At 40.6% G+C, this 144,179-nt stretch overlaps 1 protein-coding gene across 2 annotated transcripts; it reads right to left on the bottom strand.

The window, feature by feature from the left end:
- Positions 1-64,479: 64,479 nt before the first annotated feature.
- Positions 64,480-141,307, bottom strand: LOC140486432 (calcipressin-1-like). Of its 2 annotated transcripts, none has more exons than XM_072585553.1 (4): positions 140,801-141,307; positions 69,404-69,577; positions 67,116-67,287; positions 64,480-66,268 (listed from the first exon to the last, which is right to left on the bottom strand). In XM_072585553.1, the coding sequence occupies exons 1-4, from the start codon at positions 141,077-141,079 to the stop codon at positions 66,087-66,089; spliced, it is 807 nt and encodes a 268-aa protein (XP_072441654.1). In that variant the 5' UTR covers positions 141,080-141,307; the 3' UTR covers positions 64,480-66,086. The 2 variants fall into 2 exon arrangements, with proteins under 2 accessions (XP_072441654.1, XP_072441655.1); XM_072585554.1 differs by lacking the exon at positions 140,801-141,307 and adding an exon at positions 77,528-77,814.
- Positions 141,308-144,179: the final 2,872 nt, after the last annotated feature.

The following is a 144,179-nucleotide window of genomic DNA, read 5'->3' as shown; positions in this document are numbered from 1 at the left end:
AAATTGTAAACTCTGCTTGACCTTGAATCCATACTCCTAAGGTTGTATTGGAAGGATTATCATAATATTGTGTTTCTCTTGAAAACTTAAACTTTCCTGTTTGTGGGATGACAACTTGACACAGAAAGTGATACCAGCATTATTGTCATAAATACCACTTTTAATCATTTCACCAACCTCCCACATTCGTCCAAGTCAGTGCAGGTTTCACGATGTACTGCAGTGAGACCGTCTCGATAGAACTGTTCAATATCTCATTTAACAGTGATCTACAAACACCTGCACATACAGATAATCAGATCAGTTGGTGCTTCTAATGTTTGTCAGGCAAATCTTTGTGAGGTACAGAATAAAGTAATCAATTGTCTGCAGATGTTTTATTGGCTCGAATTTGCAAATTGGCATTCTTTTCTTACATTAAAAAAAACCTGTGAAACATGAAACACCTGAAATCCCAGTTTGGGATTATTATTGCAAGCCTTGTAGCTTGAGTCTTTTACTTTAAATCTCAAAGAAAGGTGTCAGATGTTCTGCTCTTAAATGCTACTCCTCCAGCTTATAACTAGTTTATAAAGTTCTTTGAATATGTTTGGGATTTTCTTCTATAGCTTACCATTTTCTTGCTTGTGGTATTGAACAGAATATACTGAATGTAGGACATTAATCACATACAGTGAGTATATAGGGTGTTAAATAGATATACCCAGTGTGGGATGTGGAAGAAATATACTGAGTAAAGGGTATTAAACAGGTATACCAAGTATTGAGTATTAAACAGAATAAGACCTTAAACATTAAAGCTTCTATTAACAAACTGCAGCCAAATTGTCATCTAAGGAAAGAAACAATGCTCTTTCCACTTTAATCTCTGTCCAAAGCCTGTCTTTTCTTGATCGCTCCCTCTGCTTTTCAATGATAAATTTTTTTTTAGATTAGATTACTTACAGTGTGGAAACAGGCCCTTCGGCCCAACAAGTCCACACCGCCCCGCCGAAGCGCAACCCACCCATACCCCTACATCTACCCCTTACCTAACACTACGGGCAATTTAGCATGGCCAATTCACCTGACCTGCACATCTTTGGACTGTGGGAGGAAACCGGAGCACCCGGAGGAAACCCATGCAGACACGGGGAGAACGTGCAAACTCCACACAGTCAGTCGCCTGAGGCGGGAATTGAACCCAGGTCTCTGGCGCTGTGAGGCAGCAGTGCTAACCACTGTGCCACCGTGCCGCCCTTATTGGTAAATATGACCAATATTTCCACTTCATTCAGACACTCAAATTTCATTCCCAAATCCATCCTGTAGGAGCAATGACCTTTTAAGTCCATTATTCTTCGAGACTAGCAGGTGTCCATGTGCAGTCAGTGACTTTGGCAAGCAGGAAATGTCAAGAGGGTGTTTCATTATTTACAAACATCATTCTCTCCACATCGCATTTTCCTCAGCACCTAGATAATAACACAGCAGCAGCTTGCATTGATGCAGCACTTCTTTTCAATTCTTTTGCTCTTTTTAGGAATAAAACTCACTGAAGCGCTTGACAGAATATTATCAGACAAAATTTCACATCGAACCAATCAAGTAATTTGAGACTGGGCATGGGATACAGGTGACCAAACACTTGGTCCATGATGAAGGTTTCAAGGAGTGTCTTAAAAGAAAGACAGAGAAGGAACATGAGAGGTAAGACGGTGAATGAAGTCTGTATTGTTCATTAAGAATGTGTGTGGAGAACAGTGATTCTTCTTGAGTAGAGTTTGAAGGTAGTTGCATTTCTCCCTGCATTGTGTGACAACATGTTGAAATGGCGGAGGTCACAATGACTGCTGCTGACCCTGTTGGAGCCTGACCCAAGTTCTGTGAAGTATCTTGGAGTATTTTACCATGTATAATGTGCTATTTCAGTACAACTCGTTGTTGCTACGTTGATCAAGGATCAGTAACTTATCTTTCAATTAGGCACGTTGTGTCTGTCCAAATTCAACATTGAGTTTAATTAGTTCACCCCATTATCTCTGTTTCTTTTTTTCTTGACAAGTTCTCATACATTTTCACCCCTTCTAGGACCACCATTTATTAATCTGCTTGACTATTAGTATTCATAGTTACTCTGAACATAATTCCTTCAGTCAAATAATCATTCCTGCCTCTCTCTTGTCAGAAAAAATTGTTTTTAACCTTTTCACCCCAACCCTTATTTTTCCTATCTCTGTAGTTACTTAGAAATTGTTACATCTCAAGCACTTGCTGATTCTGATGAAAGATCGACATCCTGAAATATAAGGATGAATTTTTTAAAAACTCATTCCATGGGATGAGGGCATCGCTGGTTATGCCAGCATTTATTGCACATCCCTAGTTACCCAGAGGGCAGTTAAGAGTCAATCACATTGCTGTGGGTCTGGAGTGACATGTGGGCCAAACCAGGTAAGGATGGCAGTTTCTTCCTTAAAGGATATTAGTGAACCAGATAAGTTTTTCCAACAATTGACAATGGATTCATGGTCATCAGCCGACTCTTAATTCTAGATTTCTATTCAATTCACATTCCAGCATCTACCGTTATTTGAATCCAAGTCCCCAATACATTAAGTGGGCCTCTGGATTAACAGTCCAGAGATAATACCACTAGCCATCATCTCCCCTTGACCTTGACTCCTGAGAAAGGGTGGGTTGAGGTTGGATCTGAAGTTGAAATTCAAAAACCAATCTGAATTGTAAATCCAAGTTGTACTGAAACTGCACATGCTCCATTTTAACAGAGGCTTGGCAAGCAAACTCCTTAGAGGTGCTTTGGTCAATCAAATATGTTGTTGCTTAATGGCCTTCACAAACCATAGGAAATCCAGTAGCTAAAAAGCGACAGGAAGGAATAAGTGTCTTACAGCGCTGCCTGTGGGCCAGCGTCCTCCAGGCCTAACAGGCTATTCAGTAAAGCACTGCTCCAATCAGAGTGATACCACATCCTGTGATTGAGACCCTTCAATCACTCCCCACTTTCAGTCCCTTGGCTGGGGGCTTTGTACTGTAGGTTTTCTCACCGAGCAGATTACGAGCTTGTTAATCAAGCTGCTTGAGGGCAGAAAATCAATAAAAAAATTTAAGAGTGCCACAGCCAAGAACAGCCAAGTTACTCAGTTTCATGGACTTCCTGTCCTCGGATCTCCCTGCACGTAATGTGCCTCCAGGCTGAATTCCAGGTCAGTTTTCTTCTCACAGATGCTCTCTAATCTGGTGTGTGCTTCTGGCATGACTCTTTGATTTTTTAGTTCCGTTTTGCAGCAACTACATAGTTTTTTGGGATAACAATCATATATTTATTATGTGGAACCTTCACTAATGCAAGTAGGTTTCTTTCGAAATGAGCAAGCAAATAGAATGTAAACAAAACTGGTTACATTCCATTTCAGTGTTCAGTAGGAGAATGACATAAAATCATTAGCTTTTCTCAGGGTTGCAGTGATTCCTCGCTGCTATTTTTTCAAAAGGTTGGGAAGTTCTCTTTTGAACCCCAGCCAATTGTTATCCCTCAAACAGCATCAGAGAAAACAAACTAACTGGTCATTTGCATGTTCTTGTTTGTGGGATGTTACTGTGGCCTAATTGGCTGCCATTTATCCTAAATTACACAGTTATTAAATCTAATAAGTCCCTCATTGGCCGTAAAGAACTTTGGGATATCATGAGGCTGTGAGTCATAGAATCCCTACAGTGTGGAAGCAGGACATTCAGCCCATCAAGTGTAAACCGACCTCTGAAAAGCATCCCATCCAGACTGACCCCATACCTGTAACCTTGTGTTTTTCCATGACTAATCCACCAAACCTGCACATCTGTGGACTGTGGGAGGATACCTACGCAGACACGGAGAATGTGCAAACTCCATATAGACAGTCACCCAAGAATGGAATCCAACCTTGTTCCCTGGCATGTTTAGGAAGCAGTGCTAACCACTGAGTGAATGTACTACCCATTAGTTTTACCATGTGGATGCAAGTTTATCTTTCAATTCCAGGAACAATAAGTATTGCCAGGGATTGAGGTCAGGCAAATAGATTTGGCATCTTGGGGGCTTTTTTTATTCTTTCACAGAAGGTGAGCATTGCTGGCTAAGCCTGCATTTATTATCCATCCTTACTTAGCCCAGAGAATGTAACAGTGAACTGCTGTGGTTTAGCCAGACCCACAGTGCTATTGGGAATGGATATCCAGGTTTTTGACCCAGCAACAATGAAGGTGCAATCTGTAGTTCTAGATCAGGGTGATGTATGTGGAAAAGTTGCAGATGGTGGTGCTCCCACATTTCTGCTAACATTGTCCTTGGTGGTAGACATAGTGGACTGGGCACACGGGAAAATTGAGTGAAAGTTCAGGGTCAGAGAGGAAGTGAAAACAGAGATCATAGTAGGGTATATTGGGGAGGTAGACAATCATAACTTAGAACCAATAGTCTTTGGAGGAAGAGACTTTGGCATCTTGCATTGGGGGTTCAAAAAAGGTGACCTTAGGAGACGATGGGTGGAATTGGTGGTGGGTAGTAGTGATGATCAGGACGGTGATGGAATGTGGTTACCACCTTCCTCTGGCTTCCACTTGTGGCTAAATTTTAGTTAGCTATGACTGGATTTGCTTTCCCTGGGGTGGCAACTGTTGCTGCAGGGCTAACCAGTTTTGGAGAGGAGATCTCTAGCAGGCATCTGGCCTATTTCTTGGCCTATACAGAAGGAGAAACACCTGCTTCAGTGGTCAGTAAAGGATACCTGTTACTGGTGGCTCAGTGGTTACCACTGTTCCTCACAGCACCGGGAATCCAGGTTTTCAATTTCAGCCTTGGGTGACTCTGTGTGGATCATGCATATTCTCCCCGTGTCTGTGTGGGTTTCCTCCAGGTGCTCCAGTTTCCTCCCACAATCCAAGATGTGCAGGCTGGGTGGTTTAGCCATGGTAAAAATGTGAGGTTACGAGGATATTGGGGGACCAGATCTGGGTAAGATGCTCTTTGGAGAGTCAATGCAGACCCAATGGGCCGAATGGCCTCTTTCCGCACTGTAGGGGTTCTATGATTCTGATAAAGCAACCAGCATACTGTCTGTGGTTCTTGCCTGCTAATTGGTGGCCATGTTTTGGACAGCTGATTCTCGATCTGATTGAGAGCATGGAAGTACATGGTTAACTTTGACTCTATTGGTGGCAGCAGAAATTAAAAATGGTATGATATATGCTTGAAAATGCATTTTACCCTGCCAAAAGGTCACATTCCACAATGCAGCAAGACATTGAATAGAGTGCAAAACCTGCCTGTAATTGTATCAATAGTTGCATCTCTGATTATAATCTGACAAATGCTTGTTCTCGTTCTGCTAGGTGAGATAGAATACAATCAGTTTGAATGGAAAAAAAACTAATCTTTCACCCTCTTGGCATCTGCACCAACGTATTTTTGCAATATTGTCTTAGAAAAATTTGATGCTATTTTGAGGTTGTCAGGCAGGAACATTGTGGCCTAGAATTTGCTGACAAAATGACAACAAGCTAAAGGTTACATCAGTGTGAGTGTGGAATCATGCCAGCAATTTGTGGGAAGGAAGAAAAACGCATTGAATTGTTGGACAATTTACACTGCTCTGCTGTTAATCTGCCAAAGACACCACCTTATCGCCAATGTCCCTGTGTGTGTTCAACAACTACTGCAATTATGCAGTAAACACAAATTAAACTCTGTACAGAAAGTTAGAGCTGCTACTTCACAGCATAAGGACCCTGTTGATAGGGTACATTATGCTTCCAATCACTTTCTGCTTTGAAACTAGTTACAAAATGATAACTGCTCTGCACACAACCAAGACACAAGCTTTGTTTAACTGATTTTTGTTTGTCATAGAATTCTTATGATGCAGACGCAGGCCATTCCGCCCTCTGAAGAACTTCCCACTCAGACCCACCCCATCCCTGTATTTTCCCAGGGCTAATCCACATACCGTATGCATCCCTGGACATTATGGGCAAGTTAGTATGGGCAATCCATCTAACCTGCACATCCTTGCACTGTGGGAGAAACCGGAACACCTGGAGGAAACTCACACATACACAGAGAATGTGCAAACTCTACACAGTCACCCTAGGATGGAATCCAACCCAGGTCCCTGACACTGTGAGGCATCAGTGTTAACCACTGAGCCACCGCGTCATCCCTAATTGTGGTCAGTTTGAGCTGGGAAATTTTTAATGTTGAATTCAATTCAGCTTTGGTCCGCTAAGTCTTTAAGTAATTGAGATGCTAAAGCCACATAAGGCAAAAGTTTTAATTCAGAAAAGAAAAACAAGGGGTTCGCAATATACATTCTTGCAATATACGTTGTTTTACATTCATATTGCTGATGTTTTGAGCAACCTCCCCCATTAGAATAATGTCAATATGGGTGATGGTATGTAAAATTGATAAAATCACCAATGTGACTTACATCAGGGTGATTCCTTACATAAGAAACAATGGAATAATATATCATCCAATTGCTACCTCAGAACTTTGATGGTCTTTTAAACTGTTGCCTCATTTTGGTTCAGTTTAGTTTAGTACAGAAATTCACATCTGCACTGCCAAGTTAGCATCTAGTCCCAGCATCCTACCTGATGCTCTGAGTCACATTGTGTCTCTCACGTTGTTCATAACGAGTGTTTGGCATAATCAGTGTGAATCTCATCAAAAATCATCATAATTCTTCAACAATGAGTCACAAATGTAGTGCCTGCGAAAGTGCAAGTAGTGAACTTTTGAAAAAAACGCAGCGGTATGATGCTTAGATTTGAAGCACAGCAGAAAAGGAGAACATGCAGTTGATATTGGGTGTTGTTTGAATTTTCTTCCAATGAGAAGAAGGATTGTAAAGAATGCTGATGAAATAGAACATAAAGGCTAAGTGTACTTTGAAGCATTCAGAGGTCAAAATAAAAAGGCAAGGAAATGTTATGGAAACCTATTCCTGTATCTATGTTATTCCATTGTTTCTTATGCAAGAAATCACCCTGATGAAAGTCACATTGGTGATTTTATCAATTTTACATCCCCATCCCCCATACTTACGTTATTCTAATGAGGGAAATGCCTCAATATGTCATTTCTAGTGCATAACCCTGACTTATATCAAGGACACCAATAGCAATTGCAGGCAGGAATCAGTTACATTTCCTCCCTGATCTGCATGAATTAAAATCCATCAATGGGCAGAAAGTTGGACTTATTCATATGGTTTAGGTGTCATGTTCCATCAGCAAAATTAAAACAAAATATTTTCTGTGTCTAATTTTATAATAAACATTATTATATCATCCAATTGTTACCTCAGAACTTTGCTGGTCTTTTAAATCTCAAGAAAATGTCAAATCACATCAATTACCAAGTTTCAAGGTATGCCAAAGCTGCTCCTCCAACAAGGTTATGCAGTCCTTGGCTTTTTTCAGAGAGGTCATAAATGATACAGACTCAGAAAAGTCTGGAGGTTGAAGGGCTTTAGGGCCAATTTGATAATGGCTAATAGATACTGCCTCAGACAGAGGCTTTCAAGTTTAAAAAAAAAACTCTTGTACAGTGAAAGGGGTGAGGCCAGTTCTCCCAGCTCAGCTTCTCTCTAGTTTGTTTTCTTTTAGCAGTAACGTGGAAAACTGCTGGACCCAGAAGCAGGTCCAAGCTGGTATTCTCTCTCTGACTTCTCTTCTGTAACACCCTGTTTGATTTTTCCTTTTGTGCCAAGGGAAGATTATGGGCATTGTTACAAGTATTTGGAACAACATTATTAAGTTGGGATAATCTGTTGGGTTTTCAGATAGGATAAGTTATTTGGTATCCTCTTTTCGGTTGTTTGCATTTCATTCAGAAATCTTGTAAGTAAATTCTGTTTTGTTTAAAACTAAGTGGTTTGACCAGCCTATTCTTGCCTGGAATATCCACTTTATACCTGCTTAAAACAACTAGCAAAGTTAGGGTCTGAGCTTTTTTTTGCAATGTTTTGAAGGTGTCTGGCCTGGTCTGTAAAAAAGGGGCCCTGTTAATCTCACACTTCCAGAAATTGGTAATGGAAAATTGCTTGGAAATGCAATGTGAGGAAAAAAAGATTAATTATCAGCGTTCACCATGAGATGAGCCCCACTTTCACAAATTGCCTCATTAACACAACATATTTCTCTGAGAATTGTACTTAAACTTTGCAATGCTGTCAATTAGTTATAGATGAGCAGTGATAACAACAGGGCAGTTTCAGACAACGGGAGGCATTTGGCCCATCTTGCCTACCTATCCATAGTACAGTCAGATCTGCTATAACTTGTGTTTCTTCAACACTTAAACAATTGCTTTAACGCGATTGAAGAATTTGAACCGCTATTTGTAGAACATGAACTTTCCTTGCCTGTACTGGCTATAATGTGATTCTGGCCCCATTAGTTTAGATGACATGGCTGTTGCACGATTTTCTTATAAATCGAGATCGTACAAGAACAGAGCTATTGCATGATATCAGAACCGACCATATTCATTTGAATAACACTGAAAGCATTAGTTAACAATCACCCCCTTTAATTCTTGCTTGAAATTCATTGATGTTTCTTGTTCCACCATCCACGCTAATAATCATGTACTTACTACCCGTTTAAAAAGTTAATGTCATAATAGAGTAATCAGACTAACAATCTTGATTACATCATGGTAAGGCTTGTGAGAACATTTCCACACGGTAACCTGACACTGTTTGGATTTTGTAGCAGCTTTAAGGTGACTGCACTCCACTGAACAGTCACATCCAGAACTCTTTAAATTTGTTGACTTTACTGACAGCAGGGGTTCTTCAATTCTGTCAACTGTGTTTGAATATTAACTATTTAACAAACAACTCTGGACAAAATGTGATACAATGAACTGACCAAAGAATATGCCATCAAACCAGGGGACTTCCTGAGTAGACAAAATGGGGCTCCACAGAACTCTGCCCATAGGGTATCCAATTCCTTATTGTGGTTTAATACTGAGGAAGAAATAAAGAGATCATGAACATTCTTTTTTGAACATTCTTCTAACAGTTAAGCAATTAAAAATGGAGTTTTCATTGTACAGGCCACAGCTATATTGAAGTATTGAAACCAAGGTGTACAAAACTATATTCTCCAGATAATCATGCAATCAGAATCATAAAATTTAACAGCACACTCAGAGCATTTGGTCCACTGTGCCTGTGCAAACCTTTTGAAAGTTATTCCATTACATTGCTAATATTTTTACAGGTATTTATCCAATTTGCTTTTGATATTTACTATCAAATCGAATTGCCCCATCGTCCTTTCTGACTCTGTATTCCAGATGATGTTAAATCATTGTGTAAAAATAAATATCATCACATGCTCCGGTTTCCTCCCACAGTCCAAAGTTGTGCAGGTTAGGTGAATTGGCCGTGCTAAATTGCTCGTAGTGGTAGGTGGATTAGTCAGGGGTAAAATGTCAGGGAATGGGTCTGGGTGGGTTGCTCCTCGGAGGGTTGGTGTGGACTTGTTGGGCCGAAGGGCCTGTTTTCACACTTTAGGGAATCTAATTTAATCGAATCTAAACTGCCCTCTGGTTCTTTTGCCAATTACTACAAATTTGCATCCAATTCTGTTATCAAGGCAACAACTACTCCCCACATCAAAACTATTCATGATTATGAATAACTCCAGATAGAAATTGTTTCCCCTTGATGGGGGAATTAATTACCAAGAGGCATAAATTTAAGGTAAGGGGCAGAAGGTTTTGAGAAGATGTAAGGAAAAGCTTTTTCACCTGGAGAGTGTTAGGAATCTAGAACCTACTGCCTGGAAGTGTGATAAAGATAGAAACTTTTGTAACATTTAGGAAGCATTTTGATGTGCATTTGTGATGCCAAGGCAAACAATGCTAGCATCAAGTGCTGGAAAATATTGTTAGAATAGTTAGGTGGTTGTTTTCCACTGGCATGGATGTAATGGTCCAAAGGACCTTTGTCTGTGCTGTAGATTTATATGACTCTATTAAATGTTCTCTTAACAGTTGCCTAATTTAAATTCACGAGAGTTTACAGTTGAATTGTTTGACCATTTGCACTGATGTAACTGGAAACCAATTCAGATTATTGCAAATTGTGATACATGGCTGGCTTGTAAAATGACACTGCCATTCCTGTGCCCACTAATTAGAACAACAAAGGGGATATGAAGCTAGAGGTGGTATAACATTGGTAGAGGAAAAACACAGAAGGTCAGGCAGCATCCGAGGAGCAGGATGCTGCCTGACCTGCTGTGCTTTTCCAGCACCACTCTAATCCACACTCTAATTTCCAGCATCCGCAGTCCTCACTTTTGCCTAACATTGGTAGAGACCACTTGTGATGTTGTGACCACTTCTGAATATCCTATCACACGGTAACACAGAAAAAGAAAACAGAGGCTGGTGAAAGGTGAAAGTCAATTTGTGTTTGTTAAAGTCTTGCTGTTCAATCTATCTCTCAGATAGCATCCCATAGTTTATCAATCTTTTTATATATAAGTTCTAATTGGCCTTTGGTGGCACATTAGTAAACATCAAAGTCGACAGTCATGACAAACAGCGAATATTGCATATATGCATAAATAGTCTCCCATATGCACAAGTTCTCATTGGATGGCAGAATAGGCTCAAAGAGCTCAATTCTCCTGTTCCTAGGTTGCTAGTGTGCTAGCTATGGCTTAGTCAGGGGAGTACTCTGGCCTCAGTAAAAAGATTCTGGGTTCAAGCCTCAGTTGAGGACTTGAACTCAAAACTCTGGGTGGAAATTCCAATCAAGTACTGCAAGAGTGCTCCACTGTCAGAGTTATAAATAAGGACTCACATTACAGCTCTTCTGCCCTCTCAGGTGAAAGATCCAATGACACTATTTTGTAAAAGAAGAGAGTAGTCATTCCTGGTGTAAAAACAGAAAGTTTTGGAAATACTCATTTGGTTCAGAAAAACTGTGGAGTGAGAAATCGACTTTACATTTCAAGTCAAACGTAAGTTTACTTCAGAACTTCAGAATGCCCACTCTGAAAAGAGTTTTATTTATATTTGTTTACAGGATGAAGCTATCACTGGCTTGGCCATCCCTAATTTCCCAGAGTGCAGTTAAGAGTCATTGCTGTGGTTTGGAATCACATGCAGGTAAGACCAGGTAAAAATGGAATTTCCTTCCATCAAAGACATAAGTGAACCAGATGGGTTTTTCCATCATTTGGCAATAGTTTGATGGTCATCATCCGACTCATAATTCCACATATTTATCAAATGCAATCATCTGGCATGGCATGATTTGAACCCAGTTTCCTAGAATATTAGCTGAGCTTCTTGATTAATGGTCCAGTGATAATACTCTTAGGACATTGCCTCCCCTAAATTGGTCACATCCAACTCGAAATGTTAATACTTTCTTTCTCTCTCTCTCCCTCTATCCACAAATATTACCAAACCTACTGAAGCATTTCCAGCAGATATTCAACATCTGCAGTGTTTTATTTCAGAGTTATTCCCAATGTCTTTGCTGATTTTTATTACTCACTCAAGGTCACAAGATCAGATGATGTGGTCATTATCACATTATTATTTGTGGGAGTTTGTTGTGCACAAATTAGTTGCCGCATTTCCTACATTATACCAGTGACTGCAAGTCAAGAGTACTTCCTTTTTATTAAACACTTTGGAATATTTTGAGTTTTTGCGCTATATGAAGGAAAATCTCTTTTTCTATCCATACGGCAGTAAATAACAAAGTGATCCAATGGAACATCTCATAACTGAGGCACTATTTGGAAAGAGAAATCAGATCAAAACCTTATCAGAGTTTTCTTTCTACTGATAGAAATCAGGTGTGATGTCCAGGAATGATACTGTTGATTGAGGTGGGTATATAGAAATCTTTCAGATTCACCTTAGTTTCATTCAGGGTAGTTTCATTGTTTGAAATTCCACTTTTGTGAAGAAGCAAAAACGATGCGTTTAAAATTTAAAAGTTTAACATATCAAACCTTGGCATGGTTATTATACTTGCATTTCACATTATATTTGTTTGCAATAATTTATTATTGTTCTGTTTGGGAGTCTAACACAGATAAAGGTATGAACAGATAGCAAACACTTTGAGTTATCTGAATTTGGAAAATATCTGATGTTTTAATTTTTGCATAACTTTTTCAACTATATTTTTGGTGAGGTTGAGGGAAGTTAATAATGGGGAAAGGAGCACTAGTTTACATTGGGAAGAGCCAACTTCGAGAACACTTTAACTAAACAAAATGCGGGGTTCTGAGCAGTTGACATAATTCTGGAAACTTTGGAAACACTGAAAGGTCAGGCAGGGTCTGAGCTATTTGAGCTATGATGCAATCTGTAGCAGAATCAGCCTTCAAGTTCAGTGAGGTCACTTGTGTCAGAAGCAATGGACCTACCTTTTAAGCTCTTCATAAGTGGCAAGGCAAGATTCTTGCTAGGCAGTGGCAAGTTGCCAATTGATGGTGATTATTGCCTGTTGAATGCCTTGTTAACAGCCCAACCCACCTCAATAATATTTGGTCTCCCATCCTACTGAACTTGCCAAACAAGCTCAATGTTGACGGAATTCAATAAGGAAACTGGAGCATGTAGCTGGCTGATTCAGCTCGCTGCATGGTCAAAATGACCTCCCATTGAACACCTGGAACCAATATCTCAGGGTACACTTCATCGGCACATGCAACCCACATCCACAGCTATTGGCATCCAATGTGTTCCACCTCTAAGAAGCCTCATGGCACATCTCCACTCCACTTACAGGATACTTCTGCACTACAATGCAGTACCAGCAACTGTCACTAAGGTATTGAGGATTTTATCACATCCCACATCCTTGGCCATCATACCCACCATTCCATCTTCAACTTTCTCTTGTCAGGTTTCTGACTCTGCCAGAGTATGGTCGGAATGCTAATTGATGTCACATGCTCTATGACCGTGATCTGACTGCAGAATCCCTTCTTACCCTCTTCCATCTCTGCAGCTTCTAAGATGGTCCATCACATCATAGTCATCCAATGTCCATTCTCCATTGTTCAAGATCAGGAAAGCAAAGATGGGGTATGAGATAGCCTTGGCAGATAAGGTAAAGGATAATCCAAAGGGATTCTACAAGTACATTAAGTGCAAGACAGCAACTAGACAGAGAGTTGGGCCCTCAAGATCAAAGAGGGCTTCTTTATGTTGAACTCAGAACAGTAGAGGCCCTTTGGCCCATGATGTCATGTTGAGAGTGTAGTGCTGGAAAAGCACAGCAGGTCAGGCAGCATCCGATGAGCAGGAGAATCAACGTTTTGGGCATAAGTCCTTCATTCTACTCTAAACTAACCTACATTCTCTACACTTCACCATCATCCATGTGCCTATCCAAGAGTCGCTTAAATGCCCCTAATGTATCTGACTCTACTACCACTACTGGCAGAGCATTCTACACACCCACTACTCTGTGTAAAGAACCTATCTCTGACATCTCCCCTAAACCCTCCTCTAATCACTTTAAAATTATGCCCACTCATGATAGCTATTTCTGTCCTGGGAAAAAATCTCTGGCTATCCACTCTATCTACGCCTCTCATCGTCTTGTACATCTCTATCAAGTCATCTCTCATCCTTCATTCCAATGAGAAAAAACCCTGGCTCCCTCAACCTTTCTTTATAAAGTATGCCCTCCAGTTCAGGCAGCATCCTGGTAAACCTCCTCTGCACCCACATCCTTCCCATAATGAAGCAACCAGAATTGAACACAATATTCCAAGTGTGGTAACCAGGGCTTTAGAGAGCTGCCCCATAACTTTGCAGCTCATAAACTCAGTCCCACGACAATGAAAGCCAACACACCAAACGCCTTCTTAACAACTCTATCAACTTGGGTGGCAACTTTGAGGGATCTATGGATGTGGACCCCAAGATCCTTCTGTTCCTCCACACTGCCGAGAATCCTGCCTTTAACCCTGTTATCTGTATTCAAATTTGACCTTCCAAAATGAATCACTTCACACTATTCCAGGTTGAACTCCATCTGCCACTTATCAGCCCAGTTCTGCATCCTGTCAATGTCCTTTTCCAACCAACTACAGCCCTCCACACTATCCACAACTCCACCATCCTTTGTGTCATCGGCAAACTTATTAACCCATCCTTCTACTTCCTCATCCAAGTCATTTATAAAAATCACAAAGAGCGGAGGTCCCAGAACAGATCCCTGCAGAACACCACTGGCCACTGATTTCCAGGCTGAATACTTTCCATCTAGTACCACCCTCTGTCTTCTATGAGCCAGCCAATTCCGTATTCAGACAGTCATGTCTGTTTATACTGTGGAGACAGAAATGGAAGCTAGATAACTCAGGGAAATAAATATTGATGTTTGAGAAAAAATAACATTGCAGAAGAGGAAATGCTGGAGATCTTAGAAAATATAAAGGTGGATAAATCTCTGGGACCTGATCTAGTGTATCCCAGGATGTTGTGGGAGGTTATGGAGGAAATTGCAGGGTACCTTGCAGAAATATTTGGATGATTTATAATTACAGGTGAGGTGCCGGATGACTGGAGAGTGACTAATGAGGTGTCTTTAAGAAGGGATGTAAGAAGAAGCCTGGGAAGTGTAGACTTGTAAGTCTAACTTCAGTGGTGGTCAAGTTGTTGGAGATATTTTTGAAAAATAGAATTAATATGTATTTGGAGAGGCAAGGAATGATTGGGGTAGTCAGCATGGTTTTGTGCGAGGGAAATCATCACTCACAAACTTTACTGAATTTTTGAGAATGTAACAAAGATGATGGATGAATGCAGAGCCGTAGACTTTGTTTACTTGGACTTTAGTAAAGCCTTTGACATGGTTCCCCATGGTAGACTAATTAGTAAAGTTCGGAGAAAGTGAGGACTGCAGATGCTGGAGATCAAAATCAAAAATGTGGTGCTGGAAAAGCACAGCCAGTCAGGCAGCATCCGAGGAGCAGGAAAGTTGATGAATCGACCATATGCTCTTCGTGAAGAGTGTGTGTGTGTGGGTGGGGGAGCAAAGGGGCTGAGAGATAAATGGTAGGGCTTTGGGGTTGTGGGAAGGTAGCTAGAAATGTGATAGGTAGATGAAAGTGGGGGTTGATTGTGATAGGTCGGAGCAGAGGGTGGAGTGGATAGGTGGGAAGGATGATGGACAGGTGGGATAGTTCAAGAAGGCAGTACCAAGTTGGAGGGTTGGACCTGGGCTAAGGTGGGGAGAGGGGAAATGAGGAAACTCGTGAAATTCTGTGGTTGGAGGGTCTGAAGGCAGTAGATAAGGCTCTCCACTCTCCACCATCTGCTTCTGGCAACTTATCCTGCCACTGCAAGAAGTGCAAAACCTGCACCCACATCTCCCCCTCATCTCCATTCAAAGCCCCAAAGGATCCTTCCACATCCAACAGAGATTGATCTGTACTTCCACATGTCATTTACTGTGTCCATTGCTCCTGATATGATCTCCTCTACATCGAGGAGACAGGACACCAACTTGCACGTTTCAGAGATCATCTCTGGGACACCCACACTAACCAACTCTAACACCCTGTGGCTGAACACTTCCTTCCCACTCCACCAAGGACATGCAGGTCCTGGGCCTTCTCCACTACTAAACCCTAACCATTCGACGTCTGGAGGAAGTATGCCTCATCTTCTGCCTTGGAGCCCTCCAGCCACACAGGACCAATATGGATTTCACCAGTTTCCCCATTTCCCCTCCCCCACCTTATTGTAGTCCCAACCTTCCAACTTGGCACTGCCCTCTTGAACGGTCCTACCTGTCCATCTTCCTTTCCACCTATTTGCTCCACCCTCCTCTCCAACCTATCATCTTCACCCCCACCTTCAACTACCTATGGCATTCCCAGCTACCCTCTCCCCAGCCCCATCCCCCCCTCCCATTTATCTCTCAGCCCCTTTGGACCACAAGCTTCATTCCTGAAGAAGGGTCTATTTCTGAAGCTTCGATTCTCCTGCTCTTTGGATGCTGCCTGACTGGCTGTGCTTTTCCAGCGCCACACTCTTCGAGTCCTTGCTTAGTTCACATACATCTATCCAAACATGTCCAGAGGATTGCAAACTCTGCCTTCTCTTTCCATCCACAGGCATTACCCCTGGAATTCTCCGGAGCGTAGCTTTCATCCTCTCCCTCATCCACATTTTACCCTTTAGTAGCACCATCTGAACATATCAAACAGTCAGCTTCCATATAAATGCTGACATCCTCCAGGACTTCCTCTTTACCGGTGTTCCCGAACACTCACTGCCTTTGCATTGTCAAACTAACATCCTGCCTTGATTATCTTCCTAAAATATTGAGAAGACTGAAGGTTTTGTTTTCAGATCCCCACAGCAACTCTGTATCCTAGCCAATGACTACACTCTTCCATTTGGCTACTTTGATAAAGACTGCCTCAATCTCACCCTTCTATTCTATCCTGAGTTGGATTTCAGATACGATTTACTCTTCAACACAAACTATGCCACCTGCTGCTACAATCTCAAAGGTATTTTTATCACATGTCGATGCAATTTATTTAGTTCACTAATAGCCAGCTTCTTATTCTTGCACATGCATAGACTTCAGATCATCCAAAACTCTGCAAGTAATCTAGTCTGCATCAAGTCTGGCTTATCTCGAAGGATGAACCTTAACATTTTTATATCATTCACTGGTAGGCTCATCTATGTGGTATCAGTGGCATACTGTGATGTAGCGTTAATATCACTGGACCAGTAATCGAGAGACCCATGCTAATGTTCTGAGGTCGTGATGGTGTGTAAAATCATCAGCAAGAAACTGCAGTATTGCCATGAGTTATCCACAGTGACACAATTGTTGGTACTTATCCTGACATCAGAGATTGTAAATAGCCCCAATTTCACCAAATTCTATTGAGCTCCCCCCATTCTAACCTTAAAAATACACATATGTGATCATGATTAGGTAGTCTGTATTAATCATAGTTAAAAATCACACAACACCAAGTTATAATCCAACAGGTTTATTTGGAAGTATTAGCTTTTTGCAGTGCTGCTCCTTCATTAGGTAACTAGTGGGGCAGGATCACAAGAATGTATAGCACAAGATCACATAGCACATAATCTTCTGTGTGTTATGATCCAGCCCCACTAGTTACCTGACGAAGGAGCAGTGCTCTGAAAGCCAGTACTTCCAAATAAACCTCTTACACTAAAACCTGGTGGTGTGTGATTTTTAACCTTATCTACCCCAGTCCAACACAGGGACCTCCTCACCATGTATTAATCATGTATAACATTAATTCCCAATTGACAGTAGAATTAATGTTCAGAATTACTGGCAGTTTGATGGTAATAATCGAACATGCAAGTTTCATTAGAGGTTGTCTTTATTTTCCAAGTTGAATCACCAATCACAAACAAAAATATATAACACTATAAAGCTGACATGAACCCAATACATTCATTAATATTACCAAATGCATTGTAATAGAAAAATCTTAAACTTTGCAAATTGTCGTCTGCTCTTCCTGAAGTGCATTCTAAAGGAAGGCAAAATGAGAGTTCTGTCCTACTCTGGTTGGGACCTGTCATCCGAGCCTAGCCCCCCCTCATCCGACTGGCGTTCTATTAAGAAGGAATATCCTTCTCTGCACAGACAATCTCCATGTCTCTGGAGTTACTTCCCAAGCTCTCAACAGGGAGCATCTATCAAAATTCAAGCGGGAACAGCACACACACACGTTTTCAAACATGAGTTGCAAAATAAAGTGCAAAAATCTTGTTTGCCTCTCTCAAAGCTCACCTTCCCTCCTTATACGCCATTCTGGCTGGGTCTATACAAGGTTTCGGAGTTTTATTCTGATGGTAAGAGCTTTCCGGGGTCTTGGCTTGGCCCCTGAACTGTGCCTGTGTGTGAGAGAGTGTGTGTGTGTGTGTGTGTGTGTTAATTCGAGATGAATCACAATCTGGAATCACGAGTCACTGGGCAGTAAGAGTTCCTCGCTGCTCCCGGGGCAGCTAAGAGCTTGGATCCTCACACATTGTCTACGGGCTTCGAGGAGCTCTGGGCGGCCACGTTTTCATCGCTGGAGACCGAGTCCAGTCTGGTGACCGCGCGGTTCTCCACGATCAGACCCGGGGTGTCCTTCGCGAAGTTGAAGAACTTCTTCTTCTTCGCCTTCTCCCGCTCGAAGAAGTCGAACGGAAGCTTGTTGACTGACTTCTGCGTGCTGTAGTTGTCCAGCATCTTGAAGACCACCACCGCCCCAGCGAAGCCGAACACCAGGAGGATGTAGTAAATGGCGTCGCCCTCGTTGATTCGCGGCGCCGTGGTGTTGGTGACCGTCGAGAAACCTCCCGTCGCTTGGTCGCCGCCAAAACCAGGAAGAACGGAGGTTAACGGAGACTCACTGGTTGCCATTGATTCAAGCTGGTGACTGGAGGGAAAAGGAATGAATTAAAAATCTGTTCGGAAATGGACATTCCTTCACATCAGTGCCTAACACTCCTGACTCTCTTAAGATTAAAATATTGACCAGTTATCAATGTCATCACCACAAACTAATTATTTGAAAGCATCTTATACTTCCCCCATCCATAATGCAAATAATTCATGTAATTCATAATTCATACTACAGAATTGTAATTATTTTTTAAAGCACAATTATGATTCTAAATTTCTAAAACTGGAGAAATACAAACAATTAATGCAAGTCAAAATTCATGCAACAGTGATAATTTTTTTAAAGCAACACGCACAATTATGATTCTAATTTTCTAGAACTGGAGAAATGCAGACAATTGATGCAATTCAAAATTCATACAGTAGTGATAATTTTTGATCTTTTTAAAAGCAACACGCACAATTACATTTCTAAATTTCTAGAACAGGAAAAATACAGACAATTAACAGAATTCAACATTCATACAACTGCGATAATTATAATTGAAATTGTTTAAAATCTGCACACACACACATTATAGTTCTTAATTTCTACACCTGGAGAAAAATGCGGTTACATAATTAATATACCAGATTTCTCCTGCCTGGACAGCAAATGATCAACTCCTCCCCGTCAGTTACTGAGCTAAACTAGTTATAACTCTTTTAATTGGACTTTTTTTTAAACGTGCAGACTAAAATAAGGAGGGGTTTGTTGAGAGAAAAAAAACAAGGAACAGGTCACGCGTCCCAGAAGACAGAAATCAGGAGCTTTTCTACACCTTTGCTGTAGCTATCACGTTCCCTTGCTACTCTGTAATATGATACGAAGGGGAGAGGTCGGGAACATAGCTTCACTTCATACTGTGTTGTCCGATGCTGCGCAGTGGAACACATTTGGGTCTCTGCTTACCTTGAGGACAGTGGAATCCAATATAAGCCTTTTGTGTCCGTCCGTATTAATTTTTAGTGATCAAAATTGTCAACGACCTGTGCTGGCAGGCAAACAAACAAGGGAAACCAGTTGCTCCTGATTTTTCAGATCGAGCAGCTTGTCACTCTGTCGCTTTATTCATTCAGGCTCTGCCTGGGATTCCTGAGGCCAGACCTGCGCCTGGTCGCCTGTCGCCAGTTCCCTACCTGGACCAATGAAACGGTATTCCAGTTGCGTGAATACTCTGCTCCATTCACTGCATTCTACACATAGTCAGGCTTCTCGCATTTACATTACGTCTTTGGAATGTGTTTCTGGCTGATGTCAGTGATTCTCTATCGTGGCATTTACTGGCTGCAAGATGTATTTCAAATTCCGGGAAAAGTAATTTCCATTGTCCAAAGTTAAATATCATTAAGGGAAGAATGTCAGAATCCGCCCATGCCTCAGGATTCCAGTGTATCCACAGGTTGTTTGAATTGATCACAATAGAGTGTTAGTCAGGCCTGTATTCCTGGCAATTTTGATAGTGATGAGACAGGGAGAAAGTGAAGAAGGGCTTATGCCCGAAACGTCAATTCTCCTGCTCCTCGGATGCTGCCTGGCCTGATGTGTTTTTCCAACACCACATTTTTCATCAGTAGTGATGAGACAGTCAAGTTAACTAGGACTCCTGACGCAAAAGATGGCCACTGATTACAAAAACTCTTCAGGTTAATCAAGAACTGAAAGAACTACAGATGCTGTAAATTGGAAACAAAAACAGAAGTTGCTGCAAAAGCTCAGTAGGTCTGGCAGCATCTGTGCAGAGAAATCAGAGTTAATGTTTCGGGTCCAGGGACTCTTCCTCAGAACCTTCTGAGGCACCATCACTGGATCAGAAACGTTAACTTGGATTTTCCTTCACAGATGCTGCCAGACCTGCTGAGCTTATCCAGCAACCTCTGTTTTTGTTTCTTAAGATTATGTCTTTGACTTTTACTTCAAAGAAGGTCTTTGATTTATAAACTGGCACTGCCTCAGTCCTCTGATACTAGATCACAGAATCCTTAACAGTGTGGAAACAGGCCCTTTGGCCCAACGAGTCCACACTGGCCCTCCGAAGAGTAACCCACCCCGACCCATTCCACTACCCTATATATACCCCTGACTAATGCACTTAACTTACACATCCCTAGACACGATGGGCAATTCACCTAGCCTGCACATCTTTGGATTGTGGGAGGAAACCAGAGCACCTGGAGGAAACCCACACAGACATGGGGAGAATGTGCAAATTCCACACAGACTGGAGTGGCTGGAATCGAACCCGGGTCCCTGGCGCTGTGAGGCAGCTGTGCTAACCACTGAGCCATCGTGCTGACCATAGACTGAATGTAAAGCCCAAACGAACAGCTGGTCAGTTGGCAAATAGAATTTAATCCTGAAAAGTGTGAAATGATGCATTTAGAGAGGTCAAGCAAGATAAGGGAGTACACGCTGAATAATAGGATCCTAGAAAGTCCAGAGGAACAGAGGGACCTTGGTGTCTCTAGATACTCGAAGGCAGCAGGACATGTACATAAGTGGTTAAGAAGGCATATGGGATACATGCCTTGACTAGAAAACTAGAGCGAGTGTATGATGGAGCTGGAGGCTACATCTAAAGTACTGTGTGCAGTTCTGGTCACCAAAATATAGGAAGGATGTGACTGCATTAGAGATGGTGTAGAAGAGATTGACCAGAATGCTACCTGGGCTGGATTGTTTCAGCTCTGAAGAGATTTTAGATAGGCTGCGCTTGTTTTCCTTAGAGCAGAGAAAGCTGAGTAGAGATCTGCTTGAGTTGAACAAAGTTCTGAGGGACAGAGACATGGTAAATAGTGTCAAACATTTTCCCTTAGTTGACGGGTCCACAATGAGAGGCTAGTTTTAAGGTCAGCAGCAGATGGTTTGGAGGGGATTTGAGAAAAACAAAATTCACCCAGAGGGTTGTGGGTATCTAGAGCTAAAAGAATGGTAGAGACAGGAACCCTCAAGACATTTAAGAAATATTTATAAAAACATAATTAAAATGCCATAGTATACAAGGCTACAGGGGCAGGAAATGAAGGGGATATGCTGGAGGGCATCATGGTCAACACATTTCCTCCACTTCCCACACCTCCATCGTTAAACCCCGCACCTCCAATCACAACAGGGACAGACCCCCCTGGTCCTCACCTTCCACTCCACCAATCTCCGGATACAAGGCATCATCCTCTGCCATTTCTGCTATCACAAACAAACCGTACCACCAGGGCTGTATTTCCCTCCCCACCCCTATCTGTGTTGCGCAGAGACCATTCCCTCTGTGTCTCCCTTGTTAGGTCTACGCGCCCCACCAACCCACCCTCCACTCCCAACATCTTCCATTGCTACCGCAAGAGAACCAAACGCTGCACCCACAACTGTCCCTCAACTCCATCCAGGCCCCAAAGGATGCTTCCACATCCAACAGAGGTTAACCTGTACCTTCACACACACCATCTACTGTGTCCATTGCTCTCAACGTGGTCTCCTCAACATTGGGAAGACAGGGAGACAGAATGCCAACTTGTGAAACATTTCAGAGAACGTCTCTGGGATACATGTACTTAATGACCCCACCACCCTGTGGCTGAACACTTCAATTCCCCGTCCAACTCTGCCAAGGACATGCAAGTCCTGGGCCTCCTCCACCACCAAAGTCTAACCACCCGTTGCCTGGAGGAAGAACGCCTCATCTTCTGCCTTGAGACCACCCAACCACAGGGAATCAATGCCAATTCCATCAGTTTCCTCATTTCCCCTGTCTCCACCTTGTCCTAGATCCAACCCTCTAACCGCCCTCTTGAACTTCCCACCTGTCCATCTTCCTACCCACCTGCCACTCCGACCTATCACCATCACCCCACCAGCTACATCTTCCTATCACATTCCCAGCTACCTTGGTCCTAGTCCCATCCCCCCTCCCGTTATCTCTCAGTCCCTTGCCCAACTCCACCCCCCCCCCCCCCCCCCCAACCCCATATCCTTGATGAAGAGCTCATGCATAAAATATCGACTCTCCTGCTCCTTGGATTCTGCCTGACCAGTTGTGCCTTTCCAGCAGCACACTTTTCAACACCGGTATGAATGGCCTCACTTGCACTATGATTTTCTCTGAATCCATACATCACAGGCAGTATCCCTGTCACCATTTCCCACATTGGTACGCTCTGACGAGAAGTAAATGTGCATGCAACAGCACTGCTGATTAATCCATCCCTTAGAATAAGACAGTTTTTATAGTCCTCTGCCTTTCTGAAAAAAACTCCCTTTTGAGGGTCCAATGCATAAACCAAAACACTAATCCAGCTCTTCTCTTGAAAAGCCTCTCAAGAGTTTCCTGTATTAATTGCATCTTCAAAGATTCTAGTCAACTGTCAGTTCTCAGTGACATCCACCAATGTACGCCTGGATGTCAACTATAGACCACCTTCAATGTTTCATATATCCTTTTTATTGAGAACTAACAATTAATGGCCAAAGTGTTTTCTTTCAAAATTAATCTTTACAGAGAAAATCTTTATAATTTGATTGATCTGTGTGTGTGTATGTGTGTGTAGATGTAAATGTGACTTTGGGTGCTATTTTAAAAAAAGAAATCTCTGTTTTTACTTCCATGTTTCAAACCATGTTAATTAGCCTTGCATCTTTGTTAAATAAGCATTTTTAAAAATACATCAATAATTCTGTTGTTTATTAAAGAAAACTTATGGCTGCATCTTTTTATTCTAAATCTAGTGTGGATAAAACATATGATTGATCATTTTGGAACTTGGAAAAAACATTTAAATTTATGTTGTGAAGAGTGAAGTGTTGGAGTAGAGAGAGATAATCCATTCTCCAACTCATCACTGGCTAAGTAAACGTCCAAATTAAAATTAAAATCTTTTATTTTGGAGAAGCTGCTGTAATTGGAATCCATTGCAGAGTGGTAGAGAGGTCTTATCTGACTGTGTGCCTACTATCTGATATGAGTCTGTGCTGCTTCTGTTCATTTCTATCAGAGGCACACCTACCAGAGCATTTATTTGACACTTCCATATCTATTCACAAATATTTTCATGAATTATTTCTGACGCAATTTATTTGCAACTCTTTTTCAGATATAAAAACAAAATCATATTACCACTGTCAGGTGGGAAATAAAGAATAAAAAATACAAATGTCAGAGCTAAAAAACGAAAAACAAGAGAAACAAAACCATCCATTCTTTAATCAGCCCCAAGCACACAGATATACAAAAAAAGTTCACAACACTAAAGCTGACAAGAACAGCCTAAATGGAGCTCGTCAAATAGTCATATTAACGGGAATACAAGGCATCAAAGTGAACCCTTAATATTAAGGATTAGATTCCCTACAGCATGGACACAGGTCCTTCAGCCCAACAATCCACACCTACCCAGAACCATTCCCCATATTTACCCCAACTAATGCACCTAACACAATGGGCAATTTAGCATGGCCAGTTCACCTGACCTGCACATCTTTGGACTGTGGGAGGAAACTGGAGCACCTGGAGGAAACCCACACAGACACAGGGAGAATGTGCAAACTCCACACAGTTACCCAAGGTGGGGAATCAAACCAGAGCCCCTGGTGCTGTGAGGCAGCAGTGCTAACCACTGAGTCACTGTGGCACCCCTAGGATTGATTCCTCTTGCCCCAGCAAAGATGATTAGGGTGGGGAAGATTGATCATGCTTCTGGAGGAAAAATTCCAGAGACCCAGACTAATGTTCTCATGGGATCCAGTGCAACCAGACCACTGGTGGAATTTAATTTCAATTAATAAACCTGGAATTATGAAGTTAGGTTCATAACTGTTGATCATGAAGCTATCATTGGTTGGTATAAAAAAAAACTCTCTTGTTCACCAATGTTCTTTAGGGAAAGTATTCTGCCAAGTGACTCTAAACCCACAACAATGTGGGAAACTTTTAATTGCCTGCTGAAATGGCCTGACAACCTACACAGTTCAAGGGCATTTTGGGATGGACAACAAATGCTGGTTTTGTCAGACGTCCAAGGAAGAAGAAACCAAAAAGACAATTACAGTAAACTGCTTCCACAGTATAAGGTACGATTGACAGCAGCCATTGGTCAAACTGCTGAGCATGTGCCTGCTACACCTTTTGAGCAAACACAGTTTCCACCCCACCTCCATGATCCATTTCACCTACCTCAACCTTTTCAAGTTCATTGACTGCAGTCTCCAGGATATTTGTGAGCTGGAAGGAGACTGCAACAGCAACTGGTATTTAATGTAATAAAATATCCCAAGGTGCTTCATAGTTGCATGACAAAGCAAAATTGGATATCAAGGGACAGAAGGAAATGTTCAGGCAGATGATTAAGAGCTTGGCACAGATTGATTTCAGGGAGTATCTTAATGGAGAGATGATCCTGTGATGACATGATTTTCATTTTCATAATCCTTTGGCTCACTGTGGAAAGATTGTGTTCATTGTGCAGGAATTACACTTCAAGCAACAGGTATTTGAAGGAACCACATGTCATTATTCATTTAAGACAAGTTTTGAACCTGATACTGTCCAACGTATCTGAAATGCTGAATCATACAAAACGTACACATTGTCAAAGGATATATATTCAATGCACAAAGCATCAACATTTTACCAAAATTTGCATCAGGTAAAGAATAACCAGTTAAAAAACAGTTTAAAGGTAACTTTATGAATTTGCGTCATTGGTAAGTGAAGAGGTGTCAGGGAATTGAGCAATTATTCTTTCGCATGATTCCTACTTCCTGTCATTTTGCAAGAAGATGAACTTTTCCTGAATAGACATCTCTCACCTAATTCCTATAATGTTCTCATTGAAGCCATAGATTTTATATGAAAATATGAAAGGTGGATTCTGACATAGTTTGCAAGATATTTGTGCTCCTTCAATTCTGGTCTCTTGAGCATGCCCAGGTATGGAGAAAGTGAGGACTGCAGATGCTGGAGATCAGAGTCGAGGGTGTGTTGCTGGGAAAGCACAGCACGTCAGGCAGCATCTGAGGAGCAGGAGAATCGATGTTTTGGGCATAATCCCTTCATCAGGAATGAGGCTTGTGGGCCGGGGGCTGAGAGATGAATGGGAGGCGTTTGGAGTTGGGGGGGAAGATGGCTGAGAAAGCGATAGGTGGATGAAGATGAGGGAGAAGGTGACAGGTCAGAGGGCAGAGCGATGAACAGGTCAGGAGGGCTGTGCCGAGTTGGAGGCTTGGGATTGGAATAATATAGGGGGAGGGGAAATGAGGAAGCTGTTGAAATCCACATTTATCCAGTGTGGTTGCAGGGTCCCAAGGTGGAATATGAGGTGCTTTTCCTCCAGGCGTCAGGTGGTAATGACTTGGTGGTAAAGGAGGCCCAGGACCAGCAAGTCCTTAATGGAGTGGGAGCAGGAGTTGAAGTGTTCAGCCACGGGGAGGTGGGGTTGGCGGGTGCAGGTGTCCCAAAGATATTCTCTGGTTTTTGTCACTCCATGATTAGTTACCATAACTTAAGTTGCCAAGGACAGAAACAGCTTTAATCTATGAAATCCCCTTTTTTATAAATTTCTACCTCACTTTTCATAAAACAATAAGATGTAAGGCCTGAGTTGGTCAGTCATCCTGCTGAGTTCACTCCATCATTCAGTGAGATCATGGCTGATCTGATAATCCTCAACTCCATTTTCCTGCCTTTTCCTTATAGCCATTGATTCCCTCCCTGAATAAAAATCTGTCTATTTCAGCCTTGACCCAACCTCTACAGTCTGCTATGGTAAAGAGTTCCACAAATTCACTACTCTCTGAGGGAGGAAATTCCTCCTCATCTCTGTCTTAAATGTGTGGTCCCTTATTCTGAGCTTAGACTTTTCCATAAGGGGAAACAACCTTTCCACATCTACCCTGCCAAGACCCTGAAAAATATTCTATGTTTCAATAATGTTCCATCACATTCTTCTAAATACCAAGGAGTACAGCCCCAACCGACTCATAGAGTCATGGAATCATAGAGATGTACAGCATGGAAATAGACCCTTTGGTCCAACTCGTCCATGCTGACCAGATATCCCAACCCTATCTAGTCCCACCTGCCAGCACCCGGCCCAAATTCCTCCAAACCCTTCCTATTCATATATCCATCCAGATAGCTTTTAAATGTTCCATTTTGTACTAGTCTCCACCACATCCTCTGGCACCTCATTCCATACAGGTACCACCCTCTGCGTGAAAAGGATGCCCCTTTGGTCTCTTTTATATCTTTCTCCTCTCACCCTAAAACAGCCCCAGTGTATTCAACTGCTCCCTTCATAGCTCAAATCCTCCAACTCTGGCAACATCCTTGTAAATCTTTTCTGAACCCTTTCAAGTTTCACAACATCTTTTCAATAGGAAGGAGACCAGAATTGCACACACAAGCTGTCTTCTTAAAACAGTCCCAACATACCTGAGTTTAGATCAGAATGGTGCTGGAAAAGCATACCCGAAATCAGCCTTAGTAAACCGTCTCAGGATTTCTTCCAAGGCCAAGGCATCTTTCCTTCGATAAGGGGCCCAAAACTGTTCACAATATTCCAGCTGACTAGGTCAATGTATAGTTTTAGCAAGACTTCCCTATCTTTTACACTCCATTTCTTTTGAAACAATTTTCAGTTTCTCTATTCTTTATGCTAAAGTACTGAGACTTCCTTAATATTAGATTTCGGACCTCATTATCAATGATGACGAGTAATCACCAGCAGCATCCCCAGGCAGTTGGCTACAGAAGAGGCCTCAAAAGCAGGGCACCAAGCTGACACCCAGGGTTAAGTAAAAAATGGAAACAAGAAGAATAGAGTGACCTGAGAAGAGTACTATTGTTGGTTAAGGTGAGGGGTATGGGGGTGGATCGGGAAGTTGGTATGAGGGTAGGTAGAGGGTAATATTGGCAGAATCCCAGGGCTTGGAGTAACAATAGGTAGAATCAAAGATGGCAGCAATAGGGAGGGAGAGGGATTATCCTCCTGATTCTGCATTCAGGAAAGTTTCTTGTTATGGGTCACCTGTTAGGACATAAGTGAACCTGTTTTTCCTGAATGCAAGTGCTGTTGTGTCACCGGCCTCAGGGCTAACCAATATTGCAGGTGGGGCCTGAAATAAGTGCTAAGTGTTGTATAATGAGGATACATATTTTAATGATTGATAATGCACGGGATGATGTGACACTGCTAACGTTTAAATGCAATCGAGACTAGAGGATGGAATAACCTGTACAGGAGAGCTGCACTACACAGATCAATGTATTGTCTAAGGTAAAGGCCTACCAGATCAGAGAGCTCCTCTCTCATTAGAGAGAGAGAGATGCCTGGTGATGGTTTAGCGTAAGGGTCATCACACCTCAGGCAGGGGGAGAAGATGAGAAAGAGGGTCATTCAAAGTGACCAAATAAAAGAGTTTAGCAGAGCTTCTGAGCAGCAAACAAGTTCACTACAAATAGAGCAGACACTGCAGGACACTAAGCATAGAGCTATACTATAGCAGATACAACACACGAAGAGAAGATCTATGCTATATCAGATAGAACAGAACAGAATAGAATCTCTACATGTGGAAGCAGGCCATTCAGCCCATTGAGTCCACAATGACCCTCTGAATGTCATCCCATCCAGACAGACACCCCTATCGTAAATTTGTAACCTCGCATTTCCCATGGCTAATCCACCAAGCCTGCACACCCCCGAGACTATGGGCAATTTAGGATGGCCAATCTGCCTAACCTGTACATTTTGCACTCAAAGCACACAATGAGTAGAGTTATATTATAGTGGATACAACACACAAAGAATACAGCAGTATACGATAAAATGCAGAGACACATGGCCACCAAAACTTAGGAGAACTAATCAACTAATGGTTGCATTAGTAGAGACAATGAAACCACTAAAACCTGTTGTTACACAAAACCAAAGGACCTAATGCCTGTGTCAGGTGTGTTCCTGAAAACCTACTTTTGAGAACGAGGTGAAATGTGCTTAAATAACTGAATCTTATGTTTTCCTGCCTGGCCTGGGCTTTGTGGCACAATGTTTGGAGGGATTTCAGTTGTCAAGTTTTCCCACTATGCCTATGAAAGTCACCCCATTAATTAACTGATCCCACCCCCATAGAAATCATGTTTTCATCCTAGGCACACATTACAACACACCATCTCTAAAGCAACTCGCCACCCAGCGCTGGAATCAAAGTCATAGTCGTGGGTATGTTCGCTGAGCTAGGAAGTTAATTTGCTGATGTTTTGTCCCCTTTCTCGGTGACATCCTCAGTGCTGGGGAGCCTCCTGTGTAGCACTGCTGTACTGGAATTTATTTGGTTTATGCAAATCTTGAATCAAAGTTTCCTCTGCGCTGTGCGACTTGGACCTTGGAGGGCCATGCAGCAAGAAAGAAAATGAGAAGGAATGCTACCGGGAATTCATTGGCATCTTTAAAGTCCCATTCCCTTGGATGAGCACTGTCAGTCCAGAGCTGCCTTGCACAGTGACTAATATGTGTCGTGGACATGATAGACAAGGGGATATCAGTGCTCCCCTTTGCAGGCAGGGACCTGGAGGTCCTGCTGGACAGCGTGATGCTGAAATGAGGCTTCAGCCTCCTCCAGGAATAGCAGTGGAGACCAGAACACTAGACCATGCTAGCCCCATCTGAGGTTGCCACCTGGCTTAAAAGTCTCAGTGTAACCTCACATTCGCTCAATTTCTGCTACTGCATCCCCTTCCCACCAAGGCTTATGCTCTCACTACTGCCTGCAACATCTTTCTCACTTACTGCCACTCACCCCAACCCCCTACACTAACCCTGCACATCCTCTGTGCTGCTTACTCACCCACCTTGGGAGCCCTCCTCACCTGCGCCAAAAGTAACAGCTTGCCACCAACTTTCATCTCCCTTAGCACCTGCATGTCTCTAATTCTGGAAGAGGATCAACAGAAAGACTCCAAATGCATGGTGGGCAGACCGACATTCAGCTCCTCACCGCTTATTGGGAAAGCCTCCTAACTCTGACCGCTTCCAGTGGCTGACTGACTGTTTCCAATCCACTGGACTGATATCAGAGGCTGCCCTTAACTGACTGTGCTAGGGTGCCCCACTGAGTGAAAGTGATTGCCCTTGCCTTGATGGAGGCTTGTTGACAACCATCTCAAGCCATCCTCCTTTGAATCGGTGTTAAATGGCAAGGCAAGACAGAAGTAATATCACCTTAGTATTTCTGGCTGAGGATGCAAAGTGTAAAAAGGCAAGACAAAGCAATGCAAGACAGGGATACAGTTAGCATCAAGGTAGGCTCAGAGTGAGTGTGCATGGCTGTAAGTGAAGAGCAGGAATGCAGCCTGGTCCAGTCGATCAGCTGGGTGCATGTCCCTGAGCACACAATATCCTTGCTGTACCACTACAAGGATAGCGTATTGAGCATGGATTGGAGATATGCCATGAGGTTTTCTTGAGACTGACACGTATCAGATGCAATGTCTGTGGATGTGGAATTCATGTAGCTGTTGCAAATAGAGCATGCCTTGAAAAGCTGGTGCCTAGTGTCCAACAGGGAGCAAGTGGTGAGCTGAATTCACCAGGTACCTGCCCTGATTTCCATCTCAGGATGCCTCAACGTTTTGCTTGTTTGACACTTCTGGCAAGATAGGAAGCTGATTAAAAAAGCAAGTTGGGCCATTAGCAAGGTGCTTAACAAGCAATAATTCCCCTTAATTGGTAACTGGCCCTGCCTCTCAAGAAACTCACCACTTGTCAAAAGCATAAACGATAAAGCGAGACTGGCCTTGCTGGACGTTTTCATCTGATTCTGCCACAAATCCTGCCATTACCCATGTTGCTCACACCTCTCTAAGACTATTCCACTTGAAGAGTCCGAGCGGGAAAGGGTTACTTTCTAAAGCTATCAGCAAATCTCTAAAATACTTTAATTTGTCTTCAAACATAAAATGAATGGTCATCAGTACTAACTGAACCTATTCTGCAATTGGCTGAGGAAATAAAACCCGCCTTTCAAGAATTAATATGGTATTAAGCACAAAGAGTACAATATATATAATTAAGCTAAGGGTGGGGCACAGCTCATGTGTTCTTCAGTGGCTTAAAATTTGGCTTTGCCTCAAGTCTTTATTCAGGTGCTGAAACAGGGAAAGGTCTTGTACTTTGAGAAGAGACACATGATATTTATACATCTTTAGAAAATACTAACCCATTTAATTCCTTTCCCTTTATCACAAGCTAAACAAAATATTAAATGTGGTTTACTAATATCCTTATGGATTTGTTCCATTTATTATTGCCCTCCATGGTTTATCATGTGAAGCTAATACAGAGGCAGTTAGGGCTATGTGTAAAAGTTGAAAACAATAAAATGGTGAGGGTCTCTGGGATGGAAAGAAGTGAATTTATATTCCAAGTTAATCAAGTGCAGAGAAATAGGCAGCATCGCCTAACACTACTTCAAATGTACATCAGTTTTACCCCTTTGATTCACACCAATTTATGGAGGAAGAAGGGTAGGTTTCCCAGAATATAGTGTTATTGAGGGCCAGAAAGAGCAACTTATGCTGTAAACAGGACGTCAACTTTATTCAAGCATCTTACAGAATCCCAAATGTAAAATATCTAATAATATGTATTATGTATTAATATCTGTCTTGGTCAATTCTAAAAACTAATTAGGCCATCAGCACAGTCACCAGTGCAAAACAGAATGAGTGCTAGCCAACAATGTAAACAGATGCATGCAGTAATGCATTGCAGCTAATAATGTTGAAGGAGATTTGCAGGTTTCATTCTCTGGATAAGATGAAGCATTCTTTACATCAGAAAAACACTCGAGCCTTCACAGCTGTCGGAATAAAGACACGAGACACACATTAACTCTAACTCTGGTAAACTGGAGGAAGGTATTCATTTTTCAAATAGAATCAAAGAATGTTTACAACACAGGCGCCATTCAACCTATCAAATCCACGCTAGCTCTCTGCAAGACCAATTTAGTTAGTTCCACTCCCCTTTGATTCTATGTGGGCCATTTTGTTCTGTTCATGTGTTTAACCAATTCATTTTTTAGTAGACATGGTTGAATTTGTTTCCATCAGGTTTTCAAGCAGTGTCTTCCAGATCTTACCCATATACTGTTTTCCTCGTGTTGCCTATGCTTGTTTTACCAACCACCTTAAATCTGTGTCCTATGGTTTTGACCTTTCTACACAACTATTCTCCCCAGACCTCTCATGACTCAAACCACCTCTCATGCAAAAACATTTCTCATGCATATAACCTTTCAAATATACTCCCAACATTCCCTTTCCTAAAAACAAACCTGGTTATTCCAATATAACTGGATGTGGAGGTGCCAATGTTGGACTGGGTGGACAAGGTTAAAAATCACACAACACCAAGTTGTAGTCCAACAGGTTTATTTGGCAATACTACCTTTCAGAGGGCTGCTCCTTCATCAGGTAGCTGTTGAGCAGAACCATAAGACATAGAATTTATAGCAAAAGATTACAGTGTCGTGCAGCTGAAATGATATATTGAACAAACTTAGATTGCTGTTAAGTCTTTCATCTTTTAGAATGGGTTGCAGGTTTTAATATGTAAATCCCAGATCTTCTTTCAAGTCACATTCTTGAGATAACGTAAGATTTTATAAATAAAAAGGTAACATCTCAGCTCAGACAATGCATTAAAGGTGTGAGGTTAGAGTCTGTCTGTATCCCAATCTTGAGTCAGACTGGTTCTATTTCCAAAGTGGAATTTACAAAATATTACATGGATTGACTGCCTGCATTGACTGCCTGCAAACTTTGGGCTTTTTAAGCAAAATAGAATGTATCTGCAAATATAATTCTGCAAATACAAATTCACTCCATAGACTTATATGTGTGTGCACATACATGAGAGAGAGAGAGACAGAGTGAGTGCGTGCATGTGAGTGTGTGTGTGTGAGTGTAAGTGCATGTGAGAGAGTGTGTGTTTGCATGTGTGCATGCTTGGTAAAGTGTGAGTGTGATGGAGTATAAGCCCGTGAGAGGGTGTGTGCGTGGGTGTGAGAATGGAAGAGTGTATGTGTGTCTGTATGAGAGACAGGGTGTGTATGAGAGAGAGTCTGCGTGAGTGTATAGTATGTAAAAGTGTGTGTGTATGTGTGTTTGCGCGCGTGTGTGAGAGAGTGAGTGTATAGTGTAGTGGGGTCACCTGTAGTGTGACATGAGCCCAAGGTCCTGTTGAGGCATCCTCATGGGTACCGAACTTGGCTATCAGCCTCTGATTGGCCACTTTGCATTGATGCCTGTCCCAAAGTCAGCCTTGGAGGATGGTCACGTGAAGATTCGAGGCCAAATGCCCTGACCGCTGAAGTGTTCCCCGATTGGGAATATAACTGGAATCATTCTTCCTTGAAATTAGACTCATAACCTTATTCAGTATCCTTAAAGCCTTCATATCCTGAGTGTGGTGCTCAGATTGGACTCAATACTCTAGTCAAGGTCAAAACAGTGTCTTATAATGGGTCATCCTAATTCCATGACTTTTAAATTTGATGTTGTCTACTTCTCAATGCTTTATAATGACTATTCACCATTTTGTCAATCTGCACTGCCATATTCAATGATTTGCAATACATTCCTCCATTACTCTTAGTTCCTCCATGCACTTTAGAGTTGTACAGTTTACAATTCTCCTTGTTTTACCTATCACAATGTACCACTTCACACTTTCCTGTATTCAATTTGATCTGGCGTGCTTGAAGGCTATCACTATCATCTCCACAGTTTGTTAACTTTGCAAGTTAGAGTATTCTGGAATTTGTATCCAACCGAGCATGAACCAATGAACAAAGAACATTTACAGCCCAGGTACAGGCCCTTCGGCCCTCCAAGCTTGAGCTGATCCAAATCCATTGTCTAAACCTATTGCTCAATTCCTAAGCATCCGTATCCCTCTGCTCCCCACCTACTCATGCATCCATCCAGAGGCACCTTAAATGAATCGACTGTGCCTGCCCCTACTACCTCTGCTGGCAATTGTTCCAAGAACCTACCACCCTCTGTGTAAAGCACTTTCTGTATGTATCCACCTTAAAGTTTTCACCTCTCACCTTGAACGTCTGGGAAAAAACTTATCTCTATCTACCCTGTCTATACCCATCATGATTTTGTACACCTCAATGAAGCTCCCCCCTCAATCTCCTTTTTCCTAAAGAAAACAGTCCTGACCTACTCAACCTCTTCACAGCTAGCACATTCCATACCAGGCAACATCCTTGTAAACCTTCTCTGCACTCTCTCCAAAGTGTCCACATCCTTTTGGTAATGTGGTGACCAGAACTGTACACAGTATTCTAAGTGCCGCCAAACCAAAGTCTTGTACAATTTTAAAATGACCTGCCAACTCTTATACTCAATACCCCATCTGACGAAGGCAAGCTTACTATATGCCTTCTTGACCACTTTATCCACCTGTGCAGCAACCTTCACGGTACAATGAACCTGAACTCCCAAATCTCCCTGCTCACCAACTTTTCCTAAGGCTCTTCCGTTTACAGTATTGTTCGCTCTTGAAATAGACTTCCCAAAATGCATCACCTCACATTTGCCTGGATTGAACTCCATCTGCCACTTCTCCGCCCAACCCTCTAGTCTATCTATATTCTCCTGTATCCTTTGACAGTCCCCTATGCTTTCTGCTACTCCACCAATCTTGGTATTATCTGCAAGCTTACTTCCCAGGTCATTTATGTATATCACAAAGAACAGTGGCTCCAGCACTGATCCCTGTGGTCACCCCGCTCCATTTCGAGAAACTCCCTTCAACTACTACTCTCTGTCTCCTATTGACAGTCTCCTATAACCAGTTCTTTATCCACGTAGCTAGAACACCCTGCACAGCATGTGACTTCACTTTCTCCATTAGTTTACCATGGGGAACCTTACTAAAGTCCATGTATATGACATCTACAGCCCTTCCTTCATCTATCAACTTGGTCACTTACTCAAAGAACTCTATTAAGTTGATAAGGCATGATCTCCCCCACACAAAACCATGTTGTCTATCATTGATAAGCCAATTCTTTTCCAAATATAAATAGATTTTAAACCTCAGTACCTTCCCCAGCAACTTTCCCACCACTGATGTCAGGCTCACTGGTCTATAGTTACCTGGAATATCCCTACCACCCTTTTTGTACAGGGGGAGCGACATGAGCAACCCTCTAGTTCTCCAGCACCTCACCTGTGTTTAAGGAATCATTTACATATATAGGGTAAATCTGTGATCCCTGAACTGATATCCAAGGAAGCCCACTATGTATCACCAGCCTGACCAACGACCATTCACTGTTGCTCACTGTTTCTGTCACTCAGTCAACTTGATATCCTTTTATTCTATGGGCTTCAACTTTATTTCCAAGCTTATTGAAATTTATTAAACAACTTTTCAAATTCATACAGATTACATTAATCACATGCCCCCTACAATAAATATGTCATCCTTAAATAAGATCAAACCTCTGCACAGCACTCTAGGTATTGTCTTACTTATAATCTGTATAGCTGTCGCTCGATCTCTCTATTCTTATACTCTGCGTCCCTTAGAATAAAGGGAAGCATTCCATTTCCTTCTCCAGTTGCTTGCTGTACCTACATTTTAACATTTTTATGATTTAGCTACAAGTCCACCCAGATCTCTCTCTATACTGTGATCTCTCTCCATTATTAATAACATGGGGAGAGGCAATAGTGTGCTGAGGGAGGACATTCCCGGAAATACATCCAGGGAAGTTATTTGGGTGGAACTGAGAAAGAAGATGATCACCTTATTGGGATCGTATTATAGACCCCCTAATAGTCAGAGGGAAATTGAGAAACAAATTTGTAAGGAGATCTCAGCTATCTGTAAGAATAATAGGGTGGTTATGGTAGGGGATTTTAACTTTCCAAACATAGACTGGGACTACCACAGTGTTAAAGATTTGGATGGAGGGCAATTTGTTAAGTGCGTACAAGACAATTTTCTGATTCAGTATATGGATGTATCTACTAGAGAAGGTGCAAGACTTGACCTGCTCTTGGGAAATAAGGCAGGTCAGGTGACTGAGGTGTCAGTGGGGGAGCACTTTGGGGCCAGCGACCATAATTCTATTAGTTTCAAAATAGTGATAGAAAAGGATAGACCAGATCTAGAAGTTGAAGTTCTAAATTAAAGAAAGGCCAATTTTGACAGTATTAGGCAAGAACTTTTGAAAGCTGGTTGGAGGCAGATGTTTGCAGGTAAAGGGACGGCTGGAAAATGAGAAGTCTTCAGAAATGAGATAACGAGAATCCAGAAAAAGTATATTCCTGTCAGGGTGAAAGGAAAGGCTGGTAGGAAAAGGGAATGCTGGATGACTAAAGAAATTGAGGGTTTGGTTAAGAAAAAGAAGGAAGCATATGTAAGGTATAGACAGGATAGATCGAGTGAATCCTTAGAAGAGTATAATGGGTGGCATGGTGGCACAGTGGTTAGCATTGCTGCCTCACAGTGCCAGAGACCTGGGTTCAATTCCCGTCTCAGGCTACTGTCTGTGTGGAGTTTGCACATTCTCCCTGTGTCTGCGTGGGTTTCCTCCCACAGTCCAAAAATATGCAGGTTAGGTGAATTGGCCATGCTAAATTGCCCATAGTGTTAGGTGTAGGGGAATGGGTCTGGATGGGTCGTTCTTCGGAGGGTCGGTGTGGACTTGTTGGGCCAAAGGGCCTGTTTCCACATTGTAAGTAATCTAATCTATAAAGGCAGTAGGAGTATACTTAAGAGGGAAATCAGGAGGGCAAAGAGGGGACATGAGACAGCTTTGGCAAATAGAATTGAGGAGAATCCAAAGGGCTTTTACAAATACATTAAGGACAAAAGGGTAACTAGGGAGAGAATAGGGCCCCTCAAAGATCAGCAAGGTGGTCTTTGTGTGGAGCTGCAGAAAATGGGGGAGATACTAAATGAGTATTTTGCATCAGTATTGACTGTGGAAAAGGATATGGAAGATATAGACTGTAGGGAAATAGATGGTGACACCTCGCAAAATGTTCAGATTACAGAGGAGGAAGTGCTGGATGTCTTGAAACGGGTAAATGTGAATAAATCTCCAGGACCTGATCAGGTGTACCCGAGAACTCTGTAGAAAGCTAGAGAAGTGATTGCTGGGCCTCTTGCTGAGATATTTATATCATCGATAGTCACAGGTGAGGTGCCGGAAGACTGGAGGTTGCTAACGTGGTGCCACTGTTTAAGAAGGGTGGTAAGGACAAGCCAGGGAACTATAGACCGGTGAGTAAGTTTAGATTAGATTACTTACAGTGTGGAAACAGGCCCTTCAGCGACCCACCGAAGCGCAACCCACTCAGACCCATTCCCCTATATTTACCCCTTTACCTTCCACTACGGGCAATTTAGCATGGCCAATTCACCTGACCTGCACATCTTTGGACTGTGGGAGGAAACCGGAGCACCCGGAGAAAACCCACGCCGACACGGGGAGAATGTGCAAACTCCACACAGTCAGACGCCTGAGTCGGGAATTGAACCCAGGTCTCTGGCGCTGTGAGGCAGCAGTGCTAACCACTGTGCCACCGTGCCGCCCACGTTGTTGGAGGGAATCCTGAGGGACAGGATGTACATGTATTTAGAAAGGCAAGGACTGATGAGGGATAGTCAACATGGGATAGTCAACTTTGTGCATGGGAAATAATGTCTCACAAACTTGATTGAGTTTTTTGAAGAAGTAAAAAAGAGGATTGATGAGGGCAGAGCAGTAGATGTGATCTATATAGACTTCAGTAAGGCGTTCGACAAGTTTCCCCATGGGAGACTGATTAGCAAGGTTAGATCTCATGGAATACAGTGAGAACTAGCCATTTGGATACAGAACTGGCTCAAAGGTAGAAGACAGAGGGTGGTGGTGGAGGCTTGTTTTTCAGACTGGAGGCCTGTGACCAGTGGAGTGCCACAAGGATCGGTGCTGGGTCCTCTACTTTTTGTCATTTACATAAATGATTTGGATGCGAGCATAAGAGGTACAGTTAGTAAGTTTGCAGATGACACCAAAATTGGCGGTGTACTGGACAGCGAAGACGGTTACCTCAGATTACAACAGGAACTTGACCAGATGGGCCAATGGGCTGAGAAGTGGCAGATGGAGTTTAATTCAGCTAAATGCGAGGTGCTGCATTTTGGGAAAGCAAATCTTAGCTGGAATTACACACTTAATGGTAAGGTCCTAGGGAGTGTTGCTGAACAAAGAGACCTTGGAGTGCAGGTTCATTGGTCCTTGAAAGTGGAGTCGCAGGTAGATAGGATAGTGAAGAAGGCGTTTGGTATGCTTTCCTTTATTGGTCAGAGTATTGAGTACAGGAGTTGGGAGGTCATGTTGCAGCTGTACAGGACATTGGTTAGGCCACTGTTGGAATATTGCATGCAATTCTGGTCTCCTTCCTATTGGAAAAATGTTGTGAAACTTGAAAGGGTTCAGAAAAGATTTACAAGGATGTTGCCAGGGTTGGAGGATTTGAGCTATAGGGAGAGGCTGAACAGGCTGGGGCTGTTTTCCTTGGAGCGTCGGAGGCTGAGGAGTGACCTTATCGAGGTTTACAAAATTATAAGGGGCATGGATAGGGTAAATAGGCAAAATCTTTTCCCTGGGGTCGGGAACTAGAGGGCATAGGTTTAGGGTGAGAGGGTGGTACGTGTATGGAATGAGCTGCCAGAGGTAGTGATGGAGGCTGGTACAATTGCAACATTTAAGAGGCATTTGGATGGGAATATGAAGGGTTTGAAGGGATATGAGCTGGGTGCTGGCAGCTGGGACTAGATTGGGTTGTGACGGTTGGGATATCTGGTCGGCATGGACGGGTTGGACCGATGGGTCTGTTTCCATGCTGCACATCTCTATGACTCTAAATGCCGGTCCAGCCAGGAATGAATGATAAAACGCAAAGAGACCCACAGCAATGTGATTGACTCCTGACTGACTCTGGGCAATTAGGAAAGAGGCAATAAATGGTGACCTAGCCATTGGCACCATCAGCCATTTAAAAGCTGAAAAATATTCTTGGAGGCAGCCTCCAAGTGGCATGCTGGGGCACTTGCCTTGCTATTAATTATTGGGACTTTATTAAAGTTGAGACAAACTCAGCAGAGGGTTATCCCTGGTGTGTTGAGATGCTATGGTGATCCATATCCTGCATTAGCCATGCCCACCTCTCCCAGTGGAGCTGCTGACAGTTTGGAGATATCAGTCCCCTATCTATGTCTGCAGCATCAAAATCCTACCCTCGGTCCTTACTGGCTAATCAGAAGTCAGACCTCAGAATATGATTAGCCAATTTTACTGCCAGTCAGTGTGGTCTCAGGACTCTTATTCTGTTCAACATTATGGTCCTGAAATTTGCAGAAAAGTTCTGCCAATTATTTCAGTGAGTAAGAGGACAATCCATGGAACAAACTCCCAAGACACACTGTGGAATTGTGTCAAGATCAGTGTGGTGCTGAAAAAGCACAGCAGGTCAGGCAGCATCCGAGGAGCAGGAAAATTGACGTATCAGGGAAAAGCCCTTCATCAGGAAAAGTCGATTTTCCTGCTCCTCAGATACAGCCTGACCTGCTGTGCTTTTCCAGCACCACTCTAATCTTGATTCTGATCTCCAGCATTTGCAGTACTCACTTTTGCCTACTCTGTGGAATTGTGTTGATTCATTCAAATTCACAATTGGATGGATTTCCTTGAGAAAGTGATGCTTTGGGATTGAGTATATGAATTATTTCAGACATAATGTACAATCAGTTTGGTATGCCAATTGTCCCTGAGGAACTTGAGGAATTGGCTAGTGCAGGAGAACAGTGTGTTTATTGTTTGGCGCATCTGGAAACAGATGATTAGCTCATTTTATGGATAAATCCATAGCCTTGTTAAAATCAAAGATAGCAGTCTGCTGGACAGTACTAACAGAGGTTGGGTTGCATTTGTAGCAAATAGCATTGATCTGTGAGAGAAAGTCAAACCTCCGCAGTGATTGCTTCTCCAACAAATGTGATGATGTAGAGGTGCCAGTATTGGATTAGGTGGACAATGTCAGAAGTCACATGACACCAGATTTATCTAAAATCACAAGCTTTTGGAGCACTGCTCCATTGTCAGGTGACGGATGTAGGGAGAAGAAACAGTGGTGTATATCCCTGGCTGATAGGATACTGCATGCCTGTGCCGTAGCCTCCCCAGCCGAGCCGGACTCTATTGCTCCACTTCTAAATGCAGAAGATGGTGTGGAATTTCCATGATCATTCATGTACCTGGTTTGTGAAGCTGACGGGAGAGGAGAGAGAAGCCAATACAATGGGCAAACTAAACAGTCATTTCTACTACCAAAATTTTGGGGGAGTTGGAGGGATGATGGTGGCTACAGAAAAGACTGCATGAACCATTCACTAAACTATATCAGTAAACAAACAAGCTTCAACAGTAGGAATGAATGGTCTATACCTACTGATGTACAACCATATACACTGACCATGTTTTTACACTGTAGTCTATTGCTAGAATTTGCCATTGTGTTGATGTGACAATTTTTTCAAATTAGTATATTCATGTGCATTCTCAGAGAATCCCTACAGTGTGGAAACAGGCCCTCCAAAGAGTAATCCACCCAGACGCATTTCTCCTACTCTACATTTACCCCTGACTAATTCACTTAACCTACACAACCCTGAACACTATGGGCAATTTAGTATGGCCAATTCATCTAAACTGCACATCTTTGGATTGTGGGAGGAAACCCATGCAGACATGTGGAGAATATGCAAACTCCACACAGTCACTTGAGGCTGGGATCAAACCTGGGTCCCTGATGCTGTGAGGCAGCAGTGCTAATGACTGAGCCACCATGCCTGTTGATTGGGTAAATTGCACATGGAATCATGTAGTGACTCTTCAAGAACATGTAGCACGAGTGAAGTACATTATACATTATCATGTACATTTCGCCAAATGCAGATCCTGTGAAATATGTACAATCAGTATCATAGCATTCTTCTTTTCCTTGTAAAATAAGCCTGTAATTATAAATGCATATTTTTAATTCAGCCTTCTGCACAATGTTCATTTTCAAAAGTAAATTTTGGGGGTGGCACAAGGCTGGAGGTTCATCAAGCATGATACTTCAATTATACTCCTGGAAATGGGAGCTCCTATGCAAATACCACAGAAGCAGGTGAGTGTACTTAACAATGATGCAGAACAACATGCATTTCAAAATAAACACACAAACAAGGTGGCAGGCAGTGGGGGGAGGCTGATTAAATAGATAGGGAAAAACAATTTCCACTGGCAGGAATGTCAGTAACCAGAGGACACAGACTTCATAAAATCACAGAATTGTTTCAGAGCAGAAGGAGACCATTCAGCCCATTCTGTCTGTACTGGCTCTCTGAACAAGTGTTTCGCAAAGTGTCGTTTTTCTGCCTTCTTCCCATGACCCAGCACATTATTCCTTCTCAAATATCAGTCTGAGAATGGCTTGATTGGAGCTGCTTTGACTTCAGTCTCTTGCAATGCAAGTCAAATCTTAACCAGTAATGGGATGAAGAAGTTTTTCCCTTTGTTGCTTTTGGTCAATTACTTTCTGCCATCTTGTTGTCAATCCTTTTGAAAGTGTGAATAGTTTCTATCTGTCTATTCTGCCTAGACTGTGGATGATTTTGAATAGTTCAATCAGATCTCCTCTTCTCCAAGAAATGAAGTCCTATCTGACAAAAATCTGGTGGGTGGAGGTGAACAGAACAAATTTACGCAGAAAGCCATCATGATCTTTCAAAAGGAAAATGAGAGAAATATGACAAAAGGTTTCATGCTGTGGGCAAAGAGTAGGGAAGAGGGATGAAGTGGATAACTCTCACAGGTGCACTGCCTGAGAGTGTGGTGGAGGCACATTCAATTGTGGCTTTCAAGAGGGAATTGGATGATTTTCTGAAAAGAGTAAAAAAAAATGCAGTGCTAGGGGAGAAAGATGAAGGTCGGCTGGAGGTGTGGGACTAGCTGGGTATGCCGAACATGACTGGCCAAATGGCCTTCTTCTGTACCGTAATGATTCTCTGATTTTTGTCTTGCATTATTATGGATGGCTTGATGAAAGAGAGATATGGGAGCATGGGGCTCCTAACTTGTGTTTCTTTTGTCACACGGCTTAATGCCAAAATGAATGATATCACATGAGTAGTCAAGGTGAGTAAATGTATTTTCAAATGTCCCAACCAACCAGCTGTACCATTAGCCTTCACTCTGCAGCACACCCTCATCACTCACATTGTAGCAATCATAATTCATACCAAACATTCATAACAATCCACCTCAATCCCAACACATACCTGACATTCATAGCTTCAGATTACCTTCATTCACCAAGCACTGATGCACATCCTCTAACAGGAGGAGGTGGGGACAAACAGGAACAGATCCAGCTGCTAACTGGTAAGGACCTGGTACAGTTGCAAGTCATCCTGATGAGGGAGGGACGATGCTCTCTATTATTGGAGCTGACATGACTGTGACTATGGTGAGGGCTGAAAGGATTAAAGTTCACATTATACTCAGAGTGGATGCTCTTTCTCAATCCCACTTCCCTCTTCTGATTCCCAAACTAAAAATGGTGTAGATACATACCTCTTCTTCTTCTCTTAATTTAGAAATTGATCTACGAGCAAAATCTATCAATCAAACAATGTTTTCCATTGATCAGGGATGTTTCAACAGTGTAATGAATGTTTGGATTTTCAGCTATTAGGTCATAATGAGTTAGCAAGTACTTACTAATTTCTGGTACTGATTATTTAAAGGGCTGGTTGACTGATAATTTATAGGGTTATATAAATTAAATTTCTTAAAGGTATATTACAAATTAATAATCGTTTCCAAAAGCATTTTCATGCATGCTTTATTTTACTATTCTTTACATAATCTATATTGATTTAATTGGCATGAAACTGCCATAGGTTAGCATTGAGGATATGATGAGCTACTGGAGCAGTGCTAGTTACAATGGGGTGTATGAGGCAGCACGGGCAATGGGTGCAAAGGCCTAATTTGGCACGGTGAATATGAGGGACCAATTAGGGTGGATAGAGGGCTGGAGGCTGGCATGGCATTATGAGGAGACATTGTTGTTTTTGTGGAAGAGCACAGTTTAACACAGATTTTAGGACAACCATGGGGTTCAAAGGACAGAGGTTGGCATGCAGGGTGTGGGCAAGATAGAATAGGGGGAATCTGTTGGCATGTAGGGCTATTTTATGTGTGGTGAGGGAGTGTAATGGGTGAGGTTACAATTTAGAGAAAGTCACAAGTGGGTGCAGTAATTGTAATGAGGCCAGCCAGGTGGAGCTCAGAGATTATGAGTTCTCTGATTGGGGTTGTTAATCTGGTCCAATCAGGGAGTACTGGCAGACAGATATAACCAGGAGTATCTGGCCCGGGTGTCCTTGGAGAAGGAGCACGCGGTGTCCACCAACACCCTGGAGTTGTGACTGGCCACTTGAAAAAAAAAATATATATATAAACAGGGAATTAAGGGCAGTGCTTGTCACTGGCCAGAAAAAAAAAAAAAAAAAAAATAAACAGGAGTGTCAGGGGTTCTGTTTACTCTAGGAGCCAAATCTCAGCTAGCTGGGTCAGTTTCATGTATTATACACATGCAAATAAAGGGTGACTTGGTGACAGGATATCGGCTTTCATGGAGTTATTCCAGTAGCGATCAGAGAATAACACGCCCCTGAAGAAATTCACATGCAGCAACCGTCTTTGAATCGGGTGAGCATTTCTGAAAAAAAAAAAAAAAAAAATAACCAGGAGTATCTGGCCCGGGTGTCCTTGGAGAAGGAGCACGCGGTGTCCACCGACACCCTGCAGTTGTGACTGGCCACTTGAGTGTTTCCTTCCCTTTGGAGACTGGATCATTTTAAAAAAAAAAAAAAAAATTAAATAGGAATGCTTGATCACACAGCATTGCCCTGTGGTTTGAAGGGCAGTGCTTGTCACTGGCCACTCGGGTGTTTTTCATATCTTCCTGGTGGTGGAAATTGAATAAAGATTTGCGCACTTTGTGTCCTTTCACTGTGTCTCACACCTGCGCACACACACCATGGGTGCTGGGGAAAAAATAAGCACTACCGCACTTAGGCGGTAGTGTGGGGGTTAAATAAAAAAAAAAAGAAAAAAAACAGGAGTGTTAGAAAAAAAAAGAAAGAAAAAAAAAAAACCAGGAGTATCTGGCCCGGGTGTCCTTGGAGAAGGAGCACGCGGTGTCCACCGACACCCTGCAGTTGTGACTGGCCACTTGAGTGTTTCCTTCCCTTTGGAGACTGGATCATTTAAAAAAAAAAAAAAAAAAAATTAAATAGGAATGCTTGATCACACAGCATTGCCCTGTGGTTTGAAGGGCAGTGCTTGTCACTGGCCACTTGGGTGTTTTTCATATCTTCCTGGTGGTGGAAATTGAATAAAGATTCGTACACTTTGTGTCTTTCACTGTGTCTCACACCTGCACACACACACAAAAAAAAAAAATAAAAATAAAAAAATAACCAGGAGTATCAGAGGTTCTGTTCAGTCTGAGAGCTGGCTCTGAGGGAGCTGGGCCAGTGTCAAGGACTCTCTGCATGTAAATATAGGATACCTTGGTGACAGGATACCAGCCTCTGTGGAGTTATTGCAGCGGGCCTTGTAAATTGTCTGAAAAAAGTCATATTGAACTCGAAATGTTAACTCTGTTCCTCCCACCATGAAAGCTGCCCGACCTACTGAGTTTCTCTGACACTATTTTTTTAATTTCAGATTTCCAGCATCTGCAGTACTTTTTATTTTAGTGCAGCCATCTGGTTTTCAGCACATTCTTCATGTCTCTGAGGTGCTGCTGCGTAAGAGTGGCAGTGGCTTTATTGTGTGAAACCTACTGCTCTCTCTTAAAGAGACAACATCCCCTCACAATCAATATTGGTTAATCCCACTGTGAGACAACAGCCAGTAAGCTACTGGCCATGCTGAGCTGGTGGAGTCTGAAACCAGGCTCCTTGGCCTATACCAGATTCAGCTTGACCTGCAAGGCCATCTGTGACTTAGCCACTGAAAGCCTTCCACCAAACCTGGTCCAAAGTGTGTGCTAAAACTGTATAACGTAGTTAGGATAGGAAAGGGCAGGCTGTAAGTTGAATCATAGGAATCCCTACAGTGTGAAAGCAGGCCATTTGGCCCATCGAGTCACACAGACCCTCTGAAGAGCATCCCACCCAGACCCAAATCCCCAACCTATCCCTGTAACCTTGCATGCCCAAGGCCAATCCAGTTAACCTGCACATCTTTGGATAGTGGGAGGAAACCGGAGCTTCTGAAGAAAACCCACACAGACACAAGGAGAATATGCAAACTCCATGCAGACGGTTGCCTGAATCTGGAATTGAGCCCAGGTCACTAGCACTGTGGAGCAGCAGTGCTAACCACTGAGCCACCATGCCAGTTAGCACATGAAATATTTGGAAGATGAAAAAGAATTGTATTATCCAAATGGAAACAAACTGCAGAGCTCTGAAATGCAGAGGGATCTGAATATCCTAATCTGTGAATCATAAAAGGTTTATTGCATAGATGCAGCAAGTAATTAGGAAAACTAATGGAATGTTATCACTTTTCTCACAAGGGGAACTGAACACAAAAGTGAGAAGGTTATGCTTCAGCTTTTCAGGGTACTGGTGAGAGTGCATCTTTAATATTGTGTGCAGTATTAGTCATCTTATTCAAGGAAGGGTGTGAATGCAGTCAAGGCAGTTTGGAGAAGTTTTACTTGATGAATAACTGGAATGCCTTACGTGAAATATTGGAAAGGGGAAGCTTGTATTGGAGTTTTGAGGAGTTAAATAAAACTTGACTGAACCATAGAAAATCCTGAAGGGTCTTGACAGGGTGGATGTGGAGAGATGTTTCCTCTTGTGCAAGATCCTAGAACTATGGTTTACTGTTTAGAAATCAGGGATCACCTTTGAAACAGAGATGAGGCAAATTTGTTTCTCTCAGAGTGTCCAGAGTCTTTGGAACTCTCTTCCTGAAAAGATAATGGAAGGAGAATCCTTGAATATTTTTAAGAGATAGGTAGATTCTTGTTAAGAAAGGAAGAGAAAGGTTGTCAGGAGTGGGCTGGAATGTGGATTTGAGGATGCAGACAGATCAGCCATGGTCTATTGAATGATTCAAAGCAGACTCGAGGGGCTGAATGACCGAGACCTCCTCCTGACTTATATATTTGCATGGAGGTAAGGAGGGAGGTTGGAGGCCTGGTGGGGGGAGAGACATTTGGATGACTATTGAAGACTTGGCAGGGGATCAGAGGCCTTGGGCTGGGAATGTTAAAATGGAGGCCTCAAAGCGAAGACTGACTGGGTGTCTAATCATGGGGATTTCCTGATGCTGGATCTACAAGGTGGATATAAGAGCACTCCTCTATGACATCCAGCAATTCTTCACTGAGATGGTGCTGCCATTTCCAAACCTGGCCTTGGGAATCCTGGTTGAAAACAATGAAATTTGAAAACCTAAATGGTAATGACTCTGTGAACTTCTGTTAAACTACTTAAAGCTACACCCTACCTTAACTGGATCTGATGTGTAGTCAGTCCACATTCCCCAGCTGATATAGAAAGTGCATGTGTTTGAGGCAGCCTTAGATCAAGAATCTGAATTTTAAGACTTTAATCTCTGACTGACACAGATCAGGGTTTTTGGGTCAACACTGCACCATGTTCTTGGTCTGTGCATTTACTGGAAATCTATGCTTTACCATAAAAATTTACTCCAATTGGCTCCCTGTTTTTGTTACACTGTTTTCTTGTCATTATAAAACAGGTACCATCTAACTTCCTTGTGCGAGTGGATCAACTTACACATTAAGTCTCTTAAGTCGGGTTGCATACCTTGTCAATATTTTCATAACAAATTCCTATGCTTGCAGAACTTGAACTTCTGACCCCAGCTTCTGTCCATCACAGGCTAACAACTTCCATCAATATATCATCTCCACCTCCCTCCTTATCCTATCCCATACATAACTCCTGCTGCCCCATTAATTCAGGGGTCAGTGATTTACAGTATATTGTGCTTTTGGTGGCCCAACAAGTGAAATTTCAAATTCCCACCTTTGTATTTATGTTTTCACAATGTAATCCTGTAGCTCCATCTATTGCTGTATTCCCACTCCCAAAGTCTCTAATCATAGAGTCATACACTACAGAAACAGACCCTTCTGTCCAACACATCCATGCTGACCAAGTTTCCTAAACTAAACTGCTCTTATTTGCCTGCATTTGTCCCGTACCACTCTAAACCTTTCCTATTCATGTGGCTGTCCAAATGTTCTTTAAATAGTGTAACTGTATCTGCATCCATCACTTCCTCTGGCAGTTCATTCCACATGTGAACCATCCTCCGTGTGTAAAGGTTTCCCCTCAGATCCCTTTTAAATCTTCCTCCTCTCACCTTAACAAATATGCCTTCTCGTTTTGAATTCCCCCACCCTAGGGAAAAGACTTTTGCTATTCACCTTATCCATGCCCCTCATGATTTTATAAAACTCCATAAGGTCACCCCTTAATCATCTATGCTCCAGTGAAAATATCCCAGCCTATCCAGCTTCTCCTTTAACTTAAACCCTCCAGTCCTGGTAACATCCTGGTAAATCTTTTTGAACCTTCTCAGATTTAATAATATTCTTCCTATAACAGGGCGAATATAATTGTACAAAGTACTCCAAAATTCCATGCACTTCAGTCTCTCATGCATCCCTCATCTCACCATATTTCTTGACTCTTGTTTTGCAATTCCCTTCATATATTCATAAACACTTCAACTCTTTGCTCTCTTTCCTTAAGTCTGCTTTAAAAGCCACCACTTGACAACGTTTTTGATTTTTTTTTCCCTTAAAGTCTCCATCTATGGTTCAGCATTCATTTGGTGATTCAGCCTCAGTGAAGCATTATGTGTTCCTTTCTGTGTTAGCAACACAATATAATTACTGTTTCATATTCTCACTAAATCTACAGCAGGTCTTGTTAAAAGCAGCACGCAAATAAATTTGGAACTTTTAATTATGAACAAATCAGGAGGACTTGTTCTAAATTAATTTGTTTTTGGAAATAGTATGCACCTCCTTGTCTCTTCCTCTTTCCTGACAATGTCGAATGTTCAGTTATTTCTAATATGAGGAAATTTTTAAATTCACTTGGCAGAGTTTAGTTGCAGTTATTGCTTCCTGGGGAGTCTGATTTGATTTATTACTGTCACATGTACACCAAGGATTGTATTGTACAAATACATCAGAACAGAGTGCAGGATATAGTGACGTGAAGATGCAGAGAGAGGTCAACATTAATGTTTAAGATTTAATTTAATTCTATAAAATTTGATTTAATTCTTTATGTTCTTGGGGTAAAGGTATTTTTAAAAGCATAAGCATTTATTTCCTCGCATTGGTTGCTCTTGAAAACGTGGTAATGAGCCACTTTCTTGAATTGAACCAGTCATTGAGTGAAGGCATTCTTCACTCAGTATTCAGTATTGTTAGGTTGCGAGTTCAGCTGAGTCTGTCCCAGTCTTGTCCAAATCCAATGCAAGTACTCAGTTTTAGGCTGAGTGATGTGTCCAGTTTTACTTTACTGGCCATTTTTGCAGAGATTTGAATAATTTTCCAATCCATTCTCAAAGGCAATCAAACACTCTGGAATCATATGTCACCCAAACTGGGTAAATGTATCAGCTTTCCTTCCCTGAAAAATGTTTATGACTTGTTTTCCTGTGATCATTCTTTTCTATTTGATGCAGTGCCAAATAACATAGAACAAAGAATAAAGACAACGAACAAAGAACAGACAACAAAGACCAAAGAACAACACAGCACAGGAACAGGCCCTTGGCCACCCAAGCCTGCTCTTTCACATGACATCTTTCTAAACTAAAAGCTATTTGCCTCTAGTAGTCTGTATCCCTCTATTCCATGTGTATTCATGTATCTGTCAAGAGACCTCTTAAACATTGCCATTCTACCATCTCCTCTGGCAGCACATTCCAGGCACTTCCTACCCTCTATGTAAAACACATTCTGCCTCTAACATCTCCCTTAAACGTTCCCCCTTTTATCTTAAAACTATGTTCTTTGGTAATTGACCCTGGGAAAAATAATCTGACTTTCCATTCTATCCATGCCTCTCATAATTCTGTAAACCTCTGTCAGGTCACCTCTCAGCTGCTGGCGTTCAAGTAAAAACAAACTGAGCTTTTCCAATCTCTCCTTACAGCCAATACCCTCCAAACCAGGCAACAAACTGGTAAATCTTTTTTTACCCTCAGTAAAGCCTCCATGTCCTTCTGGTAGTATGGCAACCAGAACTGTACACAATATTCTAGACATTACGGAGTTGGATTTTAAAGAGTGCATGATCAGTTTTACACCCCAGATCATTTTTGTCCACTTCATAATGATTTATGATAAAATGCTATTACTCTATAACACAGTCTATCATGAACATTAGTTCAGCCACTTTTGGAGTAGTGTGCAATTCTGGTCTCCCTCCTATAGGAAGGATATTGTGAAACTTGAAAGGGTTCAGAAAAGGTTTATGAGGATGTTGCTAGGGTTTGAGCTATAGGGAAAGGCTGAATAGGCTTGGGCTGTTTTCCCTGGAGCATCGGAGGCTGAGGGGTGACCTTATAGAGGTTTATAAAATCACGAGGAACATGGATGGGGTAAATAGGCAAGGTCTTTTCCAAGGGTGTGGAAGCACAAAACTAGAGGGTATAGGTTTAAGGTGAGAGGCAAAAGGTATAAAAGAGACCAAAGGGCAATTTTTTTCACACAGAAGGTGGTGTGTACACGAAATGAGCGGCCAGAGGAAGTGGTGGAGGTTGGAATGATTATAATATTTAATAGGCACCTGGATGGATTTAGAAACAGGAAGGGTTTAGAAGGTTATGAACCAAATGCTGGCAAATGGGGACTTAATTTCTTTAGGATATCTGGTTGGCATGAATATGTTGGATTGAAGGGTCTGTTTCCATGCCGTACATTTCTACGACTCTATGACTCGAAATCCTCTCATTGTTGTGACAGAGTTACTGCAGTATTTATCCACTACGTCCTTAATTTGCATTGTCCAGGTCCATTTTCCTATCATCAAATTTATATTAACCCCATTGCCCTTTCCTTTTTCCAATCCAGGATGAGATTTTTATCACAGACAATGATTTCAACATTTTCTCATTAGCTTATTCAACACTATGGAATTTCATACAAAGCAAGGATCCGTTCAAGGTTATCAGGGGACAAAACAGTAACTATTATTAAATTACTTTTCAGTTAGGATTTCGGACCACCTTTATGTTTGTGAACTAGTTCACTGATGAATAATCAAGTTATTCATTTCAATCTACATAGGAGGCATTTAGCAAGTTTCAGTAAGAAGTGACACTCACTATAAATAATTTTCGATGGTCCATAGAGCTGTGGTCAAAACCCAAGTAACAGGAAAAGGAAGTCATTAATAAAAATGTTCCCTCATTATATTTGGTCATTACAAAAAAGGCCAGTTGGAATTTTCCATAGCAGGAAATAGAAAGTAAAATAGAGAAAATTCCTGTGGGTGTTTATTGTCCACACAAGCAGCATTTCTCTAAACAAGGAGAAAAAAAAGACTTGCAATTATACAGCATCTTTCACACCAACAAACCATCCCAAAGCATTTTACAGCCAATAAAAAGCAGCATTGTAGGAAACACAGCAGGGCAATTGAATACCACAATGTGTTAATGAGCATGTAATCTGACTTTGCAATGCTGATTAAAGGATGGACATTGCCCACTACATTCAGCACAAATCCATTATTCTCTACACAATAGTTAAAAATCACACATCACCAGGTTAAAGTCCAACTTGTTTATTTGAAAGTATAAGCTTCTGGAGCACTGCTCCTTCATCAGGTAGCGAGTGAGGCAGGATACATAGGACATCAAATTTATAAGTAAAAGATCAAAGTGTCATACAACTGATGCAATGTATTAGACAAATGTAGATGGCTGCTAAATCTTCAATCACTTCAAATGGGATGGAGGTTTCAATTGATTAATATGTAAGTCCAGAATTTCTTTCAAGTTACTGCCCTGAGATAACTAAAGGTTTTATCAGTATATAAAAAAGTGACATCTCAGCTCAGACAATGCATTAAAGGTGTGAGGTTAGAGTCTGTCTGTATCCCAACCTGGAGTCAGACTGGTTTTATTTCCAAAGTAGGGAGAAAGTGAGAATCGCAGATTCTGGAGATCCGAGTCAAAAAGTGTGGTGCTGGAAAAGCACGGCCAGTCAGGCAGCATCGAAGGAACAGGCGAGTTAATGTTTTGAGCATATGCCCTTCATCAAGAATGTAGTGGGCCTGCTTCTATCGCATTCCCAGTTACATTCCCCCCACCCTCACCCCCCTACTATTTACCTCTCAGCCCCCTTGTGACACCCCCCCCCCCCCCCCCCCATTCCTAATGAAGAACTTATGCTTGAAACGTTGACTCTCCTGCTCCTTGGATGCTGCCCGACCGGCTGTGCTTTTCTAGCATCACACTTTTTGACACTTATTTCCAAAGTAGGAATCTGTAAAATGTCACCTGGACTGACTGCCTACAGATTGTGTGCTTTTTGAACAAAATAGAATGTATCTGCAAATACAAATTCACCCTATAGACTTATGTGTGTGTGCATGCGTGTGAGTGTGTGTTGGAGGGAGAGGGAAAGCGTATGTGTGTGTGGGAGAGACAGAGTGTGTGTGTATACATGTGCGTGTGCATGAGTGTGACAGAATATGTCTGTAAGAGGGTGTGCACGTGACCTGCCTCCCCATTCTAAGTGATTAAAGATTTAATAGCCACCTTGGCTTGTCTCATACATTGCATCGGTTGTATGACTTTAATCTTTTAGTTATAAATTCTGTGTCCTATGTATCCTGCCCCACTGATGAAGGAGCAGTGCTCCTACTTTCAAATAAACCTGTTGGACTATAACCTGGTGATGTGTGATTATTAACTTTGTCCACCCCCGTCCAGCACTGACACCTCCACATCATGGCCCCACACAATAGCCCTTTGGGATCTTTTACACACACCCGATTTACTTGAAAGGTGCCATTGGCAACAGTGGAGCACTCCTGGAGCATTGTATCAGAGAGGCAGTGGTAATTTTTGCTTTCATATCCTGGGGTGTGATTTGAATCCACATCTATTGGGCACCTGGAATAGCAGCACTCCCAGCTGAGCCACAGTTGACCTGTTTCTTGTTGCAAATACCCTCATTTCCCCAGTTTGCTTTTCTTTCTCCTTATATCCAGATGCAATTTCATACAATTTTTTTCTTGATGGCTTTATGTTTGTATAAAGTAAGTACAATAGGTTAAATACAGAGTATTGAAGAGACATTTCAAATGACAGATATTTTAGTGCTGCAGACTGTATCTGCACTCTGAATTGACCCATTATCAGGATTATAGTAGTTTATTTTGCAAATAGCCCTCTGAATAGGAGCAACGTGTCTCAACATTAGTCCATAGCTTTGAGAAATTGGGTCTTTTAAAATTTTAATCCAATTCGAGATTTTCAGTAGCTCTGGCTTCCAGGAATCATATTTTATTTACAAATACGGACCAATGTTACGGGAATTCTGTTAAAAAGCCTCCTCTCTCCTCCAGTGAATTCACTTGGTTCATTGCACCATTACACTCATATGTCCTGACACAGAAGACTTTGTCAAGGGTTCCTAACCCCAGGATTCTACAGCCCACCTGGGACTCTACCAGAAGGTTTTGAGCCAAAATTAATTGCGTTTGTAAATGGATACGTCCTGAAAAAATGGTCATCGAAAAAATGGTTACACCATGAATTTGTTAGCTTCCAGCCAAAGCGAGCATCTTTTGTCAAAAACAACAGTTTAACAATTTGCTCAAGATTTCTCAGTCATCTTTCGCTGATTGTAAGAAATGTCCTCAGCAAAGCTGTTCCATCTGTTTTCGATATTCCACCAGTCACTTTTCCCTGTTTTCCCCACACCACAAATTTATCAAACTGTGCTGTTAACATTTGTCTGTCTTTATTAATTGTCTTGTTTGGGAGGGGAAAGGTACACTTTCCCCTCTTCAATCACTCATTCAACTTGCTGCCCTTCATTTCTACTCTTTCAATCCACGAGTTCTGCAACTTTTGATCATAAGTTTAATTACCATTGACCTTATCATTATTTTAGTGGACTTGTGTTGTGACAGTCTAATCAAAATAATGTTTGGTAATACATTCTGTTAACAGGATGCCTACATTGGCAACGTGTTATGTAACACATATAAATATACAGGCTCTCATTGATGACGTGCTGAGTGAGTGTCCTAACTCAAGGTGAGACTGCAACAACAATCAATTAGATCACAGGGCTATGTTCGTTGGTTGACCTGAAGTAAATATCTGTGGAGTGTGAAAGAAGTGTGGAAAGGTGAAATAAAGGCAAGATTTACGTTCCTGATTGCCATCCAATGCCCCTTTCAGGAAGCACGTGGTCAAAGTTCTATCATTTCTGAGGAAGAGTCACTGGACCCAGAATGTTAACTGATTTTTCTCCACAGATGCTGCCAGACTTGCTGAGCTTTTCCAGCAATTTCTGCTTTTGTTTGTGTTTTATCAGGCAGTCAGTGTTTGCACTGCAGAGGCTGAGAGAAGAAGATGACCTCGCTTAGGTGGGTTGTGTGACCCAGAAGGCTTAGCCCCAGCAGTGCCCAATTCAATAACTGCCTTCAGGGCTGCTGTCCCAGTTGAGAATGGCCTCCCTTTTTCTCACAGAGAAGGTGAGCCCACCAGCCGTGGCCATTGCTGGGCCTGTAGATGCAGGTAGATGGTACCTTAGCTGAGTAACCTTCAAAGGTACCAGGGGAGTTTGGGGAATCCAGGGTCAAGTTAGCAGGCTCCTTTTATTGCAATTAGGCTTGGTGGATAAGTGACACTTGCTGGGTGCTCCTCTATAAGCAATGAAGAGCTTAACTGGAGCATCCTGCCCACCCACCGAATGCCACCCTGAACCTCCTAAAGCCAACTGGAAAGCTGCCAGCTTTCACCCGACACTTACCTCCACAGCAGCAATTTCTGTATTGACATGGCAAGATACCCTCAGAGGTGGGAAGTAATCTTAATTGGCCACTTTGGTAGCTCAACCGGGCTCTGGTGTTGCGTCTATCTTTCCTGCATTGGCAAAATTGCATGTTGGTAGGAAGACGCAGGATATCACCTACCTGCACTGTGACCTGGTGCCACTTTTCCAGTGGTCACTCTCTGCCCATTGCCAAAGGGGCAATGTTGACCATGGCCTGTGTATATGCTTGTTGACGACACTTCGATGATTCAACAGAATTGTTTCTTAGCACTCTCTAGAGACACATTTCGGTTTAAGGAACACAATGTGAATAATATATAAATCTGTAATTGTGCACTTTTTAAAAGAAATGATACCTGTGTTAAATGTTTGTGGGATGTTTATAACAGGAGGGGCCTTCAGATGGAAAAAAAGGCCGAGAGCATCATGGAACCCAGACACCTCTGGTGAACACATCAATGTACATAGATTTCCCCAGTATATCCTGGTTCACAGACTCACCCAGGTGAAAACATAATGGCACATGGACTCCCCCTAGTGTTTAGGTCGTGGATATCAACTCTCTTTGGGGAGTACACAATGGTATACAGACTCTCCCTGGTGAAAATATAGCAGTACTGATTATACACACACCAACAGGTAGATATGTCAGACTCCCCCAGTGAACACATCAAGATACAGAAATTCCCCAGGTGAAAACCTCATGGCACACTGACTCCCCCTGGTGAATAAATAATTGTACACAGACTCCTCCAGTGAATATATTGTTGTACACAAACTCCCTTTAATAAATGCACCACAATATAGACACTCTCCCTGGTGTTCCCATTTGGCAGATTCTCCATGCTGAAACCGTTCCAGCACAGTCTTCCTGAACAATTTTATCCACAGCAGAAGTTTCTTATGATATAACCATCCCAAAGTAAATTCTCTCCCTTCTGAAACGATCCATGATTGAACATCCGGTAACAGATTGTAGCATTACTTAGTTCCCAGAAAAACCTGCCAGCAGCAATGGTGCAATCAGGGAAGATGTCAGGTATGGAGGTTAAAGATGAGGCCAAAGTTTGCAGACTGAGGGGATCAAGTGCATGCTTGTAATAGTGGAGGAAGTAACAGGCATAAAGAGGTCAAGGTTTTGGAAAATTTAAACAACAGGATATGAATTTTGAACTGGAATTGATGGGAGATTGGAAGCCCACACATGTCACAGTCATATGTATTGCAGTGGTTAGCACTGCTGCCTCACGTTTCCAGGGAGCTGGGTTCAATTCCACCCTTGGGTGACTGTGTGGGTTTCATCCCACAGTCCAAAGGTGTTCAGGTCAGGTGGATTAGCAATGCTGAAACTGCCCATAGTGTCTAGGGATGTGCAGGCTAGGTGGAATGGCTATGGAAAATGCAGGGCTACAGAGATAGGGTGGATCTGGATGGGATGCTCTTTAGAGGGTTGATGTGGACTTGATGGGGCTGAATGGCCTGCTTCCACACTGTAGGGATTCTATGAATGAGTAACTAGTGGATGCTGCACCAACACAATACAGTGTGGCAGTAATATTATTTTCCTGTATCTTTCTGCTGACCTTTATAGACATTGTTAATGTAGATCTGGGACTTGTTTTATTCGGCCACTTATTAGATCTGAAAGAAAATCAGTTCAGGAAATAACCTTGCAAATCTGCCCACTGTTGCCAGCTTTGCATTGGAAAAAAAGGGTCAGAACCTGTGCATATACAACTGATATGAAAGACAGTATTAATGAGAGCCATTATAGAGAAGTTAATCACAAACTTCAGGACCTATTCTTGAATGACTCGTAATCAAGATCATCTAAATGGACCAGGGCATTGCTTTCAACGACTTTTATTTTATCTTGTGTTACTCTGCTGGTTCTTTTATCCCTATCTCACACTACATGAACTGTGATATAAATGTATTTATGTCAAGATACTTCAATGGATTTGCACATTGTATATTAGAGAGTGACATGTAAACTAAAATAGGCAACTAGACACACATCCTGGTCAAATAAAATCATATTATTAAATATTCAGGCAAACATTTTGATGTGCATATATCAGTTTGACCTTTATCTTGCTGTGCGTACAGACAAAATGAACATAGGTTGTCGAGAAAGGGTAGCATTCAATTGGAATTCCTTTGGCTGTAATTAAAAAAAGCCAACCCATGTAATTTCTACAAGGTTTTGGTTAAATTCTGAATAAAATATCAATGATATTTCTTTTCATCCACAATTACGAGAGTAAAATTCAAACTATTACCATACTGTCTGATAAAGCTTTACCGTTTTCTACTTTAAATGAAAGCATTTGAAAATCAAAGGACCACTGTGGGTTTACAACAAACTATTTACCAAAATATATTCTTTATTGCTTCCATTTGTTTTTTGCATTAAAAGGTACAATTCACACAGTTCATCGTCTCCTGTACTGTGACCTATCAACTCTTATGCTAGCAAGACTTTGTCCATTTACAACACCAAATTCACTTGCAAGGACATAGCCTGGCTTGTTGTCACTCATGCATAGAAATATAGATTATCCAGTGTAAAACTACAATTGGAATTGTGCAGTTCATCAATAGAGAAAAGCAAGATGCTTCAGTGCTGAATATTGAAAACATACAGAGTTAGATCAATGAGGAGGAGGCTTTTGCAGCACTGACATCAGTATAGACTAGTTGAAAAAAATGGCCTGTTTTGATGTTCTGTGAAGGGCTTCTTGTGTACTATATGGTTCTATGATTCTCTGAACTTTCACACAATTGGCAAATGCACTCTACTGATCCAGATAGAGTGGTCTGTGTCCACAGTTTGATTTTAACAAAAGCTCTCTCACATTTTTTAGTCTACTTTGCTCTACCTATTTTTTTTCCTGAGTGGCACTTTGGTTAAAAAGGCTGTCAGTTTCTTATGGACCAGACCAAACCCCAATTAAAATATATCAAGGATATAGTCTAAACTTTGACTTTTATCTACTTTCAGGTGAGTGTAAGGTCTCTAGTTCCAGATGTGATTCAATTGGTCAAAATATTAGGTTTTAAGCAAAACATACTTTGTTCTTACAACACAGTTAAATTACAAACAAAAAAAAGAACTGGCACAACTTGAACTCAATTGAAATACTTATAAAAGTATATATCTTAACGATTAATTATCAACTGTTCCAATATAGAACACTCCCCGATAAACACACCCTTGGCAAAGGCAAATTCAGTGGAAAAGCATGTGGGAAAATCTACCTCCAGACCAGGAGAGAGGAACAATGAAAAAAGAAATCTTGCAGCAGAGAGAAAACTCAAGCTTTTTGCTGTAGCAGAGAGAAAGAGAGAGAGAGGGCTGTATCTATCAGCTTCAACAGCCAACTCCAAACCCCTACTGAAAGCAAAACTAAAACCCTAATTCAGTGTGTGCCTGATTCCACCCACCCATGGTTCTTTTGTCTAGTTAAAATAAACTCAGGGATTTTGCCCACTTGTCCACAGAAAGGCCATTGGCAACACCTTTCTTTAACTGAAACAGCACAGAATAAATCACTCTTAAAGGCACAGTACAGTCACAAGCTTGAACATAAAGTAGCAGACAGCAGAGGGGGCCATGTTAAATTCTTAGATTTAAAGAGTTTTCTGATCTCACCAGAGCCAGGTAATGGAACTCTGTTGTCATTATATTGAATTACACAACATCCTGAGGCATAGTCTTGTCAGCTCCTGACTCCATTACAGCTTTGGTTCAAATGTAGACAAATGAGATGAATTACAGAGGTGACATGAGAGTGACTCTTCTTGACATCAAGACCACATTTCATTTATTGTGGCATCAAGAAACCCTTTGAAAATTGGAGTCAAGGTGAATCAAGGAACAAATTTTCCTTCAGTTGAAATCATATTTGGCACATAGGAGAATAGTTGTGGTGGCTGGAGGTTTATAATTTCTGCTAGTATTCCTCAGGGTCGTGTCCTAAGCCCAACCATTTTCACCTGCTTCATCAATGACCTTCCCTCTATCATAAGGGTCAAAGTGGGGACGTTCACTAATGATTGCACAAGGTGCAGCACCACTCTTTAGATACTGATACAGTCCATGTCTAAATGCAGCAAGATCCAGGCTTGGGCTGACAAGTGGCAAGAAACATTCGGGCTACACAGCTGCCAAACAATGACCATCTCCAACAAAAGAAAATCTAACCATTGCCTCTTGACATTCAGTGGCATAACTATCATACCCTTGGCATTATCAGAAACTCAACTAGACTAGTTATATAGGAACTCTGACTACAAAAGCAGGTTAGAGGCTAGGAATCCTGCAGTGAGTAACTCACCTCCAAATCCTCAACATCCATTTCCCATCTACAAGGCATACGTCTTGTGATGAAATACTCGCCATATACCTGAATGAATGCAGCTCCAACAACGCACAAGGAGCTTGACACCAGAACAAAACAGCCCACTTGGCTGGCAGCACATCCACAAACATTCCTTTCTTCTACCATTAATGCTCAGTAGCAACAGTGAGCACATCTACAAGATGCACTGCAGAAATTCACCAAGTCTCCTTCAACAGCACCTTTTAAACCCATGACCATTACAATATAGAAGGTCAAGGTTAGTAGATACATGGGAACATCACCATCTAACTACTCACCATCCAGTCTTGAAAATAAATTGCTGTTCTTTCAGTGTCAGTGGATCAGAATCTTGGAACTCTCCAATGGTATTGTACTGCAACAAATGGACTGTAAGAGTTCAAGAAAGCATGTCACCACTGCCTGATGACCAACTAGTAAAGGGAAATAAATGTTGGTCCAGCCAGCAATGCCCATATTCCATAAGTGAATTCTTTTAAAAAATGAAAATTAATCTGTATCTCCATTACTGACTGCTGCCCAGTACCTAAACCACAGAAGTAGGCATTGAGCAAACATTGTTCAATTAATCTACTGAGCCCAGACCCAGAATTATACCCCATTAAAACTCAGCCTTTTCAAGCAGTTCGCAGGTGGTTCTCAGGGAGATCAGTTACCAGGAATGCAAGATAACGTTCTCTCCCACAACTTTCATAGTGCGCTTTTTGGCACCATTATCATTATTTGACAAAGAAGACTAAGATCATATGAGTTTACATTCAATTTTAATTAGAACAGACCTATTGATGTCACTGCAACCTATCTTTAAAAATTAGAAAACATAACCAGAGAGTGGACAGGAAGCAAATGTCAGCACTGGACAGCTTTTGGATACATAAGTCTCTAAATAGTTCAGTTACTGTAAAACATTGTAACTTGGCTCCTCTCTTTTCTACACCCCTCTCGGTCTGTTGCAACAATTTGCTTCATTTCTTTTTGAACACACAATTATCACACTACAATTAATGAAGCATCAGTCAAAATTAAGAAGCCAATTACAAGGTTTGTGATGTGGTTGCTCATGGCTGAATATGACAAAATGGCTGTTAAGGGCTTTTCTTTTTAAAACAGGCACAGACAAGCAAAGGAAATTTTAGTTGATGTAGCATTTCATTTGGCTCAAATCATGGCCATCACCACAGCCAACTGAGTCTTACAAAGATGGGTCTAGAATTCATACAGTTAGACTCTCATAAGGTAGCTGAGATAAAAACTGATTTGAGATTTTGGATTTTTATGCGAAACAGAAGGAGAAAAGCTTGACCCACCTAGATGAGGCTTTTTAAATAATTATAATTACATATTAGAGTGGACACATATTTGTACTATAAGAATAGTTTAAATTTATTAGATATTGGGAAATTTAATTAGATTTCTGTAGGCAGTCAGCCTTGCTCACAGAGACCGGTTTCGATAAATACCCTTGCAGGAACTTTTTCCCCAACAGCAGGAAGACTAAAACAAAAAAAAATAAACAAGACACCCTCAAAAGAGACAAATAAAGTAGCTGGTGGGGGTGGGGGAGAGTTAGCAGAACCAATTGTGATACACAGTCATGATGACCTCGAGAGAATAAACAATCGCTGTTTTGAACCTAATGAGCAGCCTAAAGAATCCAAATAAACTTCTTTTAATAATTTATGGAGCTATAAAGGTGCTTGAATTTTGTTCTTCACGATGGGATTTGAATAGGTGCTATTCAAAAAATAAAAGCATTTAAGGTCATGACAATCAAGCCTATTTTGCTATCAAATTTATACCATCTTACATGATGCAAAACAAAAGCTGTAAAAGGTAACTGATAAACAGAGAGCTTGGGTTTGATTGACTTTTCCAAGTTGGGTAAATGCAAAGCTCCTCCTGAAATTATCATCTTTGTCACAGAATCATAGTATTAACATACATAATTTTATATTCGAGTTGATGTTACAAATATAACAATTGGTAGAAATTAACATTCTTTTTAATCTTCTATATGAAGGTCAACAAGGTCTATGAATTGCATGACCAAATTTGTAGTCATTAGTATTATGCGAGTACACAATTCAGGTGGCAAAAGTCTCGGAAAGAACATAACAATTGGTGTTGGAATGTGGTCAATAAGATATGTTGTCAGAACCCAAAGACAGGTGATGGGGAGTCCAGCAAACATCAGGAGGTGATGAGAGCATCTAAGGTTAACCATAAAGTTGTCCATCATTGATTGTGTATTCACAGGATTAATGTGTAGGTCAGAGGCAAGCACTGATCTCAATGCTGCATGTAATCATTGTGACATGGTATGTATAAATACCCTATATTTTGTTGGGAAGGATAGAGCGTCACTGACCTCTGGTATTTAAGAGGGCAAATTGGCCCCACATGAAAGCCAGATTCACAGCAGTCTCTGACCTCTCTCACACGTGGTAAAGGAGCTCAAAATTAAGATCAATTTATGCCACTGAACACAGGACTCAGACTCCTCTTTAAAATCCATCTCCAACAGTTTGAGCAAAAAATTGTACTGTGAACTAATGGTAATTTCAGTGGACCATTTTATTTATTCCTCGTTGAACTCCTGCACTTGCCTTACTGTGCTCAGGTGATCGCAGGTCAGTATGTCCTCCTATTAAAATAATTTTTGTCTATTTTAATACAGTAGACCTTTCATTAACTAAAGTTAAAATTTGATAGCTCATGGTAACCATCATAACAAGTGATCACCATTGTTACCATTCAGATGGAAAAATCTGATATTATTTGGCAGTAACTTATTTTTATTATTGACAAGATGAGGGTGTCACTGGCTCGGCCAGCATTTATTGTCCATCTGCAGTTGCCCAGAGGGCAGTTAAGAGACAATCACGTTGTTGTGGGGCTGGAGTCATATGTAGGCCAGACCAACTAAGGATGGGATTAGAGTGGTGTTGGAAAAGCACAGCAGGTCAGGCAGCATCAGAGGAGCAGGAAAATCTGATGATTTCATTCCTGATGAAGGGCTTTTGCCTGAAATGTCGATTTTCCTGCTCCTCAGATGCCACCTGACCTGCTGTGCTTTTCCAGCACCACTGTAATCTAGACTCTGATTTCCAGCATCCGCAGTCCTCACTTTTGCCAAGTAAGGATGGGAGCTTCCTGCCCTGAAGAATTGTAACAAATCAGATGAGTGCCCTTTAGGGAAGAACATTAGTGTGAAATCTCCAGATCTGCATGACTATATTTGAAGAGCTAATTCTAACTGATAAAATTTGCAGCTATATGCAGTGTTTATTTATTTATCAAGTATTTACCTAATTTCTTAATGAGAAAAGAACACAGACATCCCCTTTCATGTAAAGCCAATTACAGATCTATCAGTCTTGACAGTTAGAAAAAGGATGGAAAGAGGTCATTGACAGTACTACCAAGCAGCACATAGCCAGCTATAATGTGCTCAGTAATGCTTACTTTGGATTCCAGCTTTGTGCCCCTGAGCTCCTGACCTCTAAGCATCTTGTTTCAAAGATGGATAAATGGGTTGAAATCCAAAGAATAGCTGAGAGAGACCACCACTGACATTTAATTGAGTATGGCATCTCGTAGCCCTAGTAAATCTGAAGACAATTGGAATTCAGAGCCAACTGTCCACTGATTAGAGATATCCTCGTACAAAAAAATATGGTTGCAGTTGTTGGAAGTAAGTCATCTTAGCCCTGGGACATTACTGCAAGAGTTCCTCAGGATAATGTCTCTGACTGACCATCTTCAGCTGCTTCATCCATGATCTTTTACCTAGTATTAGAACAGAAATAGGAATGTTTGCTCAGCATCATTCACAATTCTTCAGATTCTGAAACAGTCATATGTAGCAAAACCAACATTCAGGCTTCGATTGAGTAAGTGGCAAGTTAACTTCATGCCACAAATGCCAGGCAATGACCAGCTCCAACAAAATAATCTAATTACCTCTCCCTGACAATTAATATTACCATTGCTAACTCCTGATTGTCAACATGCCCGGTTTACCATTATCCAGAAACTTAACTGGACTGCCCATGGAAATATAATGGCTAGAAGAATAGGTCAGAGGCTGTGAAGGCAGTGGTAAATAATTAATCTTTTGATTTCACAAAGCCTGGTCACTGTCTACATTGTACAGTTCAGGAATGTGATTGAGTGCTCTCCACCTGCCTGGATGAATGCAATCCCAGCAAAGTGCAAGAAGCTCAATACCATCCATTACAAAGCAGCCTACTTGACTGCCACCCCATCCATGACTTTCAATATTCACTTTCTCCACCACCGATTCACAATGGCTACAAGTATACACCAGCAATAAGGTGTATTTCAAACTTCCAAACCTGTTGACCTCTACCTAACTCCGAGAACAAGAGCAGTAGATACATGGGAATGTCATCATCTGCAACAGCTCCTCTAAGTCACACACCATCCTGAGTTTGAACAATATTGCTACTGCTTCACTCTTGCTGGGCCCAAATCCTGGAATCGTCAGATTTCTAACAGGACTGTTGTGTTTGGACACTCCAAGAAATGTAGCAGTTCAAGAATGCATCTCATCAGCAACATCTCTAGGCAAGGCAATAAATGCTGGCTTGGTCAAAGACACTATGTCCTGTGAATTAATAATGTGTAAAAACATATAAAAGACCCAAGGCATTTTTTTCACGCTTTGCTAACATTCACCATTCTCCTTGTCTCTGTGTATTTAATCAAGTTGAACATAATAGAAGACCCTGGTATTGTCACCACTGCTACTAGTGCAGGTTGGATAACAAATCTGGACAATCATCAACAGCTTCACCCCACATTCTGTAAACCAGGTAGGTTTCTATTTCTTGGGAGGCTTCATAGGCAAGTACAGCAAACTGAAAAAGTTGGTTTCAATTTGTGCAAAGAGAAAGCCCACTTTGATCTAGATATGATTAAGTCTCTTCCTCCTGGACTTAACCTGAAGATGGCACTATTCTGGGAGGCAGCATCAGGATGTGGAGAAATCGACACTTTGGGTGTAACTCTTCACCCAAAACGTCTACTTCTGCACCTCCTGATGCTGCCTGGCTTGCTGTGTTCTTCCTGCCTCCTGCCTGTCTACTTTGGATTCTAGCACCTGCAGTTTTTTTGGTCTCTAACTATTCTGCGAGAGGCAACCACAGTGTAGGAAGAATAATGGCTTCACTTAGAAGAGAAGACTGGAAGGTGAAGATGATCAGCAGAGTCTAGGCAGTTAGTAGTTGCAAATGAAGTTTCAAGTAACTTGTGGGAGAATTTATTCCAGAGGTAGATGCAGAAGGGGTAAGGGATTCAAAAAGGAGAATTTATAAATGGCCTTATCTGTAATCAAGATCATGACACTCAAGAGGCAATTTGAGATGATAAGGTTAAAGTGGATGATGATGATAAAAATGACAGGAGAACATACATGTGGGGAAGCAAAACAGGTTAAGTGAGTAAAAGCAGACGGTGAAATCAGAGGAGACATGATAGTTTGAGATAGTAATTCAAACCATTATGAATAAAAATTTCCATTTTGGACAAGAAGGAGGCAGTTCATTGGAGAGTTAGGATTTTAAAAGGAGAATGGGAAAGGAGAAGTTCTCTTGAGAAAAGATCAGAAATAGACAAGAGAATTCAAGGTGCAATTTGATGTTTAGGGCAAGCACACCAGCACAGTGATTTCAACAAGGCAGGTGATAATAAATATGACTAAGAAGTGTGCTTCAGGAAGGAATGAGGCCTCACCCATTAACCCATTTTCTTTCCATTGAAATAATTCACTGGCAGGTACTAAATAACCAGCTCATTGTGGAAAGTGAACAGACATTGTGGAGGAAAATAGGGAGAGGGATAATAGCTGACCATCACCTTCTCCAAGGAAATTAGGGATGGGCTATAAATGCTGACCTAGCCAGCCATGCCCTCAAATAAAAACCACTTGTCCACTGGTACATTCAGAAGGGACAATGAGAAGGCAGCATTTTCTGTTTTTCCACAATATCCTTATGTAATATCGTAAGATATCTCTGCTGAGAAATAAGAGTCTTAGAAGCTTCAAGGAGATAAAATAGATCAAAGTCAGTAAGTTGCAGAAAGCTCCTTTTCAAAGAAATGGGGAATAAGAATTAAGTGAAAATATAATACAAAAAAGGAAACTTCAACTAATGTTATTCACTTGTCCACAGGCATTAACAGGTTTACACACATGCATTTTTAAAAATCAGCACTGTCAGTACCAGAGGCAGAATCAAAATCAAACAGCTAGAACATTGTTAACAACCATCTTGCTGAGCATCAAACTTGGATTCAATACTTCCACTTTGAAGGAAGACGTGATGGATATAAATAAAAAAAGTTAACAAGGTCTTTAAAGCAAATGTATTTATTTGTAAACATCCCACATTTGCCCAATTATTCCAATCTGTACAAATATGAACAATATGTACAGAACAATCCCAATAATTTAATAGTTTACTGATATTACACTTCTAGAGATACAGCTTGAAAGGTTTGAACATTTTACATAGGATGGGTATACTGTGACGAGACATCACAAATTAGTAAATTTGTACTTTCCACATTTACTCAAGGTAGTCACATTAACAAGTAATCAATGGATAGCTCAAGTAACCAAAATTTCAGGCTATGATAACATGTTAAAATGTAGTGGTACATATAGAATTGAATTGGTTACAACAAATTGCCTTAATAAGTCTTATTTCTGCTGCTTTTTCCTCCCAGATAGCGAGTCTCATACTTTTAAATACTTTTCTAGCTTTCTACATAAATTCATATGATCTAGTCCCCTTTTATTCCCAACCTGCTCAAAACTTAAATTGGAAGGTGGTTTGGGGGAGAAAAATGACCACACTCAGAGCTTTGTTGGTTTGAAATTCAATCCATTCCATACAGTGACTATCCTCAGGATTTGGCCTTCATTCTGGATTACGAAGTTCAAAAAATAATTAAGAACATTAATCATTCTGAAAGCACACAGCACTGCAGTCCTTCACTGTGCAGGTAAACCAGTCAGGAGAAACATAATACAATGGGCTTAAGTATCTACGTTCAACGCTAACATTAAACAATAAAAAAAAAGGTCAATCTAAAGTGGAATTGGTCATGCATGATACACTGTGAAGCAATCGTGACAGCTCACATGACTTGTGCCAGTAAATTAAAAAAAAGTCCACCAGGATATTGAATCTTTAATATTTCCACACGATAGCCTGTGCTTTAGTATATATGGTTAGTTTTAGCACAAGGAGATAGGTAGCTATGTTGCAGTAGATACACAAAAGGTAAAGCACAAGAGGGTGTGTATCAATCATCAACTCACCCACTCGTTGTGATGCACTTTGATAAAAGATAATGCTGTAAGTCAGAGATACTTAAAATGATCCTGATAAGTGGTTGAATTAACATGTGCAACAGCTACTGTTTGCAATTAAGTTCACCTCCCTGCTTAAGTATTGAATATGCCAAAATTCCAAACATGCTGGCTCTGCTCGTAAGGACTACTGCAAATATCTAGCAGGCCACTCTAAACACCACATGATTAACTGCAATTTTGCAACAATATGCAAATGAAGTAAAACCGTGGGAGGGGACAAGTCATTCCAACATTCAAAGACACCAAAATGATAGAACAGACAACTAACAAAAATTGTTCAGTGCCAACCACAGCCACAACATTTTCATGTGGACCATAACCATTCTGCTGCTATCTCCAGCTGTCCTTATTTAATGCCTTAGCAAATTATGTGCAGGCTTGCAGCAGAAAACATAACAGAATTTATACAGTACAAATTTCCCATATTATTTCTGCCTATCAGTACGCATACAGTTATATGTTTGGGAACTCAATCAATCTCACTAGTTACATTGCTTTCTGTCCAGTATCCGCATTATAACTCAGTAGTGTGATCGCTCTCTACATGAGGAGTCCAAGCGCACAAAAAAAGTGGTCAAATTCACTTTTGCTTCGAATGGCTGGCAGCGTAGTCTGGCCGTCTTGTCTGAATGATTTTTGGTTTAGGTCGATTTCTGCCTTCTTCCTCCTCTTGCTCCTGCTCCAGTTCTGGGTCACTTTCACAGACGTGAACGACGACGCTGGGAGTGGTCTCAGTACCTGCATGCAATTCGTATTTCTCTCCTGTACAGGATACAAAAGACTGGATATTAACCACATATTAAAAAAAACCGTTACATTTGACACAAGATTTAACACATCATTCAAACCATATATCAATGTGTTGACTGGGATTTACTATCACCTCCTATATACAAGTTATTATTTCTAAGAATAACAGCAAATTATTTTTAGCCCTTCTTTCTTCTTATAATCTACAAGCTTTCAAATCCCAAAACTGACAGTAGACAATAATTTCTCCATTTATCTGATCATTCATCTTATCTCTTACAAACTTGGTGTGTCTGCACTAGGGGACTTATTCCCTTCATCTCCTTTCAGCTGTTTCAAAAAAATATTTATCATAGTTTAACAGTCATCACACCCTCTCAATACATTTCTTCCATTTCAGTTCTCTTTTCTTCCCCCTTTTAGTTTGCTTTTCCAAAGAAAAGGTCATCAACCCACACTCTTGACAACTGGGTCAACATTATTCTGTATTCAGACTCTGAATGTCACACAGTAATCTGGAATAAAACCTTAAATATCCCTAACAAGCAGAAGGAAGGGACTACACTGGGACGGATAAAAGATATCTTCTCTCTTTGTACAAAATAAAGGAAACTGGTGCTATACATTTGAATTTCTCAGTGAAACAGAAACATACTTAACAGAATGGAAATTATAAATGGGCGCATTTAATCAAACAACTAGTTCACCACAAAATACTTACTATTTAAGGAGTGTTGATGTGCTTGCAGAAAATCTGCAGCTATGTTTCAATTGTGCAAAAGAAAAATGCATCAGGGTGGGAGAAAGAGGAAGAGAGAATTAAGTGGTAGCAAGCTCCTAGCAAACTGCATTGGATTACCTGGGCCCAGCTTAGATATTGCATACAGCAGGTCATAGTTTATAACCGGAGTGGCATCTTCAGCTTGTTTCCAGCCAACAGGAGGCGATGCTGGTGGAGAGATGAGGAACTGCTTTTCTGGATGTGGTGGAGCCAGGTGTGGACTACCTTTACTGAAAGACTTGTTCTGGATCTAAAAGAAAAATCACATTACTCATTTTAAAATGTTCTGCAATTAGCTTTAAATTGAAAATTGCAAGTGAATCTTGTGCACAAAGTTAAATAGAAATTAAGAACAGAAGTTTTCTATTTCAAACACTCAACAGTACATTTTCCAAACAGCAGAATCTAATTTTCAGACACAAAGTGGCTATTGTTAACTGCGAAACTGGTCCAGATGCACCATGTGGAATCTTAAGGACAACATTTTAGATTTCCAGCATCTGCAGTGAAGACAAAGTGCTAGAGATACTCAGCAGGTCTGGCAGGATCTGTGGAGTGAGAAACAGAGTTGATGTTTCTTCCAGTCCAGTGACCTTTGTTCGGAACTCCACAGATATAATTCTGAAGAGTCGTCAAGTTGGACTCAAACAGCAACTGTTTCTCTCTCTCTCTACAAATGCTGCAGACCTGCTGAGTTTCTCCCACACCGCCTTTACTGGTTTTATGTATTACATGTCACCACCCCAATCAGTTTAATTACTCACAAGAAGATTGTTGTAGATAGCAGCAAAGTCAGCTTTATGGCATGAATGTGATATATTAAAAAAAGACCTGATTAACAATAATGCTGATTACCTTAGCGAGTTTTGAGAAGATTTATAAACAATTGATTACAATTGATGCTGATTACCTGTAAGATGCACTTCATTCACAGTATTTTATGAGTTGACTGGTACTGAATATGAAGGTAAAATCAACAATAATTGGTCTCATCTGCCATTATGATGGCAACAATATCTGGTGACTCCTGGCATAGACCCATGTAGTATCTGTAGGAATCTACAGATTCTAGGTCAGATACAAGGAGGAAGAAATGTGTGAAATCTGTGCTATTATTCCACAACACATACAGCTGTCAGTATGGTCCTTTCAGTGATATGAATGGTCAGTTGCGATCTCTACCACCACCTCACAGGCCAAGCAGTTCAGGCACACAAGGGGTCAAGAGTTGGCCTACTCAGTCACACACCTACAGACTCCATGCCATTTGTTGTCCTTTCACCTGATTTTCAGCCGTACGTTCTTTCCCACTTTCACTTTGACTTTCATTTAAAAAGGTTAACAAGGTCTTTAAAGCAAATGTTCACGGGACATAAATGTCACTGCTGGGCCAACATTTATTGCCTATCCTTAATTTCCCAAGAGCAGACAAGAGTCAACCACATTGCTGTGCATCTGGAGTCTCATGGAGGCCTACCAGGTAAGGATGGCATTGCTGGGTGGCTTTCCATAGCAACCGACAGTGGTTGCATAGTTTCAGACTCTACTTATTTTAAGTCAAATGTTTTACTGAACTCACCACTTGACATAGTGGGATTCAAACACATGTAACCAGTTTGCATCTCAATTATTAAACTAGTGATATCACTTACTCCAATCTCTCCTTGATGCCTTATAAGCCTTCCCTCAAGTTCAAGTTTTGCCCATTTTTGCTGCCTATTCCCCATACAGTAGTTTCATCTCAAGTCATTATTTCTGCATCAGCCCACTCTTAATAGATTGTATGCAATTCTGCATTGCCATCAATGAACACATCTCGTCCCACCGAGTTCATTTCTAACCAGTATGAACTGAACTTTATTGGGACTGGAAACTCCAAAGTGCTCACATCTAAAACTCCAGGAGTTCCCTCTAGTCAGGATACAAACTGTGCAAGAGCCCTATTCTCAGACACCTACTGTGTGTGATAACAGTGAACATTTTGTCACAGTCATAGAAGTGTACAGCACGGAAACAGACCCTTCAGTCCAACTCGTCCATGCCAACCAGATATCCTAAATTAATCTAGTCCCATTTGCCAGCAATATGGCTCATATCCCTCTAAACCCTTCCTATTCATGTACCCATCCAGATGCCTCTTAAAATGTTGTAATTGTACCCAGCTCCACCACGTCCTCTAGCAGCTCATTCCATACACGCACCACCCTCTGTCTGAAAAAGTTGACCTTTAGGTTTTTTTTCAGCATTAATTTAGGACAAGGTCTCTTAGAAGTACAAAAACCCAATCTGTAAGGACTTCAAAACACTAAGCAAATAGATTTAATAAAAAGACCTTGCTTTAAAATTATAGAAGTAGAAATGACTACCTGTGCAAAGTACAGTTTCATTTTCTTCCCATTAAACTCTGTTTCATGAAGTTGAATTCTGGCCTCAGTCGCTGCAAGGGGGTTGCTGAAGTTGATCCGTACACGCCTGAAGCTCTTAAAAAACTGAAAGGTCACATTCTTGTCATAGGCTCTGAATAGTGTCTCAAAGTCATCCTGTCAAGAGAGTAAACCAATGGTTAAATTCCAAGCAATTAGCAGTTTTCAACATGACATCTGAATCACAGTCCTCTGTCACTTTATTATCACTAAAAACAGGCAGATCAAAGGCAAGGAAGAAAAATAAATTTTGTTACAGTAACAAATTCTCTACAGAGTTCCACAAATTTTCTGATTTTCCCATCAGTTCTCTGGGCTCAAAGGGGGAACATAATCAGATCTCTAGGACTCTGTGGTTTATCAATGGTGCCAAATAGACAGCAGTATCCTGATCAGGTCTCCACAGGAAATAAACAGATGCATGCTTCTGGATTGCCACTAGCGACAACACAGGTTTACAGGACATAGATAATAAGCTCATTAACTGGGGGGCAAGAGTGGTAACATAGTTATGCAGCAGGTGGCGTTGAACCTGGAGTCTCCTGGTTTAGAGGTACAGTCACTACCACTGCACCCAAGAACCCTCATGCAGACTATTTTTATTTTTACTGCTTGTGAATTCATAGATATCAGCTGTTTTCAAATGATTCATCTTTCCCATGAAGACATCTGAGCAATTTAAAAAAAAATCCATAAACAACATAAAAGTGGCCAAACCAATTTTGACATACTTAACATTTTTGAACAAGATAACACTTAGCAACTAATTTAGTACATCTGAATATAAAAGCTACATTTTATTTTACAAATAAAAACATATATCTGTCTTAAAATAAAAAAGCTTGTAACCTTTAGTTGCCCAGTGTTAGCATATGTTGAAAGGACTATGACTGGTTTCCAATGCATATCAATATTGATCACTGAAAGGATAATGTTTCATTAATGAGAAGTACAACAATCACAATAATGCTGCCAAGTTCCATTTCCTCCATCTTGACCTATAGAGAATCGGTTTTGCATACCTTGCTGTAAAACGCACGGGCCAGTCTTCAGGACTGCACACCCCTATCAGGCCAGCAGATTTACATCTAGCCTTCAGCTAGATGGAGGATGGTTAGCTCAGTTAGCTGGACAGCTGGATATACAGAGTGCGTCAACAGCGTGGGCTCAATTCCCATACAGCTGAAGTTTCCATGAATATCCCACTTTCTCAACCGTGCCTCCTCGTCTGAGACATGGCGAGCCGGAGGTTAAACAACCACCAGTCGTCTCTCTCTAATGAGAGAGCAGGTTGATAGTTGAGTAGGACTACGATGACTTTGCCTTTTACAGTCAGCTGGACGAAGCTAGCAATTGGCAAGCTCAGTATCATCGGGGTGAATGCAAGAGAAGCATGCTTGCTCCTGATCATTTGTTTCCATTTTCCAATGGCAATTTGTCCTGGTTTACTTCACTAACAATCATCTTGTGGCATTTCCTTCAAGCAGTTCACAATTCCATGCAAGGGCAATGGCTATTTTTCACAAAATCATATACCAGTGTGCATTTGAAGAAAAGACACCAAGGAAGATTGTAGTGAGTGAACCCAAACCACTGCAACCTAATAGCAACCCTTGGAAAACAATTTTTTTAATAGCTTCATCTATTTTGAAGAAAGGTTAGTTGAATTTCTAGATTCTATTGCTCCATAAAATCATAAGATATAGGAGCAGAACTTAGGCCATTCAGCCCATCAAATCTGCTCCACCATTCAATCATGGCTGATAAGTTTCTCAAACCCATTCTCCCCATAACACTTGATCCCCTTGATACTCAAGAACGTATCTATCTCAGTCTTAAATATACTCAATGACCTGGCCACCACAGCCTTCCGTAGCAACGAATTCCATAGATTCACCACTCTCTCTGGCTGAAGAATCTTCTCTTTATCTCCATTCTAAAAAGGTCTTCCTTTTAAAGCTGTGCCCTCAGATCCTAGTCTCTGCTACCAATGGAAACATCTTGCCAACATCCACTTTTTCTAGCCCATTCAGTATTCTGTAAGTTTCAATTAGATCCACCCCCCCCATCCTTCTAAACTCCATCGAGTATAGACCCAGAGTTCCTCATGTTATGTTCACCCATGCCTTTCAACTTTTTTTTCATTGAGTACATGCTTATCCATCAGAAATAAATGAAATTCTCACATCTTCACTGGTTTACACTAGCCTGCCCATTCAATTTGTCCATTTTCCTCTGAATTATTGCACAGCCTGAGATAGTTTGTTGTCTCCTCAGATTAATTTTAGTTTTAGCATGTCCAAATCTAAGCTACAGTTCTTACATTCTGTCTGGTACTATGTGCTGGCAATGCAGAATGAGCAGCTAGTGTTTATGAAGATGGGACAAGGAAGTGGAACCTCTGTCTAACATCGATGATGAGGTGATCTGCATATCTACATGTAGACCCGAATTTTCTCTTCAATCAAAACATCCAGATCACGGGCACTTTCTCCACCTTATGGATTGTTATGCTTTTCCCTTTCTATCTATCCTCATTTAGCGGAGGACATATTAATCCCAAAACAAGAACCAAGTTTGGGTTGGGTGAAAAGTTAGCGTTAAAAATCTGAACCATGACCTCAAACTCATACCTTGTAATGGTTTTATTGGAAACAGGGTCTACTTCCAGGTGATAGGTTGCCAATTTAAATATTTTAACGAATCTTGCATCAATTCATCATTTGAGACTTAGTGTTGGCCAAGACCCAGGACGCCTCGTAACTTAGAGCAGATGAGGATCGCTGGACTTACCAGGTTAAGTGTTCCACTTTTCACTACTTCCTGGATCCAGGTTACAGGACCCACCTACCCCTCCATTCTGCAGCTAGACGTAGTCCCGAAACCTTCATATCACAGAGGGGTGGAATTTGCAGAGAACAGTAAAAGGAAAGACAGAGATTTAAGGAGGGGTGTCCTAAGCTTGGAGCCTAGAAGGTTAATGGCACAACAGCCAAATAATGGGTGAACAAAGTGGGGAATGCACAAGACGTTAGAGTTGGAAGGCGAAGGGTTTAGGGATAGTAGAAAGAGTTTAAAAGACAAGGGTAAGACCATGCTACAGGAGGAATTTAAATGCAAGGGTAAAAACTTAAGATTAAATATTTAAAGACTAAGAATAAACATGAACAGCAACCAGAGAGCTGATGGGTGAACAGGGCTTGATACGAGTGAGAATATCAGCAGAGATTTGGGTGTGTGTTCAAGTTAAATGAAGGATGAAGTCCAGGTACGAGGACACTGGACATAGCAAGAGTCAAGACTATAAAATATAAATTCCAGCAGCAGACAAGCTGATCTATTAGACCCCTCGGAATCCTAGTAGCACACAAACCCACCAACACTCTCAAAAACTAATAAAAAGACCCATGGACAAAATCAACGTCATCTACAAAATCCCATAACAAGGACTGCCACAAACACTACGTAGGACAAACAGGAAGAAAGTTAGCCACCAGGATACACGAACACCAGCTAGCCACAAAAAGACACGACCCTCTCTCCCTCGTAGCCCTACACACAGATGAAAAAAAACACCATTTTGACTGGGACAACACATCTATCCTGGGACAGGCTAAGCAAAGACATGCCAGAGAATTCCTAGAGGCCTGGCACTCCAATCAGATTGCCATAAACAAACACATAGATCTACATGCCATTTATCAAGCCCTCAGAAAACGAACAGGAAATGTTATCACCACAAACCCCAGGAACCCCATCCAGCAGAAAGATATAAATAGAAAGCAGGAGACAACAGCTTCGCTTCACTTGGAGGTCGCCACTGATGATGTTACCTAGCCAGGTAATGAAACGTCTGGATATCAAACCAACAGCTCAGCGAGCAAACCTACACCCTAAACCTCAACCTGAGCTACAAACCTTCACAATCCTTACTGATCTATACTACTTAGGGTGGAAGCAGGCAGGCTTTGTATTGGAGAGGAATGGGGATCAATAAACTGAGCTGAGCCAACACTGTAAACAATCTAGTTCAGGTGTCTAATGTCAAGTCGGGGGAAGAGATGGAATCATAGGCTCTGCACCCAGCCACATCAGCCATTAGCAAATGGTACCAGACCTCAAGGAAATAAAATCCAATTAATGCCCAAAACACATTTTTTAGTAAACATTAAATTCTACTAGAATATAGAATTCCAACACATTAGACATTGTCTTATCTCCAATTCGAAATCATTTTCCTGCATGCTGCCAAGTTAAATTTCATTGTTTTACTGCTCTGTAAATGAAGTGATCTTAATCTAATTGAATCTTCTGCCTTATGTGATTATAATTTACAACTTTAATTTGTCCACTTGAAAATAAATATGGTAAATCTCTGTCTTGGTGAAAAACTTCAACAATGGAACAGAAATGTGTTAGAATACAAAATAACATTCACTTTTGTGCCTATTCATTTCAGATAATGCCTACTATAGTCCATCATGGATGTTAACCAACTCAATAGTTAAAGGGCATACAATAAACCTTTTCCCCAGCTCAAATAGGCAAGTAAATGCTCACTTGAATCTTAAAGTAAAAATTAAATCCTAAAATCCTGCACAATGCAAATATACCTTTAATCAGTTGGTTTCCTCACTAAATATGGCTTAAACTCACCAATGTCTTTTCACAAGGAATTCATATAGTCTATAATCAATATTTAACTCTTAGTCCACTCAATTTTTGAAACGTACAACTATAAACATAATTAAACCATACATCCATTCCCAGACTAATTGGCAACTGGAATTTTCCATTCTGACTCAGAGTTTAAGTTTAGACAATTCCTCAAATGCTTTGTCCAAGTCAGTAGCTAACTAAAAAGGTTATCCGAAAGGAACAAACATCAGACTTGTAAAATTAAACCCTCCATTTCCTGAATGCTCTGGTAGTAGTCAGCACAAGTGCTGTATAATTCATTTATAAAGCGCAACATTTTCCAATGGAACCTCCCACAAAAGCATACCATTGCCCTTGCTCCCAATTTGTGCCATTTACAATGCAGAGTGCATTCAGAGGCCAAACAGCTCCTCTGCTCACAGAAACTGAACAAGTACAACACATATGGAATCATAGACTTAATACCTATCCTACAACAAACCATGTGAGCTCAGTAAGCCAGAAAGCAGGGCAAAAATGGCACAAATGTCAAAATACGATAAATCATTAACTTTATTGACCTGTCAGTGCCAGTTTATAGATTCAGGTGATATCCTGCACCTTTAGAGGAATGCATGATGCCCCATGTTAAACCAGCACAAGTTTGATGTGAGACAGAATATCAAATCACCCAAGATTTACCTACATCTACACTAACCTGTCCAAGAAATTCTGCCAGATGGTGTTAAGGGTATTTCACACTCTTTACCCCCAACCAGAAAAAGGTTTTAATCTATAATAAAGTTGCAAATTATGTGAGCCAGTTTAAAACCTATGGCTATGACCAAATAGTATAGTTGCCTTTTAACTGCACTTGGGGTGGGGTTGGCAAACAAATGGTGACCTTACCAGCCAACCATCCCAAAGTGTCTTACATTTACAGTAATCACTGATCTCTATTTCTTCTCTTGTGGTTTCAGAGCGGAATTTGATTGGCAGCATACTTCAAGTGCCTCAGGATATTTTCATATAGCACCTTGTTAATATATGAAAGCAAGTCTTTGTTGTTTTAAAAATGATCTTTCGAGACTCATTCTCAGTTTGACAGTAGATTTGTGATCAATCAGGAAGACTCACAAAAGATCACTTGTTTTATCCCCTAATGGATGCAAGGCACAAAGCTAGCAACGAGGAACACAACAAATACCTTCAGAGAGTCACAAAGATTCAAAAGTCAGGGAAAACAAAATGTTAATAAGCTGCTCCACTTCCTGAAGCAGCTAACCACTCCCATTTATCACTACTGCAGATCCACGTGCATTCTTTTCATTCCACCTACAGTCACTTGTCAAATTTGCCAGTTTGGAATTTCTCGGCAATGGCTTAAAAGACAGTACTCTCCTGAGGGCAGCTACCCACAACAACAATACTGATCTCCCATTAAATTCTAGTTGATAAATGGAAGTTTCACTGTATATTTCAATAGTAAAAGACTTGCATTTATATAGCACCTTTTGCAACAACTTGCATTATACAAGCACTTTTAGCACAGCAGGCCTTTCTACCAAAGGACTTGTAATCCCAAAGTTCTTTATAGCTAATTAAATATTTTTTGCAGTGTTGTAACGTAGAAAATATGGCAGCCAATTTGCTTACAAATAGGGCACACAATAGTTACATAATAATAATAAGATAATCTTGATTTAGGTTTTGATTGAAGGATTAATATTGCCAAGACACCACACGAAGATCTCATCCAACCCATGGCAACACTAATACTACAAAGTCCCTGCAGGTCTTAAGATGTCCAGAACAATTAGACAACAAAGCTTTAAGTATGGTGTGTGTTGTGGCACCAAGTCAGAGTACATATCTGAACAAACTGCTGACATTGCACAGTGGTTCTCAGGACTACCATAAGGCCCAACTACACGTGCTCTCATCTATTGGCAATTTAAACCTCGGAAGACACCTAGTCAATACTAGAGGATAAGGCGACTTGCAATGCAAATTCGCACACATAACAATGACACAACACCATTTTATTTGGCCTTTCCATAATATTGTTTTATCCTAGTATTATTAGCACATGAAGCACTAGCAGCTATATAACATAAAAGAATTTTTCTCATGTACTCAAGTATGTTCCCAAGATGTACTCATTAAGCACTTCTGCTGTTCAAAGCTACAATCCAGTTAACAACCATCAATTTGTTGTAAAATATGTAAAGACACCAGAAACCTTCTGACTGCCCCAAACATACTTCTCACACTCATCACATATATCTAATATCCGTACCATGGGAAAATAAAACATAAAGCATGCTTTTGAGGTTGCTAATGTGTATACTAGCTGTATCTTCCTCCGTTTTATTTCAAATTTTAGACATTGAAACATTTTGCACTATTTAGCAATGGAAAGTACTTCTTTCACAATAGCAAAACAACAAAAGGGACAACATTATGTACCACATTTGCAGATGAAAAACTTCAAACAATACCTGATACACATCTTATGCACAGCATACTGCTGCTTATGTAAGTGGGTTCATTGGTTTTAAACATGCTAACCAATGCTCTTTTTAAATCTTAAGTTTATTGCAGTGAACAATTAGAACCTTTACTTAGGTTATAGTTAGATGTCAGAAAAGGTTAGGAATTCTGTTCATAAATTCCTACCAACAGATAATTTCAGATAATCCACTGTTAACTTGAGTAATCTTTTTTAAAAAAAGTGGGATGTAACAAAGAGGTCTTCCATTTAGAAGTTGTACAAAAAGGTCTAATCGCATCCTGAGAAAATATGCAGCTATCTGTACTTCTGGGAATTTTTTTTTACAATTTGTTCTCAAATATCTTGAGAATAAAGTATGTTGCACAAAGTTTTATGCTTGGTCAATTTGCCTGATTGTGATACAAAATACTGATATTGAAATAACATACTGGGACAATGCAGTCACCAGTCTTTGTACTACTCATGAAACCCTTCCTCATTTATTAGAAACATGGATGTTACCTATTTTTCCATTAACTCCCACACTCTCAGCTGATAAACTTATTTATGTTTGTACACAGTTTTGTTTTCTTTCCCCAAGACATATTGTATATTAAAATGAACAGGAATAACAGGAACAATTTTGCAAAAAAAGATTTTAAAATGTAGATAGATCTTCATTTCACATCACAGCTACTGAGTGTATTAGAAACCCCAGATCAGATCACCCCAATAACAATTCCATATGCAAGCATAAACTACCAATTCTCTCCAAGTCAAAATGCCAAACATTCTTAACAATAATCATATATACAAAGCTAGTCAAGTGTGTCCTAAATTATGGCAATAGCAAGGAGTACAAACTATGCAATAGCTTGAAACAGTCATTCTTAAACTGATATGTTTAAAAAAAATGTATTAAGCCAACTCCTTACCCGAACATCAACATCAGTGAAGACTTCAGAATCAGGCAAGCAGGCAATTAAAATAACGTTGCAGTTAAGGTTTTGAAAATGCATGGTTTCTTGAGAAAAAGATTCCCAAGGTCTGATTTGTAAACCAGCAAAACAGTGCTGAGCTGCTGCTGACACTTGTTTGAATTACAAGAAGTTGTGCCTTACTCTAATTTATATAGAATGTAGTGTTTGCCCTCAGGAGCTTTACGGTATGAGACAGCAAATTCTTAAACAAAACCTGCACCTTCCAACTAGGACAAAATGATCTTCGAATGGAAAGTAGTGACATCAGCACTTAGTCAAGATATCTATGGTAATCAGCTTAGCTTTGCACTGGAAGATGGAAAAAACAGCTGATGTTGCCTGGCAGCTGTGTTATCATTGGTTCTGCACATAGTTTCCATCAGCAGTAATTCCATTCAACACCCACAATATGCAGTTAATTTGAATGGCTTGGCTGAGATGGAAAATTTTACACTGTTAAAACATCTGTCAAATAGTAACAAGAATAAATCATTAAACTCTGTTTTTTGAAGATATTAAAAGAGAACAGTGGGAAAATTAACAAGTCACCCTTGAATCTCCAAATTCTCTTTCCTTTTGCTTTAGTCAGGCAACTCGTGAATTTAACTACCTTGTTTGAAATTAAAAATAAAGCAACTGTCAGCACTACTGCACATACAATCTGTGCGTTTATAAATTTCAGAGAACATATTGAAAAGTTTCCAAGTGATTGAAAAGCATTTAGAGGTGTCCCTGCATTACATTTAATTGTTAGAGAATTGATATCTTCTGAATGCAATAGGTGACAGTAGATGATTGACAGCTATACAGCCAGCTCCAGATCATATTTGAGCCAAGGAAAGCTGAACTCTTGAGTGCAATGGGGATGGGTAAGGTGGCAAAATGTTGGTGAAGCAAAAGCCAGTTATGTGTTAAAGAAAACCAACTGCGACCCCTAACCTGTACTTCAAGGTCAAACTGAAAAGAAAACAAGACAGAAAATTAGACATACTGTAAAAACTTTTTAAAAAATACATGATTCACTCATGGGTCCTGGGCATGTCTATCTAGGTCAATATTTATTGCTCTGCTCATCCCAAACTGCTCTTGAGAAGGCAGTGGGGAGCTGCCTTGTTGAATTGATGCAGTCCGTGGGCTATAATTCTATTGCCCTTGTTGTGACCACAGAGAAACAGGATCCTACTCTTTCCCCTGTGGTATAAACTATTTGGATCGAATGGTCTGCTTCTCTTCTGTAGATTCTATTTTTTAAATTGCTAAATTTATGTAGAATATGTCATGAATAATCTTAGGTTCCAGGAAATAATCATGGATAAAGTAGAGGAAAAAAAAACATGATACACAGCACAAATATGAACATGAGAACATTCCTCTTGACAGCTAATTAAGAAGTAATCAATAAAATGTCACTTGGAAAATGTAAAGAGGAATTAAATATCAGCTACTGAAGTATGCAAGAAATATGCACATACCTCTGTGGAAAATCAAGACATTTGGAAAATATGTGTCATATTTACTTTGTGGGAACAAGGAAGGAGATGACTGAAAATGAGGAAGGAACGTAATTACAGCCTAATAGATTAAGTAGGGCCTTGCCCATTAAGCAGGTTTTTCGGCAATATGTCCACTCAGATCATTGCCAGCACAGCAGGAAATGTAAAGTGAAGATTTTATGAAAGTGTGGGGCATTCTTCCATCAATCCTAATGTTTGCCTGTTCCACCTATTTCAGTAAATAGTCTAAGAACTGGCTTTGGCATTTATTTGCAAACAACTAAAGATGCCAGAAATTGGAAATAATTAAAAGCTAGAAAAACTGGTTCTTGCATAAGGTCATTCATCTTAAACAAATACTTGGTTTTTCTCTCCACAGATTCTCCCTCTGAGTTGATGAGAGTTTCTAACATTTTCAGTTTCTAACTAAACTTGGATACAATTATAGCCAAATGTCAAACAACATTTTCTGTTAAAAGGTCCTCTGAATAATGTATTGTGCAAAACCGAACCTATGCGTTCAAGTAAGGTAGGATATATTTTTGTTTGTGGAGCATTGAGCTCCAATACAATACAGTATTAACTGCAATAAATGTTAAATATCAGTCTCATCAGGACAAACTTTCCTTTCCACACAGGTAACCCGAAACAAACATTCACTGCACTGACAATATTTATGAAGTACATTGCTACCTTCTTTGTTGATTAAAAGACCAAAAACATTTTAAGTTTTTTTCTCTCGGTTATACCCCACTCCAAACTTCACATGCATTATAACAAAGGCAATTACAAGGCTCTTGTGGCAAAGTGGTAATGTTGCTATCTTTGAGCCAGGAGACTTGGGTTCAAGACCCACCTTGCTCTAGAGATGTGTTACATCATCTGAACAGTTTATTATAGAAAATATCAATCTCTCAGGGATTGAAGGACTGGGGTACCGAGGGCTATGATGGAAAACTTGGGTACCGAGCATTATGACTGAAGATGCGGGAATGCATCATCACTCTTGTTTCACTACTTCGCTGTACATAATAAAAATACCTTTCCAAGTTACCAAGAAGACCAAATAAATACCTTATATATACACCAGGTTTCAAATTTACTAAAAATCAACCAAACAAAAATAAAAATAAATACTCAGTCCTCCAAATATCCCTACAGCACAAAAGAAAAACAAACATTCTCTACAGGAAAAGAGAAAACACATTTGTCTGTAGAGAGAGGTTTTCTGAAATAACACCTTGGCCAATGGCTATTTTTGACAACAAAAGCTTAAAACATTGACAGTAATAGGAATTTATGGTGAAACTCAGGTGGTCTGGAAGCATCTGTGGGAAGAAAGCCAAGTTAATGTTTCGAATCCAGCAACTCTTCACCAGAACACAGCGATTGAGTTCATCACCATTCATCCAATACAGTAGTTGTGTGACTAAAATGCAATGTGTTAATCTGTACAATTAACAAGCAGAAACAGAAATCAAGTGTAAAACTAGAATTAGAAACATTTAAGTTAATCCTGTAAGAGCAATTGTATCAATAGAGATGACAGTTGCTTTTATAGCCCCATTTCCTTTTTCTAAGAGATTCTAATTCCCGTGCACTCTGTTGAAGAGTCACTGGACTCGAAACATTAACTTTGCTTTCTCCCCACAGACAACTGGCAGACCTGCTGAGTTTCATCAGCAATTTCTGTTTTGTTTCAGATTGCCAGCATCCGTAGTTCTTTTAAGCTTAAAATGTATGTTCTGCAGTCAGTCACTCTCATCTACTGACACATGGTTAAGTTACTTCCAGTAAACTATGGTTTCTGATGCCTTACAGACAGCTTGCTCAGAAAAATCTTCTTCAATCACTCTTTCAAAGAATAAATCGGTTTCACCCTGAACTCAACAATAGGCTTTCTGTTTCAAAATGGGGTCAGATCAGCTGGACAGCTTGCTCATAGCAAGCTTTTCTCCCATTCAGCATGTTTTCAGCAGACATTTCTCCGAGTAAGCCAATAAAATGAGAATTCCAAGTCAGTCAGTCACTGTTCAAAACAGTCAATTCAGGGTTCTACTAAAAAAGCAAGCAGCTCTCAGTCATGTGATTTTCAGGATGACTCGAACAAAAAAAAAGTGTCCACAGTGAACTTCACATGACCTATTTTAAAGAAGTAGATATTAGCAAAATACTTTAAATAAATCTATTTTCCAGATCATTCAAATCTTTAGTTCTCTTAGTAATTTTGAATATTTATCATCTCTGTAACAAGAGACAGGCAAAAGGGCAAAACCATGGTGGGACTTGAAAACAAGAAATTAAAAAGGTACCTTACACCCCTATCATCTATACTAAAGTAGAAGAACTACTAATGAAACGTGCCACAAGTAAAGAATTTAGATACGTGGACAGAAGACAATAGCATGATGGGAAGGGGCCAAAAATTAGTCATGTTCTTCTCATTCCATTTTAGGATGCTTTGGTTTAGAATCTTACCTCATAGCAAACCGCTGTCATAGTCATAAGTAGATATCTGGGTTTTTCTTACCTCTACATTTTTCATTGTGGTGTATTTGTTGTTATCAGATGTGCCAAATTGTGATTTACATCTTGCTACCATGTTAAGAAAATTCAAATGTGATTAGAGGTTAAAAAGACACTGAAGCAAATAAGACTGCGTGGTGTACACAAGTCTGTTTAAACTAACTAGTAAAGAATTAGGGCCCAAGACCTCAAGGTACCCAAGGCCGGATCTCAATTAGATGTTTGGAGGCAGCACTTTTTCCAAAATAGCGATTCTGAAAAATGGGGTGCCATCTCATTTGGTGCTATCAATTGGCTGAAGTACTTTGAGTGCAAAATGGACCTATTTGTGGCAAGGGCAAAAGATCTCTTTATACAAAATTTAGTATCTCAAGAACTGTAATCATGACTTTTGTTACCTCATTTATTAATCATCTTGGGGATGGTCAGGCAAGAAATTACAATATTGCTTTTCACTAGTTTGCCTAAATTTCAAAAAGCGATTGTTTTTAGATTAGATTAGATTACTTACAGTGTGGAAACAGGCCCTTCGGCCCAACAAGTCCACACCGCCCCGCCGAAGCGCAACCCACCCATACCCCTACATCTACCCCTTACCTAACACTATGGGCAATTTAGCATGGCCAATTCACCTGACCTGCACATCTTTGGACTGTGGGAGGAAACCGGAGCACCCGGAGGAAACCCACGCAGACACGGGGAGAATGTGCAAACTCCACACAGTCACTCGCCTGAGGCGGGAATTGAACCCGGGTCTCTGGCGCTGTGAGGCAGCAGTGCTAACCACTGTGCCACCGTGCCGCCCACTACTTGTGAAGCTTTCAGATGGCGTGGAAAAAAAAAGTGTGCATATTCTACTGAACATGATTTTACAATTGCATAGGTCAGACTGGATCATTTAGTGGGTTTTTCCTCAGTCTGTTATTCTGCATAAATACTGGATTTTCTCAAAAAAAAACTGACAAGACACAAGGCATGAATAAGCTATTTGCTTAGAACTAAATGGAGTTGAGCAAGAGTTTGCCCTCATGTCAGCCTCTATAGAATACTTAGTTATGAATCAGCAACTAGAACGTGTTGCTGTGAATGGGCAAAGAATAGAAAGTATATTTCATAACATTGTTAATACAGTCAGAAACTTAGCTCATTACAAGCTGCATTCTGAAATTATTCATCACATACTGAGCAATCGAAAAGGAAAATGAGTCTCAGAGTTTGTCTCATTTTTAAACAAACATTACACTAACATAAAATCAAAGTCACCAGGAGTCATGAGTCGTTCAATTAAAACATGTGTAACCTTCATTTCCATTGGATATATCCATTTCACTCTGGACATTTGGTTGCAAAACCAACACAGTTGGTGAACATAAACATTGAGCAATGCAATACATAGTATATGAAATGTACAAAAGCACAGTATTAGTCAATAGCCTTTGTGTGCACGGCACCTTCCTGCTAAGCAATCCCGGGAAGACAAAGCATAAGTCAAATTCAGGATTGTAGCCATCTACAAAAGATACACTTATACCACTGATTCCCACAAATCTGCTGCAGTACAAATCTTTAAAGCTAGCTTGGATGTACAACATTTTTAACCGTCATTTCATGCATCAGTTACAAAGTGTCATGCACATATTCTTAATGGCAATTAAAGATGGGCAATAAATGCTGATTTTGCCAGCAATACTCATGTCTCAAGAACAAATGAAAATAAGTGAAACAAACACACAAAACTAAATTTTTCTTTATCAATATAGGTGCTAAATTGGCATTTGAGACAAAAAGGCAAAATTAAACATTTAAGTCACAATTGTACTTTTATACTATAAAATCATGGCGTTGACACTGCTGGTAAGCTATGCAGTAAAATGGTACTCAACACAGTAAACAGGAAAATACAAGAACCTATAAAAGTGGTGGTATAGGAGATGATGGCAGTCCCCATCACAGACATTTCCTCTTACCAACATACGTCTCTTTTTTCTGCACAGATCCAATTTCATCCAAATGCAGCAATCTATTCAATTTCAGTATCACAGGACAACATATTCTATATTCTAATAAACCTTTGAAAGAAAAGCATTTTCTAACCTCTCCTAAATGTGTAAATGCCATATAGATTACAATTTATAATGTAAATGCAACTATTAAAGGCTCTCAAATAATAATTGATGACTGTGCCACTTGGTCCAGATCTTCTGACCGTTGGTAGATTAAACACTGCTCACTTACTGGCCTGTCCTAGATGTCTTCCTTCACATTGGAATCCAGGGGCCCATCTGCTTTTAGCAGTACTAGTTGCTGTAAACAGACATTTAAAAAAGGTACCAAAGTCACTTTAACAAACTATGGGGAGAGTAGCCAACTATGCAAGGGTTAACAGGTGAGGGGCAGGGTGGCAGCAAAGTGAGTGAGGGTTGAGGATGAGTCAGATTCACTCTGGTCCATAATCCATGGAAGTGGGGAGAGGGAGAAAAAGGAGGAGAAACTGTTGCAGAGTCAGGATGATTTGGTTGCTGTTATTCATTGGGGGTATCAGTCTTATAGTCAGAGTTACAGCAGATGCTAATCCCTCTAGAAAACAAACCTTTCGGGCAATTATGGAGGTAAATAAGTTGAACTCTCCAAGCTCTGACTCCAACTCAGGGATAGGGACTTTCTCAGGAAAATACCGATTAAAAGTTGCAACCTCCCAGGTACTTTCTGCGGAGTCAGTGGCATCAGGACATTCACTTGGTGCCAATGTGCAACTCTGGTCAACACTTCAGCAATAGAAGATCAGGCTGATCTGCCTGTATTGCTCGTGAGACAAAGCTTTTCTCACTGCGCCTCAGTACACGTGACAATAAATTCAATTCAATTCAGGCTGCTGCCTGGGTATCGTAAGAAGGTACTAATATTCAGATTTCAGGCAAGTTGTGAGTCCAAATATAAGAGCAGATGACTTTTGAGGTGCTAATGCTGATAAAAGCAGTTAGAAGAGGATAAGATAGTGAGGAACCAGTGACTCTGAATATCCCAGAGAAAACAGAAAACAAACCCAATACTGTATTACTGTCAGTCTGTGGCAGCAGGAATCACCTTTCACACAAAGGGTAACAGAAATCTAGAACTGTCAGCTGCAAAAAAAAAACTGTAGATGCTGGGTCAAATTAAATTTTCAAAACATCAAGATCACTGGATATTTATTGGGAAAGAGCATCAAGGAATTTGCGTCGAAAGGAAGCTAAATTGAGTTAAGATACAAGTTAATAAAGATTTAATAAACCTCAGAACATGTTTGAGGGTTTGTGTGTCACAATGATGTTCTAACAGGTTATTGCAAGAAAGGACCAAAGGTTGCCCTATATTGAAAAATAGACAAAAAATTTTGACAAATCCATACAATTTAATAACAGATGACCCCAGGTTAAGATGGCCTTTACAATTCAAATCTGTAGCAAGGACGCAGGAAATTACAATTTAAATGTACTCAGAAAAAAAAGAGGAGGGGAGCAGGTTTATGTGGACCAGAAACACAGGCGTGTGTATATAGGCTGAATGGCTTGTTTCTGTTCTTTAAATTCTATATAATTGTCAACATTTCTGTACATCTACTTCTTAGGAACACTCCATGAACAATTCTGAGTTACTACTTTACAAAAGCAAGGAAAAAAAGATCAATTTTGAAACAAGACTCTCAACCAATTAAAAATATATTTTAATATGTTACAACCTCCATTTATCCAATATAGTGGTTGTAAGGTTAAAAAGTCCAATGAGAGTGCATCTGTACCAAAACTGAAGTCAGGTGCAAGACTGGGATTAGTAACATGTACAGCTAATTCTGCAAGAATGGTTAGCATGAAAAGACGACAGTTGCTTTTATGGTCCCAATTTCTTTTCCAAAAGAAAAATTGCAATTGTACATTAGTGACTGCAAGGGGAAGAATCGAATTTCGGCCCAATTTTCATGCACAATCCAGACAATTATATTTCAGATCTAAACATTTGCGAGGAGTGGTCACCTATCAAAGTTACTGTAACTGACAGATAACTGCTTTTCAGGAGGCTGTTATGTTGGTCGCAAATGAGAGAGAGAGGGAGGAAAGGAAGGAAGAGTAACAAATAACTAAACATATCATGAGCACTAACACACAAATTATATTAGTGAACTTTAGTTCTGGCACAGATAGTCTGATAAAGATTGCACAAAGACTAATCTGTTAATATTTGGCTGGCAGCCAACGCAACAACCTATAAATTCCACTCCTTGCCTCAACTGCACTAAAAAAAAGTTTACATTAACGATCATTAAATCCACACATTGAAAATAATGGACACTCAAAAAAAAGAGTGGTAGAAAAATTACACAAAAAAAAGGGTACATTCCACAGATTAGTATTAATTAATAGTCAATAAATGTATTTAAAGCAACTACATTTGTCACATTGTGTAAAGTATTAATTTTTAAAATGACAAATAAAGGGCAACTGGGTGATTTATGGAAAGACTGGCAACATATGATAATGTTGGCCATTCAGATAGAGTCCATTGATAGTCATGCATAACTGAGACAATGGAAAATTTTGAATCCAGTGACAGATGAGAAGGAGCAGGAAATTAGGGCTTCAATTTTTAAACCAGTGAAGTCTCTTTTATTGAAGTCATGCCGAACCTTTTTTTATATGCAGCTGAATATATGCTGGTGTGGTTCCTGGTTTCCCATATCAACCAAAAACAAGAATAAGAGAAATTTCAGAAACCAATCGATGGCAGAACAGCCATGCTTCCCAACATTTGATTCACCTTTCCTACATTTTGTAGCATGCCTATTTATTAAGGAAATTAGATGATTCTATAATATGTTAAACTGGACTCTTATGTTGTCCTTCAGATTGCTGAAAATCTCAACAATGGATTGAACAGCAACACACAAACTAAAAAAGAGAATGTATTAATAATAAGTGGAAGGTAACGGGCAGAGTTAAAACAAGACCCTTGTTTTAGAAAAAAGGAACTTAAAGTTAAAGAACACTAAGTAACCTAATCTAATCTAAACACTTAGAAAAAGAGAACAAAGAAAGTTTCATGACATACCTTGATTTCAAAGGATTTTGAAACATGTCAAGACGAAAACATTATATCCTCTTGAATCCCTATCATCCATATAAGAAGCAAAAAGAGTTGGAATCAAAATTGAGGATAGAATTAATGATCGGAAGCTAGTGAATTCAATGTGGAGTCAGAAGTTGAAATAGAGTCAACAAGCATGGCTCCAATCTCTTGGAGGCTTGTCATCTCAATGCACAATCCTGCTCCAATATTCACTTTTTTGCTTTAGGCCTGCTATAATGTTCCAGTGAAGCCAAATACAAGCTGGAGAAAGAGCACTACTTTAACGCTCAGGCACATTACTAACAATATTCTCTGCCTCTGCACTCACACCCCATCCCAACCCTACCTCCGGTATTTCCATCTTGCTTTTCATTGTTTTGCTATTAGTCAGAGTTCATGTTTATCATGAAGAAGAGTCTCTGAACCCAAAACTCTGCTTTCGCTCCACAGGTGCTGCTGGACATGAGAATTTTCCTGGCAATTTGGTTTCCGATTTCCAACATCCGCATTTCTTGGTTTCTTTTCCTCTCATTTTATTCTGTCAGGAGCTCTGGTTCTATGCTCAACTTCTTCACATTGATTCTTATTCTGTCTTAGATCTTGGACCTCCCTGTACCCTGGCCTGCCATTCTGTTCCACTTGTCCCTCCCCTCTTATCCATGGTGTAAAACTCAATTGTTCCATCTTCCTTCTGCTTTGTAGAGAAGTCATTGGACTCAATGTTCACTCAGTTCCTCTCTCCACAGATGTTGCCAAAACTGAGATTTTCCAGTATTCTCTGCTTTTAGTTTGGTTGTTAAGTGACATTAGGTTGAAAATGTGGATTGGAATTTTTTTAAAAAGGCACTGGAAACCTAATTTTAAGAATTGTAGAATCCCTACAGTGAGGAAATAGGCCCTTCGGCCCAACAAGTCCACACCGACCCTCTGAAGAGTAACCCACCCACACCCATTCTCCCTATCCCTATATTTGCCCATTACTAATGCACCTAACCTACACATCCTTGAACACAATGGGGCAATTCAGTATGGCCAATTCACTTAATCTGCACATCGTTGGACTATGGGAGAAAACCGGAGCACCAGGAGGAAACCCATGCAGACACGGGGAGAATGTGCAAACTCCATATAGACAGTCGCCTGAACTGGAATCAAACCCAGGTCCCAGGCGCTGTGAGGCAGCAATGCTAGCCATTGAGCCACCGTGCCATGAAGGGTCACTGGACCCAAAACATTAACTCTGCTTTCTCTCCACATTTGCTGCCTGACTGCTGAGTTTCTCCAGCAATTTCTGACCTTATTTCCAATTTCCAGCATCCACAGTTCTCAGGATTCTAGTGGAAGCAAAAATCCAAACATTAGTTTTCACAGAGTTCAGTATGGAATCCTGAATACATGCAAACCTGACTTTGAGTTTAAAGTGAATGGCCAAACAGATGAACACCACATCTATTGAAACACAAAATTCATTCAAATACATGCCATCATGCCAAGTCGAATCTTCAAATTAGTTTCATGTAGATTCAAAAATAGAGACATAGCAAAAGAAGGAAATGTAACAGCCTTGGCGAACATTAACCTTCTACCAGTAGTAAGACTGTTCAAGGACCTTCTAGGCATCACTTATTGGAAGCTGCAGGAATGTCACTGCTGACTGCTGAGTTGGTCACAGCACCATAATACCTCTTCTCCGAAAGGCCCATTTCATTGAATACTCATGAAGTACTGGGCAGCAACAATCATTCTGAGACTGGCTGGGAAGGGGTTTCCTACCTACTGGAGGTTGTTGCTTAGAAGCCACCAACTCAACAGCATCACACAGAGATCCATCACCATGGATTCAGGCTCAAGGGAGTGAGGACAGGAGATTTCATAGGTCAGTGGGAAGGAGTATTGAGGGAACGGGTGGCTGCCTTCCCCATGTTTGGTCTCTGTTACATTCTAAGGGCCTAATAATCAGAGATCCCCACTTCCGGAAATCCACAAGCAAGCATGCCAAAGGGTTGCTTTATGGATTTCACACATGGACAGTGAATGGAAAGACACTGCCATCACCGTCTTAGTCAGGACAATGACAGAAGGTGGTGACCCACCACTCTCCCACTTGACTGAATGTTGCCCCTGCCCGGGGGGGGGGGGGGGGGGGGGGGGGGGAAAACGGGACATTTAATCCAGCAGAAGTCTCCTTGAGTACCCAAGTTAGCCTGACATTTCATTGGATTACTGAGGAGTGTAGCATTGTCAAGGCTGAAATCCTTTTGGATCAGATGTTGTCCCCAATATCCTATCCACTACTAACTTTACTAAAACAAATTATCTTGCCATTATCCCATAATTGTTTCTGGAACATGCTTTGTCCAACTTGGATGCAGTGTTTTCTTCCATCACAAGAGTGACTTGACATCTAAAAATATACCTTTAGCTGCAAATTGCCCTGGGAGATCAATGTCATGAAAGTTGCTACATAATACGATCACTTCCTTTTCACAGTGTTTACTTTTTATTCTTCCAAGTTTGTTCAAAACACTAAGCTCCAAGGAGGTTATTAGCTTTGAAGACTACCCAGACACTTTCAAAGTTATCAGCCAAAGTGGAAAGGCCATGTCCCTAGGGCAAGGAAATGCATTTTGTAATGAACAAATATTGTCACAACAGGGGACACTGTTTTGCAAGAACACAGTGTGTTAGCCCCATCTACACTGTGCCTATTGAATACGAATCCATGAATGACCTATACTTACATAGAACGAAAATGTAAAGAATTGTTGTTCTCTTAAACAAGTGTGGTCTCCATTAAAAACAAATCAACTCAGGAGGAATGGTGGAGGGGGGGAGGTGGGGGAGGAATAAAAAAAGAAAAAGTGCACATTTGCAATCACAGGAACAAAACAAATATCCAATCAACAAGCCTCCTTGAATCCTTGGATGTCTTTCAAAGGCATTTGGCCGCAAGTCAATACTGTTTACATAAAGGTTTAAAATAACTCATTTGGGAAGTTATATTTGGAGTTGTGTCTGCAGTCCTGGGCATCCCACATTAAATAGCTTGGTACACTGGAGGGAGTTCTGAGAAAGGGGAACATCTACAAGGTATGGATTACACACTTGTAAGAAAGTACATATTAGCCTGATATGTCACTAGGAAAACAAACGCACAAGAACTGGCAAGTCTCATGTAAGGTTTGAAATTCACTTATTTTCAATTGCCCCTCCAATAGATGCATCACTGTGTAGAATAGTGTCATTAACATCATATTGGATGGAACTGGATGAATATGCCCATATAATTAAATTAAAACAATTAAACAAACAAAGGGAACTCTGATACTAATCATAAACGGTAATAAAAGTCATCCTCAAATGCAATCCACATGCATTTTTATTCTATTCATCCAGGAGATGTGGACATCACTGGCTGAGCCAGCATTTGTCTATGCCAAGCTGCCCTTGATAAGATGGTGATGAGCCACAGTCCAGGGTACCTCGATAATACTAGGAGAAAGTGAGGACTGCAGATCAGAGCTGAAAAGGTGTTGCTGGAAAAGCGCAGCAGGTCAGGCAGCATCCAAGGAGCAGGAGAATCGACGTTTCGGGCATGAGCCCTTCTTCAGGCTCATGCCCGAAATGTCGATTCTCCTGCTCCTTGGATGCTGCCTGACCTGCTGCGCTTTTCCAGCAACACATTTTCAGCTCTACCTCAATAATACTGTCAGGGAGAGAGTTCCAGCATTCTGGCCCAGCTATTTCTTTCAATAAAATGTAAATTTCAGTGAGGGGGAAGTGGAGAGAAAACCTATTTTTAATTTGGAGGTGGGGGGGGGGGGGGGGAACAGCATCGTCAAAATGGAGCGACACAGAGAATATTAAAAGGAAACTAACTTGAGTTAAGGATCATATTTCTCCTTCATTGATGAAGGCAGAGGAAGGAGGCCATTACCTGCCAGTGTTTCTGCACTTCTATTCCCCAATTTGTAGCATTCATATGAATCACAGAATAAAACCCCACAACTAGATTCAACCGAAAAAAAAAAGGACTCTTGGATGTTGTTCCTTTCGAAAATGTACACTGCAATTTCTGACAGCCAAAGGTTACAGCAGTTGTTAAATAAGGACATTTGCTCCTTCGGAATTGGTTAATGGAAGAACATTGTTCAATCAAAAAACTTCCACTAAAACTAATATTCCTACAGATACTACTGATCTGTTTCGGACTATTTAGAGGTAGAGTAAGATGCAATTTAAGAAATTCCAACTGCAGATGAGTCAACATTACAAATGAATTATGATTGAACATGTACAAATACAGTACAGCACATCTTTTGTATGAATTACACATTTTGTAGTTCCATTTAATTAATCTTACAACAAAATGCAAATGTTACAATTTTAGCTTTAAAGGGACTTCTGCTGCAAGAATGCAAATCTGTCCATTAGGAAAACATATAGCGTGGGTATTTAAAAATACATTTTTGTTGTGCCCTGTGTAGAAGTCCACAGGCATGCCTTCATTTTCCCATTAGCAGAAAAAGTGGAGATGAACTTAACACAATGCACTTGTCAGAAAGCAAGTAGGGCAGTTAAAATGAGCTGGTTATTGATCTGATGGAACACCCAAACCGTTGCTGCTTCCACACAGTCAGCTAAAGTGCCTGCCTAAAGATGACATATGTTAAAATGAAACATTTCACCAAAGCTTTTTGTCTTGCACACATCAGGACAGTTTGCAACATTACCAAAATTTGTGCTTTCTGAAAGAAGAATGTTAACTAGTAGAGGTGTGATGCCAAATAACAAGGCCAAAGACTACCTGGGCGGCATGGTGACTCAGTGATTGGCACTGCTACCTCAGCGTCCGGGATATGGGTTTGATTCCAGCCTCTGGTGCCTGTGTGCGTTTTCTTCGGGTGCTGATTTCCTCACACAGTCCAAAGACGTGAAGATTTGGTGGATTGCCTGTGCTAAATTGCCCAGAGTGCGCAGGCTTGGTGAATTAGCTATGGGAAATGCAGAGTTACAGGGAATGGGGTAGGATTCTCAGAGGGGGAGCGTGGACTCGATTGGCTGAATGGCCTGCTTCTACACTTTGGGATTCTATGATGATTCTATGACTCTTATATCAAACAGCAAATCCCTTCAGCCATTAACAACGAGAAATGTACTGATTTTATCCAACTGGCTCAGGCTTACAGGAGCTTACACCATGTCCAATATTTGATGAGATTCAGCAACAAAACAACATTTGCTGGACAATCCCAAGTGCATAAAGAATTACACTGCCAACCCATTAGGATTGTCAGTCAGGCTCATGGTGTGGCACACTCACATATACTGGAAGACCTTGTTCTTTGCAGACAGAAAGTACACACACCTGTACCACACCGATTTCAATTCAATGGCAGCCATTTACTGGTTCATTTCTGAGGTTCATACTTTGATAACAGTCAACCTCCCTGGTTTAAACATTCAACTAAGCCTGCCAGGTAACTGTCAATAGCATTAATGGGTACCGATCTACGGCAATGCCTCTTCCAGCATTCACTTGCTAACCAATCTGCACCAAACTGTTTTTCCCGTTGAATTAATATTCTTGTGAAATGTCCTGATGAATGCAAGATGACAAGATTCAACAAAACGTCTTTTTTTCAGCAATACTCAAACAACTAGGATGCATGTTAGCTGCAGGCCAAAAATGGCATCAGGCCTCAAAAGTAATTTTTACATTGTGCCCAAGTGTTGAAGTCTTCTGATTCTATGTACTATGTTCTTAACTAGAGGTGCTACATATGACAGACAATCTGTTCTGTGCCATTGTCCGAGACAGGTTTGAACATGGTTAAGCTCACTTACTCAGAATTTGCTCAATCCTTGCTCCCATGTGGAGATATAATTGATGTTCAGGGTAAAATATCACAGAATTTCATAAATAAGTGACAGACCCAAGTTTAATGCACCTAATTCTCCTTCAGTTTTCACAATTACATGCTAATGTCTCTGCTCAGAAGCATCTTTGCCTACAATTAGCTTAATCCCAGGTTAAAACTGTACACAGTTGGAGCTGGTTAGAGACAAAAGAAATGCAGATGCTGGGATTTAAAAAGTAGACAGATAGGAGGCTGGAAGAACATAGCAAGCTAGGCAGCATCAGGAGGTCAGGTGGTGGAGAAGTCGACATTTCAGGTGTAACCCTTTTTCAGGAATGGCAGGGGTGGGGGGAGTGGGGGTGGGGTTTGCTGCTGCCAAAACGTGAGGGGAGTGGCAAGAATGGTGAGGTCTTGATAGGTGAATTCAGGAGGTGGGTACAACCTCGTTGATTGATGGGAAGAATGAATCCGATTGGTATCTGGAATGGAAGGGTCAGTTGGACAGAATGAAGGGAGGAGGGGCTGGAAAGTTACTTGAAATCCAGGCCGTAGGTTGCCCAAGTGGAAGATGAGGTGTTGTTCCTCCAATTTGTGGTCTCACTGTAGCAATGGAGGAGGCCAAGGATGGTCGTGTCAGAGTAGGAGTGGGAAGGGGAGCTGAAATGGGTGGTGCCCAGGAAGTCAGACTTGCCCTTACTGGTCCAGCTGAGATGATCGGCAAAAAGTTTACATTTGATCTCCCCAGTGTAGAGAAGACCACAGAGGTAGCATCTGATGCTGTAAAGCACACTAGGCTGGAGGAGAGGCAGGTGAACCTTTGTTTCACCTGAAAGGACTGTTTGGGGCCCTGAATGGAGGTGAGGGGGGTGGTTTTGCATCTTCTACAGCTGCAGGGGAAGGTACTGGGTGATTCAGTGGGGGTTGGTGACGTGAACCAAGGACGGTTGAAGGGAACGGTCCTTGCAGAAGGCAGAGCGGGGTGGGGAGGGTAAGATGTTCTTGGTGGTGGGATATAGTTGGAGTTGGTGTTGGTAGAAATATTTTGAGGATGATACGGTGCAAGCATAGACTAGTGGGGTGGAATGTGAGGACAAGGGAAACCCTGTCTTTATTAGGTTTTGGGGGAGGGGTTTAGAGCAGTGGAGTGGGGAATGGAGGAGGTGCGGTGGAGGGCTGTCTTGATGAAGAGGGGTAAAGCACATTATTTAAAATAATTTGAGATCTGGGATGCTTGGGAGTGGAACATCTTCCTGTCTGAGCAAATGCGACGGAAATGGAGGAATTAGGAAAGCGGATGAAGTCTTTGCAGGATACAGTGTAGGAAGTGTAATCCAGGTAGTTACAGGAGGCTATGGGTTTGTAGTAAACGTCAGTCTGTAAACTGTTGCCGGAGATGGAAACAGGGAGGTCAAGAAAGGGCAGTATGCTTGCTTCAAATTACAAATAGTTTTTCAGGTATAGCATGTAACAGTTTCATTTTTGCTTTCTTTCTTGTTATGTTTTGAGCCTTCATAAAAATATTAGAGGACCTGCACTGTATCGTCAGCTCTGTTAAAAAATAAACAATGCATCACATTAAAAACTAAAATAATGTTTCAGTTGACAAACTTGTAAACATCTTATGCCTAAAATGATGAGCAAAACAAGTTGAAACTTTAAATGTTCACACTTTAATGTATGGTGCAGGTTTGGTGCCAAGAGTTTGCTCTGATTTAACACTCAGTTTTATACTTGTGCACATCCTAATGAGATTTTCTCAAATGATGACCGAATCTCCTGCCAGACAACGTGGGTGTGGTAAAGGGTCTAATTTCCAGTTTAAGCTTCCGGAGGAAATTCTAGGTTAAGCTAAACATTCATGTCCCTGAGCAGTTTTCCAGTCTCATCAGAGTAGCTTAGTAATTTTCTTTTGCAACTTTATGAATGTGTAACTCTTTAGGCAGCTCATTTTTTTTTAGGGTCAAGAAAACAAAAAGATTGCATTAAGTATCCTGTCTTCCAAAATAGTTTTCCTGCACCACCCTGTGGGGTGAAAGAATCTGTTGAAAAATAATTGATTTATACACATTATTGAAGAGTCAGTTTCTACCTTCAAGGGCAACCTGAAAATGTCCTCATCAATGGTGGGCTTGCCAGTGACATCCATAGTCCATAAAATAGTCAACTGGAACCATTGCCAAGTTCCATGAAACTGGATCTTGAACAACAAGATAACTACTGGATTTACTGTTCTCATTCATTTGTACTTGGAATCAAAGAACATAAAAACTAGAAACAGGAGGTGGCTACTTGGTCCCTCTAGTCTATCCCACCATTCAGGAAGATCATGACTGATCAAATTGTAACCTCAACTCCAATTTCCCTGGCTACACGCCAAAACTCCCCAATCCCTGGTCTCAGTCAAAAATTGTTCAAACTCAGGAGGAAACATTCATTGACCCAGTCTCCCACTGCTGTAAGTGCCTTGGTGTGCAATCTAGGAGGCCATTAAACACACATTACTGGAACCACCCCTTTCTCCAAATTAAATAGGAGCGCCCTTATTCTGAAACACTGCATCCTGGTTCTGGATTTACTGTTGAAAACTACTGTTGAAAATTGAGGAGAAACACACATATTTGTGCTACATGTCATGCTTCACAAAACACAAGTTATTTCTGAAATGTAGTGACTGTTAGGTTGGGGTGGGGGTGTTTAGTTCAGATAGCTCAGTTGGCTGGATAGCTAGTTTGTGAAGCACACCAATGCCATCATGGGTTCATCTCCCGTGATGACAGAGGTTACCATGAAGGTCCTACCTTCTCAACCTTGCCCCTCACCAGAGGTATGAGTAACCTCAGGTTTAACCATCACCAGTCATCACAGCAGCCCCACGCCAACTTTATTTTTACCTATAGTAGGTGGGGGGTGGGGGGGATACTAAAAATAAGCCATTTATACAGAAGAAATTAACATTTAAATTGTCTCAGACAGAGGAAACTGACAGTCTTCTTCCAACAGCTACAACTCAGTTTTATAATACTATTTTTGTATAAATTAAAATGTTCCCTGAGCAACCTCAACAACTTGTGGTAAAGTCAAACCCAATGTGGCACTAACCCACTGAATGAGGAGGCCTGTTGCCACTTGAGACCAGACAGCAGTTGTCAGTCAGGAACACATTAGAGATTATTTCTTGAGAGCTAGATTCAGTCATTCCTGATGAAAGACTTTTGCCGAAACGTCAATTTTCCTGCTCCTCAGATGCTGCCCGACCCGCTGTGTTTTTCCAGCACCACTCTAATCTCCAGTGTCTGCAATACCCACTTCTGCCTATCACTACCAACCTAAGGGACAATAAAAGGCCTCAAATCATCAAGTGGAGGTTTCTGGATAACTGATAGGAAGATGGGAACAGGAGAAAAGAGCATAAATGTTTATTTCTGTTGCAGTTTCTGTTATGTAGGTGTGATGAAAAGTGCTGGGAAAAAAAAATCTTTTGTTTACACTATTAGTGCCTTGCCAATTTTCCTGCATTTATCCATAAATAAGGATGGATACATGATCTTCACTTGCATATGTAACAAAGCACAGAAGTAATTCCACACCTTCTGAGGTAACAGGAAAATGTAACAGTCACATGAAATGCTTTACAGTGAACAATTTGCTATAATGCAGGGTTAATTGTTCAACCCAGGGCTATACTAATCTTTCCATGGGAGATTAAGCATGGGACAATAAATGCTGGTCTTGCCAGAAATGCTCACATTTCAAGAAAAATAAAAAGAAAGGCAGAGAACAAAGGTTTGACTTTTGAATAAGAAACAGCTCTGTTTACTCACAAACTTTTAGGAGTGTACCCGACAAAAACATCATAGGGAAAGGAGGTTAACTGTTTGCTACAAAGAATAATCACTTGTGCATGCTGCTTGAGAAGTGTTTGCATTTATGGTTTCTATACAGTAACTGTGAAGGCTCAGAAAGTGACAGGAAATGTGACAGAAATGTTTAGTGTCCAGTAGATACTGTGCCATCAGTAGTTCTGAAATGGATACTTTTACAGTTAAAATACACTTAAAATTACAATTTAAGGCAGATAATATTGCTACCTTAAAATCAGCCACATTTTGCAACGTTGTTGAGTCATATGGGGAACTTGGAACATGGTGATGGGCCGTGGAGGTTGGAGAGAAACAAAAAAAAAGGAAGGAAAAATTTGCAAAACAAAACTATTCAAAGATTCAAATCTCAATAGCTAAACACGTGAACGTAAGAAATAGGTATGAAGTGGAAGTGCCAGTGTTGGACTGCAGTGGATAAAGTTAAACATCACACAATACCAGGTTATTGTCCACTAGGTTTAACTGGAAGCACAAGCGTTGAGAGTGTTGCCCCTTCGTCAGGTAGCTAGTGGAATAATAAGAAATAGGAGCAGGCGATCTGGCCAGATCACCAACCCAAGTCTTCTCTAACAGGTCTTTGGAAAATGTTACCAAAGAAATACTAATTGCCTTTCAAGATATCTGCCCTGTTGATCCTGCTCCACTATTCAACAGATCATGGCTGACCTTTTTTGCGGACTCAGCTCCACTTACCCACCTGCTTACCATAACCCTTAATTACTGTTCATATAGCTGTCTTTGCCTTAAAAACATTCAACAAGGTAGCCTCAATTGCTTCACTGGGCAGGGAATTCCACAGATTCACAACCCTTTAGGTAAAGAAGCCCCTCCTCAACTTAGTCCTAAATCTGCTCCCCCTTATTTTGAGACTATGCCTCCTGAGTTCTAGTTTCACCTGCCAGTGGAAACAATTACCTTCATAATGTTATGTGTTTCCATAAGACTCCCCCTCATTTTACTAAATTCCAATGAGTATACCCCAGTCTACTCAATCTCTCCTCATAAGTCTAAACCTCCCAATGTGTGGGTAAAAATGTTAAATAATTTTCCTCCCTTCTGCAAATAATTACTAAATTTGGAAAGATCACCAAGTGAAGTCTTCTCTGACAGGTCTTTGGAAAATGTTGCCAAAGGAATACTAATTACCTTTCAAGGTCTTGTGCTTTCTTTTCCCAAAAATAGTAATAGGCCTTCTAGGAATTAAGGAATTCTAAATCAGGATATGTTTAAGTACACACGAGAAACCCAACCCTTCCCATTGAAGGGAAAAAAAAGTGTGATTCAGTGGCCGAAGCCCATTACCACGATGGCCATGTCACCGAATAACCTCTGGAATCATTCGATGGAAAGACCATTATCTACTCAAGGCAGCACTTTGCTGAAGGCTATGAATGACAGCTTCAAACAGCTGCTCAGCAAGCAATGGAAACTTTGAACAATTTGCACTCAACAACCAAATCTTCTCGGCCCTGCATAGATAGGCTGCCGCCACTTAACAATTTCACTCACCCTACATTTACTGACTCAGAATCAAAACTTCCAGTCTCCTTAAAAACTACATTTTCCACCTAAAATAGACATGAATAAAATTTTACTGGCGTGAATGCTCTCGAGCAATGAAGTGGCAAAGGGAAACATCAAGATTTTGTTTGCAATAAGTTTTAGAACGAAAGCAAATTCAAAGCCAAACTGCAGGTTTCCTTTCCTTCAGCTCAACTGAAACTTGAAGCTCTGGATTGAATACTGGATGGAGCGTTGAATTGGCTGTATTTGAGACACGCTATCTTTTTGATTTTCTTGTAATGCCCAAAGATTCAGTAGAATAAAGAAAGGGATCAGACTTTCAGCTGGAGTTATCATTCTTAACTTGGGAATATTAAAAGTGGTGTAATTTGGATAAATTTATTTGGAAACAAAAGCAAGAAGGCAGATTATGACCCAAATAGCTGTAACTTGGGAGAGGAGAGAGAGTGCGGAGCAGGACTTGGGTGTCCTTGTGCACGAGTTGCTGAAGGTAAGTTTGCAGGGGCAGCAGGTGGTAAAGAAGGCAAATGATATGTTGGCCTTCATTGCGAGAGGTTGAGTACAGGAGCAGGGACGTGTTGTTGCAGTTATAAATGGCCTTGGTGAGGCTACAACAAGAATACTGTGTGCAGTTTTAGTCTCATTTTCTGAGGAAGGATGCTCTTGTTCTTGAGGGACAGTAGTGAAGGTTTACCAGGCTGATTCCAGGATGGTGGGACTGATGTATAAAGAGAGATTGACTCGGTTAGGATTGTTTTCACTGGAGTTCAGATGAGTGAAGGGGGAGGGGGGAATCTCACAGAGACTTATAAAATTCTAACAGGACTATACCAGGTAGATGCAGGGAGGACATACCCGATGGTGGTTGCATCTAGAACCTGGGTCACAGTCTGAGGATTCAGGGAGGACCATTTTGGATGGAGATGAAGAGACATTTCTTCACCCAAAGAGTGGTGAGCCTGTGGAATTCATTACCAGAGGAATGATTTGATGCCAAAACATTGAATGCATTTCAAGGGGTGGCAAGATGTAGCACTTGGGGTGAATGAGACCAAAAGGTTATGGGGAGAAAGCAGGATTAGGCTATTGAGTTGAATGACCAACCATGACCATGGTGAATGGCAGGAGCAAGCTCAAAGGGCTGAATGGCCTCCTCCTATCTTCTATGTTTCAATGTTAGCCTGGTAAAAGAAAGAGGCAATGTATACCTTTCATTACATTGGACGTCACAGAGTATTTTGCAGCTAATGCCATATTTCTGAGTTGTAGTCACTGGTATAATGGGGTAAAGGAAAAAAGTTAGGAGACTGGCAGGAAATAAAATGCTCAAAAAAGATGGTGCACACGCACACATAATGGCCTCTTTTGCACCATAACAATTTCACAAGTCTGTATAGTAGCTAACGTGGCAATCAAATTGGGCACAGCAAACTCCCACAAACAGCAATGTGATAATGATCAGGTAATCTGGTTAAGTAAGTTTACTTGAGGATAAGTATTGGGCAGGGTACTGCGGAGAAGTCTCCCTATCCACTTCAATAATAATACAGAAGTATTTAAAGGATGTGAGAGGGTAGATGGGCGTCACTGGTTTGTCATCCCATCTGAAGGAAGCAGATCAATATTATGGCATTCCTTCAGTTCTGCATTTCTGAAATTACGTCAGATGACAGAGTCACTGGTTAGGTCAGAATTTAGACAGTGTTGAGAAGACTTGCAGTTCAGGTTGAGGTTCTGGATGCAAGTTTGCTCACTGAGCTGGAAGATTAATTTGGGATTGATGGGTCTTTGGCAGCATGGATTAGATGCTGGCTAAATGAAACTTCCAACTCAGCGAGCAAACTTACATCCAGAAGGACAGAATTTATTGCACAGCATTCAATGCTCTTGAGAGGTGCTGGTGGACCCTGTTCATGAACCAATGCACCACCTTGTGATTTAGATACACCCACAATGCTCTTAGGGAATGAGTTCCAGGGATTTTGAACCAGCAATGGTGAAGAAACAATGATATATATTTCCAAGTCAGGATGGTGTCTGACTTGGAGGGAAACTTGACAATGATGGACCTGCAGCCCTTATTCTTCAAGATAGTACAAGTCACAGGTCTGGAACATGTTGCTGGAGTTGCACCATCCAGACAAGTGGGTACGATTCCATCACAATCCTGATTTATGCCTTGCCAATGATGGACAGGCTTTGGGGAGTCAGGAGGCAAGTTACTCACTGCAGAGTTCCTGGACTTGATTTGCTGTTTTTGCAACATTATTGATGTAGCTGGTCTGGTTAAGTTTTCAGTCAATGGTTCCAAATATGATCCTATTCAGAGATTCATGCTATTGAATGTTAAAGTGGTGATTCCATTCTCTCTTACTGGAGATGATCTTTGCTTGGCACTTCTGTGGCATGAATATTACACATTATCAGCCCAACTCAGAATTTTGTCCAGTTTTGCTGCATATGACATGGACTGTCTGAGGAATTATGGAAGTACACAGTGTTCAATCCCAATCAACAAACATTCCACTTCTGACCAAAAGATGGAAGAAAAGTGACACCTGGTAGGTTAATTAGCAAATTAGTAATGTTTGAGATTGATGGGTTCTTGGCAGCAAGGATTAGATGTTGGCTAAAAGATAGGAAACAGAGGGTAGGTGTAGATGGGCATTTCTCAGAATGGATAAGAGTTGAAAGTTGTGCTTCTTAGGGTTCAGTGTTGGGGCTCTTGCATTTTCTGATTTATATAAATGATTTGGAGATTGATTTTAAGAGAAAAATCTCTACATTACAGATTATACTAAACTAAGGAGAATAATGAACTGTGAGAACAATGCTAAGTGACTTCAGAGAGGCATTGACAAATTGGCCAAATGGGCAGTGACCTGGCAAAATTCTCTGAAGGTGGCCAGGTAAGGTGAAACAGCTTACAGAATCCTTAGCTTGATAAATATAGATAGATAGAGTATGAAAGCAAAGAAGCGATGCTACACCTATACAAATCATTGGTCAGACTACATTATGTTCAGTTCTAGGCACCTTACTTAAAAGGAGGATGTTAAAGCACTGGAGATAGAGCAAAGTAGAATTTCTAGAATGATACCAGATATGAGAGATTTTAGATACAATAAAAAGATTAGATGAATTAGGCTTGTTCTCCATCCAGCAGAGGATCAAGAGCGGCACGGTGGCACAGTGGTTAGCACTGCTGCCTCACAGCGCCAGAGACCCGGGTTCAATTCCCACCTCAGGCGACTGACTGTGTGGAGTTTGCACGTTCTCCCCGTGTCTGCGTGGGTTTCCTCCGGGTGCTCCGGTTTCCTCCCACACTCTAAAGATGTGCAGGTCAGGTGAATTGGCCATGCTAAATTGCCCGTAGTGTTAGGTAAGGGGTAGATGTAGATGTAGGGGTATGGGTGGGTTACGCTTCGGCGGGGCGGTGTGGACATGTTGGGCCGAAGGGCCTGTTTCCACACTGTAAGTAATCTAAGAGGTGACCTTTTTGAGTTGTACAAAATTATGAACAATTTTGACAAGGTAAAGCATTGGTTTATCAGTAACCAGGGTCACAATTTTAAGATTATCAGCAAGTGAGATAGGAGTGAGGTGAGGGGAAATGTCTTTAATCAAATTGTTAGGATTTGGATTGTGCTGCCAGGGAGCGTGCTGAAGGCAAATACTATAGGAGGTTTTAAAAGAGAACTGCATATATATTTGAAAGTGATGAATTTAGAGTGCTATGGAAATAGGGCTGGAGAATGGGATTAGCTAGGTAGCTCTTTTGGGAACTGGTCCAGACACGAAGGGCTGAATAGTCTTTGTCTATCTTATAAAATTCTGTGATTCTGTGAAACAGTTGAAGATACATAGCTTGGGAACTCTGACTGCAATATACTGGCAAAAACGATGAATATCCTCCAATAATTACCTCTAGTTAAGAGGTTCCTTAATACCACACTGATACCTGTCTGAAGTATCAGCCTGGATTATGCGCTCAAATCCCTGGAATAATATTTGAAACCATTACATTAAGACAAAAATGAGAGGGGTAGTGCCAAGCCAAGGCTGACAGAATTGTAATTCCAAATACTCTGTAGAAGAGGATGGGAACAGATAATTTCACCTTCAGAATTCCACAAACACCAAACTCACAATTATAACCATTTTGTCTTTAAATCAGGATTATGTGCATCTTTGAGATAAGGTTGATAATCTTTCTATGTGCCAGTTGTCCTTGTTCTTCAAAGTGGCAGAGTTTGCAAATTTCGGTGGTATTGTCAGAAAATCTTGGCAAGTTCCTAAAGTGCCACTACAGACAAAGCAGTGAAACAGATGAAGATAAGTGTGGGGTCTTCATCAGGTAGAGTGTTTTGTGCTGGAATATGTTATAGATAGATAATGTCGTATTTGTTCCTATCCAGGTGCAAATAGACACTATTCCAGGCCACTCCTAATTTTCACACTTTGGTGTAACATCTTACCAATTATGTTGGAAAGTCAGAAAATGAATTTCATTTACTGAAAGGAAAACAGCAATGAAGGATGTGCCATTCAGAGACAAGTTAATGTGCACTGCGCTCTTCTCACTCAGTGTACAATTTCAGAATGCAATTTAAATACTTTAATTTTTGGCACTGTAGCCATTCATTAAGTGAGCACTTGTCTTCCGAGATTGATACATTTTAGGTGTAGGCATCTGTTCTCACATTTAATTCAGGTCAGCACAAATATTAGATCAAAGTTTCCCAATTGCTTCAAGCCCTGAAACTCTAGAAGCACATCACTATTATCAAATGCAGATATGAATAGACACTTTGTTCTTTCGTTCAAACTGAAGTCGACGTATTATTCCGTGGATCAATTATTCTGCCACTAAAAGATTAAGGGTCATTGAAACTGAAACATTAACTCTTCTTAATCTCCATAGATGCTGCTGCCAGACCTGTTGAATTTTCCAGAAATTTCTTTTTATATTAGTATTAGGCTCTTCTGCCGCTTTCTCATCAGTGTTTTAACAACAACACAGGCTCAGGCATGTACATTACTGGAAGCGGTTAATTATCCACACTTAATGTGTCTCTCTTCCCAATTATAGTTTACTTGCAACAGTTAACTGGAAGTAATTTAAAAGCGGTTAAACACACCCATGGAAGAAAATCACAAAACTAAAGTAAATTACAGTTTCATCTAGGATTTTGAATCAAAACATTCTATATAAATTCAGTGGTGTCTTCAGAAAGCAAGACTGTAAAAGCTCTTAAGTGTAGGGCTATTGTGCATCATTTTACTGAACTTTTACAACTGCAACATTGTGCTTTCTGAGGAGGAGCGTGGTTTTTGGAAAGCATAGGATTCAAAATCTCAAAGAAACAGTGTGGTGCCAGGCTGTTTGGTGTCTGCTAACATAGATTTTAAGAGGCATTTGGATGGGTATATGAATAGGAAGGGTCGGAGGGAAATGGGCTGGGTGCTGGCAGGTTGGACTAGATTGGGTTGGGATATCTGGTCGGCATGGACTGGTTGGACCGAAGGGACTGTTTCCATTCTGTACATCTCTCTGAGCATGAGAGTTTAGAAAAAAAACTTAGTAAATCATTCAGTGTTTTTGAAAACAAAGCTTAAAAGATGAAAAAATAATTAGCAACAAGCTGTATCTATCACCCTGTCACAGGTTAAGTTCATTTTTTAGAAAGATAGAACAAACTGAAAAGTTAAGTGAGGGGGCAAACTTTTCCAGAGAAAAGCAGGTCATTCAGAATGGCTTGGTACATCAGCCTTGCAGTTTAGCAATTTCCAAAACTGTAAGGGTAGAAGAAAAGTAGTCCTGAGAGGCTGAGAACATCGTAAGAGAAAAGCTCCAGGAAATAGAAGGCTTTAAGATGTCAGAAAAGAAGACATCCTACAAGACTGCAGAATGTATGAAATTAGAGATACATGTGAAGGAGTAACTGAGCTATGTTAGCAGTTTGCTTAAGGGGTCTCATGGAGGGATATTAACTAACAAGACAGTACAGAGTGAATGCAGAGGTTTGTCAAAAAGAGTCAAGTACAGCCATACCAACTGATCAAGGAACTTTTAAATGGAAACAAGGTGATATTTGACTTGTGAGGTTATTGCTGAGGGTCGAATGTTTAGTTCTGATCCTTGCAGTAAAACCATTTCAAACACTTCTGACTGAGAAAAAAAATAATGTATTAATTGCACTTTCGTGTGAAATAAGTTTTGATGTTCTTTTGTTGAATGTACATTGACAGCCCCTGTGAATGTGTTCAGTGACTGACCACCATGGCAAATAAATTACAAAAAAAAAACTTACTTCACATTGGAATCTGACCTGTCTAGTATTACAATCAGCTGGGTTCATAATAATTGGGTCAAAAGGCTGGCTTCTGTGGGGTGTACTCTATATAATTGTAGGCAAATCTGTTTCCTTTTTTGCTAAGAGGACAAGTCCAAACTCCTAGCTTCATAGCTTTAACTGTTAATATGCTAAATCATTGCTTACACCCACATTTTGATTCAATGGTCAGCTGTGTATGCTATCCAAAATAGTCTAAATAAAGATTTATAATTGAAGAATAAATAATTTAGAATAAACAAAGTTGGTTGAAGGACTATGGATAGATTTGCAAATATGACTATTCCTAACCTGTCAATTTAGGGATTATTTCACAGGGCTTTCTTTTAAAATGTTGAGTTCAGTTCTCAGAAGATTAAAAAAAATTAAAAAGCATATGACAGTTTCCATTCTTCTCCAAAATGCTATTTGGATGCTTCCAATCAAAAAAAAGCTTAACTACAAGGGTAATCATGCTTACAAAAAAAAAGCTGCAAAAGTCAGATTTAATTCCAATATAAACCATTTATTCCACAAATTATACTCTTCAAATGGCAAAAAACTTTAATAATTCTGTAGCCTCAGGTATAATAATGAATTTAAACGAGGGGTTGTTGGAGAAATGGAAATTCATTGTCTACAACAGATTTTTAAAAGCTCAAAATGACCATTTCCCTAATGCATCTAGTCAGTTCCACCCCAAGTTTCCATTACGCTATTAGAACAGTAATATAACTTTATAGAAGACAGGTTATTCTGCCACAACGACCTACTTTATGGTGGACCTATTCAGTTAAGTCTATATATCAATATCATAAAAGTCCACCAATTGGTTTTTAAAGTAATAAAAAGGTTTGCAAACAAAGCAATACTGATTAAATGCCATTTGGGAGTGGAGAGATGGGAATGTCTTTGAACGTGAACCACACAAAAGGAAACAACCAAACACTGCCACAACTGACAATTAATCTGAAGCCAATGCTGTTGTTAGAAATTCAAATTCATTTTGATGAAAAGTTCATGAAAAGAAAATGATAGCAAGACTTGATAGTTTAGCTGGATTTAAACATTTATGCAAGTTTCTGTAGCTTCTATGAAGAAAGATTAAAAAGAATTGATTGCATTGGTTGCCCAGAGCTTATTAACTGTCACCAGATCTTTATGATCGGGGCAATTAAAACTTAGTGTATGTGACATTGAAATGTGCAATATCTTTTTTTTTGCTTTCTCTGTCAAAATTCTGATGTCCTGTCGATGGGACAGTTTCCAATTTGCTTCAAAACAGCAAAATGCAGCCCAACCCTCTTGAATAAGGTATGACATCTAGTGGCCAAATGGGTAAAGGGATACACGAGCATTTATAGTACCATATAAAACTTTAGTTATATGTCTGATTCATTAATGTGCTCATACTAAATAAAGCTCTTCCAGATTATGGATACCTTTTACTTCAGTTACATTAATAAGTCTCACTCGCACCCCACAAAGTTTAAAGCAGGTTCCATTAAAGACACTGGTGCTGCAGAGATTCTGAAACACAGAATTAAGTCATGTGCAATACTGGGAGAAAGTGAGCACTGTAGATGCTGGAGATTAGAGTCAAAAAGAGTGGTGCAGGAAAAGCACAGCCGGTCAGGCAGCATCTGAGAAGCAGAGTAGACATTTCGATTCCTGGCCAAGAGCTTATGCTCAAAACGTCAACTCTCCTGCTCCTTGGATGCTGCCTGACCAGTTGTGCTTTTCCAGCACCAACCTTTTGACTCCCGTGCAATACTTTTGAGCAAGAGTCACTATGACCTGCTAGCATCATAGAGCTACTTACAAGTATAAAGTAGGCATTTGGTTTATTGCGTGGATTAAAGAAGCTTCCTGCCTCTCAGTATAAATTCTGGGAGTGAGCTTGCCTTTTCTTAGCCAGTTCATTCTATGGATGTAGGTTTGCTGACTGAACTGATAGGTCAACCTTCCAGTTCAGCGAGCTTACCTACATCCAGAACCTCAATCGGCGTTACAGATCTTCTCAAAACTCGCTAATTCATTCTATTTTAATCCTTTAAAGTGATGGTCTATCAATTATGAGAAAAGTCTTCAGCCCACCTAGAGAGAGTGGAGGACCCTCCTGATGGAGCTGCTGGTCAAGCAGAGACCAGCAGGAAATGGGGACACTGCTAATATTACAGAAAATCTGGGAGGAAGGGGAACTGCGTGCATTCTCAAACCCAGGGATTTCATAAAGACCTTCAGAAATAGGAACTGGAGTAGGCCTTGCGACTGGTGACCCTTCTCCACGATTCATTAGGTTCTTGGCTGATAGAACATTCCTCACGTTCTTCCCTGCCCTTTCCCCATAATTCTTGACTCCACTACCGATCAAGAATCTGTCAGCCATAAATATCCACACGACGCAGCCTACAAAGTTTTCTGTGGCAAAGAGTTTCAAAGACTAAACCTTCTGAGAGAAAGTTAAAAATCACAACACCAGGTTATAGTCCAACAGGTTCATTTGGAAGCATTAGCTTTCGAAGCACTGCTCCTTCATCAGGTAGCTGTGGAACAGGACCATAAGCAAAAGATTACAGTTTCTTGCAACTAAAATGATACATTGAACAAACCTAGATTGCTGTTAAGTTTTTCATCTTTAGACTGGGTTGTAGGTTTCAGTTCATTAATATGTAAATCCCAGAACTCCTTTTAAGTCACACATTCTTGAGATAATAGACAATAGGTGCAGGAGTAGGCCATTCTGCCCTTTGAGCCTGCACCACCATTCATTATGATCATGGCTGATCATCCTCAATCAGTAACTTAAAGTTTTACAGAAAAAGGTGACATCTCAGCTCAGACAATGCATTAAAAGTGTGAGGTTAGAGTCTGTCCATATCCCAATCTTGAGTCAGACTGAGGGGTGACCTTATAGAGGTTGGCATGGATAGGGCAAATAAACAAGGTTTTTTTCCCCTGGGGTGGGAAAGACCAGAACTCGAGGGCATAGGTTTAGGGCGAGAGGGGAAAGATATAAAAGAGACCTAAGGGGCAACTTTTTCACGCAGAGGATGGTCAGTGTGTGGAACGGGCTGCCAGAGGAAATGGTAGAGGCTGGTACAATTGCAACATTTAAAAGGCATCTGGATGGGTATATGAATAGGAAGGGTTTGCAGGGAAATGGGCCGGATGCTGGCAGGTGGGACTAGATTGGGTTGAGATATCTGGTCGGCATGAGCGGGTTGGACCGAAGGGTCTGTTTTTGTGCTGTACATCTCTATGACTCTCTATTTCCAAAGTAGGAATTTATAAAATATTACATGGATTGATTACCTGCAGACTGTGTACTTTTTGAGCAAAATAGAATTCTATTGTCTGAGCCGAGATGACACTTTTTGAAAAAAAAAACCTTAAATTATCTCGAGAATGTGACTTAATAGTAGTTCTGGGATTTACATATTATTGAACAAAACATGCAACCCATTCTGAAAGATGAAAGTCTTCACAGTAGTCTAGGTTTGTTAAATTTTAGTTGCATGACACTGTAATCTTTTGCTATAAATTCTGAGTCTTATGATCATGTTCCACAGCCAGCAGATGAAGGAGAAGCGCTCCAAAAACTAGTGATTCCAAATAAACCTATTAGACTATAACCTGGTGTTTTGTGATTTTTAAAAAAAATCTTGTCCGCTCCAGACCAACTGGGAGAAAGTGAGGACTGCAGATGCTGGAGATTAGAGACAAAAAGTGTGGCACTGGAAAAGCACAGACAGACTGTCAGGGAGCATCTGAAGAGCAGGAGAATTGATGTCAACTCTCCTGCTCCTCGAATGCTGCCTGACTTGCCTGTGTTTCCCAGAGCCACAATTTTTGACACCCAGTCCAGGCCAACACTGGCTATTCCACATCTTCCGAGAGAAGACATTCCTTCTCATTTCAGTCTTAAATTGCCACCCGTTCATTCTAAAATGATGCCCTCTGATCCCAGAATCTCCCACAAGGGGAAACATCATCTCAGTATTTACCATGTCAATCCTCTTAAGAATTCGGTATGCTTCAGTGAGATCACCTCTCCTTTTTCTAAGCCCCAGTGAGTGGAGACCCAACCTGTTCAGCCTTTGCTCATAAGACAACTCATCCACACCACAGATCATCCTAATTAATCTTCTCTCAGGTGCCTCAAATGAAATGATATCATTCCTTAAATAAGGAATCCAAAAACTGATTTCAGTAATCCAGACTTGGTCTCACTAGGACTTTGTAAAGTTGCAATAAAACTTCTTTACTTGCATACTCCAACTCCCTTGAACTAATGTCCAGCATTCCATTCACCTTCCCGATTACCTACTGCACCTGTATGTTAGCTTTGTTTCCTGCACAAGTGCATCCCCACCCAAGACCCTTCATGTTATAGTTTTTCCTTCATTTAAATTATAATATTCTGTTTGTTCTCCCTTCCAAAATGAACTCCATATTTTCCCACTTTATAGTCCATTTACCCACTTACGTAACCCATCAAGATCCTTTTGTATTCAAGCTTGCCTTTCCACATATTTGCATCAGTTGCAAAGCTGACTACAGTACACTTGCTTCTTTCCTCCAAGTCATTAATATGTATTACAAACTGTTGTAGTCCCAGCACTGATCCCTGTGGAACCCTACTGGTTACAGGATCAGCACCTGAAAAAAAACCTCCTTATCCCCACGTGTTCCTGTCCTTTAGTCAATTCTATTTTCATGCCAATATACTGGCTTTAACACCATGGGCTCCTCTCTTATGACTTAACCTTTTGAGAGGTGCCTTGTCAAATGCCTTGAAAGGAAGTCCAAACATGACATCTATTGGATCCCATCTATCCACTCTGAGACTTCCACAAAAAAATCCCTAATAAATTAGTCATACTTCATTTCTCTTTCATGAAGCCATGCTGCTTGTGCTTGATTACGATATACCAATAAGTTCCTTAATAATTGATTTCAACATTTTACCAACAATAATCGACCTATAGTTACTTAACCTTTTTGCTTCCCTCCCTTTTTGAGCAAGGATATATTGGCAGTTTTCCAACCCTTCGATACTTCAAGGATTTTTGGAAAATTGCAGCCTTTGTATTCATGACTGTTGTGCATAGCTCTTTTAGGATCCAACCATCAGGGCTGGAAGACTTATCTGCCTTTAGCTCATTAGATTGCCTGATTCTACTTGTCTAGTGATGGTTATGATTTTAATCCCTTCCCCCATATTCTTTCATATTGGTGGAAGATGCTTCAAACATCCCATTAATGTTACTGGAATCAGGTTAGTTTGGAGGGGAGAACATGTCGGGCAGGGTGCTCAGGAGGAGCAGGGCTGCAAAATTGTGCAGCTGTGGGAAGAGAGAGCTTAATGAGGACATCCTCCGCCCTTTCACTGACAAGCAACCTGCAGGGTTAAGTATCATGGGCGCAAGTCTCTCCCAAATGTCATTCTGGGGGGATACCCTCAATACGGCATCATTTTCCCCGTTTGGGGAACATTTGGAAAGCCCATCTGACACCTTTCTTGCTGTCTGTGATTCCGGGTGGACAAACTATCAATGGCACAGCACCCTGATTAATGGGACCACCCATCCGTTTTCCTGCCTACAGTTGGTGCCTAAATTTGAACCCTTTGAAGTTTTCATTTGACAGCCACATAGAAGGAATCCTGATGCAAACATACTATTGACAATGTATCATGTTCATCACTAAACCCATTTTACCCATTAGACTTCTCCATTAACTCTTCCAATGGCTGCTTTCGCAACTCTCAGGGTGTGGAGCAGAATCAAAATAGCTTTTGTCCAATTTTAGGATAAAGCCCTGGAGAGGTACTCTCTCTGACAACTCAATGTCATCAAGTAAGCAGTAGGATCAAGACAGTTTATCCATCAGCGATACCATTAGCTAACATAACTCAGTATTCTTTATACTTCCATTTTCTTAGAAATGCACAAATGTACAGGACTGAAATCTGATTTCCATCCAATAAACTGATCACAAAGCACAATAGATTTCTTTCCCTCACTTAGATTCTAAGGCACTCTTTAGTCCTGACTACCAAAAGAATTGTACTCATTGCACTGTTGAGAACTTCCAATATTCTCACCTTCTATTGCCACCTTAGAGGCCTATTCCACCTCTGTCGAAGAGGTTAATTCCCACTTCCAATTCAATTGTTGGAACTTGTATTAAGCGTCTAATGTTCTGAGATCTACTGATCTCAGAACACCCTAGTATTCGGGATTTTCCTTTATAAAAGCCAAAATACTAGAAAGCAATATTTCCATGCAAGTCTAAAGGAACGGTGTTGCCAGGTTTGAAGGGTTTGAGCCATAGGCAATGGTTGAGTAGGCTTGAGGTATTTTTCCCTGGAACGTTAAAAGCTAAGGGGGAATCTTTTAGAAGATGTTTATAAAATCATGAGGGATATGGATAGGGTAAACAGCCAAGGCCTTTTCCCCAGGGTAGCAATCAAGAGCCCATGGGTTTAAGGTGAGAGGGGCAAGATTTAAAAAGGGACCTATGGGGCAACCTTTTCATGCAGTGGGTAGTGGAATCTGGTACAATTACAACATTTCAAAGGCATCTGAATGGGTATATGATTAGGAATGATTTAGAGGGATATTGAATTGAATTGAACTGAATTGAATTTATTGTCACGTGTACCGAGACACAGTGAAAAGCTTTGTCTTGCAAACAATACAGGCAGATCACATAGTTAAGTAGCATAGAGAAGTAAATAATACGTAAACAGCAGCAAAACAATAATACAGGTACGGCGAATACTAAGAGTCTGAGAGTGCATTCAGTATTCTAACAACAGTAGAGTAGAAACTGTTTCAAAACCAGCTGGTGTGTGTGTTCAGGCTTCCGTCCCTTCACCCAGATGGTAGGAGGTTGTAGAAAAGCATTGCCAGGGTGGGATGCACCTTTGATAATGCTGGCAGCCTTTCCTTGACAGCAGGCCTGGTAGATGGATGCTATAGATGGGAGGTTGGCCTTTGTGATTGTCCGGGTTGAGTTCACCACTCTCTGTAACCATCTCCGACCTTGAATGGTACATTTGCCATACCAGGTAGTGAATACCAGGGTATTCACCGTCAGGCCAAATGCTGGAAAATGGGACTAGGGTCTGTTGCCCCGCTGTGCATCTCTGCGACTATGAGTAAAAGCCAATTTAAATGTGTAATTGAGCAGGTAATGCAAAATCCTTTTCATGTGATTGACAAAAATGTTGCCTCTTAATATTTTTGATGCTTTCAATTTGCTGAATGTTTGTTGAAAGACTCTACACTTCCTTTAAGAAAAATTGATATTTCCATTGCTCCATCACACCACCTGCACACCAACTACTCACATACGATTATCAAGTGGTTTTCTAGAACAACATTCTGCAGTGCAACTTGAAGACATTCAACCTAGAGAAAAAAATGCATAATGCCAAAATGTTGATCAAAGAACTAATTAAACCTCTTTTAGAAACTCTTCTGAACTTTTTATGGGGAATGGACTGGGAGGGAAAAAAAGCATTCTTTAAGCCCTTTCGTTTCATTTTAAAACTCCAACAGTCCACGAAAGGTAGAGAAACATAAACAGCAAACTTCAAGTGGAAACCAGATACTCAAACCAATTTGTGGGTGGCACGTTGGCACAGTGGCTAGCACAGCTGCCTCACAGTGCCAGAGATCCGGGTTAAATTCCTGCCTTAGGCAACTGTGTGGAGTTTGCACATTCTCCCAGTGTTTCCTCCAGTTTCCTCCCACAGTCCAAAAATGTGCAGGTTAGGTGAATTGGCCATGCTAAATTGCACCGTAGTATTAGGTGAAGGGGTGAATGTAGGGGAATGGGTCTGGGTGGGTTGCTCTTCAGAGGGTTTGTGTGGACTTGTTGCGCGGAAGGACCTGTTTCCACACTAAGTAATCGAATTCTCAGCCAACGTGATTACATTTCAGAATGTATCTCCAGTGTAATATTGGAAACACGCCACCCAGTTGACATTCCTGCAAACAGTCATGCATCAGTGACCACATTCTTTTTGCTGAGATGTTGATTCAGGGATAAATATTTGCTGTGACAGTGGGATTAACTGCCCTATTTTTTTTCAAATAAGTGCCAAGGGAATTTTACATTGTCCAGAGTTAGCAGATGAGGCCTCCATTTGTCATCTCATCCAACAGTCAGCACCTCCAAGTGCACTGGAACGTCAACCTTGATCTATGTGCTTAGATCCTGGAGTGAGGCTTGAGCAGAGAACCTTTCAGAGGCATCTTACTAACTGAAGGAGTGAATCAAGAAAGTCAAAACTTTAGGAAACTTGAAAAAGAGAATCAGGATCAAATGTACTTGTTTTCCAGTGCTCTAAGTATAATGTAACAAAAAGTGAAATCTTGCCCACTGATTCCTTCAATTGTTTGTAGGTTACTTTCTTTTCAGGTTAGAATAGAAATTATTGTCATGTCTCTAGAACATAGGACATTACAGTTCAGTACAGGCCCTTCAGCCCTCGATGTTGCGCCAACCCGTGGAACCAATCTGAAGCCCATCTATCCTTCACTACTCCATTCTTGTTCATATGTTTATCCAATGACCATTTAAATGCCCTTAAAGTTGGAGAGTCTACTACTGTTGCAGGCAGTGTGTTCTACGCCCATACTATTCTGAGTAAAGTTACTTCTGACATCTGTCCTATATCCATTACTGATCAATTTAAAGCTATGTCCCCTTGTGCTAGCCATCACTATCTGAAGAAAATGGCTCGCAGTGTCCACGCTATCTAACCCTCTGATTAAATGTTTCAATTAAATCACCTCTCAAACAACAACTTCTCTCTAATGCATGTAGCCTCAAGTACCTCAGCCTTTCTTCGTAAGACATTCCCTCCATACCAGGCAACATCCTAATCAATCTCCTCTGAACCCTTTCCAAAGCTTCCACATCCTTCCTGTAATGTGGTGACCAGAACTGTATGCAATATTCCAAGTGCGGCCACACCAGAGTTTTGTACAGCTGAAGCATGACCTTGTGGTTCCAAAACTCAATCCCTCTATCAATAAAAGCTAACACACCATACGCCTTTTTAATAACCCTATCAACCTCAGTGGCAACTTTCAGGGATCTATGTACATGTCTATTCTTGTATAAAAAAAAAGTGAAAAGTTTTAAGTCACCATACCATGCTCTCTGCGTGGAACTTAACAATAGGTTTGCAACAAGTTTACAACAGCATAACTACATAGTTAGGACATTCTTGCATAAACAAGGAATCAATTTTGTGCCAGATAACTTGCTCATTAGGTTTCAGAGGAGAACAAAACAACAGCTTCACACTTTCTAACAACCAAATCTTGCTTGCTTGAACAAGATGAAATGGTTTTGATGCCGTCATGCACTCTCTTTCCCTATCCCAACACAGGTATAGCCACTAAAACTGATTTAATATCAGGAAAATGTAATCTCCTCAATAAGTTATCAGTGATGGGCAGAGAGCAATAAGTAGGCAACAATTCTCAGGTCCGGGTCTCAAAAGAAATTCAGAGGAGTGAATAATGTTATTGAGGCAATGTTACTTCTTTTGTGTTGGCAATATAATCAGCAATTTTAGTTTAGAAGCAATTGAATTATTTTGCAAAGGGATAAAATTAGTGAGTTTTGATAAGATTTGTAGCTCAGGTTGCCCTTTCGCTGAGCTGAAAGGTTCATTTCCAGACATTTTGTTACCTTACTAGGTAAAATCTTCAGTGGACCACACGCAAAGCAATGCTGAAAGTTCCTGCTTTCTAATTATATGTTTTGGTTTCTTTGGGTTGGTGATGCCATTTCCTGTGAAGTCACTTCCGGTTCCTTTTCTCAGGGGGTGGTAGATGGGGTCGAACTCGATGTGTTCGTAGATAGAGTTCATGGTGGAATGCCATGCTTCTAGGAATTCTTGCGCATGTCTCTGTTTGGCTTGTCCTAGGGTGGATGTATTGTCCCAGTCGAAGTGGCGTCCTTCCTCATCTGTTTTTAAAATAAACCTTGTGATTTGAATACCTGTTGGTGCTCTCTGCCCTCAAGGTTGTACACTGATATTTCTCAAGCTTTCAATAATGAGGGAAGAAAAATGAGGTAATAACACAAAATGTTAAGGCTTTATTTTCTTTGTACATATGCTGCTGACTGATTGGTCATTATTTCTACCTGGTTGTTCTTCGGATTCAGGTATTTGTTTAAATACGTTTAAAAGCTGAGAACATTTGGAACAGAACTGTATGTGAAGGTGTCCCTCTAGAGGGAGAAAAGCACGGTTGCATTAAGAAATTATACCACATGGAAAAGAAACAAATTGATGTTTGTCCACATGCTCTCCACTCACCTCTGTACACTATGGATTTGCTGCTCTCACACAAACTGGTTTCTAACTCAGGGCTCAAAATCTTGGCTTGCACTAACAAGTGAAAACCCAATTAATCTTATGTATTTTTAAAAAAAAGGTGACTCACCTGGCATATACTGTACTAGGGTGAGGAAAAAGGTGGAATTAACTAATAATTAATCGGCCACCAACTTGTTTCAAAAATGCAAGCAAATTTATAAAGTCCCTTGTCTCATAAAATCACTCAAATCATTCTCAAAAGTTATGGTTAGTGAGTCAAGAAAGATGGGATTAGGAAATGGAACCAAAAGGAGAAGGAATACGTTTGAGCCCATGGAGCTGAAGGCAGAACTGCGACAGAAATGGGCAAAGAAGAGATGAAGAAGCTGTATAATTAGAAACACAGAGTTTGCAGTTTCAAAAGAAGAACAGGGAAGAAAGTTCCTGGAAAAGATCAAAGATTTACCGAGCCAAGGCCTGGAGGGATTTCAACACAAGGATGTACATTATCAGTCAGAGATTATTTCAAAGGGAATTGGTTTTCAAAGGAGGGAGCTTTTCCTAAAACTATCCAAGGCACTAGTCAGGCCTCAGCTGTGGGCAGATGATGGGCACCATATCTATGGAAAGATATACTGGCATTGCAGGCAGTCCAGAGAGGACTCATTAGGTTGGTCTTATGAATGGAGGGAATATCTTATAAAGGGAGATAGAGTAGGTTAGGTCTGTACTTGTTGGAATTTCGGAGCATGAGAGAGAATCTTCTAGAAATCTACAAGACACTTGACAGGGTAGAAAATTGCTTCCTTGTCAGAGAGGTTAGGACCAGAGGGCATGATCTCAGAATAAGCAGTGCACATTTAATAGAAAAATGAGGAGGAAATTCTTCTCAGTGGATAGTGAATCTGTGAAAATTTTACCAGAGGGCTGTCAAGGCTGTATTGTTGAGCATACTCAAAGCAGAGATAGACAGATTTTGAATTGGTAACGGAATCAAGGGTTATGGAGTAAAGGCAGGAAAGTGAAGTTGAGGATTATCAAAGAACGTCATTAGTTATGAGAGAATTTTCAGTCCACTCCTTACTTTAAACAACGGTTTTACTCAATAGGTCTCTCAAGTGCAATGGCAAAATCTATTCCTGTAAGCAAGTCTTTCTGATAGCCAATTTCTGGTCTATTAGAGCATTTTTAAAAATCTCAACCTAAACAATCTGTTTTGCAAGTACACGACAAATGTAAAGCAGCATTTATTGCCCAACCATGCAAGTTTTTGTTGAGAGGTATATGTGAACCAGATGTTGATAAAGGTGAACTGATAGATAATTTGGATTTCCAGAAAGCATTCAATAGGTGCAATGTTGTGGCACAAGATAGGGGCTCACTGTATTGGGGATCATGTATAAGCATGAATTGAGAATTATTTACTATCTCCGTTAATAAATATAAATAATTAAGATACAGACTGATTTTTGTGGCATTCCACTAGCTCTGTCCTTCCAACCTGAAACCCACTGATCCAGACTCTTGTCTTGTTAACCAATCCTTACTGTCTATGGTGGAGATAAGGGTAAAAAGCGGTCTAGTACATAGGCTACTCAACCTGACTTCCGCAAACGATTCAACTTTAAAATGACATCATCAAAATTGGCAGTGTAGTTGACAGTGAAGGAGGTTGCCTCAGAGTACAATGGGACCTTGATCAGATAGGCAAATGGGCTGAGGAGTGGCAGATGGAGTTTAATTTAGATAAATGTGAGGTGCTGCATTTTGGTAGGGCAAAGCAGGGCACAACTTACACACTTAATGGTAAAGTCCTGGGGAGTATTGCTGAAAAACAAACAAAGACCTTAGGGTGCAGGTTCATAGTTCTTTGAAAGTGAAGTCGCAGGTAGACAGGGTAGTGAAGGTAGTTTTTGGTATGCTTGCCTTTATTGGTCAGTGCAATGAGTTGGGAGGTCATGTTGCAGCTGTGCAGGACATTGGTGAGACCACTTTTGGAATCCTGCATTCAGTTCTCGTCTCGCTGCTATAGGAAGGATGTTGTGAAACTTGAAAGGGTTTAGAAAAGATTTACAAAGATGTTGCTAGGATTGGAGGTTTAAGCTATAGGGAGCATCTGCATACTCTAGGGCTATTTTCCCTGGAGTGTCAGAGGCTGAGGGGTGACCTTATGGAAGTGCATAAAATCACGAAAGGCATGGATGGGGTGAATATCCTTTCCCCAGAGTTGGAGAGTCCTAGCTTAGAGGGCATGGGGGGGGAAGATTTAAAGTGGACCAAAGGGGCAGCTTTTTCATGCAGAGGTTGGTGCGTGTACGGAATGAGCTGCCAGAGGAAGTAGTGGAGGCTGGTACAAATACAACATTTAAAAGGCATTTGGATGGGTATATGAATAGGAAGGGTTTGGAGGGATGTGGGCCAAATGCTGGCACTAAATTAATTAAGACTATCTGGATGGGTTGGACCAAAGGGTCTGTTTCCGTGCTGTACAGCTCTCTGACTCTATGACACAACTGGAAATCTCAACTGGGTTACAGATCAGTTTGAAGATAGTTCACAAATCTCAATGTGCAGACTTCATGGATTTTATCACAGCTTTATGGTTACAGGATTAAACTGAACATAATCCAATGCCATTTAGCCTTCCTTTCATTTTGAGAACTGGCGATGAGAAAAGAACTTTAAGGAAGATTTCTGACAATGGACTGAAGTCCTGCTTTGGCTGTGATGGATGAACACTCAGTTACAGATCTGTTACTGACAGTACAGCAACATGAAATGATGAATAAAGAGTATGATGTAAGAAGCACACAGCTCAGTATCAAAGCCTCTTGGCTTTAAGCTTTTTTAAAATCTAACACACTAAATAAACCTAGTGACAGCACTATTTTAGAATGCGACCAGCATCAGTTGTCTTTCTCTTGAAGGTCAGTGAACATGTACAACTGTTCAGAATCTGACCTGACGTGTTTTGTCAGTACTGTCAGTATTGAGGGTCTGTGTAGAATGCAACCCTTTTTTAAAATGCTAGATAATATCAGTGCTTGTGAAAGCACATGCTGTTGGTGATGACTTTGTGATAGCTTAAGCCAGAGCACGATTCAGAATGCCTTTTTTGTGCACACAAGCAAATATTAGCAGCCTTGACAGAACTAAGGGGTCAGTAAGCAATGGAATTAAAAAGGTCTCTACTTTATTGATGTTAATAGTTATAAAACATTTAAACCCTTGAGTTGTTGGCAATAAATCAAGCGCTATTGAATGGTGCAAAACCAATGCGGATCACAGATCTCAATAAATAAAAGGGTACATGTTAATTATGTTCCATATTGACTCTCCCTGGGATTCAACTTGGCTCTACAATTGAAGGAGATGCAGTGGCATGGAGTGATTCAATGCTTGGTGTGCTGAGGACATGTCTGCTGTAGATCAGAAGGTCCCATTCAACTCTATCACTGCTCTGGCATAAACAAAACAAAAAAATATACAAAACTCTGCCTAGAGAAGAGCAAATTAGATCTTGAATAACCAACCTAGGAGAACAGAAAATGATTCACAAGGATCATGCACGAACAGAGAGGACAAACTTAGTAGGGAAAGCTGAAAAGACGGTTTCTCCCACTGTCGAAAATATCTAGTGCCTAATTCACATGATTTAGAACACATCTTTTAAACTTTCCTAAATATTGGTTTAACAAAAAATTATATGAATCTCTAATTGTAATTCAAACAAGCTGGGAGTTTCTACAATTATAAGTGTTGGGACTTTGTCAATGACTAGAAAGGCTAGATCAAACAAAAACAGCTGGGATTACTTAGCTAAAGAACTGGAAGATGATGTCTGCAGAATTAAGGAAAGCTCGGGGATTTTTAAAAAAAATAAGTTAATTCATATTTCTTCCTGGGAATAGACATTTATTAATCCTTTCATGGTATGTGGGCATCACTAGCAGGGTCAGCATTTATCGCTTATCCATGATCACTCTGAAGCAATTGGCTTGATGAGCCATTTGGAGAACAACAAAGAAGCAACCACATTGTGACAAATCTGCAGTCACATGGTGGCCACACCAGGTAAACTTGGGAGATTTCCTTCCTTACAATAGATAATAACTTTGTGGTCAACATTACTGAAACAAGTTTTCAATTCCAGCATTATGGAATTTCACGGTCCCAGAATGCAGTGGAGACAGAATCAAGAAAGTGATACATATGTTCCTGATGAAAAGTGTAATAATGGGCTACGGGGAGCAGGCTGGAAAGTGGAATTGAGACCAGGAGAAGATCAGCCATAATCATGGTAAAATCTAATTAACAATGTCGTCAAGCTTGGGTCTCTGGATTACAAGTCCAGTGACATTACAATTATCCAACTATCTTTCCTCAGCTCATATGACATATGATAATGTCACATGCTTTATGTAGAATTGAGTGAGATTCTTTGTTTTTACTTATCGCCATAAATTCAGTTAAGGCACAGTCAGCAGACAAGATTGGGTGGGGGGAGGGATGTCTTAAAGAGCGGCTGACAGACTGCGTCAGTTCTGGTTTTAATGTAGCTCTTTGAAAGTCAAGACATAAATTCAGGTCTGGAAACCAAAGTAAAGCAAATGCTAGAATTATCATCCATGATGCAGTCGGAGATTGCAAGTGGTATTCAGCACAGCTCAAATGGGAAAAACTACCTGGTAACTGAAGAATACAATCTACAGTACGGGGCGGCATGGTGGCACAGTGGAAGCACTGCTGCCTCTCAGCTCCAGAGACCCAGGTTCAATTCCTGCCTCAGGCAACTGTGTGGAGTTTGCACATTCTCTCAGTGTCTGCATAGGTTTCCTCCGGGTGCTCCGGTTTCTTCCCACAGTCCAAAAAGGTGTGCAGGTTAGGTGAATTGGCCATGCTAAATTGCCCGTAGTGTTAGGCGAAGGGGTTAATGTCGGGGCATGGGTCTGGGTGGATTGTGCTTCCACGGGTCGGTGAGGACTTGTTGGGCCAAAGGGCCTGTTTCCACACTGTAAGGAATCTAATCTTCCCTGAACAGTCTGGTCCTAACTCTCAGACTATGCTTCCTTGTTCTGGAATCCCCAACCAGCGTAAGTAATTTGTCTTTCACTACCCTGTCGTTTCCTGTTAATATTTTGAATATTTCAATTCGATCACCCCTTCAAACAGGCCTAATTTGTATAATTTATTTTTGTAACAGAACTGAAGTGCAGGTATCATTCTTATGAACCTATACTGTGCTCTCTCCAAGGCCAATACATCCTTTCTAAGGTGTGATGCCCAGATCGGCTCACAGTACTCCAAGTGAGATCTATTCAGGGCTTTGTTTAGCTGGAAAATAAACTTCTGCTTCTCTTTACTCCAGTCCTCTATAAGAGTCACAGGGATACCTGGTCTGAGCTGTGGAACCAAGAGTCGCAAAGTCAATAGTGGAATTGAAGGCACAGTTAATGGATGGTTTCCCATGAAATCTCAAATCTCAATAAATAGCTGGAACATTGACAAGAAGTCAAAGTGGACTGGAAAGAGCAATGATATACCTTTTGAACTGGTCATGGGAAATGTGAATGAAATGTTAAAAGATGCAACACTTTTCATTGCACCTTGTAAGAAAATACACGCGACAATAAATAAATCAAATCAAATAAATCAGATTTTGTAAGAGATCTCTTATAGGAGAAATAGTAATTAGACCTGACTTCATAATAAGTTAATAAAGCTTGCTTTAATTTCTCTTTATATAGACAATGAAGTTTGTATTTGTTTTAAAATGATGTAAAATCTCAGTGTAATTATCAGTTCATTTCTGGGTGTTCAGAGTTCTTTAAACTGGGTCATAGTCTACAAATAAAACAGAAAGCCAAGGGGCAAGCCCAAGGAAACAAATAAGATAATTCAAGAGTAGACAGGAAGAAAATGCTTCCATTTGAGTGAAAGAAATTAGAATTGCATTGTTACATCTGTAAGAGTAATCTTTAAGTTTGCGTGTTTCAATAGCTTCCCACGAGTTTGAAATTTAGGAATTTGGCTTTGTTTACACCTGGTTGCATTTCAGTGAGTGCAGTTCATAGAATGGTACAGTGCACACAAGAGGCCTTTCAACCCATTGAGAATGTACCAATTTTTTTTCTGAAAAGTAGTTCCATTTCCGGGTTCTCTCTCTGTATTGCTACAATGTTCACGAAGAGATTCCAGTTCCGATCCAGGAGGAGTGCCACGGTTCCATTAACAACTGCTTCACTGCTAAAATGCCAAAAACAAATCTTTAAACTCTCCCCTATAATCGAGCACCACTCAATCCTCATTGCATCATTTTGGCCCTTTTATTTCTTTCTTCTCTTCCCCTCAGTACTTTGTACATTCAGCAGTGTTTTCACTTCCATTATTAAGCTGACATCTCTCTTCTGCATTCACTGTTCTTCAAGTCCATTATTCCAAGGCATTCTGCTTTGACCATCCTTCTGGAATGTTTTGAGCCATCACACTTTCAAGGATACCCAATTCTCCATAACATTTCTGCCTGTCAGCTTTCAACTCCAATCTACCAAGGCCTACTCCTTTCACTGAAAATGGTGTCCCCCATAAAAATGTTATTTTTAGGTAAATTGTTCCCTGTTCTTTTCCATAGCCAATTTAAACCTTACAAAACTATGACCAATCTTCCCAACATGCTTCCTGGCTGTGGCATTCTTCACTTGACCCACTTAATTCCCCAAGACTAAATCCAGAACTAACTCCTTCCTTAACAGGGAGGGAACATCTGGGAAGAAAGTTCCCTGAAAGTTATTCCCTTAAAATCTGCCCCTCCACGAACACAGATCCGTTCAGTAATATGAAGGGGTTGTGCAGATAAAGTCTCCCATTATCACCAACTCATAATATTTGCACCCTTTGTAATTTCTTTGCAAAATCTTCCCCTCTATTGTTTCCTTCTATTTGGTGATCAATAAAGTACACAGAGTTGCACAATCGCTTTTTTCTTGTTGAACTCCAACCTCAAAAGATTTTTTGTTTTCTTGAGAAAATCTATGATGAAAACTTTTGTTGCCTCTTTTACACTTTCTCAAATATCTTGTATGCAGAATATTGGACATCTAATGCTCCCTGTTTTATATCATTTAGCTGTATTGCAGCTTGGAAACTCTCTTACCAATGTATCTGTAGCCTACATAGAATTACAGAATGGTCAGGTGGTAAGACACGTACATATTTATGTCACGACGTTGACTTGAGCTGAGAAATATTAAAAGGCATGGAATGTTGTGCACGGTTATTCTTCATCTGTGAAAAGAAGCAATTTTGATATTTTGCAAAGAAGTAAAATTAAATCTACAGTTTTAACTTAAGGTCTTTTCTAAAACAAAAAAAAAGTATTCTGAAACATGAATCATAATTTATAATATCCTGCAGGGCTGGATTACAAAAACACTACCTATGCCTGCCCTAATCGATTAGATCACATACAATGGAACAATCTGCTCCTGGCAAAGATTTCTCCACGAGTTGCTTTCCTACCTTGAGAACAACTCAAACTGTGGCATCATACAGCTTTAATGAAGGAGTCATACATAATAGATATTCAGAACTTTACTAGGTCAACACATGAAAATACCACAATAAAAAGCCTCAACATTTTCTAGTTTAAAAGCTGCAAACTCAATTTTGCTAAACAAAAAAAGTGCAGCATTTCTTTGGCAAATTTCTATAATATTGCATTTGTTCAGGATAGAATGATTTGTTTCATCTGCACACAGGCCCATAGGCTAAATGTGGATATGAAAATGCAGATACCATTCATCACATTAAAAGAGTTAGCAAAAAATATAAACCCATTTGATATATTAAGAAACAACCAACACTTGTTACAAATTTAGAATGCTGTCACAAAAATTCCTGCTTTGGAACTAGGCCAGGACTGACAAAGGCAGGTACAATTCACAATAAAGGGCTTCATTGGGATTGCTCACCCATTCATTTATGAAGTTAAAAATCACAACACAAGGTTATAGTCCAACAGGTTTAATTGGAAACACACTAGCTTTCGGAGAGTCGCTCCTTCATCAGGTGGTAGTGGAGGGCTCAATCCTAACACACAGAATTTATAGCAAAAATTTACAGTGTGATGTAACTGAAATTATACATTGAAAAATTGATTGAAGGCTTAACAGACAATCAATTTTTCAATGTATAATTTCAGTTACATCACACTGTAAATTTTTGCTATAAATTCTGTGTGTTAGGATTGAGCCCTCCACTATCACCTGATGAAGGAGCGACTCTCCGAAAGCTAGTGTGCTTCCAATTAAACCTGTTGGACTATAACCTGGTGTTGTGTGATTTTTAACTTTGTACACCCCAGTCCAACACCGGCATCTTCAAATCATTCATTTATGACTCCTTTGAGACACTGACGCGAGAGCTGCAAGTGATCAAGGGATTAATTGCACTCTTGTCAGGAAGATCAGGCAAATCACAGAATGGCCTACTCCTGCACCTATTGTCAAGGCTTCAGGATGTCCCAAAATTCTTCACAAGCAACCAATGAAGCACTTTTGAAAAGTAGCCACTGTTCAAGCATAAGCAAGTCCCCACGTCGAGCAAGGAGTCATTTGAGGAGATAAACTTTCTGTTGCTCAATGGATAAATGCTGCTCAGGATATCAGGAGAACACCATGAGTCTCCTTTCATGACAGCCACTGGGCTTTGTTTGTCCACTGCACAGGGCAGGCAAGTTTCAGGTTAATACCTCAAAAAGAATTGTCCAGTATTTCACCGAAGTGCCACCCTAAATAATGTGCTCATGTGACTAGAATAGGATCTATATCCGACATTCTGATGTGATTTGGAAGAAACTGAGCCATCATTGAGTCAGAGTTGACACCTATACAAATTCTATACAAAGCTTCCTCTTAAAGACTTCCAGAGATGACTTCTATTCTTGAAACTGAAATCCATCCATACATTCATCATTCCTCACTTGAAGAAATTCCTAATGACGGGCTCCTGCCCGAAACGTCGAATTTCCTGCTCCTTAGAAGCTGTCTGACCTGCTGTGCATTTCCAGCACCACTCTAATCTCCAGCATCTGCAGTCCTCACTTTCTCCTTAAAGAAATTCCTGACAACAGTACAAAATTCAACAGCTTCCAATTCTGAACCAGTCCCGTTTGTCTGAATACAGTGGCTTGGTTTTGGGTGTTGTTCAAAATCCAGCTTTTTATACTGTTTGCGAGATCACATCAGTACCACTGATGTCCCATGTTCCCACAGGATTAAAAACTAAACTGTATCCAGACTTGAAAGTTGTAGTGTTGGAGAGTTGCTGACCCTGCTTCAGATCCTGTATAATCTCCTCTCATCAGGAACCAAGAGTTTTGTGCTGCATCATACTGCAGCAAAGAAAAAGTACAATTTAACCTATTTAAATAATGTGTGTGAAAACCACTGCAGGATGTGATTCAAAATTTAAAAAGTTCTTGAAACATAATTTGGACATAAATTAGTTAGGAGGAATTATAGCATCTAAAGAAATCTCCTATAAAGGTAAGTTGCCAAAGCCCTGCTGGACTGTAGAACACTCGCTCTTTCAAAAGAGATGACTGGTGGTGGTTTAACCTCAGGTGAGGAGAGAGGACAAGAAAGAAAAGTTCTTCATAGTAGCCTCAGCCAATGTGGGAATTGAACCCATGCTGTAGTCTTCATTCTGAACATCCAATCTTGCCCTCCAACCAATTGAGCAAACTAACCCCAGATGGGCAGACCTTTCAGCATGGGGTGGGGGCACCGTCATCTACATTAAGCAGTCGGTGTTCAAATGCAGCAAGATCTGTTCAATGTCCAGGCATGGGCTAGCAAGTGACAAGTAATATTTGCACCACAAGTGCCAGGTAATGATCATTGCAATAAGAGAAAATCCATAGCCCTTTGACACTCATGATATCAACACTGCTGAATCCTCCGCTATCAATATCCTGGGGATTATCAACATTCACAAGCTGAACTGGACTAGCCATATAAAAACAATGCTTACAAGAACAGGTCCTACAGAATACTGCAGCAAGTAACTCACCTCCTGACTCCCCAGATCCTGTCTACTATCAACAAGGCACAAGTCAGGACAGTGATGAAATATTTCCCACTTGCACTCCCAACACTCAAGAACAAAGCAACTCACTTGAATGTCACCACATCTACAAACAATCACTCCATCTAACAACAACACTCAGTACACACTGCTACTACTACCTACAAGATACACTGTAGGGATTCACCAAGGCTCATCAGACACCACCTTCCATGACCACTCCAATCTCGAAGGACAAGGGCAGCAGATACATGGGAACACCATGACCTGCAAATGCTGCTCCAAGCCACTCACCATCCAGACTTGGAAATATATCGCCATTGCTTCACTGTCATTGGGTCAAAATCTTGAAATCCCTCTCTAACGGAATGCGTTTCGATAATAAATGGACAGCAGCGAGTCAAGGAGGCAGTTCATCACCACCTTAAAGACAAGAAGGGACAGGCTATAAAGGCTGGCCAGCCAGGAATACCCACATGAATAAATAAAAGAAAATATGGAAACTGCTTTGTGGGGTATACATGTTGGAGAATTACCACAAATATTAAACTTCTATAATGTTATAAACTTTTCATAATAGTGCATGACAAAATTTAAACCAAACGTATCCCCGGTTAGCTTAAATGAATAATAGTTAGTTTCTCCTATTCACTACAGCAGTAGATTTCTGACTCACTCTTGTAGAAATCTACAACTGGAAGCTGTGATTCTGATCCATTACTTATGATTTGGAGTGAGATTTGATGCATTTCAACAAGCAAAAGTGTGTTCACACATTTCAATGAAGTTGAATAGAACAGTTGATTGCAACAAAGAAGATTCAATGAGCAAAATATAAAACCAGAATATTGATGTAAAGACTTAGTCAGTCAGTTTGACTCAGGACCACCAAAGCAGCACTGAATGTTCTGACTTGATCATAATGTTTGAATGAATCTCTCATCTGGCAAATAGCATCAGTGCCAACCTACCACTCCCCTCAGTATGATATTGCGCATCAGCTCTAACTTGTATGCCTAAGGGCCGCAGCAAGACCTGTATCTGGAATTGTAACTGTGCCACAACTGTCACTGGGTTTCTGGCTTCCATCCACCCTTGAGAAGATGTATCAGTGTTTAAACTGCACTGAGAGCCAGGATCCCTCAATCAAGGTGGAAGGGACAAAAAAGACCACCAAGCTTGCTTGCAGAGACTGTCAATCAAAAATATCTTGGGGCGTCCTACAGATATTGCAGCTTTTTTGCTTCTTTATGGTATTATGATGCTTTATCCTACAACCAAAACTGTAAATGTAGTAAATGGTGTGTCTACAAACCTGCTATCCTTTTGTGTTTTTATTGATGATCTTAAATCTGTGTCCTCTGGTGATCCTTTCCTTTCCAGAAACAGATTCTTTCATTTAAAACTAATCAATACCCTCTAAACACCTCTTTTAAACCTACTCTCAATCTTATTTATTCTAAAAAGAACACTACCAACTCCTCTCATCTCCCCTTATAACAAAAGTTCTTCATTTCTAATTTTTTTTTGTACTGATAAAGTTTGATAACATTAAATGCTGACAGGATTTAAGCACAAAGGCACGATTATAAACTATAGATGTACAATAATTGCAAGGACTAACGACACTCCCCATTTCATTACAATACCAATGCAGACATCAAGGTCCCAGTCAAATCCCAGTTAAATCCCAGTTTCCGTTAATAGAGATGGTTAGACTTGCTCAAATATGGGTAGGCTCTGGATAGGCCAAAAACGTTCTGCCAATATTCACTGTGCATGCCTGCTAATGAGGAGGTTTATGCCGAACAACTGCTGAATGACAGAGGGTAACTAGTGTATCAGACCTGTGCAATAAAAATGATAAAAGGGGGAAACAACATTAGATAAAGGGCTGTCTTTCACATTTCAGTAATAGGGAGTTTTAAAACCCAAATGACAAGCAAGTTGAAGTTTTGAAACTCCAGGTGTATACTTGGAAAACACAACATGAACTGAAGCTGAAATGTTGACTTGGTGCTGTTGTACATGCTTCACCTGGCATGCTCACCTTCTTGAACATGGTAGCAGCATTCATCGAGAACAATGGACCTCCAGTTAACAACCATTGGCCAACTTCCCTGCTACTGCAATTGAGGCACATACTGGCCAGCATGCTTCTTCTATCAATTTAAAAGAGTCTTTCTTAGTACCTTTTTTTAAAAAAAAACTTATTTCATGGGATGTCATGCATCACTGGCAAAGCAAACATTTGTTGCCCATCTCTGGTTATCCTTGGGTTCATAAGAGTCATTCACCAATTTAAAATTAATCAATATAAATAATACAGGGGAAATGCATTTCACAAAATCTCAATCACCTGATCATACAAAATTGAGAAAGAAAGGAGGATTTGGATGGGATCACAAATAGGGGATTCTATAATGGTTTAGCTCAGTTGGTTGGACTGTTGGTTTACGCAGCAGTGTGATGCCAACAACATGGGTTCAATTCCCACACTGGCTGAGGTTACCGTGAAGGACTCTCCTTCTCAACTTCTCCCCTTGCCGGAGGTTTGGTAGCCCTCAGGTTAAATTACCACCAGTCATCACTCTTTTTCATTAGATTGGGGTGATTGAAGTCCTGTGAGTACACGAACCAATGGAAAGTTCACAAAGTTACCACTTACCATCTTGGCATCAAAGGTACCTGGGTATAGATTCTTAGGAATCAATTAAAAAAAATAAAGAAATAAAAAGTCCAGCATTACAGATCTTCAAACCATCTTGGGTACAAAACCTTAGGAATAAATTAGAAGAATAAAGAAATATAAAGTTCAGAATTACAATATTTCTAAGCAGACTAGATGGGACAGACTCCTGCATATGAGGCATATTGAAGTGTAGATGAAATCCACTAAAAGCAACTGATTTAACATCCATTTCTGACTTTTTTTTAAATGCCTTTCAAACTTGCTTAATAATTTTCTACCTTCTCAGAGATGTACAGCACTGAAACAGACCCTTCGGTCCAACTCGTCCATGCTGACCAGATATCCCAGCCCAATCTAGTTCCACCTGCCAGCTTTGCTCTTCTCCTTTCTGAATCTATGTTAAGGTTCTTAATCCCCCTGCCAAGCCAATCCAGCAGCAGATGTAAACCACCCCGAATGAAATTAGTTCCTCCCGGCCTGTTAAAGGGCACCTCTTTCATTTTTTTTTTACATAACTTACTTTCCCTCTGACTACTGCCATTGCTGGAGGAACCTGAAGTCCTCCTTCATGAACCATCTCTCCAGTCACACATTCATCAGCCTAATCCTCCTCTTTCTGTATTTATTAGAGTGTGACATTTGGCACCATAAAGAGATCACTGTCTATGTTTGCCCAAATGATTCAAATTCATTACTAATTCCCTGTAATTTGCCTGCAGGACCTCATCACGCTTTCCCTTAAACTGAACTAGACTTATACAGACATCAGCCTCCGGCTGTTAAGCTCCCCTACTCCCCCTCTACCCCAACCCTGGAAGGTGTTCCTAAATTGTTGCCATGGCTGAAAAAAAATGTTTGTCTGCCTCTCTAGTTGTGGATCAAGTCATCATAGTCTTGCCAGACCATAGAGTTGCTCTAGAGAGGGGAGGTCCCACACAGATTTTGCATGGAATTAGTGAAGAATTGAATAATTATGACAAAGATAGACAGCAATCACTGTATGACACCCAATGTCACACTCTGATAAAGACAGAAACAGGAGGATAAGTCTGACGAATTTGTAACTGGAGAGATGGTTCATGAAGGAGGACTTTAGGTTCCCACACTAATGGGAACTGTTGTGGGGAAGGCAAGACATGTAAAAAATGAAAGAGGTGCTCTTTAACAGGGCAGGAGGGACTAATGTCATTCAGGGGTGGTTTACTTCAGCTGCTGGATTGGCTTGGCGGGGTTGAAGAACATTAGCATAGATTCACAAAGGAGAGAAGCCAAGCTGGAAACAGAGGTAGAAAATTATTCAGCAAGTTTGAAAGGCATAAAAAAGAAAGAATCGGAAATGGATGTTGAATCAGTCATTTGTTTCATACATTAATGCAGGAGTCTGCCCAGTGTTCTCTACTTAGAAGGGCTATAATTCTGATTTTTAAAATTTCTTTATTCTAATTTATTCTTAAAGTTTTCATCTAAGATGGTGTGAAGGTCTGTAATGCTGGACCTTTGATTTCGTTATTTTTCTAATTGATTCTTAAAAATCTGTACCCAGGTACCTTTGCAGCTCAGATGGAGCCATAAGTGGTAACTTTGTGAATGTTCCATTGTACTCATGACAGTACATGTGACAATAAACCCAATGGGAATTCTAATTTTAATTCTAAAAAGAGTCATATGAATAAGGCAGATAAACTAAGGCTACAGAGTATAATATCATAGCTATTACTGAAATATGGCTTCAAGGCAGGAATTGTATTTGAACATTACATGGTTTTCAGACTGGACAGAAAAGCAGGTATGAGCAGGTTGAGATTGCAATAATGGTTGAAGACATAATTATGGAAAGGAGAATAGCAGACAATCTCATTTGGTTAGAACAAAAAACAAAGAAGCACAGGAACAGGCCCTTCAGCCCTCCAAACCCATGCAGGCACAGTTTGCCCTTCCATATTCAAACTGTCTTCACATACAGGGCCGTATCCCTCTATTCCCTTCCTCTTCATGTATTTGTCCAGGTGCTTCTTGAACGCTGCTATTGTCTCTGCTGCCACCACCTCCTCTGGCAGCGTGCTCCAGGTACTCACCACCCTTTGTGTGAAAAATGTACCTTGCACATCTCTTTTAAACTTCTCCCCCCACACCTTGAACCTGTGTCATCTAGTAATTGACCCCTCCACCCTGGGAAAAAATCTTATACTTTCCACCCTATCCATGCCATTCACAATCTTATGAACTTCTATCAGGTCACCCCTCAATCTCCTGCATTCCAGTGAAAACAAACCCAGTCTATTCAACGTTTCTTCATAGCTAAAATCCAGCTCCCCCACACCAGGGAACATCCTTGTAAACTTTTTCTGTACCCTCTCCAAAGCATCCATATTCTTCCGGTAGTGTGGTGACCAGAACTGTACACCATATTCCAAGTGTGGCCTAACTAAAGTTCTACAAAGCTGCAGCATATCTTGCCTATTCTTATACTCACTGCCCTTTCCAATGAAGGAATTGTTGGAGGATAGTCTCAGAGAAGGGAGTGTCGAATTTCTAAGCCAAATTGCTTTTAAAAAAGGAAGAAGTGTTGTGCATCTTAAAATGTATTACCTACCTGCACTGCCACCTTCAGTGACGTGGACCTGCACACCCTGATCCCTCTGCATATCAATACTCCTAAGAGTTCTGCCATTCACTGTATAATTTCCACCTATACTTGACCTTCCAAAATGCATCACTGCCATTTTAAACCCCATCTGTCATTTTTCACCCCATGCTTCCAACTGATCTATATCCTGCTGTATCCTCAGACAACCCTCTTCACTATTTGCAAATCCGCCAATCTTTGTATTGTCCACAAACTTACTAATTAGACCAGCCACATTTTCCTCCAAATCATTTACACAGATCACAAACAGCAGTGATCCCAGCACTGATCCCTGTGGAAGACCACTAGTCACAGCCCTCCATTCTAAAAAGCATCCTTTCACAGCAACCCTCTGTCTCCTATGACTAAGTCAGACCCGTATCCATCTTGCCACCTCTTGTACCAGTCTGCCATGAGCAGCCTTGTCTACATGGACTTCAGTTTTGACAAAAATCAATCATCTTTGCTACCTCCTCAAAAAACTTGATCAAATTACTGAGGCATGACCTTCCCCGCACAAAACCATGCTGTTTATTGCTAATCAGTCGATTTGCTTCTAAAATGTTTATAGATCTTGTCCCTGAGAATCTCTTCCAATAATTTCCCTACCACTGCTGTGAAGCCTGTAATTTCCTGGATTATCCGTGACCCTTTTTAAACAATGGGAACAACATTAGTTAATCTCCGATCCTCTGTGCCCCCACTTGTGGCCAAAGAGGATAGAAAGATGCCTGTCAATGCTCCAGCAATATGCTATCTTATCTCTCTCAGTATTCTGACATAGATCCCCTTAGGACCTGGGGACTTATGCATCTTAATAATTTTTAAAGATGTACAACACTTCTTCCTTTTTAAAAGCAACTTGGCTTAGAAATTCGACGTTCTCTTCTGTGAGCCCATCCTCCAACAACTCCTCCTGTTTGGTGAACACTAATATAAACTATTTGTTTAACACATCATCCACTTCTTCTGGTTACCCTTCTAGCATATGCATTCAACTGAAAAAACAAACAAGGACAATGATATTTTGGGGCATATAGTATAGACCTTTCACCTGTGTGAAGGAGATAGAAAAGCCAACATGTAAGCAAATTACTGAGGTGCTGAAACAGGGCAGATGTAGTCAGGGAGTTTAACTGCTTGAATATTTACATGCATCGCATCCATGCTAAAGTAATCGGGGGCACACAGTTCTTAAAATGCATTAAAGAAAACTTTTCCTGCCATATGAAACTGTCAACAATTGTACTTTTGGATTTAGTTTTAGGAAATGATGCAGGGAAAGTGGAAGATGAATGAGGGGGGAGGGAATATTTTAGTGGTATGAATCATGATTCAGTTAGATTTAGATTTAATGCAGTTATAGAAAAGGACACAGGCTAAGAGTAAAATATTTAAATTTTAAAAATACCAATTGGAAATGTGGTTTCACAAAGCTGAATGGTAAAACAAGCAACAAGAAGGGGGAAGCGGAGGATAGAATGAGTTCGGTATGATGTTTCCACAAAGAAGGGAGGTAGGAATCCATTAATTAGGATTATTTAGCAAGATTGAAAGGCAACAAAATCAGACTAGAAAATAGACATATAAACTGGTTGGTAATTAGTGGCATATATTTCAATGGGAGGATGCCAGAGAATATACAGAGTAGGGTAAGACAAATAATGTAAGCTTACATCAGACAGTGAGAGCTCAATACTGCAGAAATTGTGGTGGAGAATTCAAAATGCAGCAGTGAAATTAAAAAAAAGAAAAAAGTAGGGTGAGGGTATTACAAAATATTGGCAAAACTAATCAAGCAAAACTCAAAGCTTTTTTATAAACACAAAAAGCAAGACTAACTAGGGTAAGAATAGGGCCAATTAGAGTCCAAACAGTAATTTAGGTGTGGAGGTGGAGGATGTGGGTATGGGCCTTAATGAATACTTGCTGTTTGTTTTCTCAAAATAGAAGGGTATGACAGAGACACTGTTGTCATAGTGGTGGAATTTGAAATACTGGACAGTATAACAAAAAGAGAGAAAAAAACATTACAAGATTCATGATCTGTGAAAGTGGATAATTCACCAGGTCTTGAAGAAATGTATTCCAGGCTACTAGGGTAAGCAAGGGAAGAAAAACAGACTGTGATCATAACTTTCCAATCCCTCCTTAGTCTTCCAGCATTGCACGTGTTACAAGAGACTGCTAGCACTGTATCATTGTTTAAAAAAGGAGTTATTCCTAACCTGGATGGCGAAAAAATTATTTGAAAAAATTCTGAAGGACAACAAATTGCTATTTATAAAGGCATGGATTAATCAAGGACAGTCAGCATGGATTTGTCAAGAGATAATTGTGTTAACTTGAAGTTTTTTCAATGGGTTAAGGATGACGACCAATGAACACAATGCTTTTTATGTAAGCTTTATGGATTTTAGTGAGGTTTTTGACAAGCTCCTTAGCAATCTGGTCAGTAAAGTAAAAGCCCATAGATGTAAGTGCAAGTGACATTTCTGTTCCAAAATTGGTTCAGTGGCAGGGGCCAAAGGGTAATTGTTGATGGATGCATTTTTGACTTTAAGGCTGTTTCCAGTGGGACTTCACTGGATCCTTTAGAAAGATTTAGATCAATAATTTAGACTTAAATGTTGGAAGCATAAAGTTGATGTTTACAGATGATACAAGAAATTGGTTGGGTGGCAGATTCCAGGAAGTTAGCTGCAAGACTGCAGAAAGATATCAATGGATGTGTCAGGTGAGGGGTAAAACATGGCGAAGAGAATTCAGTATGAAGAAATGTGCGGTAATGTATTTGGGGAGAGCAAGGGAATACACAATATTAGGTTGCTGAGAAAAGTGTTGAGGAAGAGAGGGATCTTGAAGTGCATGTTCAGAGATTTCTGAATGCCTCAGGATAATTGATAAGTGATGTCATATCATCCAGAACCACATAAACATGATTAACTTTCATCTGTTACGTGGACAATTAAGGATGGGCAATCAATGCTGGCCTAGCCAGTAATGTCCACATCCTGTAAACAAATAAAACTTTAAAAAGGGAATATCTTGATGAGGAAGTAACTAGGAATGTAGCGCACGTGAACAGCTGCCTTTGAACAGTCTAGCCTACAGTGTGATTTCCTGTAACAACAGTTGCTATAACTTGGTAGTAGATCGGTCTACTGAGCAACCCTGTAACATACCTTCAAATACAAAGAGTCTATACTTCATTTATCAATCGTGATGTGAGATTATAAGTTTGCTTAATACTGACATATCTGAGTGGCAAAAAGGCACATGAAATTTATTGGCCAAGACACAGATGTAAAAATACTGGAAGACAATGGCCTAGTGGTATTAGCATTGGACAAAAGCCCTTCATCAGGAATAAAGGCAGTGAGCCTGAAGCATGGAGAGATAAGCTAGAGGAGGGTGGGGGTGGGGAGAAAGTGGCATAGAGTACAATGGGTGAGTGGGGGAGGGGATGAAGGTGATAGGTCAATCTCCACGCTTCAGGCTCACTGCCTTTATTCCTGATGAAGGGCTTTTGCCCAAAACATCGATTTCGAAGCTACTTGGATGCTGCCTGAACTGCTGTGCTCTTCCAGCATCACTAATCCAGAATCTGGTTTCCAGCATCTGCAGTCATTGTTTTTATCATTGGACTATTAATCCAGAGATGCAGGTAATGTTTTGGGGACCCAGGTTCAAATCCTGCCATGACAGATTTTTTTATTATTTAATTTTGAATAAAAATCTGGAATTAAGAGTCTGATGATAACACTGAAGCAAAAGTCAATTGTCATAAAAACCTTTCTGGCTTACTAATGTCACTTAGGGAAGGAAGTTGCCGTCCTTACCTGGTCTGGCTCTGGACCCACAGCAATGTGGGTGACTCTTAACTTCCCTCTGGGATTGGCATTAAATTCTGGGCTAGCCAGTAACACTTTCATCCCATGCGTAAATTACAAAAAAAAAGAGAGTGTTCTGCCAGAGCTGTATGTCCAACTGCAGCTAGAGTTCTGTATATAGCTCTGCTTACCACTTTACAGTGATTGTGAGACAGAGGACCGCAGGAGAGGTTTATGAAAATGTTGTCAGGAGTGGAAATTTTTAGCAGAGGAAAGATTGGATTGACTGGGGTTGTTTTCTCTTTCCTGATGAAGGGCTTATGCCCAAATCAGCGACTCTCCTGCTCCTCAGATGCTGCCTAACCTGCTATGCTTTTTCAATGCCACATTTTCGACTCGGATCTCACCTTCTCTTAGTTGTTTTATCTTTGTCAGAGATGTAATAGAGATGTGTAAAATTAGAAATAGAGTGGACAGGCAAGATCCATTTCTTTTAGTAGAGAGGTCAATAATCAGAAGGAATAAATTTAAAAGTTTAGACAGAAAAGTTTGGTAAAGACAGATACTCTTATCATATGAGAATTATAATTGTGTATTAATTAAAATGCTCTGATGTAGGGAGGGCGGTGGAATAAAAACTGGAAAACAGAATTAGACTGTATAGTTCTTTTCAGCTGGAACAAGACAATACAAGAAATGGCCTCCTTCAGAGCCATAAATATTCAAGGTTATTTGAATACAATACATACAAAATTAAAGAACATGGGATTGGGGTGGTAGAGGAGAAAGGGAGGACTGCAGATGCTGGAGATCAGAGCTGAAAATGTGTTGCTGGAAAAGCGCAGAAGGTCAGGCAGCGTCCATGGAGCAGGAGAATCGACGTTTCGGGCATGAGCCCTTCTTCAGGGTGGTAGAACAGAGAACTATACAGACCCTTCGGCACTCTATGTTGCGCCGGCCTTTTATCCTACTCTAAGATCAGACTAGCCTACATACCTTTAATTGTGCTATCTTCCATGTGATTAACCAAGAGTCGCTTAAATGTCCCTAATGTGTCTTACTCTACTACCACCGCTGGCAGTGCGTTCCACATACCCACCACACACTGTGTAAAGAACCTCTGACATATCCCCTAAACCTTCCTCCAATTACCTTAAAATTATGCCCCTTTGTGATAGGCATTTCTGCTGAGGGAATGTCTCTGGCTATCAACTCTATCTATGCCTCTCAACATCTTGTACACCTCTATCAAGTCACCTCTCATCTGAGTGTACTGGCTTGGATAGAGAAATAGTTGACAAAGAGGAAAAGAAGGGCTTATGCCCAAAACGTCGATTCTCCTGTTCCTCGGATGCTGCCTGTCCTGCTGTGTTTTTCCAGCACCACATTTTTCAAAAGAGGAAACAAAGACTAGTAATAAACAAGGGTTATGCTGAAGAGTCACTAGTCACAAAATATTAATCCTGCTTTCTCCCTACAGATGTGGCACGGTGGCTCAGTGGTTAGCACTGTTGCCTCGCAGCACCAGGGACCTGGGTTTGATTCCTGCCTCGGGCAACAGTGTGAAGTTTGCACATTCTCCCCATGTCTGCACAGGTTTCCTCCAGGTGCTCCGGTTTCCTCCCACAGTCCAAAGATGTGCAGGTTAGGTAAATTGGTCATGCTAGATTGGCCTTAGTGTTAGGTGCATTAGTTAGAGGGAAATGGATCTGGGTGGGTTACTCTTCAGAGGGTCGGTGTGGACTTAATGGGCTGAAGGGTCTGTTTTCACACTGTAGGGAATCTAATCTCATGCTGCCAGACCTGCTGAGTTTTTGTGGTTTAGAGTACATTAACTGGAGTTTAGAAGATTGAGATTAAAATTCTAACAGGACGAGACAGAGTAAAAGCATGAAGGATGATCCCAATGACCTGGGAGTCCAGAACCAGGAGCCACAATCTAAAGGGTATAGGGTAGGCTACTTAGGACAGAGATGAAGAGAAATTTCTTCACCCAGAGAGAGGGGAACCTGTGGAATTCACTACCACAGAAAGCAGTTGAGGTCACAACATTGAATGTTTTCAAGAAAGAGTTAATGTAGTTCTTAGGGCTGAAGGGATCAAAGGGTGTGGGGAGAAAGCAGAATCAGGGTATTGAGTTGGATGATTAGCCATGATCATAATGAATGGAAGAGCAGGCTTGAAGGGCCAAGTAACCCATTTTCTATGCCTCTTATGTTTATCTCCAGATTTCCTTTCAAGGTGTAACTGTCAAACTTTTCTAGCCTGCACAGAAGTCAGTTTGGGAACTGGTTCAGTGGTTTTCCATTTCGAATGGAAAGCCTACATATTTTGATGACTGCCGTTTCCCAATGATTGAACCTATTGAGTACTGGATCCAATTAAAAAAACCCTACATATCCTGCAATTTCATTGTGAGCTGTTTCAATACTACAAACAAAGAACTCTGTTGTCTAAAAGATAATCAAAAAGGTTCAGTACAATTTCTGTCCTTTATCTCGGGTTACAAAGTGAAGAACTGATGCTTCAGTTGTTTGGAGGCCCATCTGGATTACAGCATTCAGTTTTGGGCACTGAATTTAGGGAAACATTCATGGAGGGGATACAGTGTAGATTTACAAGGTGACTTCATGGTTTAAATGACTAAATTATGAGCATACGCTGCATAAGTGTTCTAATAAACGCATGGTACAGCTGATTCTGGAAATCTGAAACAATACAAAGTGCTGGAGAAACTTAACAGGTCTGGCAGCATCTACGGCAAGAGAAAAGCTAAGATCACATTTCAAGTCCATGTATGACTTCCAAATATGACTCTTCCTTGGAAACGAAGGAGCATTATATTGGACTTGAACGCTTCATTAACTCTGCTTCTCTCTCCAGAGATGCTGCCAGACTAGCAAAATTTCTCCAACATTTTTTGGTTTTTATTGCAAAATGTTCTTATGTAGTCCCTTGATTCAAGATTGAGAGGTATATAAGGGGAGCTGTTGGGAATTATTGATTTAGTAGAGAGGATACTGACAAGCTCTGGCAAGTTAACACTGAGCAAAAAGCCAATTTAAAAATTTGAACGAGAACTTGTGTGAAATCGAAAGTACATACTCAGAAACAAAAGGAACAGAAATATGGAAATCTCTCCTCCAAATGGCTGTTAAAGCTTGGCCAATTAAAATGAGTGATTGAGATATCAATGTGATTTTTGTCCTGCAAGGGTGTTAGGGATACAGAGCAAGAGTTGAACTTCAGATCAGCCATTATGGCATAAGGCTGAATGGCTTACTGTTCCTTTATTCATTGTCTTAGGTCTAGTATTTCATGTTAAATTTCAATTAGAATCATAGAATCCTTACAGTGCAGAAAGAGATCATTTGGCCCATTGACTCCTCATTGACCCTCCAAACAACATCCCACTCTGACCCCCAACCTCAGCCCATTCCTGCCATTTTAAAAATAAAATCATGGCTAACCCATCCAACCTACACCTCCCTGGGCACTCTGGGAAATTTAGCATGACCAATCCATCTAGCATGTAAATCTTTGGACCACAGGAGGAAACCAACACATCTGGAGGAAACCTACGCATACATGGAAGAACACACAAACTCCAGACAGACAGAGTCAGTCAGTCACCCAAAGGCTGGAATCAAACCCTGGCACTGCGAGGCAGCAGTACTAACCACTGTGCCATTGTGCCACCCTTGTGATCACCTACATATTTTGCCCCACTTAATTTGTAGTTTAAAAGCTGTCTCCTTAGATTCAAATACCCCCTTGATTTAATCTGCAAACTGAATATTGGAAACTGTGCCAAGCACACTAATTGGAAAGGCTTTTCACACTCAAACCTTGAATTATTGAGTATGTCAGGTGAGATTCTACCATATTCCTGATGAAAGGCTTATGCTAGAAACGTTGAGTCCCTTGCTCTTTCAATGCTGCCTGACCTGCTGTGCTTTTTCAGTACCACACTCTCGACCTGGAATTCTGTCCTGCGCCTAGTCTGGTGGCAGGGAGCCATTTGAGCAGGAGGAAAGATGGTGGATGAGGACTGTACCACCTTTCCCCACCCCACATCAATTAGGACCAGTGCAGGCTGCCTTTAGATGCAGGTTTGCTTGCAACATCCTGCAGAGGATTCCTTATTAAGAGATGCAGTGAGTGATTAGCAGCCCCCCCCACCCCGCCCAAAACCCTTCAACATCCTTGTAAATCTTCTCTAAACCCTTTCAAGTTTAACAACTTTAGGTTGTAAATTTCCTCACTGAGCTGGTGGATTTGTTCTCAGACATTTTGTCACCATGCGAGGTAACATCATCAGTAAGCCTCCAATGAAGCGCTGATGTTCTGTCCTGTTTGCTATTTATGTGTCTTGATCTGTTGTGGTTGGCTACCACATCAGCACTTTATCGGAGCAAACTTACAACCTGAACTACAAGTCTTCTCACAAAAATATTCACAACTTTCCTATAGCAGGGAGTCCAGAATTGAACAACGATGGACTTCTCTAAGATATAGGACATAGGGCTCTCCAACCTAATCCTAAAACCTTCATTCGATTCTGCCCATAATGTGCTATTTCCTAATCTGTCTGTATCATAACCCAGTTCCATGCTTTAACTCAGAACTGCCACCGATCTGATGTGTACGCAACATTGTATCTATTTTTGGAGTTCAGGCACATAAGGTTATAGTGGTTTATACAGTTCAGTTGGGAAAAATGTAGTCAAGTATATATAAACTGGACCAACTCATCCTCTCTAGAATCCATGTTAATTGCTGTTTACATCGTAAAATGATCAAGAATTCATCTGCGTTTAAGTGGAATAAATGTCATCTTTTGATATATTTCATTCCAAAAACCCCCACAGAATCTAAGCTGTTACAATTTATCTTTTTTCCTTAGGATCACCAACAGCACTTAAAATGATATCCAGAGCCTGTACATGCACACAGAATGTTAACAAATACAGCTTGGAACAACACAATAGTTACTTGGCCAAGATATTACCAAGGCAAAAGTGAGGACTGCCGATGCTGGAAACCAGAGTCAAGACTAGAGTGGTGCTGGAAAAGCTCAGCAGGTCAGGCAGCATCCGAGGAGCAGGGAAATCGATGTTTTGGGCAGGAGCCCTTCACCCAACATACTCCACAGGTCAAATATATATTTCAGGTTTCCAATAATGTAATCGCACATGGATGAAAAAAAATGTAAGCCAGGCAAAGACACAGCAGCTGAGCTGACAGACATTTTGTATATTCAGATGTAGATGGAGACCATTGGGTTAAAGCAGTTTATTGCATTGGCTGTAGTATAATCAGTCCAAAACAAACTTTGAATGAATCAATAAGCATTTCTGATTATGGCAGACAGCCCAATGTCCCATCAGCTTTTCACCATCATTAAAGTTTAACTGGCACTTAGACATCTGAAAGCAGAGTTTTGTGATGTCTGCTTATACTTTTTCTGAAGAGTTTGACTTTGCTTGACAGGACCAATTAAGTGAAATCAATAGTGTAATGCATGTCTGCCAACTCTGAAGCTACTAAGATGATAAGAGCCTGTTCTGGTTCTATAACAGCATTCAATTAATTAAAATAAAACACTAAATCACAACTGATAAAAAAAACTGTCAACTTGTCCATAAAATGTTAAGTGTGGTAATAGAATTTCTGTAACTAAAATGATTGTACATAGTTAAATAAATAGTGAAGATTTTCCAAAAAAGCACACTTTATTAAAATGTATTTAATAACCATTGCTGATTAATTTAAAGTTAAGGTGTAATACTGTGCACACTATTGACCGTTTAAACTGTAAACAGTTATCCAGGTGCACTATCATTCTAAGTTTGGTTTGCAGAGAAGGAAGCTTTTAAGTCAGTCAGTAGTGGCACAAATAATGAGAGCAAAGCTTATTGGAGATTGGGAGAAAAATGTGCTGTAAATTACAGTTTTTCCGACAATAGATTCAGTATTAATTTCAGAAAAAGAATGCATCGTCCATACAGATATACAACTAATAGGATATCAAAAAAAAAAGAAAATAGTAAAAAAAAAGGTTTAAATGTAAGTGCAAAATCTTAAATCAACAATTTACTTTATGGTTACAGTGTCTGAAGGTTATTTCGTGGCCTGTATACAAGCAAACTTGGTGTATTTTCAATCACTGACCAACATTAGTTCAACACAGCTATGAACTTTTCAACTCCCACTATTGATAACTCATACTGGTAAGATTCACAACAGATTTTCACCTTTTCAGGGCTAGTACAATATAGGAATACTAAACTTTATACTAAACTGTAACTAGTATTAATTATATCTAGAGGCAGAAAAAACAAACTTCACTATTTAATCTTTGTCTGGATTAGCCCACTGCATCAAACGTGTTTTCTTTCCTTCCCATACCAATTCAGAGTTATCACTAGTCTCAGCAAGGTTATCAAATATGACTAGGTATCTGGAGACCTGAATAAGTTATAGAATCAGTAAACTCTTTTTTCCATTTTCGCAATCCAAAAAAATGGGAGATTTGCAGCATTATCCAAAGCTAATACACGAATTTTGCAATCTTCAAAACAAAGATAAATGCGGTGGTGGAATGACTGGCATACTTCATAGTCTGTTGCATTCTATGAGTTACATACTGTGCTCTCAAAGTCACCAGCGTTGGGCTATTTTTTTTGCTGCAAGATTATATAACTCCATGACGTTATTAAAACCAAGTCTTTTCGAAAACAGCTCAATTATGTTTTGAACTAAATGTGAGCAGGTGTGAGGGAAGCAGTGAGGTTGTTTCCTGGCCCTGGCCTGGCTCAGTGATGCTTGCTCCTCTCTCTCTCTCTCACACACACACACACACACACACAAGGGCCTAGTGTTCCGGCGCACAGGCCGAAAGGGAGACCGCTTACCCGGTACAAGGCGTCCACGAACACCCGCTCGTCCACGTTGCAAGCGATGGTGGAGGTGGGCAGGTCGTCCAGATGGGAGTGCAGGTGGACTTGCTGCTCGGAGCCGCTTGGAGCCTCCCCGGCCGGAGACTCGGCCTCCATCGGTGTCTCAGGCTGCAGCTCCCCGTTGGTGCCGGAACAGCAGCCGTCTGCAGCGTCCGGAAACATCTCCTGATCTCTCTCCATGTCGGCATTGACCAAGCTTCTCTTCTCGCTGTCACCGCTATTCGCTACCGTCATTCTTTTCCCAGCCTTTGTTCTGAAAGCAACGTCGATATATTTTCCAATTAACTGTGGTGGGATTTATTTTAAAATGATCGAGCGCTGTCCCCTCAGCAGCAACTACCTCCACCCATCTTGTGGGAGATTAAACACATTGCAACTTCAACCAGCATCTGCTCACTCGCTACCAGCTCTTCTGGACTGCGCCGAGACTTTGTTACCAGGACACGACGCAACAAGTTACTGGCTTGGACGTCAGCACTGGCAACACGATCCAACTATGTTGCCATTTTTAACCTGGTAGCAATGTCACTCAGCAATCAATTTCAACCCCTGCAAATAAATAGCATCCCACACACCCGTCGCCCACTCATTCCCTCTTCTACCCCATCCCCGCCCAACGAAAGAAACATTTTATTTTCGACAGGCCTACTCTCGATTACAGATTACACATCGAAACCTGCACAAAACAACATACACGTTTGAAGGGAAAATTGACAACTACATAAGGTCAGAAGAAACAGATAATGGTTAGATGCAGAGGGATAGTGGAGGTCTGCAGAGACCAGTTGGTCAAGTAACATTGATGCTGTTAATTCAATGGAATGATCAGGTATAATATGGGACCAAGGCTTTTTTTTTCTCTCTCCAGAGAAGACTGAGAGGAAAGTTTTTAAGATTAGAAATGAGTTTATTGGAATAGGCATAAAGAAAAGTCACCACATGATGGTGAGGCCATAATCAAAAACTTAAAATAAGGCAATTCCTGTTAAATTCAATACACAATTCAGGAGAGACGGGTGGGTTTAAGAATGCGGCTTGCTACCAGTGAGGTAGTTGAGTCAGCCAGCAGAGTTGCATCTAGCGGTAGCTAGACAAATGCACGCTAGAACAAGACACACAAGAATGTCTTGCGGTTAGATAAATAGACTGAGAGGAGGCTTTTTGCAGAGAATAAACACAGGCATGCTGCTGGTTAAATTACCACAGTGCTGCATGTAATACTTAGTGAAAAAAATGTTCTGAGAGTTCACACGACATCCACTTTGATTTGGCTATCTTGTGTGATCTTAGCATCATTTTACATAAGATTAAACAGGATACATCGCACAGAAATAGGTCATTCAAAACTGACAGAACTGCAGACGCTGGAAATCTAAAACAAAAACAGAAATTGCTGGAAAATCTCAGCATTCGTGGAAAGAAATCAGAGTTAAAGTTTCATGTCTAATGACCCTCCTTCAGAACAGAAATAATTCATTTAGCTGAACCAGTCCATGTTGGTGGTTGTCCTCCAGTCAAGGTTCCTTTTGTCTTTCCCTTAACTGTATCTGTTCTGTCACTGCCTTTCTTTTATTCTTTCACAAAATGTGGACATCATTGAGAGGATCTGGTTACCTAATTGCCCTTGAGCAGAATGACTTCTGTTTTCAGAGAGCAGTTAAGATTTAGACACAATATTGTTGGTCTGACATCATGTATTCGAAACAAAAGGATTATTGTCAAACTAGATGGGATATCTGCCATTCCACAGTTACTATAGTGGGGTTTGAACCCACATCACTAGTAGGCAGCATTAGCCTAATGTCACTGATTACAAGACAGAACCATTCTCCTTCCTAATGTAGTCCTCTGTATTATAACTGTGCAGGAAAAGAAATTTCTTCTGAATTTCTGAATGGATTTTTCAGTGGTTGTCTTATATTGATGGTCTTGAGTTATACCTTCCCCATCAGAGAACATAATTTTTCTCAGTACTCACTTTAACAAAACCTTTTATAATTTTTAAGATTTCTGTAATGTCACTCCTCAACCTTTATTCAAGACAAAGAAGGATATTACTGCAAATATATGCCAACTTGCGCAGCAACTTAACATACTTCAGGCTAGATTTTTAACTTCAATGAATCTTTTCATTCAATAACTGTGTGACCATTTTAAAAATTTATTGTTATAATGTTTCTTTACATCACATTCTGCCTTTTGGATAAATGTTAAATCAAAGCCCCATCTAACTGAACAGGTAGATGTAAGAGTTCTCATAGTATTCATTAGAGTTGACTAGGTGTCCTGGCTAATATACACCCTTCATTGAACAACCCTAAAATAAATTTACAGGCTCTTTATATCATTGCTCTTTGTGGAATCGTGCAGTACTTTTATCCCATTGGCTTCAATTCTGTGAACAAGTCTGCTACTTTATCAAATGTCTGTTAAAAGTCCAGTCACAGCATCAACTCTTAATTTGAGTGTCCAGTTTGCAACATTGATAGAATTATTAACCTCTCACTAAGGTCCATGATAGATTTTCTACTTGCTTGTCTTTTAATTACAACAGGTTTCATGGCTATCTAAATGTCTTGTTTTGTTTTGACATGAATGTCTTCACAGAATTATACAGTAACATTTGCTATAAAATTGTTGTTGCAGTAGGAGGTCCAGTAGTGTTTAGAATTGTAGTTCTTATGTGCAGACTTAAATGGATCTTAAATGTCACAGTGTGGTGACAAATTGCATGAAGTCTTTGTCTGCCAAAGACTCTTCTTTAACCTTTTCCGTGGCATTTGTTATCTCGAGATTTCTGAGTGGGAGAGGATCAATACAGAAGTTAGATTTAAAAGTAGTTACCATTATTTCTTTTTCCTCTGTTAAATCCCAAAGCCGAAACATAATTTGTTACTGAAATTGAAATTAACTAGATGAATTGATATGAGTTAATGCTGAAGCACTCAAGAAGGCAAATTTACCTGTAGCCCCAGCAGATCCATCATTTTAGCCTGCTCCACTGAACTTATTTCTTCCTATCTTGACTCTATATTTAATTCATCATGGTTCAGTCTGTCCCCACTGACATTTGTGATTCTTCTGATGCTTTACATCAGTTCCATAGCTTCCAGTTCTGGTTCTAGCTGCCTCCTCTTCACCATTGTGATGTGCTGTCCCTATAAATGTCCATCCCCATCAGGATGGCCTGAAACCTTTCCATTTCTTTGAAAACAGGCCTAGACAGTCTCCCCCTCCAACCACCCCCCTTCACTTGGCTGTGCTTGTTCCTACTTTGCACAATTTTCCTTTAACTCAAAGGTGTGCCTATGAGCACCAGTATGGATCCCAGCTA

The sequence above is a fragment of the Chiloscyllium punctatum genome, chromosome 15, assembly GCF_047496795.1.
Source record: "Chiloscyllium punctatum isolate Juve2018m chromosome 15, sChiPun1.3, whole genome shotgun sequence".
Taxonomy (NCBI): Eukaryota; Metazoa; Chordata; class Chondrichthyes; order Orectolobiformes; family Hemiscylliidae; genus Chiloscyllium; species Chiloscyllium punctatum.
The sequence above is the reverse complement of the archived record's forward strand: the minus strand, read 5'-3'. Positions and strand labels throughout refer to the sequence as shown.

Excerpts from the sequence above, each read along its gene's own strand:
- LOC140486432 (XM_072585553.1), bottom strand. The coding sequence starts at position 141,079 with ATGACGGTAGCGAATAGCGGTGACAGCGAGAAGAGAAGCTTGGTCAAT. Across the intron at positions 69,578-140,800 it reads TCGTGGACGCCTTGTACCGG|GATGACTTTGAGACACTATT; the intron begins GTAAGCGGTCTC and ends CTCTCTTGACAG. Across the intron at positions 67,288-69,403 it reads TGAAACTGTACTTTGCACAG|ATCCAGAACAAGTCTTTCAG; the intron begins GTAGTCATTTCT and ends TTTTTCTTTTAG.